The sequence below is a fragment of the Chanodichthys erythropterus genome, chromosome 18 (genome assembly GCF_024489055.1).
Source record: "Chanodichthys erythropterus isolate Z2021 chromosome 18, ASM2448905v1, whole genome shotgun sequence".
Classification (NCBI taxonomy): domain Eukaryota; kingdom Metazoa; phylum Chordata; class Actinopteri; order Cypriniformes; family Xenocyprididae; genus Chanodichthys; species Chanodichthys erythropterus.
The window spans coordinates 25,729,069-25,850,964 of NC_090238.1; the positions used below are offsets into that span (position 1 = coordinate 25,729,069).

General features: G+C 37.4%; 7 protein-coding genes across 20 annotated transcripts; 3 read left to right on the forward strand and 4 right to left on the reverse strand.

Moving 5' to 3' along the window:
- The first annotated feature begins 7,594 nt into the window (after positions 1-7,594).
- coch (coagulation factor C homolog, cochlin (Limulus polyphemus)) lies at positions 7,595-13,008 on the forward strand. The gene is made up of 11 exons (XM_067366822.1): positions 7,595-7,637; positions 7,716-7,760; positions 8,007-8,163; positions 8,249-8,382; positions 8,729-8,788; positions 8,869-8,925; positions 9,011-9,158; positions 9,247-9,350; positions 10,781-11,007; positions 11,091-11,604; positions 11,908-13,008. Exons 1-11 carry the CDS (start codon positions 7,604-7,606, stop codon positions 12,078-12,080), a joined length of 1,653 nt encoding a protein of 550 aa, XP_067222923.1. The 5' UTR covers positions 7,595-7,603; the 3' UTR covers positions 12,081-13,008.
- A 180-nt stretch (positions 13,009-13,188) lies between these two features.
- Positions 13,189-41,704, reverse strand: strn3 (striatin, calmodulin binding protein 3). Of its 2 annotated transcripts, none has more exons than XM_067366820.1 (16): positions 40,722-41,704; positions 31,290-31,393; positions 31,048-31,121; positions 30,564-30,645; positions 30,232-30,408; positions 28,606-28,744; positions 28,350-28,491; positions 24,249-24,385; positions 23,749-23,924; positions 23,530-23,577; positions 17,976-18,097; positions 17,704-17,871; positions 17,479-17,619; positions 17,268-17,375; positions 15,486-15,572; positions 13,189-15,015 (listed from the first exon to the last, which is right to left on the reverse strand). In XM_067366820.1, exons 1-16 carry the CDS (start codon positions 40,980-40,982, stop codon positions 14,846-14,848), a joined length of 2,136 nt encoding a protein of 711 aa, XP_067222921.1. In that variant the 5' UTR covers positions 40,983-41,704; the 3' UTR covers positions 13,189-14,845. The 2 variants fall into 2 exon arrangements, with proteins under 2 accessions (XP_067222921.1, XP_067222922.1); XM_067366821.1 differs by lacking the exon at positions 40,722-41,704 and adding an exon at positions 39,891-40,020 and having other exon boundaries at positions 13,190-15,015.
- Positions 40,189-44,321, forward strand: ap4s1 (adaptor related protein complex 4 subunit sigma 1). The gene is made up of 6 exons (XM_067366823.1): positions 40,189-40,363; positions 42,617-42,778; positions 43,147-43,233; positions 43,347-43,415; positions 43,517-43,528; positions 44,037-44,321. The coding sequence occupies exons 2-6, from the start codon at positions 42,641-42,643 to the stop codon at positions 44,163-44,165; spliced, it is 435 nt and encodes a 144-aa protein (XP_067222924.1). The 5' UTR covers positions 40,189-40,363; positions 42,617-42,640; the 3' UTR covers positions 44,166-44,321.
- Positions 44,322-44,443: 122 nt separating this feature from the next.
- On the reverse strand, positions 44,444-77,643 carry hectd1 (HECT domain containing 1). Of its 12 annotated transcripts, none has more exons than XM_067366807.1 (43): positions 77,394-77,643; positions 74,239-74,485; positions 65,151-65,385; positions 64,825-65,052; positions 63,862-64,143; positions 63,385-63,655; positions 63,146-63,222; positions 62,633-62,731; positions 62,425-62,539; positions 61,703-61,877; positions 61,415-61,553; positions 61,133-61,303; positions 60,779-61,001; positions 60,367-60,630; positions 60,203-60,279; positions 58,818-58,952; positions 58,562-58,711; positions 58,373-58,467; positions 58,092-58,197; positions 57,851-57,985; positions 57,603-57,742; positions 57,141-57,503; positions 56,889-57,055; positions 56,169-56,369; positions 55,481-55,528; positions 54,085-54,927; positions 52,803-53,024; positions 52,400-52,578; positions 51,918-52,074; positions 51,178-51,400; positions 51,018-51,072; positions 50,530-50,712; positions 49,924-50,137; positions 49,756-49,838; positions 49,423-49,550; positions 49,136-49,337; positions 48,903-49,040; positions 48,184-48,791; positions 47,983-48,061; positions 47,456-47,549; positions 47,100-47,250; positions 45,583-45,727; positions 44,444-45,447 (listed from the first exon to the last, which is right to left on the reverse strand). In XM_067366807.1, the coding sequence occupies exons 2-43, from the start codon at positions 74,376-74,378 to the stop codon at positions 45,310-45,312; spliced, it is 7,878 nt and encodes a 2,625-aa protein (XP_067222908.1). In that variant the 5' UTR covers positions 74,379-74,485; positions 77,394-77,643; the 3' UTR covers positions 44,444-45,309. The 12 variants fall into 12 exon arrangements, with proteins under 12 accessions (XP_067222908.1, XP_067222910.1, XP_067222909.1 ...); XM_067366809.1 differs by having other exon boundaries at positions 57,141-57,464; positions 77,394-77,642; XM_067366808.1 differs by having other exon boundaries at positions 56,169-56,345; positions 77,394-77,642.
- Positions 77,644-77,981: 338 nt separating this feature from the next.
- heatr5a (HEAT repeat containing 5a) lies at positions 77,982-106,350 on the reverse strand. 2 transcript variants are annotated; one of them, XM_067367622.1, is made up of 37 exons: positions 106,216-106,350; positions 103,956-104,155; positions 103,495-103,706; positions 103,271-103,379; positions 101,747-101,896; positions 99,852-100,023; positions 99,445-99,602; positions 98,906-99,155; positions 98,659-98,814; positions 97,924-98,174; positions 96,758-96,869; positions 96,460-96,612; positions 96,137-96,236; positions 95,893-96,002; positions 94,698-94,861; positions 94,411-94,574; positions 92,271-92,376; positions 91,976-92,166; positions 91,741-91,900; positions 91,419-91,608; positions 91,155-91,324; positions 90,410-90,436; positions 89,254-89,398; positions 88,153-88,332; positions 87,443-87,679; positions 87,127-87,305; positions 84,563-84,631; positions 84,043-84,222; positions 83,623-83,845; positions 82,829-83,068; positions 82,476-82,603; positions 82,048-82,195; positions 81,686-81,958; positions 81,195-81,419; positions 80,963-81,114; positions 79,897-80,107; positions 77,982-79,702 (listed from the first exon to the last, which is right to left on the reverse strand). In XM_067367622.1, the coding sequence occupies exons 2-37, from the start codon at positions 104,079-104,081 to the stop codon at positions 79,401-79,403; spliced, it is 6,123 nt and encodes a 2,040-aa protein (XP_067223723.1). In that variant the 5' UTR covers positions 104,082-104,155; positions 106,216-106,350; the 3' UTR covers positions 77,982-79,400. The 2 variants fall into 2 exon arrangements, with proteins under 2 accessions (XP_067223723.1, XP_067223724.1); XM_067367623.1 differs by lacking the exon at positions 90,410-90,436.
- An 826-nt stretch (positions 106,351-107,176) lies between these two features.
- Positions 107,177-114,447, reverse strand: mis18bp1 (MIS18 binding protein 1). Its single transcript, XM_067367848.1, has 18 exons — positions 114,384-114,447; positions 113,111-113,724; positions 112,928-113,026; positions 112,731-112,820; positions 112,166-112,437; positions 111,939-112,012; positions 111,579-111,700; positions 111,406-111,496; positions 111,200-111,312; positions 110,824-110,990; positions 110,629-110,695; positions 109,531-110,545; positions 109,228-109,397; positions 108,991-109,130; positions 108,700-108,842; positions 108,448-108,526; positions 108,268-108,319; positions 107,177-107,633 (listed from the first exon to the last, which is right to left on the reverse strand). Exons 2-18 carry the CDS (start codon positions 113,661-113,663, stop codon positions 107,527-107,529), a joined length of 3,354 nt encoding a protein of 1,117 aa, XP_067223949.1. The 5' UTR covers positions 113,664-113,724; positions 114,384-114,447; the 3' UTR covers positions 107,177-107,526.
- A 1,278-nt stretch (positions 114,448-115,725) lies between these two features.
- im:7136021 (uncharacterized) lies at positions 115,726-120,872 on the forward strand. Its single transcript, XM_067367984.1, has 4 exons — positions 115,726-116,581; positions 116,658-116,849; positions 119,999-120,215; positions 120,334-120,872. The coding sequence occupies exons 1-4, from the start codon at positions 115,933-115,935 to the stop codon at positions 120,536-120,538; spliced, it is 1,263 nt and encodes a 420-aa protein (XP_067224085.1). The 5' UTR covers positions 115,726-115,932; the 3' UTR covers positions 120,539-120,872.
- Positions 120,873-121,896: the final 1,024 nt, after the last annotated feature.

The following is a 121,896-nucleotide window of genomic DNA, read 5'->3' on the forward strand; positions in this document are numbered from 1 at the left end:
GGCTCATTTAAAATGGACTGTGGCAAAATGGAAAACTGTTCTGTGGTCAGACGAATCAAAATTTGAAGTTCCTTTTGGAAAACTGGGAGGCTGTGTCATCTGGACTAAAGAGGACAAGGACAACCCAAGTTGTTATCAGCGCTCAGTTCAGAAGCCTGCATCTCTGATGGTATGGGGTTGTATGAGTGCGTGTGGAATGGGCAGCTTACACATCTGGAAAGGCACCATCAATGCTGAAAGGTATAATCCAAGTTCTAGAACAACATATGCTCCCATCCAGATGTCGTCTCTTTCAGGGAAGACCTTGCATTTTCCAACATGACAATGCCAGACCACATACTGCATCAATTACAACATCATGGCTGCGTAGAAGAAGGATCCGGGTACTGAAATGGCCAGCCTGCAGTCCAGATCTTTCACCCATAGAAAACATTTGGCGCATCATAAAGAGTTCTTCTTTGTCGCATCTTCCTAAGACAGTTGAGCAACTAGAAGCCTCTATTAGACAAGAATGGGACAACATTCCTATTCCTAAACTTGAGCAACTTGTCTCCTCAGTCCCCAGACATTTGCAGACTGTTATAAAAGAAGAGGGGATGCTACACAGTGGTAAACATGGCCTTGTCCCAACTTTTTTGAGATGTGTTGATGCCATGAAATTTAAAATCAACTTATTTTTCCCTTAAAATTATACATTTTCTCAGTTTAAACATTTGATATGTCATCTATGTTGTGTTCTGAATAAAATATTGAAATTTGAAACTTCCACATCATTGCATTCTGTTTTTATTCACAATTTGTACAGTGTTCCAACTTTTTTGGAATCGGGTTTGCACTTCACTCTTGTCAACATAGTCCATAACAATAACAAAAATGTATCTTGACTCAATACAGTGGTTATTTTGGGAAAAAAACAGTTGGGGGGTGTTTTACCCAAGGGGGGCATTTTCCCCCACTCTATAACAACAAGAAAAGCTTTGTTTTTGTTTTAGCTTAGTACAATGGTTTAGTTTAATAGCCCGGGTCTTTGCTTCTTATTTATCTGTTCCATCTTCATTCTCTCACCGGCCAAACATGATACTGATAGGGCCGTAATCAACGGTGAGGTTTAAACCTTATTATAATTAGCAAATCATCAGAAGGAATCATGGTGAGAAGCTATAGGATGATGGGATGGAGGATCAAGAGCAGGATGATTCAAATATTAAGCCTGTAAGACCTCCTGTCTCTCCACATGTCCTCAAATGAGTCCATGTTTGACCAGACTGTAATGTCAGGACTGAGTACGGATTACTCAAGCACAGAATGAACAGAACAGTCAGTTAATGGTGCTTTATTTACATTATCCAGGCACATAATTCAAAAGCAGCAGGCATGCTCGTAGTCAAAGGAACAGCGAAAGTTTGAGTCCAAACAGAGCAGCGGGAAGAGTCAAACAATCCAGAGTCGTAATTCCAAGAACAGACAAGGTCAATAACTGGTTTCAGAACAAATAGATTAATAGCATATAACTCTGACCTCACAGGCCAACAAGGAATTATAACCTGGCAAAGAACAGAAAAATAGTACAGATTAGCAATTGAGAACTGTCAGGTGATGGGTTGAACAGGATGTCAATATATATTCAATTTATACAGTAAATAAACTGCTTACAGGTTAATACAGGTAAAAAGCTGACCAAAGTGTTTCGTACCCCGTGTATGTGAGAAACACTGTGGTTTGGAGCAAGTGTTAAGCTGATATGAGCAGGGATTTTTCTCAAAGTAATGACTAACACCTCAGTTTGTGGGAAATGTCGTCCTTCTGCCCCATTCACAGTACTTAAACTCTGTACTCAAGCATGTCACCTCTTCAAATGATGGCCGAGATAATTATCCCACACGGTGGTCACAAAATAAGAGGATCTTGGTGTGCGTATGTTGTGGTGAATGTTCTCTCAAATTAGTGGTGTCGGGGGTTGAAGTAGGTCTGTTACGCAAGGAGAATATTTGGCGCAGGACTACTATGCAGTTTGAAAAATACAGAATTCTGGAAAATATTAATCAGTGTGATGTATAATTTTATGATTGGGAGGAAAGTCTTAAGAGAAATTCTTGCATCTGCTAAGAGATGAGAAGATATCAAATGTTCAAGTTTGGTTGTGGGTAACATTTTTTGTGAATTAGTCTCATGCAAATCAAGGCTGCATTTGTTTAATCAAAAGACAGAAAAAACAGTAATATTTTGAAATTTTATTTTTATTTAAATATACTTTATGAATCAAATTTATTAATGTGATGGTAAACTTTTGATCTATTCAATGTGTCTTTGCTGAATAAAAGTATTATTATTATTATTATTATTTTTTTTTTTTTTTAAATCTTACTGACCCAAATTTTTGAATGGTAACATTCAAAGCATATTGCTAAAGCTACTGCCACTCACTGTCAAGCTTTTGACAATGTACTTTATGACACATGTTTACTTGAACTAGATGTCCATTAGCTCTAATGGAGAGTGAAAAGTAGAAGTTATAAGTATAGGAGGTCTCCATAAATAAATGACCCTACTAAGTGCAACTGCAGAAGTGCACAAAAACATTGAATCACCCATATGAAATATCTGAAAACAAACTCAGAACTCAAGCTAGAACTCAAACATTTTTTAACTGCCACCCACATTTGGAAACTATCACTTTTTCTGTGGTGTATTCACAATTTCCAAAACCTCCAAAACTACAAACCAAATAAATATATATATCCTCTCTTATATTAATCGTGAAATATCATATTTTCTGCTTAATGTTTCCAACGTAGTGAATGAAATCTTTTTTATTATTATTTTTTATTTTGGGAAAATAAATTTCTCTTTTCAGCAGACAAATCTGGGCTCAAGTCAACACAGCATTAGCCAAGGTTAATATTTGTGTAGGTGAAGACGGTCGCTTAAATGAGACATCCATCGAAGTATTAGACGGTTACTACTATTTATAGGGAGTGGAGCGGTAGTCTATGCATTCTTGGACGAAAGCTGTGGATCTCCCATGAAGTCTCACATGGTGTGAAACGTGACAGCGTGATGCTGGCCTGGGAAGAAACATGAGTGTCGCTTCATTTTAATTCAGCATTTTTCATCTGACTGCACAAAGCCAGAGGAGTCAAGCCAACTTTTCCATATGACCATCAGCTGCCACAATGGGAACAAACTGTAATACCAAGTCACAGTAAATCATCACCTGCTTAACCTACTATAACAAAACCCATTCTATTACATAAAGGAACACACTGTTTTCCCTTTGATCCGGGCTAATTCTCCAAGAAAAATCAAGCAAAATCTAATATTAACATTTACAGTGCTAATAGAAAGTCATCATACGCTGTGAAAATCTTTACCTTTTGTCACATTACACCCTGGAAAATAACTTTTTTGAGCTGTAGGTACACATTATAACCCTCATCATCAAATTGAAAATAACATTTTCAAACATTCTGGAGGATTAATTAGTGAAATACCTGGTTTGGTAAAGTTATTCGCCCCTTAGAGTATACCATTATAAAAGTACAACCAATCAACTTCCGGATTATCAATTGTAGTGGTTTCGATTACTCCAGAATAAAACCAGCTTCTTTAAGATTCCACTGTTAGTATTACATGGTAGTACTGCAAAGAATTCACCATAGTTGGGAAAGTGCTTTCAAAAGGCCTCCGGGATAAAGTTGTAGCAAGGCACAAGTTAGGAGAAGGCTACAAAAACATTTTGAAGGCTTTAGCTATCCCTCTGAGTACTGTTCAGAGCATCATTAAGAAGTGGAAAGCGTATATGGCACCAACTACATATTGCCTATCAGGCCGTCCATCCAAACTGGATGACCGAGCAAGGAGGACATTGATCAAGGCAAATTTGAAGGACTTACAAGGCTTTATGGCTGGGACTGGTCGGTCTGTACATGTGATAACTATCTCACAAACTTTATATAAAGCTTGCCTGTATGGCAGGGTGGCAAGAAAGAAGCCTTTCCTGAAAAAGTGCCACACTTGTTTGCGCTACTCAAAAACACACCTGGAAGCCTCTGGCAAAAAGTGCTATGGTCTGATGAGACCAAAATTAACATTTTTGAACTGAACTCCAAGCACTATGTTTGCCGAAAAGGAAACACAGCACACCACCCAAAAAACACCATTCCTACTGTGAAGCTTGGTGGTGGCAGCATTATGCTGTGGGGGTGTTTCTCCTCAGCGGGGACTGGGTGATTGGTCAGGATTGAAGGGAAAATGGATGCTGGCCAGTACATCCAAATTCTTGAGGAAAACCTGCATCCCGTGACTTTTCCAACCCTGTTTTTCTAGTTTGTCAGGGTGTTGCCTTTTTTTTTAATTATTATAATTTTTTTGTAAAACAAAATTTCTATTTAAAGCTGGAAAAGGTTTTTTTTTGGGAATGGGTTTTGATTTCAGGCTGTACGACAAATAAAGTAACTATTTTCTATAGGCACCGTATATATACATTTATGGAAAAAAATCTGGCAACACTTTTTTTAAATCACTTTTGTTCCAATGTTTTTATTAAATACAATAATGCTTAGCAGTTCATAAACTCAAAAATTTGGGTTCACTAAGATTTTTTTGAAAAATTAGTTAATTAACTAATGTTAACTCATTTTACAAATTAGCAAATATTTTGCTAATGTATTAACTGACATGAACTAACAATGAGCAATACATTTGCTACAGTATTTATTAATCTTTGTTAATGTTAGTTAATAAAAATCCAGTAGTTCATTATTCACGTTAGTTCACAGCACATTAACTATTGTTAACAAATACAACTTTTGATTTTAATAACGCATTAGTAAATGTTGAAATCAGCATTAACTAAGATTAGTAAATGCTGCAGGTCATTCTTTATTAATGTTAACTAAATGTGTTAACTAATGAAACCATATTCAATATGTGTTACTAAAGTCTCTTATGCTCAACAAATATAGTAAAAACAGTAATATTGTGAAATAGTATTACAATTTAAAATTAGTTTCCTATTCAAAGCAGAACTAAGCAAGATTCGCGAAGCTCCCCCTACAGTTTCCTTCAGTGAATGACACTGTCATAAATACTCCAAGCGCAGCTCTGGACTACAACGACTACAACACTCGCCAGCGCAGTAGTTTTGCAAATACAGTACAAGAAAGAGGAGGTGGGTAATTTGCAAATACAGTACACTCGATGGAGGTGGGTAATTTTCGAAATTGTCTTATAAAGTCATAATATATACATTGTTTTTGAATTACCGTAAAGCATTTTGTCACTCTCGCGTGAACGTGAACATGAGGCCAGATTGTGTCGGGTCGGTGCAGCTCAAGTTGCAAGTGCTGTTTTCTGGCGTAGACGTGCCAGAGGGGGTTAGTGCTCGCCTCAAACACACCACTACAAGTCAATTAACCATCGTAAGGACTTAGAAAACTATTTATGAATGTAAAAAAAGTTACTTAGTTCTGCTTTAATATATATTTAAAATGTAATTTATTCCTATGATGACAAAGCTGAAGCTGACATAAAATCATTCTAATTCTTCAGAAATCATTCTAAATGCTGATTTGGTGCTCATGAAACATTTCCTATCATTATTAATGATAAAAAAAAGTTAAATACAAAAAATATATATTATTATTAATTTTTTTTAAATTCTACAATGTATGGAAAGTTCAAAAGAACAGCATTATTTGGAATACAATACTGTCACTTTTGAACAATTAAATGTGTCCTTGCTGAAAAGTACCAAATATTCTACATTCTACATATATACATTTTTTAAATATATAGGCATTTTTCATAAACATTTTTTAATAATTTAATCATTTAAATACTACCACATATTTAAAGAAAATGCTGGTTATCATATTTTGTATTTTGGGAAAAATGCTCAATATTGAATATTAATATTCACGTATTATGTTTTATTATTTAATAATACCTTATTAGGGACCACCTGATCATATCTTTGTTTACTTCTATCCACAGTCTAAAGCACAAGCCCACCCTCTCTTGTTTCATTTTGGCACAACATCAATAAGCTTTTTAAACCGCTGGAATTTAATCATGAATGGTTTTCATTTAACCAAGCTTTACTTGATATGGAAGTTCACACTCCTGGTTGAGGGACTTAATGTTTTCACCATGACCTTCACAAGAATTTTCTCCTGAAAGACCGCTTTAGCTTGACATGGACTTAGTGTGCTGTGAAATATTCATTAATTGAGACACTGGGACAGTTCCCAGTTGTTACAATGAGCAGTTGTTCAAAGAGGATTGAGTATCATTCCTTGAGTGGTTTTTTAATCTGTCGCACTGAATAAGCACCTTGTCGCACACTACGTACCCCTACAAACCTCCACAGCACTTAATCAGTAAATGCCAATGAGTTGTGAGATGCCACAGTAAACACGGATCATATTCCTGTTTGCTGCCAGGAGTAAACCTGGAAATGTTCCACAGTACAGCTGATGTAGGAGAGACCTCTGTGAAACCAGGACAGTGTCATGCTAACGTACCCAATTGCCCTTTCACATACTAAGCACTCTCTGTGCTTATAAATTGTAAAATAACTACAATTTATGGACGATTTACAGTTATGAGGTGTTTCAATTCTTAAAACCACAGTGAAGTAAGTATATAATTATTTTGAAAATGACTGCCAAATGATTTGTCTCTATTCTGTTTGGGCTGATCTTCTCAATGGACTGCGAGCTCCATTCCCATTAAGACCATTTGGGGTGAAATTGTTTGTTTAGATTATATTTATAGCACCGAATCAAGGTTATACGCCTCAGGGCCTAATAATGACGTGTGCATTGCGCCGTTCATACTGTATGTTGGTTATTCTCCTTTCGGTAGTTTCTTTCTTCACCACTACTGACTAAACTAAACAGAGTTACAGCATTCATAGTAATTGTATTGATAGGTCACATATTACATCTAAATGGCTGAAAAGCAGGAGAATTTAAAACAATGTCCTTTTCAGGTGGTTTGGATGTAAGGCCCGCCTCTTGTGATGTCAGCAGAGAAGCATTGGGGTTTTCGGGGACATTATTTAAAGGACTAGCTCTTTCCTCAATATTCAGACACCTCTGGAATATCATCCATAACGGAATTACTTAATTTTTTTCTAAAAAGCTTTTAAGGCTGAAGAAACGGCATCCTACACAATATCTGTAAGTTGGATTTAATCTTCATAGGTTGATGACTTTTGGCTGTTTAATGCATTTTAATAGTGATAATTTTAATAATCCAGATATGCATCTTTTTTTTCTTCTCCATTCTGTCTCTCTCTCCTTCAACCTCATTCTATGAGAGGATTAACTGAAGTATGCAGTTCCAAAGGAGCTGTTTGTGATGGATGTGTCTGGGGAGATTACATTTTTCCTGGATCATATCTGATTTCACTTCTGTGTGCCAAATAAATTTTACACACCTAGATTAAAGAAAAAATAGAGATCAATTTAAAACCCTTAGAAGGTTTACTATTTTTTATTTTGTTTTTTTTTTAGAAAAATTTTATAACAATGGGGTGAGTTTATTCATTGTTGTCTGGTATAATGTTCTTTTGTCTCTACAGATATCATCATTAACCATGTCGATGTGGTTTGCTGCACTTCATGTATTAGGTAGGTGATTCATTTGTTCAAAGTGACTGATACTAAATGATTTTATGTAATTCTATGTAATTTTTTTCATTTTTACAGGTATTCTGTCTTTGAGCTGTTGCACTTTTGGATCTGAATTAAATGGTCAGTGACTTCCTTTTTCAGTCTTTTTTCCAACTCTTTTCATAGAGTTACATTAGAGAAACTATTTCAAAGTAAAATAATTCCAACATTTTTCTTTTGAAAATATTTAAAAAGGTTCCACAACATTTTTATTTATTTATTTATTTCAGTAGCTAAGAAAACTTTTGGAATACATTTACTTTTTGAGTTCAAAATGTTTAATATGTTTTTATATATTTGACAAATGTCTTGTGTTACACGTCTTAGTTCCAACACCAATTAGCTGTGGAACTCGTGCGGTGGATCTACCGGACGCCCGTCAGCTGGTGCTCTGCCCAGCAAACTGCACTCTGTGGACTCTGTCAGTGTTTGGTTCAGGAGTATATGCTTCTATTTCCAGCATATGTGGAGCAGCAATACACAGGTACAATTGCAGACGTAATGATAAAGATATGTTAGACTTGTGTAAGAAACTCCAAAAGCAAAGAAAATTTTTGTGTGTCATCCAGAGGAATCATAAATCTATCTGGTGGACCTGTGGAGGTTCACGGACTGCAAGGGAGGACAAATTACCTCAGCTCTTACGCTCATGGTGTCCAGTCTCAGTCGCTGTCACAATGGAGTTCATCTTTCACTGTGGCCAGTGAGTGGAGACAATTACGATTTGAGTAATTATACAAATGCTTGTGTCTGTTTAGATCTAAAATTTGTTTAAAGATGCAGATAAGGGAGCAGTTCACTCTGCACACTGCCAAAAAATAATATAATATAATCATATTACATTGTTAATGATCTTTCACTTCAAAACGAAATGGTGTGGTTTCAAAAAATGTTCTACCATTCTTAGCAAGTAGGACATAATTTTAGGAAAATTGAGGTCAGTTACAGTATATAAATAATATAGTGTATAAAATGCAGAATATGAAAATGAACATTTTAAACTATCAATAAAGTTTTGTCAGGTTAAATGTTTTGTTATTTTGTCTTAGGAACAATTAGTTTGCCGTTAGAAGTGTCCAGCCAAACCAGCAGTTCTGCCACAGTTGCAGGTAACAAGTGTTCAGATAACTGGAGATAATTTACATACGTACAATAATCTACACTGAGCATTCCTACTTCTCCCTTGCAGCCAAGAAACCAATCAAGAAACCTGTAAAGAAGGCTCCTCCAGCAAATCCAAACAGAGGTCTGTATGACCTGATTTCCTATTCTGACTTCAAATTATTAGTCCCGTGACATGCAAGTACTGTGTAAATGTTACCTTATTCCAGATTGCCCAGTCGATATGGCTTTGCTGCTGGATGGCAGCTATAACATTGGACAGCGGCGGTTCAACTTGCAGAAGAACTTTGTCAGTAAGCTTGCAGTCATGCTGAAGGTTGGAACACCAGGTCCTCATGTAGGAGTGGTGCAAACCAGGTGATCTGTGCACATCCAAGTTGTTTATCACATTTATTGTTTTTTCTTGGTCAAAAAGTATCCAAAACTTTTATGTTTTTCTTTCCAGTGAATCACCTCGAACTGAATTCTACTTGACAAACTATACGACAGCCAAAGATGTGACTTTTGCCATCAAAGAGATACCATACATAGGGGGCAATACAAATACAGGTTTATAACTTTCCTGTTAATATCACATGAATGCTTGGGTGAAATCTGGAGCAACTCAATGCCACCTTTTTTGGAAAAGTAAAAGACAAACAAAAATGCCATTTACAATAATGCACTTACAATGGAAGTGGTATTAGAATAGCTACATGTTAAACTAGGCTACACGCAGTTTTTAAGGTATAACCACAATATTTAAAAAACAGCATGAAATGAAAACCCTATGTTCTAAATGCATGCTATTGATCTTATTGTGGAGATCATAGTATGAAGTGCATTTTAAGGTATAGTGACACACCAAACCCGATGCCAACGGATTAACGCCGACGAAAGCCAACCGTGTTGCCGCCTCGCGTCGCCTGCCTCAGGACAAAAAAAAGCTGCACTTGAAAACTCTGAGAGGATTTCAGCCGAATCTACAAGCTGAATCGACCCCACAAAAAAATACGATGCCGGCCGACTAGAGTCAACTGTGTGGAACACTTCGAAAATAAAAAATAAGTCGGCCGACGCTCAAAAACGACCCGACGTTTCCCGACGGCTTGGTGTGTCCCGGGCTTTAACTGAATCATCCGATGAAACAGCAGACATCTCTATGATGATGTATGTCAGACTTCTCCAATCATTTAGTTCAATATTGCTTTTATACAACAGTTGAATAAACAAGAAGTGAATACTGAGCAGCTTACATTTAGACCATGTTGTCAGGTAGGCTACTTAGCCTTTTTTTTCGCTCTGTCAACGAAAATAGTTCCAAGAGCAACACATTGTAGTGGTGTTTCTTTCCTGAATGAATCAGTGTTTTGAACGAATTATTGAGTAAATAATTCAATGAACACATTTGCTCATAAACACAGACACTTGTTTCGTTCCTGAAAGAACGAGGCTGAATCCAAAACTACATACTTCCCTACTATATATTACGAAAAAATCAGTATGTGACAATAGAAGTTTGTCCGAATTCACAATACTCATAAAAGAATAGGCAAAAGGTACCCGGATGACCTATTACCGTTCTACCGACATACTTTGTTACCGGTCGCAAAGTAATTACCTATTCTAAAAAAGTACCAACTCAAGAGAGAATGCAATTTTAAGTGTTTTTAAATGAATCAGTTGAGTAAGTGATTCAATTACTCAAAGACAACTGTTTGTTTTGTTCCTAAAGTATAAGAAAAAAAAAAATTCACATTTGTGCAGTGAAACCCTTGAACCGCAGAATGCCTTAGCCCATAGACTTCCGTTGTAAGTACAATACTGTAAATGCAGTCGATGTGATTTTGTTCGATAATAGGCAGACTTCCACAGATAGTGTTGATATAGATTAACTTGTATTGAACTTAATAATTAACATAATGGTTTTAGTTGGATTGATTTATTAATGAGGATGCTTAGCAGAGCTTGGCAGGCTTGAGTTATTGTCTTCTGCACAGGTAAGGCCATATTGCACACTGTGAGGAACTTCTTCAATCCTGATTTTGGCGTGCGGAGAGGCTACCCACGGGTAATTGTTGTGTTTGTTGATGGGTGGCCTACTGATAATGTGGAGGAGGCGGCAGTTTTAGCCAGGGAGTCTGGCATTAACGTCTTCTTTGTATCTGTGGCCAAACCTTCTCCTGAGGAGTTTAGCCTGGTGAGCGATCAAGACTTCATGAGAAAGGTGAGATGTTTCACATACAAATTCACACCCCGAATCATCAGTCAGAAGATCAGAGTTTGCTGAATTCCACATGTATCTCACAGGCAGTGTGCAAGGACAATGAGTTCTTCACCTTCACCATGCCCAGCTGGTTCAGCACCAACAAGTTTGTGAAGCCACTAGCTCATAAACTTTGCTCCATCGATCAGATGCTCTGCAGCAAGACGTGCTATAACTCAGTGAACCTGGGCTTCCTGATCGATGGCTCCAGCAGTGTAGGTGATGGGAATTTTCGGCTTGTGCTGGACCTTCTTGTCTCCATTGCACGCAGCTTTGACATCTCCGACATTGGATCTCGCATTGGTGCCATCCAGTTCACCTACGACCAAAGGATGGAGTTCAACTTCAATGACCACCTCACAAAAGATAACGCTCTGAGGGCCCTGCAGAACATCCCGTACATGAGCGGAGGGACGGCTACTGGAGATGCCATCAACTTTGCTGTGCGGAGTCTCTTTAAACCCCGCACAGGCTCCAACAGGAAGTTCCTCATCATCATCACTGATGGACAATCTTACGATGATGTGAGAGTGCCAGCGATGGCCGCCCAGAGAGAGGGTACGTTTTGTACACTGACACTTCATCTAGGGGTCCCTGAAAGCGCTAGGGCTCATATTTGTTCTTATTTAAAGTTAGTATAATGTGTAATCAACAAAATCTAGCTTTATTTTTATAGTGAAGGTCCCTGAGGTGGTGAGGGAATAGGTGGGGGTCCCTTGGTATGTAAATGATGAAAGCAGCTAATCTGGAACATTTAAGAGGTCTTAAAAGTACTTTATCACAAGATATATATAGTGCACTGAGTCAGAACGTAAATAAGTGTGTTGTCATCCTGACCATGCTCTTTCTGTTTTGTCACAGGGATCACTGTGTACGCGGTGGGCGTGGCATGGGCTCCAATGGAAGATCTGAAGGCGATGGCATCCGAGCCCAAGGAGAGCCATGTGTTTTTCACTCGTGAGTTCACTGGCCTTGCACAGTTCCAGCAGCCCATCGTACGGGGCATCTGCAGGGACTTCACAGAGTTCAATTAGACAGTGCAACTGCTTTAGTGCAAGAACAGGAAGTAAGGAATGGATGAAAGAAAGGAGAAAAAGTGTGGACATCGCTTTTGTCTTAGTGGCTTTTGTTTCTTTTGTAGGAAAAGGGATTTGAATGGTTTTGTTATAAAGGTACTGGTATGTTTAATCCAAAGGATTTTTCAGCTTATTTGAGAATGTATCACACAGTATTGTATGTCACCTTCTCTATAATGTGGAGAATGTAATTATTTGTGATTTGTAGTCTTTGTCTTTATGTTCCTGGTGGAAAAAACATTCTTTTCGCTCCTTCTGGCAAGTCTTTTTTCCTGTGGAGGAGTCACTGTAACAAAAGGCTCTTTCATATTAATTTCTGGACTTGAAGATTCAATTCCAGCTAGGAAAGATACTAGTGCACAAGATGGTGAGCAAAAGCAGTCATGAAGAGGATTGTCAGTGAAACAGCGCCCTCTTATGCATTCTGATGGCAGTACACAAATACACAGCTTTCATTCTCACAATTACATAAATCGATCTGGGTTATTTAGAAGATATGGTCCTTCCCAGGGGTACCAAACAATAGACATGAAATGTAGTACATTCACAATGAATCACGTATGTCTGGGTGTGAGACGAGGACTACGGTTGAAAAGTTAGCGTTTTGATTATGTATCATTTCCCCCCTTTTCTTAAATTATACTTTCATGTATTTATCGAAGCTATTTCCTGTTTACCTTTCCATATGCATGATTTACTGCCTCACGTAATGAAAAGAAAGGGGAGGAGGGGCATCAAACTGCTTGTACATTTGTTTATAATTTATTACTTTCTTCTCAATAAAGGACAAAGTGTTTGTACAACTTAACCAGGTGAACGTCCTCTTCTCAACAGGCTCAGCAGCATCATCAGAAACTTCAACATATTTGAATAACACGTGTAGCCTATTAGTTTATGTAGCAGAAGGTTGGCTCAATCCGAGTCTTTCTCAATGGAAACAATCTTCATCTTTATCATCATCATCAGTGACCCGTCAATCAAATACAACGCTGCTGCATTAATTATCGAGACAAGGGGCATGTTGCATATACAGATACACCATTTAATATTTATTATAGACATTTTATATACATTACTTTTCAACAGTTGTTTTGCTATGTGGTACAATCTTTAAAATTTGTTGATTCGTAGTAAATCAAAAACCTTACAAAACTCTTCAAACTGATCAGAACTTTTGGAAGACTAGAAAAAATACTTTATTGTAGTATTAATCATGCATTACACAAACAAAAGATCTTTTGTTACACCATAAACTGCATTGTTTCCTTTAAAAATCGATGAACAGATTGGGGGCAGAAAGACCAAACCAAATATTTAGTATAAATGCAAGCTATTCCAATCGCAAAAAATAAATGAAAGTTCTGTCATCTTTTACTAACTCTCACGTCTTTCCAAACTCATTTGACGTTCTTTCTCACGCGGAACAACAGACGATATTTGGAATAATGTCTTGAAGAACCAAACACTTTTATTGATCATTGATTGACAACACTGAGACATTTCTCAAAATATACTTTATGTTCCACAGAACAAATGAGTCATACAGGTTTGTGATGACATGAGGGTGAGTAAATGAACCATCCCTTTCATTTTGAAAACGTTTCTCCGGCATCATGAGGTGATTTTAAACCCCGTTTCCAGCCAGCTAAGAAATGGTGACTTTTATATTAACCTATATAAGTTAATTTCCTATCGTATTACCTGTTCCGTCTGGTTAGCAACAGCCCAATCTTTCAGTTACCATCGCGCTATCCTCTGAACAAAAGGATAAGACTATCCACAAACTGAAAATAAATAAGCCAATAACGTTCGGATGTCTAACCTGTGATACTTAATCTCATTCTACAGTAAGGTGTACAGAAACATCACATAGTGACAGGATGCTGCAGTTTTTATTTGTAGATTCCTAAAAGCTCTCAGGGCACCACGCGCTGTGCTTCTACTAGTGTACAGTCTCTCCGTTATGTGCTGATAAAACAACGTTAAAGCAATGTAGTATGCGTAAGGAGAGCACTCATCCAGCGTTTCCAGAGACACAAGACCTTCTTGAAGGACAACCGCGTAAAATGGAGGGCTTGAGTGGGATTATAGTCCCTTTAAAAATGTGTTTTTCAGCGGTTTTATGACAGTCTTTATTTATATAAAATTGATTATAAAAACTATACTTTTTTTACACAAAAAATGAAACAAACGCTAAAGGTATGAAGGTTGACCGAGTTTAACTGTATTTGTTTGCACGCTACATTAGGGTGAAGAGGGTGACTGAGATTAGGGTCTGGTTTATGGCTCGGCAGGGCGGGACTCAGTTCCTCTGGTGCCCGGATGATGGTCGGTGACAACCTACTGATGGATGAACATGATAACCACTCCATGGTCACTGAAACATACCTACAGGACACATTATCAGCTCAGTTCAAAACCAGTCAAAAGGCTACACACACTGGTTTTACTCCAGCTTTGACTTACAGTAAATTACAGTTACTTTTTTCTTTTTTTGAGGAAACAAAAAGAAGATTAAAACTGATTGAGCACTCCACACTGGCTTCGCAAAAAACGGCTCGTCCCCCTCTTGGCACCTGGTATTGTGTGTGTGTGGTGAGTTTGACAGCGAAGGTGGAAGCCACTTCAATGTAGTGTGAGAAATGCTACTCTTGTTACACAAGGCAGTGAAGCAGTCCTTTCTTTCACTCGGTCTTTACGTATGTGTTAATTCAGACGTGCTTTTACACAAACACTTTGGCCAGGGCATCGGCTCCGGCACTTCCTATGTATGCCTTAGATGGGTGGAAGGCAACGTCGTAAATGGCCTCGTCTGACTTTTTCCTGTGAGCGGTAACTTCCTGTACACACGTCTTACTGTCCAGGTTCCACAAGCGGATGGAACTATCGTGACCTGTGGTAGATGAAGAAGAGGCATTAAGTTTATACTTAAAGAGATAGTTCAGCACAAAGTTTAAGCTGTTGTTATTTGTAAACTTCTATGACTTTTGTTCTTTCACAATGAATGGTGAGCACAGCTGGTCCCCATAAAATTTCATCATATGGAAAAAAATTAGCTTGGACATTCTGCTAAAGATTTCTTTGTGACGAAAGTAGGGCTGGGACGATACAACGATTTTCGATCGATACAATGAATCTGGATTGATCCTGATATTTTCTCATGAATCGATAATATAAGAATCGCTCCAGATTCTTCGCATTGCGAATCGAGATTCGATGTATTGTCCCAGCCCTAGACGAAAGTCACTAGGGTTTGCAATGATGTGAGGGTGAGCTATACCTTTAAGGGCGACAAAAATATTACCAACAAATATTATCATGGAAAGGACTGTTTAACTGACATAAATGGTAATGGTAACTTACTTCCTGACATCAAGTAGATGCCATTTGGATCTATAGCCAGACTAGTAACAGCATCCAAGTGAGCCACCATTGCATGAATGGCTTTACCTAAAAACAGAAAGAAGAAAGGTGATAAATAACAGATTGTAAATAGCTTAAACAAAGTGGGAATATAAAAAAGCACATAGTTGCATAAATTATGAATGTAATATAGTTATAGTAACAATAATGATAATAATAATAATAATAATAATAATAATAATTCAGACACAAAACTTTGGACTAAGATTTTTTTCACAAAGAAATTAGCACTTTTATTTAGCCAGGATGCATTAAATTGACCAAAAGTCTACAATGTTACAAAGCTTTCTATATCAAATAAATGCTGTTCTTTTGCATATTATATATTAAAGGTATCCTAATGTATCATTGTTTCCACAAAAATGTTAAGCAGTACAATTGCTTTACATTAAGAAATAACATTAAGAAATGTTTCTTGAGCAGCAAATCAGCATATTAGAATTAAAGGTGCACTATGTGATATTTTCTGTCCACTAGAGGTCGCTAGAGGCCTATTCAAAACAAAGGCGTAGCTTGACGACGCCAAGTTTGAGAGCGGAATCTTGGGACATGTGGTCTTCACCTCACAGCCGGTGGAAATAATCGGTATAGGACTCGGGAAGAAATCATGTTTATGGATGCGATTATTAACATTACTGTAGTATGAAGCAGAGCAGGACCGAGTGTTGTGGGAGCTGAACGAGGCCGCTGGAGCGATTGATCAACACACGCCTCACCAGCAGCAGAACTTTTATTATGCCACAGTCGCCGGCGCCGCCTCCACTTTTCCGTTCATGAGTATGAGGTAACGCAGCTCTGTTTATCATATTAGATACATTTGAGTGTGTTGAAATCATGTTATAAAGTTACTCTGTGTGTTCGCTTAGCCGCTGCGAGACACTGTTGCACACTGCAGTAAGATAGATTGATATTAGAATATCATATTAATAAATGCTGGATGGCTTGTGTTGATAAATGGCATGCAATTAATTTTAAAACGTACTGTATGATGGAGAAAATGCTGCATTACTGTTACTAAAAATAAAGCTGCATCTGATTATGCTATGTTAGCTACTTGACAAAATAGTGTTTTTCTCTGAGGCATGGTAAAGTATGGTCCTCGCAAAAAAAAAAAAAAAAAAAGAAAATTAGATTTAAACAATAAGATTCAACGTGTTAAGCTATATAAAAATAATTAGTTTTCTGTCTATAAATATATCAAAACAGTTGTTCCCTTGTCTATTAAAACATGTAATATATTAAAGTGTTTTCGGTGTTTCCATGGTTTCTATAAAATAAAACCGGAAACGGGGTAACAGGTAGGACGTAATTGACAGGCAACTACTCCTCACATGTCCCGGAGACTTGGTTAGAATTGCAATTTTCTCACAATTTACAAATAGTTGGAAACATTTGGGATATTACAAGTACTCAAGTGAACAAAATATATAACACTGGCCTAGTGGTTTTTGGATATTTTACTGCAAAATTCTTACATATTGCACCATTATATATGAAGGATCATGTGACACTGAACACTGGAGTAATGATGCTGAAAATTCAGCTGTGCTATCACAGGAATAAGTTACATATTATTACAGAAAAGTAATAAAATTGTAATAATTTCACAATATTACATTTTTTCACTGTATTTTGGATCAAATAATGCAGCCTTGCCGAGCATAAGAACCCAAACTTTTGAACAATGGTGTATATAAGGGGGGGGGGAAACACCACACTGACCTGATTTATTATCAAAGAATTTGATGTGTCTATCCTCGTGAGCGGTGACCGTGATTGGCAGGGTGGGGTGAGTGACTACTTTATTAATGTGATTCCCAAAAGGAATAGCTATAACAAAGCAGAAGAAAGTAAACATCACAAATCCAATTCTCACACTTAAGTTATTTAAAGTGTACTTTCTTCACATTTGTTCTTAAAAAAAAGAATGTACCACTCTCTCCCTGTGCGGCGAATACCACAACGGGTTGTGATGTCTCCAGATCATAAACAACAGCATCTCCTGTGTTATAGGACGCCACCATATGAGCTGGATCACACCCATTAAAATCAATCGATGTGGGAACACCATGATCTGAAAGGCAGGAAACAAAGACAATGAGTTGCCTACATGTCAATTGATTACTAAAAAGCCACATAAAAGATGCATTGCGCTCACCTCTGTCTGAGTTAAATGTGCTGAGACATGGGGACTTCTCTTGAGGGTTCCACAGCTTGATTGTCCCATCAGCTGAACAGGAGAGCAGCCGGTTTTTGATTCCACTGTAAGCCAATCCCCACACTGCATCACTGTGACCCAACAACGTGCCAGCCAACACGCTGGGATCTGAGTGAAAACAGAGTACATATCTGAGCCAAACACAGAGAAGGTACTAGCGATCAGGAAAGTTTAAGTTCTATCAAAAGGAGACCGTGATTTTATCTTCTCACCATATGTGTCATAAGGGTCTACGTTAGAGCTGGGGATGTTCCACCACTGTATTGTTGAATCGATTCCACCACTAAAACACTGCTCACCACTCGAGGTCACAGCCAATGAGAGAACAGGCCCACTGCAGCAACAGAAACAACAGGTTCAGAGGATTTGTGAACTAATTCAGTTGTTTACATAATTGTTGATAAAGGGGGCCCTGAAAAGTGATTGGACACACTTAAAATTATAAGAATGTCAATGATTGTCAAGGCAAAATATCAAACCAAATGGTATTTTAGTAATATTTATTTTTAAGAAAGACAGCTCATTTTAAGCAAATCAATTTTCTAGGAGTTAAGGCCTGTACACACCGGGACAAATATCGCACGTGTTTATCGCCAGCGTTTTTCGTGACGTTTTTTGTGTTCCCACCCAAGCGATTTTCACTGGCGATGGGCAGAGTGAACGTGCAAATTCACTCCCTGACAGTATGTGGCGGTTGTGCTTAACGGTAGTGCAAATAAACATATTTATGATATTAATAAAGTTAAAGAAGATAAAAATGCAGATATTAAATGGCATATATATATGAGAGATGGTAGTCAGAAACGGTAGTGCAAATAAACATATGATATTAGTAAAGTTAAAGAAGATAAAAATGCAGATATTAAATGGCATATATGAGAGATGGTAGTCAGAAACAGTAGTGCAAATAAACATTTATGAAATAGACATTCTCAACTATATTTCTTGAATGTAAAAGTAAAAAACAGCAAAAATAATACACATATTGGTATGGCCAAGAACTGGCAGAGCACCCATAGCGTGCGTCTCATTCAGCTCCCTAGTTCACTAGTCAGGGCACTGATCAGGGAGTCGGCCACATTCATTTACATGGTATACTGATACACAACCTAGGAAGCTAGGGAGCTGTTTGAGACACAGGGATAGTTTGTAGGGATCTTTCTCTTCGTCGTCTTGTGTGCTCGGCAAGACTGTTTTGTGCTTGAGCGCCACAAAGTCGTGTTTTACTGTAACTTCAGCAGCTCCAGGCACGTGAACAAAAGCACCAATCTCATTGGTCGGCCAGTTTTTAACGCGGCGCGTCAAACCAAAAAAAACTAACCCGAGACGTTTTTTAAAAAATGACGCTTTTACGCCTCGCGTTTTTCGCGTCGGTGTGCACACTCACATTGCCGCCCGTTGTTTAGTCACGAGGCATTAAACGTCGGTGTTAAATGTCGTCAAAAATTGCGCGCGATATTCGTCCCGGTGTGAACAGGCCTTTAGTTACTAAGATTTATTTTTAATAAAAAGAGTATATATATTATATATATATATAAAAAGCTATTTTTTTTTTAAGCAAAATGTTTCACAAAGGAAATGTTTCTTAAGTTTTATATACAATAAACATTACTGTTCAACATGAACAAAGCATTTTGTGCTTGTTTGATTTGTGGAACATCATGAACTTAGGGGAACGGACTTCTCACACCCACTAAAATCACATTCAGACCAACTGGTTAAAAGCAAGAGCAAAATGGCTAATTCTGAGAAAAGCAACTATTTTATATTTTGTGTCTAATGCACTCACTCACACTCACACACCTAAATGTTCCCAAATACTTTCTGTGGGCCAGGTAGTTTAATAAATTTAAGTATATACAGCCATACAATCTCTAAGTCAAACAGTGTCAAACAACTAACAGTTGTTCATTCAAGCCATTAGTCAAATAGTTGCATGTTTATATTAATTTAATTCCTTAAAGCTGCAGTCCGTAACGTTTTTTGGTTAAAAATGATCCAAAATCAGTTTTTGAGCAAGTACATAACCAGCCAGTGTTCAAAACTCTCTCCTTACCTTAGCCCAGAGTATTTGTTTTCAAATGAGTTTTTTTTAATTGGTTTGTTTAAAAGTAGACATTTCTATAGATAGATTTCTCATGTCTGTGAGACAAGTAGTGAGTTTCAGCTCATTTATGTGACATGCTCCAGTTCACGAAGACCGAGATGACAGAAAGCATGTCCTTGTTTGTTTTTTTTATTTTACAAAAGCACAAGTAATAGTGTTTTTTTGTTATTGTGAGTTTGCACAAACACTCGAATGTGTGCATAATAATGGGGTGCATTTATCGAAGTTAACGTTAGAGTGGCCATGTAAAGTTGCTACTACTTACACGTTTCAAATGATAAGCCATATTTGAGGTCGACAGATGATAGGCAGGCATTGTTTTTTATTTTCTGCCTGACATACTGTAATTAGGACCCAATGTGTACCTCATGGACTTATGTTCCTACCCTGATCAAGCTAAAAGTGTTGATACGGTGATCTGAAAACATCCTACAGCATCTACAGTGAAAGTGTAACCCACACAAGCTCACAAGGACAGGACTGAGATCTCACCCTCACTTAAAACACTCACTATCCAGTTCAGAACGCCGGCTCAGTATTAGCAGATGCTGTTCACGTGAGCAGCACAACGCATGCCTGTGATGCTGAAGCAGGAGCCAGCCAATAATGATTCTGACGTAGAACATGGAAGCGCTGAACGTAAACGGCGTATAAGAATGACACAGAAGAGAAGATATTGTTGAATAAAGTAATCGTTTCTGTTTTGTTTTTGCTCACAAAAAGTATTCTCGTTGCTTCATAAAATTAAGGTTGAACCACCGCAGTCACATCGACTATTTTAACAATGTCTTTAGTACCTTTCTGGACTTTGACAGTGATGGTTATATTGCTGTCTATGGAGGAGTCAAATACCTCTCAGATTTCATCAAAAATATAATAATTTGTGTTCAGGAGATGAACAAAGGTCTTTTGGGTGTGGAACAACATGAGGATGAATAATTCAAAACAGAATGTTCATTTTTGGGTGAACTAACCCTTTAAGGACCCACATTACAGTTTTTCACAATTTGCAAGACACATTAAACTCTCAAAACTCACTAAATTCTTAAAAGGTCTAAACCCATTTGTCGAATAAATCACTCTTTCTGCAAAACCTTAAACAAGTTCAAGCAGTTAGACACTATTTGCAAATCTCATGTTCTTTTTGTTAAACTCCAAACACATTCTCACTCAGATTTTGCACTGTGATGCACTTGTGTTGCAAAACAGTAAAAACAAGTGGGAAAAGTCAAACACAGTTGCCATCGTTTGCACACAATGGCTCAAAAGTGCTCAGAGTGCACAGGTGGCACAGGTGCACTGAATGTTGATTCCAACAATGGATGGAAACAATCTGAGAGGGAGAGGATGAAGAGTATCTGTAAGAGATAGTGGAAGAGGAGGAAGACGATGACGAAGGTGTGGAGTGTTGTAACCCTAAGCTAACCCTAAAGGAATACCAGAGGGACATACTCTGCCTACATACTCTGCATAAAAAAATGGAGAACCCAACATCCAGTGTCTAATGAATGATCTGTAATATTTATATATTAACTGGCTGTTTGTATGTTTGATTTTGCCAGAAGAGTAAGGGTTTTTTTGAATGTAGTTTGAAGATTTGGTTTTGTGTTTAATGTTGTGAGAAAATAGGTGAAGGTTTCAAGAAGTAATTGTGGCCTGAAATTAAATGCTGAGGTTGCGTTGTTTCTACTCCATATTTGAGAAATATTGATTTTACTGTGCTTCACAGGACCAAGATATGCTGTTGTAAAAATTTTAGCTATAATAACAGGATAGTGGTGGGAATTTTTAATCACCTCACGATTTGATCCGATTCAGATTCTGGGAGTCATGATCCGATTTCAAAACGATTCTTGATCTTCTTTTTTTTTTCTTATTAATTAGTTTACCTACTTAAAAACCTTAAAATCCTTTTTACATATCCTTACATAAGTAATTATAAGTAGGCCTTACTTTTTAAAATAAATTACAAAATGAAAAAATTTAATTAAAACAATTGTATGTTAAGAATTTTAAACTAATACAACTTCAAAACATACAAGCAAGTAGCAAATAATAAAGAGGAGCAACGAAACAAATTACAAGCAATAAACAGAGTGCTTTCAGTATTTAAGATTATCTGAACGTCTTCTTTCTCATGTTTACTGTTGTTTGATTGTTCATAGACAGCGGGAGATCTAAGCTGCATTCACGCACGGATCTGTATTGAAATATAATAAGTAATGCGGTTTGTCCTGTCCACTTAATCCCTTAAGACAAAACTGGCTGTGTTTAGGCTACATTAACCATTTTGAGATGCAAGTACATTAAACCACGGAGTCGCGCACAGCCGCATACGCGAGCAATCTTCACAAACAAAGCGTCAGCATTTGAAATTGAAAGCAGCCTTCTGTAAGTGAGTTTCATATTTTAAATATATAAGTCCACTACATTCCCAATGACATAAATGCTGCCTTCATTGAGCATTTGTAAGGAAAATAACAACGACAAGACCACGCACAGCAACATCAAACAATGCGCGCGTCTCTCACAGCGCATCCTGTGCAGTGAAGCCTGTGAATGTCGTTGTAATTCACTTCAACCTTTTTAAACTTTATGAATGATTATTTTGAGGAAGGTTTGAGTGGGTGTATGTGTGTGAAGAATTGGAAGCAAGCAGAATCCGGGTGTTTCTAAAGCACACTCAGCATCATCGCGCATCTGAATAAAAACTAAGCTCAGAATTGATTCTGAAATTCTCAGAATCGATCCAGAATCGTTGGAGAGAGAATCGCGATGCATCGTTTTTTCTCCCACCCTGCTGGCGACCAACAACGAACTTTTGCTTGTACAACTCTTGTGTAACTGTGTATGTTCATCATCTTCGCTTTATTTTTTGCAATGCATTATTTTGCTTTAGCTAAGATAAAGAGACATCCACTCTTGCATTGCATGTTTGTGCAATGAAAGGAGGGGGGGGGGTGTTTAGGTTGATTTCAAATATCAACAGTGTTTCCTCAGAAATCGCTTACTAAACCTTTAAATGTGCCAATTAAAAAGGTCACTACCTCATGAACAGCACCATGCTGACATCACACTACCAGCCCGGTCATACAATGACCAACTACTACTATTACTAACCATAATGAGGACAAATGCTAGGACTTCAAGCACTCACTTAACCACTGACAATAGACTGATCATGGTGTAATGCAGCAGCCAGCTGTGTTCCGCCAACAACACATGAAAAATCATTAGGACTGAATCCAAAAATGTCCTTTTTATAGATGTGTGTACTATGACAGCAAAAACTCACTAACAAAAACAGCTCTGGTAAGAAATGTCAGAAATTAATAAGCATCCACACCAGTAGGTGTCAGTATTGAGTATAAGAGCACTGGGACAAATAAAGGCAAGTGAAATGTAAACAATCATACTGAATGCACCTCTGAATAGCTAACATCACTGTGCTCATGCTGTGGACTCTGGAATAGTGGAAACACATTCTCTGGAGTAATGAATCATGCCAACCATCTTATGAATGGGCTTGGCAGAGGCCAGGTGAACACCACCTTTCTGAATGCATACGGCTGTAGAAATGCCTACATGCACAGTATCATCCATACTGTCACAAAAATTGACCCTACAACTGAAATCAATGTAATGAAATTAATACTTACATATGCCCTCTAAATGTGTATATGGGCTCCACATCAAAAGAGGCACTTCTGCAAAGCAAAATCAAACTTTGTTTAGATGTTTGTTTGGAACATTAATGGGGGAAACACAACATGGAGAAAAAAAAAAAAAAAAAAAAAATCAATGTGCTTCTTCAGGAACAATTTGTAAGATCAAAACTAGGACATCCCTTTTCTTGGAAAGCCACAGTGAGAACTTACTTTTTGGCAGGAACTGTCTTCTGGAGGTTCCACAGTTTGAGGGTGTGGTCTTCTGAGACTGTGACCAACACCGGTTCCACAGGATGGAAGGCCAGGGCCCGCACTCCATCAAAGTGGCTTCGCAGGGTATATTTGGGATTCCATGTCTTCCTGAACGCATCCTTATTGGCTGGCAGCTAAAAATAGAGGGAGGGGGAGGGGCCGTTGCGGAGGCACTTTAACAACTGTGAAATGAAACCTGGAAATTGCAGGTCGAATGACTGAGGCATTAGGATAGTTGTCCTATCTGAGCACGCAGCAAACCACACTGGCTTGGACAAGTAACCTTTATACAGAAAGGCCTGTTTTTATATAACCGTTAACTGTTGATTAACATAATACATACTGCATTTAAAAATTGAGCAGGGAAAAGTTAATTTTTTAAAGTAGAGTTTATTATTTATTAATGCCAGAATAGAGTATTATTAAAGCAGGAGCAGTCTGTCACACTGGGTACTTACATCATAGCTGTATTCAGCCTCGTCATTGGACACAGTCAGATCTGCGAGGTCTCCCAGGCCCAGCACACTTTCCAACATGTCATCAGAGCCCATGATAAAGGACTTGCCCCCACCAGGCGTGAATGGCAGAGGCTCAGCTAAGAATAGGAAAGAGAAGAGAAGGGCCCAGTAAACAAGGTGCCACACCTTGGAGTGAAAAACAGGGCTTAAGCTATGCCGTAGACTTTTTTGCAAACATAAACATACACCAGCAGTTGAACACCACCACAACAACTTGTGTGGTGTTAAAACAAGATCATTGGTGATGACTTTTCTCCTTGGCATTGTGTCAACATACACCTGAATGTTCTAGACCAGATAACTGCAAAAACTTCTGATTTTATAGAGTTGGTCCTGCTTGCTGCTGATCAATTGATCAAAGGCATTTGATTAGCAGCATATGACTGCTAATCAAATGCTAATCAAATTTTAATTTTCATAAAATTAAGGCTGAACCACTGCAGTCATGTCAACTGTTTTAACAATGTCTTTAGTACCTTTCTGGACCTTGACAGTGGTGGTTAAATTGCTGTCTTTGGATACGAATATACCTCTTGGATTTAATCAAAAATATCTTAATTTGTGTTCTGAAGATGAACGAAGGTCTTACAGTAAAGTATGGGATAATTTTCATTTTTGGGTGAACTAACCTTTTAAAAATAATTCCTATGGAAGCAGTATGGGTGTACTTAGTTTGTTACACATGGCTTCTCCATGTTTTTGGAGAAGGCCTAGTTTTTGTCAAATAAACCATGTTGTTGTTCATCTGAGGTTGTATTTAATTAATAAAGTCATCTGGCTTTTAGCAGGTCATAAAATTGTTCTGATATGTAAAACCATAGAATTCAAAAGGGGGTACTTTCTTTTTCACATGACTGTATATGTATATATATATATACTGTATAAATAATGTTTGGGTATAATATGTCAGTTTACTTTATTTTGCTATCTTCACTTATATAAATGAACTATAGTGTCCTGCACCCACTAGTAAAAATATCAAATTTTTTTGTAACTATAATGCATTATAAATCATAATATGTAAGCGCACACATATTTTTTATTTATGCAGGGCTCAAAAATAAATGTGCTTATGGTTTCCTACAGTCTAATTTTTAACTGCCCTGCCAACATTTTCACCAGCCCAACCACAAATTAACATTTCTTTTTATGCAATTGATAATATTAGTTAGAAATAAAAAATAATAACGTACCACATTTATGGTAATAAATATCTTCATTTAAGGGTGACACACACATACTTAAACTTCTTTACCAAAAATACATGTCCTATTTATGGTGACATTTACATAATCCTTAGTTTAGAAGTGGGTCGGAACAGACAGAAGAGAGTAAGACAAAAAGAGGCTGAGAAAAAGAAAGCAGAAGGGTGTGGGACGGATGTAATGGGCTGATGTGTTTGACCCAGCTGGCTTTGGTCAGAGCAGTAAGAGAATCTCCTGTGCTGGAAGCTGTCAGGAATGCTGATACAGCAACTGGCCTAATTAAGATTCTACCGCAGGGCCAGCGTGTGCCACAAGGCACATACGTAGGACACACACGCACATGCAGGCACACACTGAAAGAATAGTTCACTCAAAAAAAAACAAAAAATTATAATAATAATTCTCATTTTTAACACCCTCATATAGTGATTTTCTTTTGTAAAAAGAAAAGAAAAAGAAAAAAAAAAAACTACATCCTAATGTCTGAACAGCTTATCTCCATGTATCAAAAGTGGATGGTGATTTTTACTAATGAAGTACCATCTCTTGTGCACTACATTCCTAGTCTTCTGGACTCATATGGCAGCTTTGTGTAAGCAACAGACTTAAAGGGTTAGTTCACCCAACAAATGAAAATTCTGTCAACATTTACACAGCCTCATTTAGTTCCATTTAGTAGACTTTTGTTCCTCTTCGAAACACAAAGGAAGATATTTTAATGAAATCTGAGAGATTTCTGTCACTCCATTGCAACTACCAATTTGATACTTCAAAAAGTTCATAAAGAAATTGTAAAACTAATCCATAATCCATAATTGAGTGGTTTAGGGTTTGGAATGACATTCATTGTTGGATGAACTAATCCTTTAAGTCATTATTCATGTGTAGATTTTAGGGGCATAACAATATATCAAGTCACAGTACATTGCAATACAAAAATGCAACAATATGCATCATGGATAGTGACAATATGTATTGTGCATAGTTCACCTAAAATAAAAATTACTGTGTGAGAAAAAAAGTTTACGTTTAAGTTTAAGTGTCAGTACTACATTAAACTACTCTATGTAATGTTGAATATAATGTATAATGAAGCAATGGGGGATTATTTGTGGGTCCTGATAATGCCAAATGTCTTGTGTTACCAGTAAAAAGTGGCCTACATTATTTTAAATATATCTAGTCAGTGACAGAGTGCAAGTATATTCATCATGTTTTTATTTTGGTGTCACCATTGTCCTGTGCATTGGGTTACCAGCACCAAGTCCAAGCCTATTCATTCCCACCCCCAATGTAATACCAAATTTAGCATTTTAATCAAAAGTTCATTTTCTGTTATCCTTTTACCATATGTCTTGGAGTACCGCAATAATATTGTATTGCAAGTTCAGTATCGTGATATGTATCCAATCGTGACATGAGGGAGATATTGTGGCGATATTCAGTAATGCGATAAATCGCGATAATGAATATGCACGATATTGTAATCGTCGGCACTTCAGAATACCGTAAATAATAATTTATTACCAATTATTAATTTTTTATAAGGCAATTAAGAATACTTTACCCATCAATCGTATAAAATGCACAACACCGCTGTATTCTGCGCCAAAAGGACACGCGCTCAGATGTAAACAATCCCAACGTGCACGAGAAGCACATGGCGGAACCAGTGAAGGAGACGAGCTGAATGAAAGTGCGCGTTCACTCTCTGACAGCAGAGGGCGCTGATGGAACAGCAAGCGTGCAGCGGTTACCACGGAAACCGTGCAAACAAAGTAACTGCGCTAGTGAAGTTTTTAAAATGCTTCAAACAGCCATTCATTTTTTTGTAATCTCAGTGTTGTTTATCACAGCACCAAATACTGAATACTTAAAAAAGACTTAAAAGGATATTTAGGACAACATGCCCTAATGATTAGAAATGTTCTGATTATTTGTTATTGTTCAGTAAAACTTTGAAAACATACAGCTTCATTAGTTAACATGTTAATTCATTATCACTAAACTGACAATAAAAATACTTAAAGTATTAATTAATGTTAATTTCTTAGTTACTATTTAATAACATTACTAAAATCAAAATAACTTATTTAATGGACCTGAGATAAAACTAACAATGATCAGTTGTGTTTCTAAACTAACATTAACAAAAAATAACACTTTCTGTATCAAATGTAGCTATTGCTCAATCTTAGTTAATGCATTAAATAGAGTAAAGTGTTATCTGTTGTTCTTTATAGCCTAATTCTTTTGCATTTTAATCTGTTTGAAAATTTCAGTCAGAGTTGTTTTGTTTTATTACAAAAAGAGTTCTTAAACCTGTTAAACTATGACAAAAATGGTTTTGCAACTTAAAAAAAAATATTGTGATAATACCGTATACCGTGACAAAAGCTTCATCAATTAATCGTAACATGAAAATTTGATACCGTCACATGCCTAGATTTTCAAGCAGCAGAGCAAAATATCAGTGAATAACAAAAGTTCTGTTTCAGTATAAATCACCATTCACTTTGACTGTATGGAAAAGAGCTGTGTGGATATTCTGCCTAACATTTCTTTCTGTTTCATGGGATAAAAAAAACAAAAAAACACGGGGCTGGAAAAATAGCAAACAACAAAATGTTCTTGTTTGGGTGAACTAGTCCAGTAATTGCAGGCCTCATTTTAACCCTTAACAATAACAGTCATTAACAGTCAATAACCTGCAGTCATTACTCAATTGTCACACTCAAATCCTTTAAGAAACTCAAGAGATGTGCCCTATTTTCAAAATATTTAATGATAATAAAATTGATGTTGACTATTTGAGTTTGGCAAGCATTTTTTTTACCCCACTCTGTGCCGTCTCCTGAACTCCGAGCCTCTCCGGCACCTTCTCCATCCTCTGCATTCACCAAGAAGTCAAACTCCTTCAGTGCCTCCTCTGTGTCAGGGTCATCTGGCAAGTCAGAAGCCAAACCTTCATTTCCGACCTGGAAAAGAAGTCAAATTACAAATTGTTTTACACAAAAAAATCATATACTGAGAAAGATTACTTTGAGATCATTATATAACTCACTGCAATTACCACTAAAATTTCCACACACCTTAATTTTGTGTTTTTTTATTCTGCGTTTATCACTCCTGTCAGGCACGTCCTCCATTATGTCACCCTCATCATATTCCTCTTCATCACTATCGTCAGCATTTTCTAAAAAATTAAATGTCTCCAGAACCTCTGGATTCCTGTCAAACCAAACACATCTTGAGAAATAAAAAGCCGCTAAGAAAGAAATCTTTCTTTTAACAGTCAGAGGTGGGTAGTAATGAAGTACATTTACTTGAGTATTTTTTGGGAAAATGTGTACTTTTAAGAGTAGATTTAAATGTGGGTACTTTTACTTTAACTTGAGTACATTTCTAATGAAAAATCTGTACTTTTACTTCGCTCCGCTGGGCGTCATTCCTCTCATTACTTTATTTTCAAGCTGCAGCCCATAACTTTTTGGGGTTAAAAATTATCCAAAATCAATCGACCTAGGGAGCTAGGGAGCTGATTGGGATAGTCACGCAATGCTGATGTTGTTAACATTAACAATTTGAGAACAAAGTATAACAGTAATAATAATTTGCACGGTTTGGCATGATTCAGGCTAAGCGATCGTTAGATTTAATCATCATTGGCAGTGCCATTTATTGTAGACCTAATGCTTTTTTCCTCAGTTGGTCAGAACAAAAGTGGTAGAAATGTTACTTTCTTGTTCAGCTGATATTTTCCAGTGAAAATCTTATTTTGGTCATAGTTTCAAGACGTAGAATCTGTGATTCTGAAGTACAGCATCCACACCGGTGCGGTGACTGACAGCAAACATTAGATTAATCCGCGCTGACGAGCTGTGCCGAGGCACAATGCACGTAATGATAACTATTCCGCATATGATTGCAATTGCATGTTTCAAACAGAGATGGCGACAAAGAGGAAAAATGGCGGACTGCAGCTTTAATGCAATACTGCACGTTAAGAAATGCGTAGTTTATTCCAAGGGCGCTGTCTCTTTTTTCATGAACACATTCACAAACGAATCACACTTTTGAGTCGATTCGGTTCCAAGACTAGATCAAACAAGTTGGCAAAACTGCCTAAATTAGTTCGCGAATCAGTTTGAATGATTTGTTCAGTTACTGCACGCACTGAATCGTCTGAAGCGGTTTCTCACTCGGAGCGTTGGATGAAGTGACAGTGGACCTACAGTCAATTAAAAGCAAATCTGCAAATGCATCCTATTGTTTGCCAGCGATGAAGATCTTTACTAATTTAACTGCATATGCTATCTGTGAAAAATTCCACAGGTATCGATTTCATTTGATTTCAATTTATACAGCCAATAGCCGACATTTTACAACCAAACAGATTATTACGCCACGATAACACTACTAAAAAGTATGTAGCATTTCTTTCCTGTTTTTTGGACGTTTCTTAAAATATCTTATCTTATATGTTAAAAAGTAACTAGTAACAAGCTTCTTGAGTAGTTTTTTCATTGGATACTTTTTTTACTCTTACTCAAGTAACTATAAAAATTATTACTTTCACTTTTACTTTAAGTAAATATTTCTACAAATACTTGTACTTTTACTTGGGTACAGTTTTTGGATATTCTACCTACCTCTGTTAACAGTTAATATTAATCTACCAGTTGAATCGGCCCAAATAAATCAAGAGAAATCTGTACCTTTTCATGTCTTGTCCCTTTCTTTTGGCTGGAGACTCTCCTCCATTGAGAATTTGCTCTAGGTTCTTGGTTTCCACAGAACCGTTTTGCTCTGAGCCGGACAGCCCCAGTAACGACCGCACTCTTTGCGACCGAACGTCCAGTATTGTGTCCGTATAACCTACTTCCTGAAGATATCTTGAAAAGACAGATGTATAAAGACAGTCAGAATAGAGCTCATACATTCAGGTGATAGAAACTGGTGGCAATGAACTCTCTTAGAAAGACTAATACTATCACAACCACAGAGGAAGTGACATCCAGAAAAGCATAATGACTCAACGCTAACTTACTGTCTGAGAAGTTGCCTGCCCTGTTTCCACGTTAACTGGCTGTTCTGAGGTATAGCCGAGACCTCTGTATCTTTGGTATCTTCTTTAAGAAACAAAATAAAACCACATTAGTGAATCCTGAATAAAATATATACACTACTGTTCAAAAATTTGGGGGAATTTTTTTTTTTTTTTTTTTAATTCAGCCATACCTTTACAACATTATAAAACTTTCTATTCATCAAAGAATCCTAAAAAAAACTATCACGGTACCCATAAATTGTTTAGTAGCAAAACCATTTAACATTAATAATAAGAAATGTCTCTTGAGCACAGAATCGTATAAATTGCACTTTAAAAATCTATTCAAATAGACAAGTTTTTATTGAATTATAAAACTTTGAGCAAATAAATGCAGTCAATTCTTTTCCTTTTTTTACCAGCCCCAAAACTTTTGAATGATAGTTCATATACACATTTTCAAAAGTAGGTTGAATCCTCTTACCTGATTCAAAGCTAGGCATTTTTACTTCACCTTGATTTAGTTCTGTCCCATATTTTAATTTATGGTATTTTGCTCTGGTAATGGAAGAGAGAATCTTTGTTAAAATACAAAAAAATATATATATTTTTTATAAATACATTTACAAATTATATATTTTTTATCATTACGTTTAAAAAAAAGGATAAAGTAATAATACATTAAAAATAATTAATAAATAATAATAATAAAAAAACATTACAAACCTTTCTTGCTTTAATGCATATTCTAACATTTTTATTCTTCTAACAAGGTCATTCTTTAAATTTTCTTGACCCTTCCTTTCTCCTTGGAGGAACGCTATTCTGGCCTGGAAGACAAAAGAAGGTCATTAAGACATGTGACATAGGCTAAACTAGTGTTTATACATTTTAGCTGAGTTATCAGCTTGTGAATTGAATGTAATGAGCAACAAAGTCTTGGCACTGAAACAATATATTGATTAATAAATAGCGATGTCCTGCTGACATCACAAAACAAAGGAACATGTAACAAAACATATTTTTGTGAACGAATTGTGTGCAGGTCTTTTTAGTATCAGTGGAAACGATTGGCAAATCAGTCTGAATTGAACCCAGAACTTAAGTTTGGTTGGATGCGAGACGCCCTCTCTTGACCAAAAAAAAAAAAAAAAAAAAAGTACAGATCTCTTATTTCTAAAGAGGAACCAACACAAGGCCGCTGGCAGGCGACGGCCCAGAGGAACAGAGCTCTACAGAGCAGGTTAACATTAGCAAATGAGAGCAGCTGTGCAACTTGACCCCTCTTAAAGGCCAGGAAGTGAATGAGAGGAGGTAAGGGGAGGGGGTATTTATAGACAACCCAAACCCTCAACCTTCCTGGAGAAAGAGAGATCTTGCAGGCTCTCATGACAACTTTGTTTGTTTGGCAGGTAAACTAGAGGAGGACATCCAGTGCGGTTTTCGTAGTAACATGGAAGGTGAGGTCAGGTGGGCTTATCCTTTATAATTCGATGAGAAATATGTTCCTAAACTGCATGACAACAGAAAGAAACAGCGTTTAATAAGGACTGTTAAATTTCACTGCAAAAAAGAGACCAGTTTTGATTCTGACTTGTAAAACATAGCATAGCAAGCAGGACAGTGAGACACCAGTCCATTGATCGAGTCAACACTACCTTCACCTAATGTACTAAAACATAACTCAAATATCTGACAAGCAAGATACCTGACAAACATTGTGTAATACTTTTTAAACAGAAAAAGCTCTATTCGTGTTGTGACGACAAAAAACACAAGAACTTACATAATAACTAGTGCTGTCAATCAATTAAAAATGTAACTGAATTGAATGATAGGCCATTTTTATTATTATGCTGTGATGTTTAAATTCACTAAATTGATTTTTATTTTTAATTTAGATATAATACAGAATTTTAAGACCTTTATCTGCTATTGGCCATAACATAAATGTAACTTGAATTGTTCAAATGGCATGCATGTTCATTTTTATGGAATTTACATACAGGTTGGGGGCATAATTAAACATGTTAATTTTCACAAATTTATTCTAAACACATTACTCAACCAATAAAACTATCCTAAGAAAGATGTAAGATCAAAAGAAGTAAAAGCCAGTAAGAGAACACAGGCCAGCTGGGCTGGTTGCTGAAAAAAAAAAAAAAAGTCATTACACCATTGGATGAAGCTTTCACACAAGACAGCTGTCTGTACTTGTCTTCAGACTATGGACATTTTGGAACGAGACTGACACATAGAGGCCTGCAAAAAAACACACCATGGCCTACTCAAAAGCACGCCATGTATACGACCCTGTAACTCTGAACCACAGGCTCATACACAACAACATATATAACTTAGTAACTATAGAATTTCTGCAGAAAGTTCTTGAGAAGAACAGTCCAAGCGTCAGGCAGAAGTGTGCTTTCACAATCCACCCCCATGTTCACAGCGCTGGAATCAATGTGTGAGGTCACTCCATTGAGACGCCTCACAGGCAGTCGGGGGAAACATAGTGAGATCACTGGCCAAAACTAGAGCCTTACAAAGGAGCAAGCTGCAGCACATGGGGCAAGAATAGCCTCAGCGACGCATGGCACATTCCAACATACAGTTGTCAGATTAAATAGTTAACAGCACAGATTATTACAAGCAAATCACGATTTTTCCCTAAGACAGGAATAACCTGTCGTCTTTGATATAAACGGGTGATAAAGACAGATGTTCTTATGAAAGCTGCTTGACTACTGGATTTTGTTTTAAAGGTGCCATCGAACGTTTTTTTACAAGATGTGATATAAGTCTAAGGTGTCCCCTGAATGTGTCTGTGAAGTTTCAGCTCAAAATATCCCATAGATTTTTTTTTATTAATTTTTTTAACTGCCTATTTTAGGGCATCATTAACTATGCACCGATTCAGGGCTGCTGGCCCTTTAAATCTCATGCTCCCTGCCAATCGAGCTCACGACTCTATAATACAGTGCATTTACAAAGTTCACACAGCTAATATAACCCTCAAATGGATCTTTACAAGACGTCATGTATGCTGCATGCATGCTTCGGGTCATGTGAGTATAGTATTTATTTGGATGTTTACATTTGATTCTGAATGAGTTTGATAGTGCTTCGTGGCTAAAGCTAACATTACAAACTGTTGGAGAGATTTATAAAGAATGTGCATATGCAAATATTGGGGGCGTACACCCCGACTGTTACGTAACAGTCGGTATTATGTTGAGATTCGCCTGTTCTTTGGAGGTCTTTTAAACAAATGAGATTTATATAAGGAGGAGGAAACAATGGAGTTTGAAATCAATGTATGTCTTTTCCATGTACTGAACACTTGTTATTCCACTATGCCAAGGTAAATTCAATTTTTAATTCTAGAGCACCTTTAATTACTTACTGTACTGGAGGAAGATGTCACCTAAAAGCCCACTAAACAGAAAATTGACCCAAAGAATGCAAACTATGTAGTGCTATGAGAACATGGATTTAAGCATCCCCACACAGCAACACTGACTGATTGGTTTATCCAACCAATGGCAGACATGTAGTCAGGAAAACAATTTAATTTTGTGCTATTCCGTTGCAGCCTGACTTAAAGCTGAACAACTTCAATATCATGGAAATATCTTTTTTTTCTCAATATCTTTCATATACATATACTTCATCCCAAACTAATGTATGTACACTACTGTTCAAAAGTTTGGGGTTGGTAAGCTTTTTTACTCTTATGCTCACCAAGGCTGCATTTATTTGATCAGAAATACAGTAAAAACAGTAAATGTGAAATATTACTACAACTGAAAATGAGTTTTTTTCAGGACTTTTTGATGAATAGAAAGTACAAAAGAACAGCATTTATTTGAAAAGAAAATGACATTATGTCTTTACTGTCACTTTTGATCAATGTAATACATCCTTACTGAATAAAAGTACTAATTTCTTCATACTAACCCCAGACCTTCGAACTGTAGAGTAGTTAACCTATCAAGAAAATTAATTCCCTTTAAATTTGCAAATTGATCAGAGATACTCTCGAGCCTGTGATTGTGCTGAAAAGATGTTGTAATTATCTTTACAAAATCTCAAGAAACCAGCTGGCACAACAGATAAAAAAAAAAACTAATTGAAAAAGTCTTTGCTGACACTGCTGTTACTGCACAGTTGTTCACTTTATTGCCTAATTCAAATCCTCTGACAAAGGCAAGGCTCATTTAACTATTCAGTGTGTAAGCAAGTTATAGTATAATCAGACTTCTAAGTAAGAGCAAACAATCTGCAGCATAGTCATACTGGTAAAAGTTGCATGTCATTGACTGAGTAAAAGGTCACTATTTTTAAGCCTTGGTTTATTGCTTCCTCTTTTTGTTAATCAAATACTCACATTTTGCTAATTTGCAAAATGATTAAAATATCCAAAAATGTATGACAAACATGGTCAGAGCATTTCACAGCCGTGCAACAGAGCTGATCGGGAAAGTCTTCATGCGTACACTGCAGCCGAGAAACCTGATAAACAACAATCGAAATACTCACAAGGTACATACGATAATGACAGACTAAATAAAGGGTAACAAAAGGGGACCTTTCACATAATAGGACTGGTGGTAAATGTGTGGATATTCATTTTAACTCTACAATTGTTTCCTCAAAACATCCCCAACCTCCCAAAAAGGACCACATCATACTTAAGTTCTCTGAAAGTTAAAGGTGCCATCAAATTGAAAATTGAATTTACCTCTGCATAGTTGAATAACAAGAGTTCAGTACATGGAAATGACATACAGCAAGTCTCAAACCCCAATGTTTCCTCCTTCTTATATAAATCTCATTTGTTTAAAAGACCTCTGAAAAACAGGCGAATCTCAACATAACACCGACTGTTACGTAACAGTCGGGGTGTACGCCCCCAATATTTGCATATGCCAGCCCATGATCGAGGCATTACACAAGGGCAGCCAGTATTAACGTCTGGATGTGCACAGCTGAATCATCAGACTAGGTAAGCAAGCAAGGACAACAGCGAAAAATGGCAGATGGAGCAATAATAACTGACATGATCCATGATAACATGATATTTTTAGTGATTTGTAAATTGTCTTTCTAAATGTTTCGTTAGAATGTTACTAATGTACTGTTAAATGTGGTTAAAGTTACCATCGTTTCTTACTGTATTCATGGAGACAAGAGCCGTCGCTATTTTCATTATTAAACACTTGCAGTCTGTATAATTCATAAACATAACTTCATTCTTTATAAATCTCTCCATCAGTGTGTAATGTTAGCTTTAGCCACGGAGCACTATCAAACTAATTCAGAATCAAATGTAAACATCCAAATAAATACCATACTTTGTAAAGATCCATTTTGAGGGTTATATTAGCTGTGTGAACTTTGTTTATGCAGTGATAGAGTCGAGAGCTCGGGAGGGGGCGGAGAGCACGCGATTTAAAGGAGCCACAGCCTGAATCTGTGCATTTCTAATTATGCCTCAAAATAGGCAGTTAAAAAAATGTATTTAAAAAAATCTATGGGGTATTTTGAGCTCCAACTTCACAGACACATTCAGGAGACACCTTAGACTTATATTACATCTTGTAAAAAAACGTTCGATGGCACCTTTAACATCTTAAAACATTCCCATCACATCTAGTTAATCAGTCTTTTTGTAAAGTATAAGTTCACCACAAAGGACTTCAACAAACAAACATGCAGCTTGAAGCGATCACTTTACTACCTTGGTTCATCTCTGAAACGGGATACGTGCATTAAGATCTGAATTTTAATGAGCTGAGTCTGTATTACTAGAGCATTAGGCCTTTAGCAATTCACCTTAATAAGTTTTTAAGTTATGAGGTAACATCAACAGTATGAATGCAATCCATTACTTCTGAACTAACCTGACCTAAATTTTTTGGTAAATTAGTTTCACTGTCGCTCCTTAAGCAGTGCGAAGTGCTGGCAGGTAATACTAAGGAACACTGTTGTATTAAAACAGCATCGCTCATGTCAGCAGTGTGAGAGGATGGCTAGTACACATTTGGTCAGGAACAGCTGGCTGCTCACAGCCCCGAGCAACTCTCTGGTGCTTGCTGGAAATCTCTGTCACCTACCAGATTTAAAGATCGGCAGAACAGCATTTCAGCTGTGTGAACTGAACACAGACACTAAAAATACTCTGACTGCTGTGGGAGAAAAACAGCTGAATGAGGGGACCCTGTGGGTTTAATAATAGTACAATGGAAATATACTGGAAATGTTAATGGTACAATGTTTATATAAGTAAAATGTGTATTTAAACCAGACTGAATAGCACATTTAAAGCCAAACTTTATATTTCAGTTATAAATAAATAGTATGAAAGGGTATTTTTAAAAGTGTAAATATATGGTTAAAAAGTGCTTCATTAAAGCTGGATGCCACTACAATATGCCAATTCCAAAAGCTAAAACATTCTTCATAAACGATTATATAAGATTTAGCTGTGGTCATCAAATCTGACTGGTTAGGGTTAGGCTATGGGATGTCTTCTTTTTTTTTTTTTTTTTCTTTCTTTTTTTTTTATACCATTTGTCTGTGTGAAAATTCATTCCAGAGTGTGTGAGCAGTGCAAAGTGGAAGCAAAGTGACTATATTTTATTATATTAGTTGGTACAAAAGAAATATACAAAATAATTGGCTGATTTTTGTCTAAAACATAAGACATTTAATGTGAATTACTTATTTCAGTGTTATTATAATCTAAAACTACAACTATTAAAAATAATTTAATTATGAAATATGAAATAATGAAATAATGCTGAAATGAAATATAAATATCAGATGACAAACTGGAATGGAAATTAGAAATGTTGTTTTGCCGGCTAACTGAAATAAATAAGTTTAAAGTACTAAAATTACAAAAAAATTAAGCTAAATAGAAATACTAAAACAAACAAACGCTGATGACAAAAGTGCCTAACAAAATTATTAAAAAAACTTGAACAAACGATAAATGAAAATATAAAATAAAGGCCAATTCAAAACATTAATAAATACTAAAGTATATAAATAATAATAAAACAACAATTGTTTATTAAACTGCTTGGGGGAAAAAAGCTAAAAATGTGATTTATTACCTGTAACTGATTAATTATGATTGTGATTAGGGCTGGGCGATATATCGCATGTGATTGTCACGAGCATTTCGTCAGTAAAGCCGGTTCCCTGATTACCGCTAAATCGCCATCACCTGCTTTCAAATGGAGTGGCATTTAATAGACAGAGCCGTAGATTACTGACAAAATGCGCGTGACAATCGCATGCGATATATCGCCCAGCCCTAATTGTGAGCATAGACTGTTTAGTAATCATGATTTCTGTTAGAACTTTAAAAAAAAAAAAAAAAAAAAAAAAAAAAACTTACAGAAAGTTCCTGTAATACGACCCCAAGAACAGATATCTCACCATATGAAACGGATTGAGAATTACAGACATTCATGAAAGTTGCACTGATAAACATAAAACCTGCACTAACATTCTCTGATGGCTGGAGAGTTGCAATGAGCCACAACTCTGAAGATGATGCTACCATGACCTACAAACCCTGAGCTAACCCAGATAACTCTAATCAGGCCCATTCCTGATGTGACTGCTCAGGACATCTCTGCTAGCAGCTATGCCTACGAGGCCCGGCAAACTGACAGGAAGAGTTTCACATCAATTAGAGCCAGACAGTGTTAAATCAGGACTGAACCACTAACCATTACCATAATATTAGCCAAGTCTCCTATACGTACACAAGATGCCAAATGCACCTGATAAATGGACTCAATCATCTGCATGCACGACTGGAGAAATCAAAACTTGGCATATTTGGCAACATTTGATACGATTTAACTTGCAGCATTGTTTTGTTTGTGGTATGTTCCATATCACAGTGAAACATGGAATGTAGAGCTGATAAACCAGACCAACCCATTTTCTGAGAAGACCTGGATTGGTATGAGAGTGGGAGAGTACAAACTCACTTCCTCTGAATAATGAAAAGTGCCCATAAGGTTTAAGGTGGGAGTCATCCTGAAAGTATGTCACTGAACAAGTCTGTACAGGGGTGGTAAAAACTCCTTTGCCTCCTAAGGGAAGGCTGACTATGTTTACATAATGCAATGTCCTGCCACAGGCCTTCCAGCTCCTTTCCTCATTCACAAAAGCTAAACTGTCACCATTTAATATGGGTGGCTGGGAAAATTAGCGGTCACAACACACTTACGGTAATAATTTACCCCAAAATGAAGTTTCTGTCATCATTTACTCACCTTCATGTCATTCCAAACCTGTCTGAATTAGTGTTCAGTCACATTAACTAACTTTTAGTGAAATATCACAGGCAAAATGTCCATTGTCTATTGTAAAAAACAAACAAACAGTGTAAGCGATGTATGAAGCACAGCCCTTCGGACGTTTCAAAAATTATCTTTTATGTTTCACAAAAGAAAGTAAGCCACACAGGTTTGGAATGACATGAAGTTGAGACAATTTTCATTTTTGGGTGAACTATCCCTTTAAAAGGTGCTATAGGATGATCACGTAAACAATTGGCTGATGTTTTTAAGGCCCTACCTCGTGCACAGATGATGTATATTGATATTATTCCTTTCAGTGCACCTAATAAATAGTATTTTATCAGTTAGTAAAGACAGTTTCAAGTAATATTGCAAAAATGCATAAAACAAAACATCCTCTATAACACCTTTAAGAACAGCTGTTAAAAGGTATAGCCGTCAAAAAAAACTTGCAAACACAAAACTGGTCAAATGGTGTGTGTTGTATTATGCAAAACATGGTTACACTTTATATTAAGGTGTCATTGTTACACTGTAATTATATATTTAAGTACTGAGTAATATTAATAAACAACATGTACTTACTATAGGGTTACGGTTTGGTTGATGGTTATTTGCACGTAATTATGCATAATTACTATGGTAAGTACATGTAACATATGTAACAAGGACACTGTAAAATAAAGTGTTACCCAAAACAAAACACAGTGCTACTGCCCTGCTAAATATCTTTTTTTTCCTCCATACAGTGAAGGTGAGCCTATTTATGCCCAACAACTGTTTGTGTGTCAGACGTACAGGTTTGGATAAAACACATGACAAATATGATGGTGGTATACATTTATATAAAAATAATGACACTTTCAGCTATATAAATAATGTGAATGATTCATCAGAAATAAGTTTGCTAATCAGATAGGGCGCGAGACTAAGTGCTCACAGCATTCTTAAAGGGATAGTTCACCCAAAATTGAACTTTATGTCATTATTTACTCACCCTCACGTTGTTCCAAACATGTAACTTTCTTTCTTGTGTGAAATATAAATGGATTTGTTAGTCATAATGTAAGTAACTCGCAGTCACCATTCACTTCCAATGCACCGCTTTCCATACAGTAAACGTGAAAGGTGACTGTCACTGTCATTCTGCCCAACATCTCCTTTTTGTGGGGACTATGACGTTAAGTCTCGGAAACAAACAGAAAGAAAGGGCGTCTTTTACCTCTTATTGTTTTAAAAGAACGGATATTGTGTGTTAGAAAAGTCTGTACATTACACCAGGGTGTGAAAGTGAGCGGTAGTAGGATGGATCAATAAAAGAAGCAACCCATACGGACGCCATATTGACCAAAACAAAATGGCAGAACAAGAGAATAGTTGACAAAGTCTGCTGGCTTTCATTGACAGATGCTTTCTCGTGACACGATAAATCCAGAACAACGACTATTAGATCTGCTCCTGTGTTCGTGGGTAAGATAATCTAACTCGATCGTATTTGGTGTCGCGGAATAACGCTAATACAACGATGTCATGTTAGCTTAGCTTAGCTCAGCCCATCCACACTACGATACATACTAGATCGCTGTATTAAAATACGAGCGTACTAAATGTTCTGTCTCGCATACTTATAGAGTGCAAACAGATTCGTTTATTATAATGAAACTGTTCCAGATTAGTGCAAATGGGGCGCACAGGAAGCTCGCGAGATCTGTAGTAAATTGCTTACTAAATCAATGTTAAGTCTTCAATTAAAGCAGCCGTTCTGATGGCGATCAATGTCCCGACTTGGGATAACTAACTAGTGTGTCATCAAATCCACGGTCTGTACCTGGAGTTCGGCCCTCTCCACTTCCCAATGCGCCCTTTCCATCTCGAAACGGGCCCATTCGTGCTGGATGTAGTGTAAAATCCCCGGGATTGTGTACTGCTGGGGCCTGGGCATCTCCTCTTGTTGTTGTTGAACCATAGGCGCTCCTCCAGCGCTGGCGATCTGGGGATTAATGCTGTTGTTGCCCTGCTGCGGTGCGGGCTGCTGCTGTCTCTGGGCGGCCATTCCTCCTCCTCCTCCTCCGCCGGGCTGTTCATCCATGTTTAAAAATAGGAAAGTCCTGCTAGAAGTCGCCGATTGTTTCCCCTCAACCCTCCCTTCTTTACCGTTCGTGTAGCGATGCGACGTCGCCCTGCCCCCCACGAAATAGGCTGGCACCTGAACGGCTGTTGTGGATTTCGTGTCAGCGCACGGATTTGCCGGCCGCCATTAGTCCGATCCCTGGATGTGAGTCTCCTACTGCGGGGGTGAGTGAGTGAGAGAGGACTGGCGCGCGCGCTGCATGATGGGACGCGTTCACCCAACCCTGCGCTGTCTCAATCCGAATACAGACTGACGGGCGGATACTGCGCATGCGTAGACGGCGGTGTGGAATGACAGGCTCTGTACCTGACGGTGTGAAAATGTGACGTTGAAAAATAGCTATAAATACATAAAGTCAGGCAGAGATAAGTAAAATTCAAAATGGCTTCAATTGATTTTTTTTCTTGTTTTGGCTAATTTTAAACATTTTACATTTTCCCTGACAAAAAAATAATCGGGAACCTAATTAAAATAAGTACATTAACATTAATTCTACATGGAGCAGGTCGCCCCCTCATGGACGCTGCCATCTTGGCGTCACATGACCGGCTCTATTCCTCCTCTTTCCGTTAAAGGATTAGTTCACTTTCAAATTAAAATTTCCTGATAATTTACTAACCACCATGTCATCAAAGATGTTCATGTCTTTCTTTCTTCAGTCGAAAAGAAATTAAGGTTTTTGATGAAAACATTCCAGGATTTTTCTCCATATAGTGGACTTCAGTGGAGCCCAAACAGTTGAAGGTCAAAATGACAGTTTCAGTGCAGCTTCAAAACGTTCTACACGATCCCAGACAAGGAATAAGATCATTTTCTTAAAAAAAAAAAATTCAAAATCATTTTCTTAAAAAAAAAATAAATAAAAATATATATATATATATATTTTTAAGTTTTAACAATAAATGCTACTCTTGAACTGGTGCTCTTCTTCTTCTTCTTCTTCTCTATTTGAATTCCAGCAGTGTAGACACTGCTAAGTGTATTACTGCCCTCCACAGGTCAAAGATAGAACTAATTGTTATATACTTGCATTAGCAAATGCAGTGATGAGTATGGGATTTTGCAATTGTGATAAAACGTAGTGAAGCATGGTATACCGAATCAAGGCATGTTACAATAGAAGAGGCTGCATACATGTATAATACATCACCATAATCAAGCACAGATAGAAAGGTAGCTTCTACAAGTCTTAAAAGTAAAATTAGATTTATTTCTAAAATAAAAGCCAAGCTTCAGTTTGAGTTTCCTGATTAGATTAGCAATATGTACATTAAACAAAAGCTTATCATCAATCTATATGCCCAAGTACTTATAAAAGGTACTCTTTCAATAACTTTACCATCAGATGTAAATATACTAAAATTATCAAGTACTTGTGCCTGAGCTTTTGAAAAAAACCATAAACTTTGTTTTCTGTCAATTTAAAACTAATTTGAAACTAACCAGAGCATCTTCCAATGACTGAAATGATTTGATGTTTTACAAATATTTAGCAATATTACAAATATTTGATCATATTTAGAATTTTACAATAACTTATAATTAAAATGCCCTCCCAGTTGTTTGCTAATGATGTATTTTCTTCTTTCTAGAGGTGGTCACTCTTCTGAATTACTATGATCAAGTTCCTACTCATGGTCAACAAACAGGGGCAGACTCGCCTATCTAAGTATTATGAACAAGTGGAGCTTGGGAAGAGAGCAGCTCTTGAAGCTGACGTGGTTAGGGGATGTCTTGCCCGGAGGAAGGAAGAGGTCAGTCATGTTTCCCTTTTACTTTCAATTTAATGGTAAAGCACACAACTTTTTTTTTATTTTTTAGATCATAGCCATTGTTTGTGGTGCAAAATATTATGAATACGATAAGACAACTAAACAGACATACAAATATAACTGACCCTCAGAGTAATTTTAGTGATAAAGGACAGAAATTTCAAACAGTGTACATGTTATATAAAGCATTACTATATGAAACATATATTTGCATCTACGCATTATTTATCAGATTTTAAGTCTGTATGGTGTTGTCTTGAGTTTTATTTTACTTTTATAAACTGGCCATTAAAATTTCTCAAACTTATTATTAGCTTAAATTAGCTTTTGAACCAATTCTTTTTTCTCAGTGTTCATTTGTGGAGTATAAGGACTACAAACTGGTCTATCGTCAGTACGCAGCTCTTTTCATTGTTGTTGGCATCACTGAAAATGAGGTTAGTTATTCACATTATTGGTTAAATTTTCTAATTACTTAAATTGAGAATCAGTATTTCTTTACAGCTTTTTAAAGTTTGTGATTTATAGTCCTTGGCCCTCTTTCCCACAGAATGAACTGTCAATCTATGAGCTTGTGCACAACTTTGTAGAGGTATTAGACAAGTATTTCAGTCGTGTGGTAAGTACTGATATTTTGATAAAGGCACATTTCCTGTCTATAAATTTCCTGAGAAAAGATGTTTTTCAAACTTTACTGGATTTGTTTTCTTTTCTTGACAGAGTGAGCTGGATGTATCCTTTACATATTGGGTATTATTGACCAAATATGGCTGACATTGTTCTTTGCTGGCGTCATGGACCCTTTTCAGACTGTGATGATGCATATTTTCTAGTTATCAACATCGCAAATCTAATAAAGTTATTAATGTTTTCATTTAAAATTTTTAAAAAATTTTTAAAATACATTTATAATGCTATACTTTGGCAGTAAATTACAAAAAAAAAAAAAAAAAAAACACTGCTGTACGGGTGTTTCTAATACAGCAGTTGGAGTGATGACAAATGTACATTATTCTCACTTCTGACTGCTGTAATCAATCACTCAATATTTTTTCCCTCTTTTGGAAAGTCATGGAAACACCACTTGTGCTATTGGAGCAAACGGGAATACAAAAAATCTCGTTCACCGAGATTTTAACGGACTTTAACTTTTGAGAACCCCGGAAATGTGAAAAGGGTCCATTGTGTCTTAGATACATGTGTTTATATGAGTGTTCCATTCCTTAATGACAAAAACCAGATCATGTTCAATTTAGATAAAGTACACATTATACTAGATGAAATGATCATCAACGGACACATTGTGGAGACGAATAAGAATCGAATACTGGCACCACTACTAGCCCTGGACAAGATGGCTGAAAGCTGATCCAATGCAAATGAGTTCTCAATATTCCGTTACAAATTTAAATAAATGCATTTCTTACTAATTTAAACCTTGTGTTCATCTTCCATTCTTCCACAAAGTTTTAGAACATCATTGCAATGTGGTCTGTAATAATCCCAATGCATTGTCAAAGAGGTCTAAAAGTTCCTCTTAAAAAAGGAACTGTAAGAATATCCCCTGGTCTAAAGACAACGAAATGTAAATCACGTTCAGAAACAATTTTTTTTTGTCAGTTGATCATCAGAGTGAAAAAGCAGACATGACAGTGTTGATACTTTGCAAACATTTTAATGATTATTTTTGGAGCATACACATTTGAAAATATTTGTTTACTTCAAACTGCAACTTGAGTTAAATAAATGTTTATAATATACAAAGAAAATACAAGGGAAAGCACAGCTTGCTTTTTGCTTTGTCTCTTTTTTAAATGTGCCTTGCACACAGAACCAGTGTTTCTGTATCTATAGCTTTATTGTAAAATTACACAAATGCACTCAGGGACTCTGATCCTTTAGCAGGGAAATGAACAGTTGAAAACATACTCAACACAGTAACGGAAGCAAAAAAAGAAAAGAAAGAAAAAGCATGTGCATGATTGTATGCAGACAGATTAAGTAAGACAAATGAAAGAAAAAAAAAATCCTAATATTTCAACAATGCAGGCACTAGTAAAACTTAAAACCTGTTAAGGAAATGCCCAAACACTCTATAGTTAGCTCTACAGAAGCAGGTGTGCTTGTGTCCAGGGTCTGACGCTGCGGCTGCAGGTGGTGATGTTTGAGTCTGAAAAAGATGATCTATGCCAAAATTTACACTGGACCTGGAGTAATGACAGTAAACACAGTAGGTGAGGAGAGACTACCCTGGCTGCCAGCGGCTCAAGCCCTTAAAGCAGTAGAGTGACCTGGGAAAGGCCATGTGTAGCAGTCAGTGGAGGAGGAGACCCTAATCAGTTTCAGGCGCTAGTGGAGCTGCGATGGGACTGTTTTTCCTGTGTATTTGGGTATATGTTGGGTGCTTGGGGGGGAGGGGGGGTATTTCATCAGAGCACAGCTTTATTTTCTGCAACAAAACACAACAGGCTTCACCAGTATGGGAGTTGGTCAATGATGTAGGGAGAGCATGCTCAATTGAGGTGGAAGCCCTTCTCCATAGTGGCAGCGAGGAGGCGCTCTCTCATGATCTCTTCGGAGGAATATTCCGGCAACTTCAAGTAGTGCACACACGTGTTAACTGAAGGATAGCTGGCATCTGTCGCATCAACCTAGAAGGAGAAAAGACAACAACGGGCATGAAAAGATTTTTTTTTAGTTAATTGTTTTAATGTCTGTTAAATTAATGGCGAAAAAAAGAAAAAAAGAAAATTAAAAAAGAAAAAAAGAAAAGTGAGCTTATATACCTTCCGGACTATTGTGAGACGTGGATGGAGGTTGGCCAGTCCACCAGGGGGCAGAGTTGAGCAGCCTGTAGTGAACTGGAGGAAGGCCTTCCTTTCATCAGATGACATTCCACATAGCACTCGCACAAAGCGCAGGAAACCAGGACTGCAATACAATTAAGTCATCAGTGTGATATATGTATACTGTCTGAAATGTGACTAATCAAGTTATTTCATTTATTTTATATTAAAATATATAAACTGAACCTTTATTCCAAACATGACCATGTTTTTGAAAAGTCTATTGAGGCTAAAAGGCTATTGAGCATCTAATATTTTATATATGCCACAGTTTCCACAAAAATATATAGCAGCACAACTGTTTTCAACATTAATAAGAAATGTTTCTTGAGCACCATATTATATTATATTATATTATATTATATTATATTATATATGGTGTTCAAGAAACATTTCTTATTAATGTTGAAAACAGTTGTGCTGCTATATATTTTTGTGGAAACTGTGGTACATTTGTGGATTCTTTGATGAACAAAGTTAAAAAAGAACAGCATTTATTCAAATTGGAATAGATTTTTTTTCTAACATTGTAAATGTCTTTACTGGCACTTTTGCCCAATTTAACCGTATGGTGCTCCTTGCATGGCAGTCGAAAATTAGTTGTTTTTTTTTATTTCAATTAAATTAATCATATTTTAGTTTGATAATGTTTTTATTTAATATGTTGTATTTTTAGGGGATTTTAAGGAACTAAATATTTATACAGCAGTTATAATCGATTCATTACCTGTGAACCACTTTGTGAACAGACCTGAAAATTAAATTTCCAACTTAAGCTTGAATGCTTTGAAGCACAGATTTAATTTTTTAAAGAAGGCACTTGGCGGATTGTTGCTGTAGTGAAAAAAGTTTAAAGTGAACAGTGTTATAGAAGTCTAAGTTTATTGCTATGAAAAATGCACAAAAATATTTTAAATTTTTTAATGAAAATGTATATTTTCCAAAACATTTTACTCTAAACCTGTGAGAAAAATCAAAGCCATAAATCTAAACAAGTTGTGTTCCAAATTTGAAGTTGACATCTCAAAAAAAAAAAAAAAAAAAAAGCTTCCAGCTTCCATTTCCGCAGTACCAAAACAGTCCCACTAGATGAAATTAGTTTCTCATTCATTTCCAACGCAATGAGTACAAGTGTGATTGTTTTTTCAGGACCATTTATCCTTTTCGAATCATGTCCATGATTTTTTTTATTCACATAGCAAGTGCCAAAACCTTTACCATGTTTCACACCATTTCGATGATTTTTTTTTTTTTGAACAGTAGTGTAGTGTTTATTCAAGATATGATTACTGAATTTGAATTGAATTTTAGTAACAATATATTTACAAGCCCCATATCTTCAACATGTTTTACTATATTAAAAAAAAAAAAAAAAAAAAAAAAAATCAAAGACCTATCCAAGGTGAATGCCATCATAAAATGTAGAGCAATAGAAAATAAATAAAAATAGCATCTACCTGTCCCGTGTGTAGCCAAGTTTAGGTTCTGTGTAGTTAACGATGTCTTCAGCGGTCCAGGATGGAGACTGGTTGCCACACAAGATCATTTGCACCTCTTTATGACTAAATGAGCTGAGTTTCTCCATAGGGAATACTCTGTTAAAACCCTCTGTACCAAAACACAGACATTTCACACTTAACACCATATTTGTAACTGACATGAATAATGTAGTAATGAATATAATTCATAATATACTGATATCTGAACAGCCATGTTACATGTACTTCTATGCTTTTGTACACACTAAGTGTAGCTTGAGTGGATTCAAAGGGCAAGGCATGGGAGTATTTGAATCCTGCCAATCCTGTCATACCTCTAAAGGCCTCCATTTGCTTCTGGATTCCTGTGTGCATGCAGAAGTCAAACATGAGCTCTACATACTCCTCAGCGTTGTCCATGGTGACCATCTGATGAAAGGACAGCAGAATTATTAGCATTTATATCTTATTCTATACAAGACGACACCCGAAACAATGCATTACATAATTAAATGTAGATTAATTCTTACAATCATTTACAATTGCTTTTCAACTATTTACATTCCAAGATGGGCATTTTGACAATTTTAAGTGCCAGTTTTCGCAAGCTGTTTGTGAGGCAGCTGTCATTCAAGCATTCTGGGACTACCCAAAAAGGTAGTGTAATTTTATCTAGATGGCAACAGGAAGTATTGGTATTAAGGGTGATGTAGCACTGCTATATGTGCAAATATATGTACAAATAATGCATTGACATAACTACAAATACACAAAACAATCAAAATCACAAAGTATGATTTCATTTATTGCAGAGAGGCACACTGTATAACAGTACACTGCATGTCTGGAAAATGTGACATACCTCATCCTCTCCATTGGACTTCAAGTCTACTGATGAGAAGCCGTGTACTTTGGATGATGGACAGAACTGGAAATTTAATCTAATAAATAAAACAAAGAAATTTAAAAGAGCAACAAATAAATATGTAAATAAAACAATAAAGTAACACATATGAATATTGATTTTACTTGATTAATATACAAAGTGACATTCATTTCTCACCCTAGATCTTCTACACAAAGTGGAGGGCCAGAGCCCATAGGATTCCTCAGCATGAGATCCTGTAGCCGTGTGTTCTTCTCATCCTCTGACAGAATCTTATTGCCCAGGATCTGCCTGCGCTTCACAGAAAGTGCCTTCAGCTCTTTCAGGAATTGTGCTCTGTGAGGGTTCACCAGTTCAAAGTCCTCCCATGTCAAGATGCCGTGATACCAAGCTGGTGGCTTGGGTTTGGGTGGATCAAGGATGAACTCTGACTTGGAGTCTTCATCAAAGCTACCCACTGAGTATGTGTCCTGACCCTCCTCAGTGGAGGCTTCAGACTGGATTTCAGAGAAGTGGCAGTCCGACTCGACACGGTTTTGATAAAGTAGCTTACTCATGTTGCTTTTAATGTCGCCCATACAGAGCAGTTTGAAGAAAGGCTGGGATATGGGCAGATCCACAAGCCGGTTGTCCTGGATGCATTTGGCCAGAAAGATACCAAGGAATAGGAAAAGCTTGGTGATACGCTCCAGTTCATCGCTGTCCTGAGGGAAGGGAGCAGGGAAAAGGCCGCAGGAACGCTGCACGTAATAACCAGGTGGTTTCAAGCCACCACCCAGATCCACCTGATGAACAATGAAAAAGTTAATTAAAACAGTCAGTCATTAAAAACCATCTGTCTTACCTGGGGATAGAGCCTTGAGGTGAAAAAGCTAAAGATGTCAGGAAGCACTTACTTGACGTGACTCATCATCTGGGAAGTCGTCGTCACAGAGCCAGATACCAAGGGAAGTCCTCTGGAACTCTGCAGCCACAAGGGCATAGAACTCCAGGGTGGGTCCAAGACCAGTGCCCTCCTCACCCTGAAACTCCACCTGTTCAAGATAACCATCATTATCAGTCTGAGATGGATTTAAACAGCAGTGGTTCTTAACTAGGGGGCCTTTCCAAGAGGGCCACAGGTGTTTACCTCCAATACAGACTTTCTGTCAGCATGTATCTGCATCACACTCTCAGCCCACTCCATCATACTCTCTCCACGTGGCACCTTGACACGCTCGTGTTTGAGCCGACCGACACGGAACTCGCCTGGATCATCACGGCGAACTGTTGTGGATGGCCGGGAACGTTCCATAGTGGCTTCTCTTCGGTTCTGGAGCCAGACAATAGCCCTGGAGAGAGATGCAAATTCTCAAACCGCCATTTCACATTTCTATGAATGAAGTATAGATCTTTTTGAATACTGCAAGCACAGACCTGGAGGCTCCGAACGCAGTGCATGTAAAATAAAGCTGCCTGGTTTCAAAGGGTATGAGGAAAGGACACTTGCTGGTTAACTGCTCACACCAGTCTGGGAGAGCCCCACTAGCCAGGGCCAGTGGCTCCTAAAAAGACAACACAAAGACAAATATTTTATAACATTATAAATGTCATTACTGTCACTTTTGATCAATTTAATGCATCCTTGATAAAAGTATTACTTTCTATCAACGTTCTATTGAAAAAAAAAAAAAAAAAAAAAAAAAAAATCATACTGACCCAACTCTTGAACTGTATAGTATTTACAACGTATAACATGCATCAAATTACCTCGATCTGCTGCAGGATTTTGGTTGTAATTTTTTTGCTGGTGAATTCCTCAGGTGATGCATTAAACTGTAGCTCTTCCACATCTACACAAATAAATGAAAGTTATAAATGCACAATAATGGAAAACAAAAACTGTTCAAGACAACGCTCTGAGGAGGACCTCCTTACCTTCTTGTAGTGTGCGGCCGGATAAGGGTTCTCCTCCGATGGTGAAGAGGATGCGCAGGAGCTGCAGTACGTCCTCTACGCTGCAGGCGCTCTGGCCCGAGCCCGCCTTGGCCTGAGCCTGCTCGCGTGCAGCACTCAGGATGTCACAGCTCTGCGTGGCGGACAAAGTTCCTGAACTCAGGCCTGAAGATCTGCAGCCACGCTCACAGAAGTCCTGTAAAACCATGCAAGTACTGTTGACACAGACTACCCCAATTTTTGCCTCCCAACCCTTTTATAATCATTATCACAACAGACCTATAACAACGAAATTACTGCATTCTTAAATTATAAAGTTTATGGCCAAAGACGACAACAAAAATTTAAAAATCAAAGCAAATAGAGAACAAAGTCCACAATGACAGCTAAAAACTTTTATGGTACGACATTTACACCCATTTAAGCAATAGAACTTACAAAAGGACAGCAACAACTGTCTAACAAGTGGCTACACAAGTGACAGTTAGGAAAGAAAGAGAAAAAAATACTTGAAAAACAGAAGGGAAAATAAAGATGGTATGTATAGATATATATATATATATATGCACATCCGATGGCATTCTATACCTTGTATGCAGCTATGAGCTGCGAACAATTTCTGTTTTTCCTAATACTTTTATTAGAGCCGGTTAATTTCCAGTGGCGCAGGAAAGTTGAGTCTGCATTCTTCTGCATGTAGGTTATCAAGTCATTCTTTGGTAATTCATCTGTGCCAAGGTACTGTTCCACATGCTCTACAGACCAGCAACCCTACAACAGGAAGAACCAAATGTTGGTCTTTCCTGATTGTAAAGTCTCACGCAATACACATGCATTACAGTAGGTTTAACCACTAGAGGCCCGTGCATTTAACAATAGATACCACTGGGGTCATTTCACAGTCTCCTGGCTTTAATGTTAGTGACGGCTGACAGACAGTTTACTGAGAAGGAGCATTTACACATTGGGGACAGCCACAGAAAAATCACAGCCAAGATTTTAATGAGCCGAAGAGAGTGAATGAAAGATAAGTAGAGAGATGGCGTGGAGGTGAAACATCAAAAATTTGTCATTACCATCTTTCCGCTCTCTCTTTCTTTGTCCGAGTCCTTCAATTCTCTGTACATTATCCTACAAAAAAAATAATGTTTGTTAACAGACGTCTACGGAAAAAGCACTACAAAATTTAGTACAAAAGTTGCGCTACTAAAAACAACCGTAAAGCGATAGACTCACGTATATGTAGGTTCCCAGATGCGTCTAAGCTTGTCAGGTTTAATAGCACCATTGCATGAGAGCTGGAGAAGCTTTTGGACATAATAGAAAATGGTGGACTTGTAGTTGGTGAGAGGTAGCTCTACTTCTCGAGTTGTCCCTAGACCTGCTACTTTCAGGATGAGAGCCAGACGGGGTGAGGGCGTGCACTCCACCTCCTCCTGTACCTCTGAGCGAGGTGTACCTGTACAAATTAAACATGGGTTTTGCAATGTAAATTAACAATGGATTACTGTGTTTGACTCAGCAGGAAACCAGTGTCACTGCTGAACAAACTATTAAATAATAATTTTCATTAACTGAAATAAAGCTGAAATAAAAATATAAATATTAGATGAAAAACTTAAATGTAACAAATTAGAAATGTTGCCTTGGCAACTAACTAAAATGTATTTATATATATATATATATATATATATATATATATATATATATATATATATATATATATATATATATATATATATATATATATATATATATATATATTTTTTTTTAGTAATTTTAGTACCTAAAATAAAAAAAGTAATAAAAATGACAAAAGCACATTAGAAAATGATAAAGTAAAATTAAATACAAATTGAAAATAAAAAAAATAAAACAATTCAAATTAATAAACACTAGAATAGTATATAAATATTAAAATAACACTGCAGCCAACAGAGTGAGAATTTATCCCCTTTCTACAGTATCACCAGTACCTGGTGGAGGGATTTCCAGGTCAGTAGTTTGCTGGACGTTGGTCCGGCCTGGTCTAGGGTCAAATGCAGGTACCAAAGCAGAAAACTGTCGCTTTAGCACAAAGTCATCGTCCCAAGTTCTGCGTCGACCCCCTTTGGTTTCATACTCCTCTTCCTCCTTTTAGGCCACCATTGAAAAAGCAAAATGGTAAAGCTCTCTTACACATAATGCTCAACTGCTTGTAAATGTGAAACACATATTTCACATATACACAAGAGGAAACATGCTGGTAAACAAGCAGACTACAACAAACCAACAAAACAAACAAACAAAAAAACAGGTACACCAAATACATTCTTAACCCCCCCCCTCCAAAAAACACTGTTCACTAAAGTAAATAAAAATTAAAAACACCAAATTTCAAGTAACCAGAGAGGAGAACACGAAGAAAACCAAAATAAAGGATTTCCACTACTATTATTGAAACTACAACAGGTTTTACCCTATGAATATGAACGTGGTAACCAAGGTTGACCCTGGACCGTACCAGAACTTCCTCATACTCCTGTTCTTCCTGATTGTCATCCTCATTCTCATCATCATCATCATCTGGCTCTGGCAAGTCTTCCTCGTCATCTAACTCGGCAAGCAATGTGTTGGCCCGACAACTGTCCAGGAAGTCTGAGTGAATAAAAAGGCAATGAAAATAATCAGCCTTCATAGTACAAAAAATAAATGAAGGAGAATAATTCAGAGGACAAGACTGAGAAATTAGTTTAGTAATAAGCAAAAACATCACATTAGAGATTAATCTGCAGCAAACAAACAAAAACGCTGAAGGGGATGTTCTAGAAAAATAGAGGATGAGGGAAAATAGAGTGTAAAATAATTGTAACATGGCCTACCATAGAGGGAAAACTCAGCCTCCTGACCTGTGTCACTCTCGCTAGATGTAGAGGTCAGGCTGGTCGTCAGCGTGTTACTGAGCAACTGGCCGACGGACAAACCTGTAGTTGCCGTGGCTACATTATTGCTGCTGGTTACTATGGAGGTGGACATTGTAACAGTTGAGGTGGTACCAGTGGTTGTAAGGTTAGGAAAGCTCTGCGCACCCATAAGAGGAGAAGCTGCAAACAAAACCCAAAAACTGTGATTAGTCTCCAAAAAGAACAAAATAAGCAGGTAACTGAAAATCAAAAGCTTGCTCTACAAACTAAACATGCTTCAAATGGCAGCAGTATGCAAATCATGGCAAAAATTAGAGTCATGTTAATATTCACAGAACAGTTAAATACTCTGGAGCAGGATGTTACTCCAAAATAAATTCATCAAAATGATTGCTACTACATAATCAGCAGTAAAATAGCCTGTTTACAAATGAAATATTACTGCATTGCAATGCAAATCTAGCCTAAGGCACTGCGAATACTACCATCTCTCTTCTATACTTGCATGTTTCCAAGTGCAATTCTAAGTCAACTATAGGTATTTGAGAATACTATACTATAATGTTTGAGAATCATGATTAACAAATATAATAAGCCTTCATTTAATTTTGTCATTCATTACATAAAGCTAAAAGGATATCAAAATCAGTGGTTCTCAAACAGGAAGCAAGGGCCCACTATGGGGCCTCAAGATGACAAAATTTAAAGCTTTAAAATAAGCTTAAGATAAACCACCAAAAACTGTTAATTAATAAAAAAAAAAAAAAAAAAAAAAAAAAAAAGGAAAAAAAGGAAAAACCTGAATATATGGAGGTACCCAAATTTTAAAAGTGTGATTTGTAGACCTGGAAAAGTCATGTAAATTAATAAAATCTTAAGACTTCATAGCCATTTTTATAATGAATGTACATTTTACTAGTTATGCCAAGCTCCAAAATAAAAAAAATAAATGTATATCTCTCTCATAGGTTATAAAAATTCAAAACAACGAACAAAATTTTGCCCCTAAAACTTTTGAAGTCCTGAAATTTCTATTCAATTTATTAATTATTTTACTTTTAATTTACAGTTAACTAGCAGTGCCAAAAGGTTAAACTAAGTTCTAAAAAACAAAACTAGAGCTAGGTGTCTTGAAATATTGTTGTGGACAATGGTGGGCTACGGAGACAAAAAAGCTGAAAACCACTGATGTAAACCCAGGTACTGGCTCTTAGAAGAACGGGCAGCTGAAGATACTCACTGGCAGTGCTCATGACATTGCGCCCCAGCGTGTTAGTGTTGTTATCGCTGCTGCTTCGGCTCAGGTTCATGTTGTTGGTGGCATTGGTGCGAGACATGTTGGGTGCCCTGCGGACAAACGACTCCATCAAGCTGGCCTCACGGGAGGACAAGTTGGGGACACTGGCACTGGAGCTCATGGGTGCTCCAGCTGCCAAAAGCGAGCTGACGGACAGCCGTGCGCTGGCGGCAGAGCATAAGGGCCTCTGGGATGCAGCGTCCTTACTAGACGACTCTGAAACCGAGCTGACGTCAGGCGAGCTCACACTCACGATTCCCATAGAGATGGCGGTCGTCTCAGCAGACTGTCTCGAAGTGCCATCGGGTGCTGGTGTTTTACGCTCACCACTTTCACTTCCCGTTTCCGCCGTTAGTGTGCTGGTGCTGGAGACGGAGCCGGCCTCTGCCGAGGAAAGCACAACTATCGGTTCTTGTCCCTCTGCCCCCGGGGGCCCTCCGACAATGCCTACTCCCTGCTCCAACAGGCTCTCGACCCTTCGCTCCACTCGGCTGGAGCTGAGGCTTATGTCACTGCTGCTGGCCACGCTACACACCGAACTGCTACTACCCTTGCGGCTGGAGGAACTGGCCCCCGCTGTAGAGGATGAGCCACCCTTGTCTGGACAGTTATTTTTCACCAGGCTGCTCCAGGACTGCGGTGTGCCTGCAACAGTGGATGAAACAGGTTTGGGTGACGGCGCTGATTCAGGGTCGTACCCTGGTGCAAGCTTGAGGTCAAACTTCCCTTCTGCACCCATACGATACGAGTTTGAGCCACCGGCATCCCAGGTGACATCAATCCAGCCTGGAAAGTGGGGGAGGGAGGGGGATATGAACGGGTGAGACCCAGCAAGAGAGCAGAGAGAGACAGCAGCAAGTCAAAGACAACAGCTTTTGCTTGACGCTGGACCAGAAACACAGAATAAACCAAGACCACTGGATGAGGTCAAATTTATTTTTGTATCTCGGCCAAACCTCTTCAATTTATATTCAAACTACTGACGATCATCTAAGAGGAAACCCAAATCACTCTGGTCCAGGTGAAGCGGTGAGGTAGAAACATGAAGCACAGAAAATGACAAATTAAAAAAAAACAAAAAAGCAGTAGAATTTTGCAAATGCCAAGCTACAAAGCCACTTAAGAAAGAGAACAGAAGAATCATTTCGGTCGGTGTCAAATACACTTGCAATGGAGTTCATTCGGAGCTTGCAAATTGTGACATCAACATGCACTTGGCTTGAATGATGGAGACAGGTTAAAGAGGCTGTTTTACACATTGAAACATGGCTGCCCAAAGAATCAATAGCAACAGAGTGGATGCTTAAGATAATACGAGTAGGATATGGAAAAATGTTACCTGTTAAGTTGGGGGGGAGGGATAAAGGTTGCACTTCAAAATAGCAAACTAACAAAAAACAAAAAAGTATGGAATGACAGTTGAAGAGAGCAAAAAGTAGTAATCAAACACTTATCAGTGAACTTTAGAGTGTGAAACAGATTTTTTTTTTTATCATTTCTTCATGCAGCATAGAAGCAGAAGGAAAGCACCACATAAGGAAGTAAACAGGAAAAAAGACTAGTTTCAGATCAACCCCATCACAGTTTAATTTCCTTTAAGTACACAAAGCATTTGTGAAATCACTTGAAAATAAAAAGGGCTGATCTGAAAACAGTCCCTCTGAGGCATGATGGGAAAACAAGTCCAAATGTGATTAAACTTTAGTTCTGTTTTACTGTGTGAACGTCAGTAATGGGCATTTCCATCTCCCCCCTCACTTGTGATGGATTTGCTGCAGAAAGCTCCAAAACATGCAAATGCACTTGATGTTCACAATTTGTTTCCCTTAAACACTGAAGTACCACTGAACTCCATTGTTGATCGGCCAGTAATGCACTTTCATGTAGTTGTCCGATGCAGTGATGCCTTGAACACCGTTGTACAGAAATCTGCTACAGCATAAGCATTACACATTGCGCTGTCCTACACAAGCTACCAATGGTTGGATGCACACACTAAGAGCCACAGAAGTGACTCCCATCCTCACCATTATGGGCCTCTCCAGTCACAGTGCCCTCTCCAGCAGGATTGCCATCCTGGTCCCTCCATTTCCAGTCAATGCCACGCACCACCCGCGCCCCAGGAACGATGTACTTCATAACCTGAGAGCGAAAGAGACGGCGCTGTCGTCTCAAGTTGGCCTCTGCCTCCTTCACTGCTTTACCTGACAATGCAGAACAAACCTTGACTGATAGGAAATATGAGCAGAGACAAAGCAGCATCAAATTAAAAAAAGCATGCAATTAAGGATGGTAATTTTTCTTTTGTGATGCTGTAGAAAACTTAAAAAGAGCTGTATTTTAAAAGGACTTCAGTTCATGTGTTAATCATTTAATTTACAAAATTTTTGGACCATGTTATTAATGTCATAAGTTGATCTACCGGTGAAATGATAGACTCTCTGGTAAAAAAAAACCCACCAAACATTAAGAAAAACAAAAAAACCAAACAAACAAAAAAAACACCCTGTATATATAGTAGTGCATAACTGAATCTTCAGCATTGCCATTATAGTGCTTTGGGAGCCAAATTCCAACAGAAAAATAAGAAAAAAAAAAAAAAATCAATTGTGTTAGGTTACTGCAATCAGGTCAATCACATGCCAAATATTCACATACAGACAAGAAACAACTCTTTGAGTAAGTGTAAATACTATAAATGAATAACAATATGACAAAGTGTAGCATTAAACATTATTGGCACTTACCCAGCTGGTCCTCACACACACCAGTAACGGTGCCATATATCTCTAGACCAGACAGGGAGAGGTAGTGTGTTTGTCCGCTAGCATTCTTCCCCATCTGTTTAATACGAATGTGTCTCCAGCCCTGCTTCTCATCTTTGGATGGATCCAGAGGCCATGTGGCTGTCGACCTAATGCAATAAGATGAGTCATATTAGTAGGTTCACAAAGTAAATATAGCACAATCATAGCAGACTCCAAAATACAGACACATACCCTGGCTCATTGAGAGAGCTGTCATCCACATGAGTGTAGAGTGTCATCCAGTTCTGACCATCTTTGGACACTTGAAATACCCAATTCCGGAGGGCAGATCGACCATATCCACGAGCATGGCGAAGTGTGTATGCAGAAGGGATGACCCATAAACCAAGGTCAATGGCAAACCATGCATTTTTATCATCATTGGTGTGACAGTTGAGAGCTGAGCTGTCTCTGCTCAGGATGTCTTCAAGTCGGCCATAAGGCAAGTTTCTGCCCTCGGAGGAGGTCACAACCACTAATCCATAAGCAGCGGGGTTCACCCATTCATACGCCGTCCTGTGGACAAGATTATCTTCCTTATGCACATCATTTTGTCTAAATGGGTAATATTGGGGTTTAGAGTTTGACAAACTTTGTTGATCAATTAAAAAAATTTAATTGAAATTGGTCATGCAAAAATGGACAAATGCTCACTTTGCGTTGGTGCCAATCCAGTACACAATTCCGTTCTCATCAAAGTCATGCTGGTGCCTGAAGATGAAGCTCTGGCCTTCTCTGAGCTTCCTAACAAAGATGAATGAGGACCTGTCAAAGTCATACCACTGCTTGGCCACCTAGGGAAAGAGAGGAGACAAAGTTATGATTTTCTCTCCGATGCCTATGGGGATACAGCTGAGTAAATATAGAATAATAGAAGAAATAAAACAAAAAAGCTTTCCCACCATCTTGAGCAGATACTGCTCCAGTGACTCAACAGTGGCCAGTGGTTCCATCTTTAGCATTCTACCAGTACGATCAATCAGGGCTGTTTCACCAGGAGCACGCTCCAAGCGGAAGCGTAACCTCCTTGTCAGAATCTTTCACGACAGAAAGAGATTTTAATTAAATGACAAATTTATAATGAAAGATGTCACCGTTTCACATGCACCAAACCAAAAATAAAACATCCAGACAGAGACTGACCTGTAAATTATACGTTGAGCCTGGTGTATCATATAAGTGTAGAGGTAGCCGCTCTATTGACTCCAACACAGCTATCAGTTTGCGGATTAAGGCAACTGCGGGTCGGCTGGAGGGCAGAAATAATTAAATGCATGACAAACAAAAACAAATTCGCTCAACATGTCCAAACCAGAAAAAGAACTTGCTGGTTGAGACTCAGAGATATAAGGAAGAGATCACTTTAGCATGCAAAGCCTGGGTAGGACACAATGACCTAATGTGTAACAGAAGATATTCTTTACCTTTCATCATCTTCATTTTCAGTAAACGCAGTCTTGAACACATTTATTCTTTCCATCAGAGGCTTACAATCATGTTTCATGTCTAGATCCACACTCTGTGAGGCAAAAAAGTAAAAAAGTAATGAGTATTGGGAATAAAAGCTGACAACACGTTTACAAGTGACATTAATGTAGTTGCGTGTGACTCACATTGCTGAGGACAGTAAAAAGTGCTTGCACGAGGCCACTGCTGCACATTTCATATGGAGAAATAGTGTTCTCATCTTTGAGAACGACAATTAAATTTTCCAGAGCTGTTTTCATGAGGTCTCGCCATGTGTTTTCACCTTCAATGAGGCACTGAAGGAAAAAAACAGAAGAATAATCATACTCACTGTTGTCGTCTTTTGACCTCATCTACACGGAAAATAAAAATAAACTGTGACAAAGTTTATGGTAATTATACCTGTCTGTTAGTATGTAACTCCCAAGCAGACTCTAGCTGGGTGGCAATGTTTCTCAGTGTGACCACTACACCTCTCGGCATACTCTCCACAGCCTTGAAGTGATCGTCGTACAGATCTCTGGCCATGGTTTTCACCTACAGACGCATAGGTGGAAAAAGAGTGTTGGCTAATTTCATGTAATATACTACCGTTTAAAAGTTTGGGGTCAGTACACTTTTTTTAAGCAAGGATGTATAAAATTGATCAAAGTGACAGCAAAGACATTTATAATGTTACAAAAGGTTTCTAATTCAAATGTTATTCTTTTGAACTTTTTATTCATAAAGAATCCTGATGTAATACATCATGGTTTCCACAAACAATGTGGGAAAAAAACAAAACAAAAACACTTAAGCAACAAATCAGCATATCAGAATGATTACTAAAGGATCATGTGACACTGAAGGCCCTGTTTACACCAGGTATTAAGAAGCACTTTGGTTGATCAGATCACAAGTGGATAACGCTAAATACAGGGGTAAACAGGGTCTAAAATGTTTTAAGCTTGTCCACTTTCAACCACTTCAAGAGGTAGTTGAAAATGCATTTGACTGGATTGCTTTCGTTGTCAGGGTTGCCAGGTTTTCACAACAAAATCCACCGAACTGCTACTCAAAACTAGCCCAATCGTGTTTTCGGCGGGGTTCCCCTGGTAAAATTCGCATTCCAAGGGCTAATAATCATGTTATTTGGGGTTGCTTCAACCGACATGAAAAACAACCCACGACAACAGTTAAAGTAGCCCAATTCCGCGGGAAAACCGCTGACTTGGCAACACTCTTCATAGTGTAGATACTCATGTGGTCGAACAGCCGTGAAAGACCCTCTTCTCTACTCCTACTTAAGGCGTAAACATTATGGGAAGTATGCCAGCCAGACGGGATTTAAACTTTGTCGGCTGTAGACCCACATTTGGTTTGAAGACGAAAAATACAATTCTCTCACCATTCTTGATTTCGAACATGCACTCACAGCATTCGGCGAGGTCTTGCAGCTATTAGAGCAGAAACAACAGCTGCTGCTCTACATATGTTTTTCTGTTGTCTCTGTGCGCATTCATATGTAAATTGATTAGTCTGTAAATTAAAAGATCTGAAAAAAAGAAAAAAAACCCTTCCCTTGTAGAAATCAGGATAGAAGTTGTTGAAAGTGTACAAGAGATGGATAAAAAAAAAAAACAGGTGTAAATAGCTGTCTCCCTTTGTCATCTTAATACAAGATGTAAACAGGGCTAAAGACCTCAAACTTTTGAACAGTTTTGCAGCCATGGCTCAAATAGGCATAGTTAAATTTACAAGTCATGCTCTAAAGGATATGAATGCAAATAAATGCTCAGTAGTCATACCTTCTGTTTAGTTTTTTCCAATTTGGATTTAAGCTTTCTTCCTCGCTTACCAGTCCAGCCAGTAACAAACTCGGACCCTATTACAAACAGAGGAACCAATAATTGAGTGACTAAGGAAAGATACTGACAAAACAGATGCTTTTAATCTACTATCCCAAACTTACCTAGAGAGGTTTCTGCAGTGAAAGAGTGCTTAGTGCCTCGGTTCGACTCGAACACAAAGCCTGGTAGGTCCTCTTTGAGGATGGTGGCCTGCTGGCCATCTGAGTTATGGATGGCAATCTCACCCTCTTTCAGACAAGTGAGAGACCAGTTTCCCACAGTGAGTTTGGTGGGACCTTGTGTGGACAGGATGGGCTGGCTGGCTGTCACTGGTTTGACCTGACTCCTGGCACGCTGCAGCTTTTCCAAAAACTCACTTCTGCTCTCTACAGGAAGGAGCAAAAGAAAGCATCAGCTACAGTGTACAAGTGTCAATCCTAATTTAACAAAGCAACACTATCTGATTTAACTGCTGTCAAGAACTAATTTTGTTTTTTTCATTGATCGATCAGTCTGTTTTGGCAGGAGACCTACCCGAGCTGTCAGAGCCACCCTCTGGGCTTCCACTGGAGTACATGGTGGCCAGTTTACCATCTAGGATGAAGCGGAACCAACCATTGCTTCCATTGGAGAGCTCCAAAGCAGCTGCGTCACTCCAGATATAAAGGCAGTCCCTGCCTCTGATGATGGACCAGTCTCTCCAGTGGTAGGGCTTCCCCTGGTGGATCTCTTTGGCATCTTCTTGTGGTTCATCATCCTTGAAAACAGACATAGATCAACTTCAGAGCAATTCATAAATATTTAAGGTTTTTTTTCCTCAAATATTTTAGATATACAAATTAATTGCACAACAATAAAGACATAAATCTGAACAGAGTTGATTCTGACCTTCTCAGGCTTGGCCTCTTCCTCATTTTCATCATCTGACGTGGGTCCTGCCAGAGTGGACACCTTATTAATGACACCCAGCCTGGCAAGCTGATCTAAAAACACGTCACCTCCCTTATCCACTAGATCCCTAATTATCTGAAGTGCCAGCAGGTGACCATCATCATCATCCTGTGAGGGAGAAGAAAGGTCAGCAAGACTTAAAAATAGCCCTATTAAAATTTCTGGAAAAAAAAAAAAAAAAAAACACATCATCAAGAAGGAAAGACTGAATTATCTGACCTCCTGATCCAGGACAGTCGCAGTGATCTCCACAAGTACAGTGGGCAAGTTGTGTCCAGCATCAGAGTCACACACTTCCTTAAGTAGAACTTCAGAACTGTAGTGCACCATCTTCCTGATCAGAGCTAAACTAGCTTTCCTGGGAAAGAGATGATAAAAACTTATCAAAAGGAAAGCATCAATGCCCTGCTGACCGTTGGCTCCAAAATGCAAAACATATAGCACTAAACTGGTTGTCTTCATTTTAAAAATGTACTTTAGCACTGATGGCCCACTCGAACCCCTCACCTTATTGAAGGCAGCATGGTTTGCTGAAAAGTCTGTGCAAATACTGGGAGTAGCCTTTTCAGGTAGATAGGCGCCATCTCAGGGTCACCTTTTGGCTCGCTGCCCTCTTCCTCTTCTTTATTAACATCCTTCTTTTTCTTGTCATCTCCCTTGTTGACAGGGCACATCCAGTCTCCTGCATCACACATAATAAGAAACTCTTTATTTGGAAAATCTAAGAAATCCCCTAGAAGTCACCATTACAAAATTAGTGGTGAGTGACTGCATTAAAGCACAAGGGTGTAATTTCTATGCCACCACTGTCACCACCATAAAGAAGTGCAAAATGAACAGGGCTTTCCAAAATCTCCCTCATCTGCCATTGGTTGTCCAAACAAGCTACTCTGTCCCAAATGTACACTATTGGTTGAGCCAATAATGCTTTATCTGACTGATTTGAGATGCTTAAATGACAAGAGCAATGTTCTGATTATACCATATAGCCTCAGTGTTGACATTTTTGTAAGGGAAAATTAGCATACAAAAAGTTTACACTTGCCTCCGCATACTAAGCAGGGATATAAAAAAGTATTTTAACATTTAAAAAAATACATACTTTAGCTTCAATCTTCTGAAGCTTTTACTTTCAAATAGCAGAAGGGAAACAACAATTTTATTTTTGTAAGTGATACCAGTGGTTAACTGAAATGCCATGAAGTGAAGATAAAAGCTGATGGACTCACCAGGTGATTGGAGAATTGCTACAACCTCACTGTGTCCCCTCTCTCTTGCTTTGTCTAAAGGAGTTTTTCCATCTTCATCTCTCAGGTCAGGGTTGGCCCCATGGCGCAGTAAAGTCTATTGGAAAAAACATTTGCCATAAAAAATAAATATATTAAAAACAATGTATAATGAATATACAAAGACTTGGTCACATGACAAACACTTTACCTTGGCTACTTGTGGCCTGCCGAAACAGGCAGCATAGTGCAGAGAGGATGACCTCTGGCCTCTATTGACATCAGCACCTCTCTCACAGAGGAACTCCACCTTAAACAGGCCAGAATACAGTGTGAGATCTTCAATCCTCAGAAAACAATGTTCATCTGTTGCACTGACCCCATTCTTCTAACTTATACAAGCTATCACCAAACCAAGAGGATCAAATCAGGTTGTATTAGTGTTCATTATGCATGGCATTTGTAACACTTCTGCTAATGGTGCGTGAGCCAGAATTACAATCTTGCCATTTCAGCCACGTCTCCTCCACATTACCATACTGCACAATGTTAGAAAAATGCGGTCCTAAATTTAGCATGTAACCTTTAGACATAAGTCAGAGGTTTGTTTGCTCATGCTGCACTGTGTCTGAAGGCAAAATCTTGCAACATGTGCACTGAAAAAAAAAAAAAAAAAAAAGGCTTCAAATTTCCAGATATTTATACAAAAAAAAAAAAAGCCTACCATCTCTTGTGTTCCAAATGCAGATGCCCAGTTCAAGAGAGTCTGTCCAACATCATCCATGAAATTCACTTCAAATGCTTACGGGGGAAGAGAAAAAAAGTAAACAGTACAAGTCTGTTAGGATGTCACCTCAAAGCAACAAAAGCCATCAAAGTCCATCCATTCTCTGCCCCCCTCTCATTTACATTCATATCCCCCCACTCCAATATTGATCTTGCATGCACTACTTAAACACTTACCACCGGTGTCAATGGCATCAATGAGAGCATCGGTGTCTTTGCTGCGTATACAGTCAATAAGCTGTCGGTGGGAGCGTTCCCCAGAACTGTCGAGACGCCGCAGACCAGGGATACGGCCGGTAGAACCAGCTGTGGATTTGGGCAAAGCCTTGCGGCCCTCAAAGAGCAGCACCAACAGTAAGTCCACCAGCCGCATGGTGTCCAGCACACAGCGTTCGTCACCCTGCAGAGCACTCTCCATAGAGTCAGGCAGCTCTGAGCGCAGGAGATCCTGAAGGAGGAGAGGAAACACAAATATCCATAAATGTAACCAGTGGAAACTGGGATTTCAAATACATTTCAGAAATGTCCTCTTGCAATGTTCTGTCACAAAAAAAAAAAAAAAAAAAAAAGAAAGAAAAAAAAAAGGAAGGAGGAAACATAGTACTTGTGACATCTAGCAAATGGCAGGAATATTTCTGTGAATATACATCTTACATGTGTGACAAGTGGTGAGCCTCTGCAGAGTGTAGACAGCAGGCTAACAATGGTAGACACTTGGTTGCTCAGTTTAGAGTCTGCAGCAGATGGAGCGGCTCCACTAGAGGTCCTGCCAGGCTTGCAGGTGGAGGAGGGTCCAGATGCCGTCCCTCCTGCCGCAGCCATACGGGACAGCAGCTCTTCTGTCAGTCCATGCTTAGCTAATGGGGCTGGGTCAACTCCACGCCGTGTAAACCTGTCCGCTAGTGAAGCGAAGCAGCGCAGAGCTCCATCAGACACCTGTGGATTTCACCAGGACAATTACCATTAGTTCTTCATGTACACATGGGGGGGGGACTGATCTACAACCTGATTTTAATTCTATTAAATCAACAGTTACTTACACTATACCGTTCAAAAGTTTGGGGCCAGTATGATTTTTTTTTTTTTTTTTAAGAAAGACATGAATACTTTTATTCAGCAAGGATGCATTAAATTGATCAAAGAGAGAGTAAAAGCCATTTATAATGTTACAAAATATTTATATTTCAATTAAATGCTGTTTATTTGAACATTCTTTGCATCAAAAAACCCTGAAAAAATGTTTTGCGGGTTTACACAAATATTAAGCAGCACAATTGTTTTCAACATTGATAAAAAAAAATAAATAAATTTTCACCAAATCAGCATACTACAATGATTTCTGAAGGATCGTGTGACTTAAGACTGGAGTAAAGGCTACTAAAATGGAAAACAGTTATTTTAAATTGTAATATTTCACAATATTACTGTTTTTACTCTATCAAATAAACAGTTTTGGTGAGCATAAGAGACTTTTTAAAACAAATTTTAAAAATTGTAATGACCCCAAACTTTTGAATGGGAGCATACTTTTAAATTCTGAACAACTTAAATTTCAGTCCGTTCCTCACAAAATGCTAAATACAAAATAAAGCGCACAAGTTTCTGGTCATGTACTACCTGGTGGTCTTCATGTTTCAGCAGACTAGAGAGGGACTCCACACATGTCTCAAGGGAAGAGTCCTGTGGCTCCATCTTACTGCAGAGGCGAGAAACTACTGCCATTGCAGAGTGCAATGTGTCCTTGTGCACAAGATGACCACTGTCCCTAATGAAGCTCAGCACACAGTTCAGTCCACCTGCTTCAAATACAGCTCCAGACTCCCGTGTGCAGATCAGCTCCAGAACCTGATGACACCAGACAATATATGGTATGACCATCATGCATTGTGGAATTTAAATAAATAAATTGAAAAATGTCTGAAAGCAAATATAGCAATATTTACCTTTACACATTGCTCAGCCAGATCTCTGCTGGTCCTGTTGTTGAGCTCCACCACCACCAGCCGGTTACACAGGGCTTTAATGGCTCCATCTACTCCCACAATCCTGCGGGTACATTCAGCGGACACATCCAGGTAGTAGGTGATGGCCCTGGCTGTCACTTCCAGCACATTATCTGGTGCGCTCTCATCCAGGAAGATCTTACACAGAGCTGGGAGAAACGTCCGTGGAGGACACCTACGGTGGTGAGACAGCAGTGTCAAAAGTGAAATGAAGGTACAATATGGAAGAACAGTGTTGAATAGCACAATGGTAATATGCAATGCAATAAACCAGATGTGCCAAACCAATTATTTAAAGCCAGAAAATGTGTATTTTCATTGTGTATTTAATGTTAATTAAACAAAAACAACAACAACAACAACAACAAAAAAAATCATTCACTGCTTTTGACAGAATATCTTTTGTAACTTTAATAAAGGATTAATCTATAATTAATTTATACAGTGAAGGCTATGTAGTGTTATTTTACAATTGATTTCATTTGTATGTTTGTTCTATTGTATTTATTTGTGCTATAGCTCAATTTGATTATTGGCTTGTTTCTATTACTGACAGTTTACTTACAATATTTTACATTTACAATATTTGAAAATTCAGAGTTCAGCTGAGTTTGAGTCATTGAGTTCAGCTAGTAGTTTTTGGTGTCAATCTTATTAAGGTAACCCTACTTATTAACCTTATTTTTTTTTAGGTCATAGGTCAAAACCAACAAAAACATAACTAGGCCTATTTTATTTTATTTATTTATTATTTTTTGGTGGTGGGGCCAGTGAAAATTTTGCCAGGACAAGAAAAAAAATTGACTGGTCCAGTTGAAAAAAATCCTTAGCGTTGAGCCCTGAGTGACATTCTGGAAAAACCAGTAATATCCATCATTAATGACAATTAATGGGGCTGGGTATTAACAAAATTCACAATTTGATTCAATTCTTGGTACAGTGTATGGCAAATTTTCAAGGGGGAAAAACCCCCTCTTAACTAATGCTTTAAAATTATACAGGGAACCCCAGTTGGTACATTCTTATAATATTAAAGTTTAAAAATAAATTATTTGTATAGGCTACTTATGTTTAAAATTACAATAGGAAGGGTTTTTTTTTTTATAATGTTATAATAACTTTTTAAATGACAATTTTAATAGTATTATTAATAGTACAGAGGAAGAGATAATCAGTTCACTTGGGCTCCATGCTGCTGCTTTGCTTGAACAACAGCGATCGGTCATGCCACAAATGGTGTTTATTATCTGAATTTTGTAATAAAATTGACAGAAAAAGTAATTATAACCCTAACAGAAAACAGCATAGACCAAAATATGGACATATTGTGACAGAATATTGAATAGTGGATTGGGTTTTATTTTAGCACACCTCGGGTGCTTCTCAATATCCCTCCTCATCTCCTTGAGGCATCTTGCTTTATTAATATTTATTATAATTTTTTTTTAAATAACCAAACTTCAACAACATATGGGTAGATCCCTTGAGTGCCACTGATGACGCTTTTAAAGGGAGGGAGGATATATCATTTCACTTGATTCAATTCCTCTTTCCTCACGTCTTTTCCTTGTGTCCTTCTCTCCCATCCTGAAGGGGTGGAGCTAAGACGCGAGGAAAGGAAGCAAGGAAAGCAAACAAGGATGCACAAATAAGAATTGAGAAGGACTCTCCATCCCTCGCTCATAGTAGACTGGCGTTGGAGGGGAGTGGTTAAGGATATTCAACCCAAGCTGTTAAACTGATGTCATCACTCAGAGAAGGAAAGCCATTCCAAATTGTCAGATTTTGATTATTAAGATAACCACAACAAACAATTTTTTTTTTCTCTCTGTATTAACTTGCACAGAACAATTGTTCACCACAAGACTAGTAATGTGTGCTAACAAAGTAAATGGGGTCAATTTTAGTTTTGTGATGACTAAGAATCAATATTAAGAAATCCATATTTTTAACGCAGCCCTAACAAATCAACTGTAAATATAAACAAATGGCAGGCTTAATTTACATGTGCAAACTTTTTGCAAAAAAACACTTATACAGTTTGTTATACTTTGGCTTGAGAGGTTTGTTATATTTCCCTTCAGGTAGCCAGCCCCCACAATCTAAAGCTTTTCACAAACCACTAAATGACTGGGCATGGTCATCACATTTAAAACCAAAATAATTCTACATGACCAAGGTGCTTTTTTGTTTGTCTTGATCTTCAGCAGCTATTGTGGCTTCCTTATTTTGACCTCCAGGCCTACTCAGTTTAAGAAATTCTCACAACACAATGCTGATTCACAAGTTTAATTATAGACTTTTTAAGACAAGTAAACATGTTTACAATCTTGTGAAAACCTTAAATAATGCATGCAAGCTGCTGTGTGAATCTATTGGTAGAAGATGTGTATACCGATTAAGTTCATTACTTAGTTCAAAAATGTGAAATGTGCAATAAACTTATTTTAGTCTGAAGGTTTAGATGCATCTGAAATGTTTTGTTTTTTTATTTTGTTGTTTCAAAGGAGTTATGAACCGCATGTTTTATTATCTTGTTTCCTGAGGTGCACTTATATGCCAAATGCACCTTATGGCACTTTTCCACAGCATGGTACGGCTCACTTTTTGGCGCTTTTCCACTGCATGGGACAGTTAGGTACAGAACGGTACAGCTTGCTTAAATAGCACCACCTCGGTTGAGGTTCCAAGCGTGCTGTACTGATACTAAATGTGACGTGTATACACTGCAGATCACTGATTGGTCAGAGAGAATCCTCACTACCAGATTTAACCCTCAGGGGTCTGAGGATTTTTGGGACCCTGAAGAAGTTTTGACATGCCTTGACATTTGTGCTTTTTTCAGTTGTTCATAAACATTAATGGAAAAGTGTCATTACACTGTATTCAGCACAAACTAGGCTACAATAATATGTGAAGAACATGTACGTACATGTTTGTGTTTTTGAAGGAATAACGTTTATGCGTGGTTATTGAAAAAACAAAAAACTTAAGTCACTGAAATAAAGCCAAAAAATATTAAATCTTTGTTCACAAGACTTCTGGGTATTGGAGGTTGCAGACTTGAGTTTTTGCTTCAAAATGAGGTAAAAATTATGCTGCCTGCTTGTTCATATAAAACAATAGAGACATTTAAATGTTCTAAAACATCTTTGGTCAAGAAACACAGTATGCGTGGAGGCGTGAATAATCATGAATAATGGGTGATTCTCACCTAAGACGACAAAAGAATCGCATAAAGAGCTCTAATGACCTGCATAAATAATGAGCTCTTTCAGACAGGTAGGCTGTGAAAAAACCCTCTGTGATCATGATTCAAATCTCATCACGATGTAAATCAAACATACAGAAAAAACAGCAATACTGTGAAATATTATTACAATTTAAAACAATGGTATTCTGTTATATTCTTTAAAATATTATGTATTTCTGTGATGCAAAGTGTCTGAACAGTTATGTTACCTTTATGGCATTTCATATAGCCTTTTAGCTTAAAAACATGCACATTTGGAGAAATATTGATGGATTCTCATATGTTTGTCAATTTTCTATACAGAGGAGTAATATTTATTCAGGATTTATTGTCATTACTATGAGTGCTGGATACTGTGTTTTCAATTCATACTTGCAGCCGGAGGGCGCTCTGCCCCTTTTGTCCACAAATGGCTGCTAAAGAAGAATAGGCAATCCAGGAACTAACCTAACTAACAGAGGCCAGAGATCGCTAACTATGGCTATTCAAAACACTTTTCAAGACAGTAAATACACGATTGAGACGATGTATGCATGTATTGACTGAATTTGCATCTGAATAGCGCTCCCTCCGTGGGCGTGTAATGCGGATTAGCGGATAATGAGCTGAATCATGGACTTCTGACATGGCTCTCTTTTCATTCAGATTACATAAACACAGAATATTTGTTTTCAATTTGACTTACACGATTTAAAACCTGACATTTCAAAGTTTTTTTTAAACAAGTGTAATTTTTTTGTGATAAGTATTCACCAAGTTAGAGCTAATTTTCTGAGAACTATCAGATTGGAGTTCGTTCAGAGGGAGACGAGAGATCACGCATCATGTTAGTTTTCTTTATTTTACAAAAAACAACATTTTGTTGTTACTCTGAGTGTACACAAATAAAAGAAGATATTCCACAGATTAAAATGGTGTATAACTCTTAATTGTATGTGCAACAATGACAGAGTATTTTGAGTCTTTCACACTGGTTAGAAAAAAAAGCAGTGATCACGCCGGCGTGACCGCCGACCCGAGGGAGTTAAATAGTCAGTAACAGCCACCATAGTATCGTTCACGCAACTTTTTTTTAAACTACTTGCTTTAAACGACCGTTGCACGCAACTTGAAAAAAAGAAAAGGCTGTTTCGTAGATGAGGTGCAGACTTGTTACTGTGCGTTCACACTGCCGCCGGCGAGAGCGCCAAAATTCATCTTGGCTGCCCTGCCAACAACGCTGTACTGTGCATTCAAACTGCCACCGGTGGGAACCAATCGGAATCCTCTCAAGCGAGGACCTCTACATTCCGATTGGTTGCCGCTGAACCACGTCATAGCTCATCACCATAAAGTTGACCTGAATTCAACTCTCCTCGACGCTCTCACCATCCAAGACACGCCGCGCCACTCTCACCGGAGCTCGCTGTTGGCTCACATTGAAAATTAATGACTTCCTGTCACTTTGACGCTCTCGCCGGCGGCGGTGTGAATGCACGGTTAGTAGCCGAGGAGCAGATCCATAGCAGTAAAAGTGGCACAACTAAGTTTGCATAAGTAGTATTACATGTGGAGCCATCTCAAAAACTTTTACTATGTTTTACTATTACAACTGTTGAGATTAACTAAACGTGAAAAGTGTTGATTATAGCATTATATTTAGATCTACTATTGTCGCATGAAAGTTACAGTTGTAGCCAACTACAGACATGTCTGTTGAGCAAATGAATGTTGTGATCTCGTCATTGCAACTTGATTTAGTCACAATTTAAACAAGATTATTTTCATGCTACTAAGAGAAACAATGTGAAATTGACCATTTAGTCACTGGCTTGATTTACTGATGCATAAACAGCAATACCCGATTTTGAGACAATGAACGTGTCTACTGTACATGAATAGTTAGATATCAGAAATCAGTGATCACATATTAGGCATTAGGATTAAACTTAGATTAGGTTAGTTAGATGTTGTGGCATTACTGTTGTTTATACAGTAAAAGTCTGTTTGCAAAGTCTGTTTGAATCCGTGTATCATTCGTTCATTCATTTTTCTATATAAAACCAAAAATCAAAAAACAAAAAAAAATAAAGTTTTTTTATTTTCCTTTTTAAATCCACAATGAAAAAACAGAAAACGACTCGTTTTCCGATTTTCGATTTTGTGCTCAAATTAAAAATGGAAAAAACGGATAACGAGCCCTCAAATTTTGGTTCTCTCATGCAAGTGGCTTACCGGAAGTGATCGTTACGCGCGTGGGGAAAGCGTCAAAGCGAGTGACGTGGCCGGACTGAAGTAGTTAACAATACAAATACTAAAATACAATAGTTAGAAAGATATGAGACGAAATAATTAATAAATATAAATGTGCATAAACATATAGGCCTACAACAAATAAATGCAATGTAAAAGCTGAATCATCATATAGAATATATAAAGTTGCTCAAAATATTGGCCATATACAGTGTTAATGCAAAAGTAACTATCGTTATTATTATTATCATTATTATTACTATTATAGCTACATTATTTATTGCACTTATTGAAAAGTCACATTATCTTTATTAATTCATGTAATTAAATAAAATGCATGAATTAATAAAGCTACTTCGTTAGGGCAATATATTTATATTGTCCCTTAAAACTCCTAAAATTTCGTATTTCGCAAGACCAAAAGCTATGGAAGCCCGTTTCGGCCACTAAATAAAAAATAAAAAGAGTAATTGCGACTTTTTATCAGAAAATTCTGACTTGTTTCCTCACAATTGCGAGTTATAAAGTCAGAATTCTGAGATATAAACTCGCAATTGCGTGATATAGAGTCAATTCTGACAGAAAAAAAAAAAAAAAAAAAACACACCAAACAATTGACTCTATATCACGCAATTGCGAGTTTATATCTCAGAATTGTGACTTTATAACTCGCAATTGTGAGAAAACAAGTCAGAATTGTGACTTTATAACTCGCATTTGTGAGAACAAGTCAGAATTCTGAGATAAAAAGTCGCAATTACTCTTTTTATTTTTTATTTAGTGGCAGAAACGGGCTTCCATAGCTTTTGGTCTTGCGAAATTTTGTACAGTTTTAATGGACAATATAAATATATTGCCCTAACGAAATATCTTTATTAATTCATGCATTTTATTTAATTACATGAATTAATAAAGATAATGTGACTTACTTTTCAATTAGTGCAATAATTTATGTAACTATAGCCTAATCAGCGTGCAATTTGTGATAAAAACAGAGGGGGGGATGTTTTCATTTTTTTTTTTTTTTTTTTAAATATTTGTTTAAAACCACAGTGTTTACAATATAATAATAATAATTATAGTATAATAGTAATAGGCGTATACTATTTTTGGCAGCTGTTACAGAAACATTTTTACAAAAAAAATTCAGATTTAACCTTGAGATTTGAAGTATTAGATAGCTTAGATATTTTGCACCACTACAATGACACTAATAATTTCTGATAGAAATGCAAAATCAATCGGTAGTTATTAATAGAATAACGAGATACAAACCTTTAAAACCATGTCAACAAATACATGCATGCAGTTGAGGCAGCTTTAATCGTATGTTTGGTAATTTCATGACTTAACTTACAACAGAACATTTTTATTTTTATTTATAGGCCTACACAGCTTTATTTAAGCTATAATAAAGTAATTATGTAGCGCGCGCCGGCGCATTTGCTCATGCAATTGAGTGCGCACCATGAGCACAGTATAACGGCTAATTGAACAGTCATGTTAATTGTTAATTGAGTTTTACCGACATAGCTTGACAACATCTCATCTGACCGCAGTTCACTGTTGTTCAACTGAAGCTCTTCGTAGTCACCTGTAGCCTACCTTTCCCGCGCTCGTTTGACTTGAGGTGAAGTTGGAATGCGCGTCTGAAAAGTGTCCAGTTTGTTGTGGTCGTAAAGAGACAGCTCTATATAAACGCAGCGTTTTACTTGGTGATGTTTTAAAAAAAAGATTTTAATTTTTGGTATTTTATATGCTCTTTTGGTGGTTTGTGGAGTAACATCACCCGGGGGGGATATTTTTTATCCCCACCGGGGATAAAAATAATTCAGCAGATACAGGGATACACAGACCAGACCAGACAAATCGCACACTGGCTATAATAATAATAATAACTTTTGCATTAACACTGTATATGGCCAATATTTTGAGCAACTCTATATATTCTATATAATGATTCAGTTTCCTTAGCTTTTACATTGCATTTATTTATGTATATGCACATTTATATTTATTAATTATTTTGTCTCATATTTTTCTAACTATTGTATTTTAGTATATGTATTGTTAACTACTTCAGACCGGCCATGTCACTCGCTTTGACGCTTTCCCCGCGCGCGTCACTTCCGGTAAGCCACTTGCATCCAATGAGAAAACCAAAATGTAATTTGAGGGCTCGTTATCCGTTTTTCCCATTTTTAATTTGAGCACAAAATCGAAAATCGGAAAACGAGTTTTCCGTTTTTTTCATTTTGGATTTAAAAAAGGAAAATGTTTTTTTGTTTTTGGTTTTATATAGAAAAATGAATGAACGAATGATACACGGATTTGTTTGCAAAGCCTGAGCTGAAATTGCGAATCCACAGTGATATGTACCAAACAAACAAATAATGCTCTACTGAGACATTCACATAACTGAAAATAAATAACCACTTCCCTAGCATTAGGATCCTTCGGAAGATAATGTTATTTTTAGCCCAGTGATCCTACATCTCTCTTTTCACTTTCACATCTCACTAACGCACCAGTGGGCAGGGCCAAATATCCGATGATGTAGCAGTAGGTGTTGATCTGATTCTGCAGGGATGGTCTTTCGTCACACTATTAAGTCATTATGTAACAAAATCTGAAATGAATCATTTTCGAGGCTTGGTTTAAATAAAAGCTGTTTTTGGACTAACAAGGAAGTTTTTAATTTCTGAAACTTGTAAGAGGTCATTGTACTATACAAATACCCTTCATGTCAAAAGATCCAAGGAAAATTTGATTTCTCAATTCAGTACCCCTTTAATCCCAGGGCACATGTTCATGGTTATGTGCATTACAAGTGCTTTTTTATCCCAACAGTGCATATTTACACAACTCCTTTTTATAGGAGAATTACACCTATTTATAATGCATTTACTTTTGAGACGATACACACATTCTCATAAAATATCTAACACATTCAAATGCACTGGTTGTAACTGAGCTCTACTTTTCAACTAAAGTTGTTCAAAGGACAATGTTTTACAAGACAGCCCTCTTCTGACTTTTGATTTTTGTCATTCATATTACATTTAAAAAATTAATAATATATTGTGATGTCCAAATTCAAGTTCCTAAGTTTTAAATGTACTTTAATTTGCTTTAGATAAAACATTACAGATCAAATTAAAATAATTATTAGCTTGATCCAAATTTCAATACTGGTGCATCCCAGTACGCATGCTGGAGACATTTGTGTTTATGGATTAATAATGCTAGTGGTGCACCGATCAGAAAATTTAAGGCCAATACGGTCACCAATATTTTAAACACAAAGATCAGATGATACCATTTAACAATATTTATTTTAGAAAAGGGTTATAAACCCTGTCTGCAAACTCAAGTCTTTTTTAGCTCTGAGTGCCCCTTGCCACACTTCCATAAGTTTATATGCTATAAATGTACCATACTCCAAAAATTCAGACAATTTTACATATTGTAAATTACTAAAAGGACATTAAAAACAGTTATGAATAGTTCTTTTGTTACTATCAAAAACAATGACACACTTACGTTTCGAAGCAGCGGTCGACATTGTCTGACATAAGCAACAGCATGCAGAGCTGCTCCAGGGCAATGAGTTGCATATCCCGCTCATCGCCCTGTCCCATCTGCAACCACTCCAGCAATGTGTCCGGGTCCACGTCCGCCATGACGCCCCACTACCCTATCCACCCAACACCCAGTCACCCCGCCAGCAGCAGGAGAAAAATGAACAGGGGCAGTCACTGATCCTCTTGATGTCTCATCAAGTCGTCACCTTTATAAGAGATAGAAAAAAAAACATATGAGCATGGAAATGACATCTGGGGTATACAGTAACAGGAGACGAGAACGCCACACAAAATCCACTGCAATATTGCTTTGGGCCTTAACTTCCACCTTCACCCATTTGTCTTTTGGCTCTGAACTGAAAACACAACCCTTGAGTAATTGAATGAAAACTGTTGGGTAATAGTTAAACGGGTGGAGCAGTTGACTCCTTGATGTATGCACTTGAAAGGTAAACTATATGAGTAAATCAGACTATACACAAGATAAACTGCTGCCTGTAATCAAAATACTGAAAGAAATCCCTGTGATTACCACATTAGTAAGCTTGGCCAACAACAGTTGTTCGCATGATGAATAGTTCATCAGTGACTCACACTGTAAGGCCCAAACAGCCCATCTCTTCACCAACACACAGTACACAATTCAAACAGAAATCACTATCCTTTTATTGTTCTGTGAAACAAACCATTAAAGAAAAGAGTCGCACTACTTTCCTAAAACAGACAAGCTGAGTCAAGCATGAGGATAAAATCATTAGAATGGGTGATTTATGTGAAATAGCAAAAGTCTGTCCTTCATTACTGCCTGAGTGGCTACAGACAGGCTTCAGATAGATCCACCACCTTCTTAGAGACTAACAGAGAGATCCACTTATCAACAGATTAAGTGACTAACTTGATTCAGGAAGAATGTCCTGTTGAACTTGACATTCAAAGCAACTGTCTGGGGCCTAATCCACACATTTACTGGATGGAGATAAAAAAAAAAAAGAAAAAAGAAAAAAAAAAAACTCTGATCACATGCACACCACATTACTTCGCTACTCTAAAATTCCCAAGTATGAACATCACCTGATTGTGATCAGATTAGACAATTATATTCCATAGCAAATGCATTCACCATAGCTTTTTAATTCATGAGCTGATATATCCCGAGTTGCTCTTTCTGGTTTCGCAACTGGTTTTTAACAGCAACACTGGACCATTGTGAGCCAAAACAAGTTCTGATGCCATAGCCCTGGGTTACACTCTCTTTTCAAAGGAAAACTGAGAACCATTACTATAATTATACCACATTCAAATGAATGGCATATGTACATTCCCAGTCTATTTGTCCACCATACCAATAGCATACAACTTAATTTCCTTAGCATTATTGTTTAGGGTTTGTTTGTTGTTAATTAACTTAAGCCTATAAAGACTATTGTATCATATCTGATGCATAAATTTAAGGCCTCTAAATTACCAACATGATCAAAACTGAAAAACATGTTGTGCACAATCTTCTATATGCCTTTTGCCATCTGATAGTTAATACTTTTTCAGCGAGTAAAAGATCTTTTAGTACAATAAAAAAAAAAAGGTTCACTTTCAGGTTGTGGTACACTTGTCTTTTTGCTGTGAAAACTTTTTTCTAAAGTAACAATTTGATATTGTTATTAATATTTCAAGATAAACGTACACTGGAATGAATCAACTAAGGTTTACTAGATAATCCATACAGAATTTTTAGAAAAATCATTTTAAAATACATTGAATATATAATATATATATATATATATATATATATATATATATATATATATATATATATATATATATATATATATAAAGTATCTTCTAACTATATAAAGTAATATAAAGGGAGATATAAAGTGACAATTAATATTTATGCATAAGTAGCCTGTTACACTGTTATAAAAAATCTTAATGATTTACATTACAAGCTATCAGAACTTGTTACGTTTTGTCCCAAAAAAAAAAATATATATATATATATATTTATATACTATTAATTCATATGTCCAATTTTACAAGCTCATTCCCACCTAATCTGAATATAAGAAAAAAGAAACTTAGGTTTCTTAAAGTCTTTAATACTAAAGCAACTTCCAGTCTAATTTAATTTAGGCAGTAAAGTATTTTTAGATTATATCTGCTGTTGTTCCTACAGCATAGAGATCAATAAACTTCAAATAATCAAAGCACACTGCAAAGCAGACATTCAGCTTATCCGTGGCTCCTGCATTCATGACATTTGATGTTTTACGTACAAACATGAATCTAATGATGTTCTTTGACTTTCTGCCAGTGCAGCTGACTAAGGAGTCAAAAAACAGCTTGATTGCAACCGATGTCATCATGGCACCGGCCTATACAGCAACACAATAAAACCTCACCGTCACAGAAAACACAAATGAGCATTAATATGTCACGCACAGTGTGTATGATCTATAATATCATGTCGCGTGTTTAACTTCATGTATGGTCATCTAACCTGATCCTGAGAGCCAAGCAGGTGAACAAACAGGCCAATTAAACCCTGAAAATCTCAAACCAATAACAATACGACGCTAACAAACTTCATTTATTTGGTTAAACGTTAGAAAATTCAAGTCAAGCGAAGAAATATTCATATATTAACGTTCAGTCTTGTCCTGATGGCCTTTCATGAGTTCAGACAGCTTATGTTAGCTTAAACGCCATGACAAAGCCCAGAACCGTTTAATTTCTCGTTAAAATCACATTTATTTATATGTTTCCACGGCAAATGAGTAAAAACACAAATGATCTGTTAAGAAGGTGAGGTTTAATTACCTAGGATTAGCCAAACTGCGTCCTGTTAGCGTCACTTCGACAGACCTAATTAATCCCAAACTTCATTTACCAAATTTGTATTAGGTACGTTACGGATATATTTTCCATCCACATATATAACCGGTCTGGTAACAATTTTAAGTTAAAAACGAAGCAAAACAGAAACATCAAGTAACACTACCGCGGCCTTGTGTTTACCAGAAAATCTGCGAGCTAAAGTTGAGTGGAAACCCGAGGCCTGAGCGCCTCTGTCAGGCAGAGAAACGAACCCTCCGCCGAAGCGACACAAACACTCACCGTTTATCGCCGAACGACGAGAAGAGAAGAAAAAAACACACTGGGTGGACAAAATACGTCTCGGGATGAAGTTGTCAGACGGCAAGATGTGAATATTGCTTCATTCCCCGCTTCTGCTGGTTATAAGGTAGAGGTCAAAGTAAACGGGAAGGCGACGGGTGAAATATTGAGTGAAATGGAGAGCCGTCGAAAGAGCTAGTCGAGGCTCCGCATATCACGAGGCTCCGCAGCAGCGGTCAGGAACAAACAGCGATGCGACTCAGCGACAGGGGGCGCTAAAACACCTCGCCATTCACAGTCAACGAGATGGCCACAAAGATTACAAATCATTCACCTGGATTGCACAATTGTAGAAAGTGAACAGTGACACTTGCTCTCTGAAATCAAGCCACGATTTTAGTGGGTTAATGTTCATCCTGAAACTTGCATTATGCATGAAATGCATTATGCAATCAATCCAGAGATCCTAGTAGACTAGATATATCCAAATTAGGACAGCGAGGAACATACTGCAAATGTCTCTCTCAGGTTCTATTGTAAAGTAAAAACAATGCAACTCTTGAAGCAAAACTAGATTTTATTCTCCCAGTATAATCAGAAAATAAACGTTAAATTCGCCCTATTAATTAATCTGTACAATTTACAACATACAAAATGGAACAGTTAAAAATGCATAATTGTACTTGATCATCAATGCTTCTAGCAGAAAACAGCACCTGCCTATACAAACTGGCAAAAAACAATGGTCCTATATTTGCTGAAACTCTTGTAAACTTGTTTGTAGTGTGTTTTAGTAGTAAATATTATTTTGCTGCTTGTTTAATATTTTTTGCTGACTTAAGATCAATCTGTTACTTGTATTGCCTGTCAGATGTACAAAATAATTAAATGTTGAGATAAAGTGACACCAACACAGATTTGCATGCATAATTAGAATATAGAAAAAACTAAAAGAAAGAACCATTTGAACACACGAAAGCCCATTTTCACCACACAAGATAAAAAAACAAGCTTTGGTAAATTAATTTTGAGATACTAAGTCATACTTATGAGGGTTTTTTTAAATCTCATGACACTGTCGATTATGACATATAAAATCGATATTGCCAAAAAGTAAAAAATATGATAAAAGGCATAGTGACAGTCAAAAATAAATGAATAAATGAGATAAAAACTAAATTATGACAAGTCAGTTATTATTAACTTAGTATGTCAGACTTATAATGATAACTGTATATATAATTATGATTTGGTATCAGTTTTTTTTTTAATATATAATTATGATTTGGTTATACATAATTATGACTTGGTATGCCATAATTTTGAGGTTTTACCTCATGTTTATCAGAGCATCAGTTTTTTTACTTATTTGGCAGAACAGAGCTTCAACATGAACAGACTACAGCTGTATTAAAAGTATCAGTGCAGTAATGTGATGCAAGTATGTGTAATGCTTTATCATAAATACATTAACAATATGTGAAACTATCTCTATATGCTATTTAAAATAATTGACAATGTGCTAAAATTGTATATGTAGAGTCAGCAAACAACTAAGCACTAGCAGTGCAGCTGGTCTTGCACCAGGTTTAGTTGCATCTTTTTGTGAGAATTTGAGAAATTAATGATTTGCATTCTTTGTACAGACACAATAATAAAACACTTATGCTATGCATAACAGAGTTAAAGAAATCATTCAAGCGTGTTGGTAAGCTAACCATTAACTAAAAAAAAGTTTATATAAATGGAAGATTTGAAAGTATATATAAATGGAAAAATTCACTCCCATAGTTCAGCTGTTCACCTGTGAAACACACTTCCCATTGCTTTTTCTTAAGTAAATATGTATTAAGTTCCTCACAGAGGTTAATGCAGTTTTGAAACTACAATTATTAAACAAAACAAATTTTAAACTGATTTATCTTTAAAAACACTATTGATTAAAACAGCACATCAAGATTCACTCAGTCATTCAAATCATAATACTCATATAAGAACCATTAGGATTCACAGGAAATTGATCTTCAGTTGAATGCTGGGCGTGTTTTTGCTAATGACCCGAGGTGCTTGTGCCTTAGTGTTTACGCTCTCCTGGTTGCCCTTGACGGCTGCCTCGAGCCTGGCTTTCATGTGTGGGGCAGAGGCCATCAGAGCTTTGAAAACAGCCGAGTTCTGGGGGCCGATGCGCATGAGGTCTCTCAAGACGGACTCGTGCAGTGAGCGAGAGGCCGCCGGAGCCGATGCCAAAGCATTTTCATCTAGCAGGAGAGAGATGAGGATGGGCAGCAGCACAGCCACCAGCTGTGGACCTGCATGAACAAAACAAATACTGACTTATCTTGGTACCCTAATAACAACAAGTCACATTCTAAACAACACCGTAACATTTTGAAAACAGTAACATTAAAAACAAATTTACAGCCAATGAATTCTCATTGTTTGTTGGTGATATCATAACTTACTGTTTGTGAACGAAAAAAAAAGGTCAAAAACTAACACTTACGGTTAGTTTCGTCAGCAGCAAACACTAGTGCTTCCAGGGCTCGAATTGCATCTTGCACGGCCTGTAGCTCTGCTGGGCCTTGAGGACGACCCTTTTCAACTTCCTCCAGCTGTGTCACCAGACGGCCACCCAAAGCCAGAATAAATGGTCTGGCTATCGGCTCTGGGCCTTGGAATAAAGATACTAGCAACTGATAACTCCTGCTCAGGACCTAAAGAAGAAATAGAAGACAGAATACAATAGAAGGTAGTTTTTTTTTTTTTTAAATATAGTTTTCTTTTTTTCTATAGGTATTCTACACAAATTGTAGCAAAGCTCCTTATTTAAAGGGTTAGTTCACCCAAAAATAAAAATTCTGTCATTATTTACTCACCCTCATGTTGTTCCAAACTTGTAAGACCTTCATTCATCTTCGGAACACAAATTAAGATATTTTTGATGAAAATGGTGAGCTGGCCTTTAATAGACTGCAACACAACGACCACTTTCAAAGCCCAGAAAGACTACAGTAAAGACTACAGTAGTTCAACCTTAATGTTATGAAGCATCAAGAATACTTTTTGTGCGCAAAAAAACAAACAAAAGTAACTTTATTCAACATTTCTTCTCTTCCATGTCAGTCTCCTATGCATTTGACGCTGTACACACAATGCAGGACTTCCAGGTTCTATGTCAGAATGCCGGCTCAGAAGAAATTGTTGAATAAAGTTGTTATTTTTGTTTGTTTTTTTGTGCACAAAAAGTATTCTCGTCACTTCATAACATTGAGGTTGAACCACTGTAGTTACATAGACTATTTTATCAATGTCTTTACTACCTTTCCTGGCTTTGAAAGTGGTTGTTGTGTTGCAGTCTATTGGAGGCCAGATAGCTCACAATTTTTTTTTACCAAAAATATAAAATATAAAATAAAATCTTATGGGTTTGGAACGTCATGAGGGTGAGTAATTAATGACAGAATTTTCATTTTTGAGTGAACTAACCATTTAAGCAGCCAGATGTACACTCCCATTCAAAACTTTGGAGTTATACTGAATTAGCTTTCTAATCAGCACTCTTCACTCACCATGGGGTCCTTAGACTCCAGACTGGCTCTGAATGTCTGGATGCAGCGTGTCTGCAGTGGCTCCACAGTGGTCACCTCAGCACTGGCATACAGCAGAAAGATGGTGAGGGATGTCAACATGGTAACCTCATCAACTCCAGGCTCCGTTTTATCTGTCAAAAGCAATACATGAAGAATCTGAGAATGATCCTCATATTATTACTCAAACATGTTTAAAACATGAGAGAATTACCTGTACTCCAAGACTCCAAGAGTGTGTGCAGTGCACTTTGCAACAGTTCAGTCCAGGCCCCACGACTCTTCTCAGCTCTGCTCATGGGAGAAGTGAGAACAGTGCGCAAGGCCTGTAGGATGCCTGGTACCAGCTGTCCACTCTCAGCTCCAACAGAGCCCTTCACCGCCTCTCTCAACACCCCAAGCAGCAGATACAGCACTGTGGGCAGCACTGACACACTGCCTGCAGAGGGAAGAATAATGAAAATGTCAGAGCTTTTATCATTTATGGTATCAAATCTAATTTCTCTGGAACTAACATGACACATTTCATCTTAAAGTATGTCAAAATGTTTGATTAAGAACCTTGATTAAGACCTTGTAATGGAGCAAGAAAAATCCTAAACTGAATAAACAAAATGAAAAGTGGACTAAAATGAAGTGGGCAGGAGGATGTTTTGTCATAATCTGAAAGCTCGAATGGCCATAGTAATTCCCTGGATCTCTTACCCTCTGGTGAACAGATGGAGGGCAGTTCTGAGAGGATGGCCAGAGCAGATGTGACGAGTCTACAGTCAGTGTTGCTGAGAGAGCAGGTCTGTCCTCCCCGCCCCGTGGGGCTGCCAGCCAGCTTAGGGCTAAGCTGCGGAAGCTTCCTCACAAGCGTGCAGAGACACAGCTCCAGTGCTCCAAACACAAGAGACTGTCCCGGCACCAGGCCGCCAGTGTCCCGCCCCTCACCAAACTCAGGAACAGTTTCCTTCTCTGCTGCACCATCATCAACTGACCAAATGCAGTAAAGAAAGATTCAGATTCAGAGGGTCATTTAAGCAGTACAGACTTCTTTTTTCTTTTCTTTTTTTTAGACTCACCCTCCGCACTGTGGCGTTTCTCTTTGACATGCTCCTGAGCAGCACAAACAATCTGGCGCACGAGTTCCAGCACAGCCAGCTGAATGCTGGGAGATTCCCGAGTGACTATGAGCCTATGCAGAACTCTGAGCAGCTCCACACTCAAAGCCTATAGAGAGAACACCATAGACTTGTCAGGAACCCAGAGTGACAAACAACAAAGACAAATATTAGGCAAACATGCAAACTCTTTCTTCGTTAACTGATATGGAATTATATAAATAAAAATACTGATACAAGGACCTGAAGTACTGAAGCCATATTATAGGAAAAATAACTAAAAAAAATTAAACAATTATGGGAAAAAAAAAGTGCATTCTTTGTCTCATATAGTGCAAAATGATGTAGTAGTGAATATTAGTAGTAGTATACTGTAAACTGTAGAATACCTGATCATTGCCCACTTTGGAACGGGGCCAAGGCACCTCCAATAAGGCCTGCAGAGCCTGAAGACATGAATTGATGGTCTCCAATTGTTCTCCAGAGTGAGGAGAGCACAAAAACTCCACGCTGATTCCTAAAGGGAAGATTTCAGTGAATGGAACAACATTAAACAAGACTAAAAATAAATATGTTGAAGAATCAAGTGAAATCCTAAAATATCTCAAGTATTGTCCTCATAATCAGCACACGTTGAATGACTAGAGCAGAATTCAATACTCTGAATTACTAAAATCTAGCAAATTAACTTTATACACTTAATGAAACAGGAAGCGTTAACTGTTTCATTAGAGTTCTGTACCCAAGATGAGGTGGAGGCGGTCAGTGCTGATGTCCTCTGGGGATTTGACACTGCTTAGTGAGGTGGACTGGCCCATGGAGGTGGGTGTAACTGGCCTGGAGAGGTTGGCGGGCCCCTCATCCACCATGATGAATCCGGTGCTGTTGAGCCAGAGTGCAGTAGCGTGGAGAATGGTAGCCCAGGCACTGTAATAATGTGGACGGGCCTGTTCCACCGTCTCTGCGGTGTAAAACGAGCCACCTGACGAAAAAAGATGCATGTTAGAACTCACAGTAGCTTTAAACAATAACAGAAATGAATTGATAAAATCACATTCACTCCACTATTACTATTTTTCAATGGTTTGATGATGATTATTTTGAGTACACTGAATTATTAATGGAAAAATTACACTACCATTCAAAAATTTGGGCTCACTAATATCAATTTTTCAAATTAATCTTTTAGTCAGCAAAAATGCATTAAATTGATAGAAAGTGACACTAAAAAAACAACAAAAAAATCTATTTCAAATAAATACTGTTCTTTCAAACTTTCTATTCATCAAAGAATCCTGATTTTTTTTTTTTTGCATATTTCCACAGAAATATTAACTGTTTTAAACATTAATAATAATAATAATAATAATAATAATAAATTTTTTTGTTTTTTCCCTCCAAATATCTGGTTCCACTACAGGGACATTATTTGGACAATTTTTCATGACCCTAATATCAATCCTTAATTAAATTACTAGATCTGCTTATTTTCCATCAGGAAGGTGTGTAATTGAGAATTGGAGTATGAGTAGTGACCTGTGATGGGGAGTTGACTGGAGTATTGTGGGGGCAGAGTGAGCAGGGCATGGTCCTGAAGGGCAGCCAGCCACAGGCGGCTCAGGGTTGCCAGATCAGTCTGAACCAGTTTGAGCAAACCAGCCCCTGCTGGACCTGCAGTTCCAGCCTCCTCACTCTGCTGCTGAAGATGGCTGTCTGGACTCTCCCTCTGCCTGGACCCCTGCACCGCTGTGATATACACCTTAGACACACACAGATTTACACAGATACAGGTTAGATTATAGTTTTCTGCTTTGTAAAATTACAGATACACCAAGGAATAAAAAGTGTAGCAGAGTCTCTATTTATATACCGTCATACCACCCATCCCTGAAGTCAAACAATGGCTAGACGTAGAGGTGCAACTACTTTAATAGTTGTTAAGATCATGTTCATTACCTCCGCCCAGGCTTTGAGCACGGCCAGCGTCTCCATGGTGAAGGTGCTCTCATTATAGACCTGACTGGGAACATCTCTCCCCACCTGAACTTTGGCGAGAGAGGAAGCCAGAAGCTGATGGACCCTTCTCAGGTCACGCAGGTCGCTGATGACCCCACTGGCGATCCATGCACTGCAAACCTGAATGGCAACAAAAGATCATGTTAGAACTCAACACCGGAGCAGCTTTCAACAGCAGCAGTGACCCGCCAGACTCAGGGAAGAAATTAGGTCAAGCAAACCCATGTGAACTCGAAAAGCGAGTTCAAAAGGTTAAAAACAGTGTAAAAGATTGTTTTGGAGAGTTTTGACACTGCAAAATGAACATACTTGGGATTCTCAATTTGACAATGACAACATTGTTTACTTTACACAATGTGTTACATGGCATTTAAAATCAACAAGTGTGCCAGTAAAAGCAAAGAAAAACAGAAATAAGAGCTTCATTATAGATGATGCTGAAGTTCTTTAAGCAGCACACCTGGCAGGCTTTGGCAGTCACATTCGGAGGGGCGTCCACATGGAAGGCAGGTCTGAGCGCAGCTCCAACCTACAACACCAAACAACATTTAGCCCATAATAAACCAACACAGTTAAAAGTTTGGGAGGTTTCTCATAACCTTAAAGCTCCTTTAATCTAAACATTTATGCTTGAATAAGTTTTGTAGATAAGTTGTGCCTATGTATAGACGTCTTTAATCCCCAGACCTCCATTTAATAAATGGAAAACTGTGGAAGATCATAATAATAATCTGTCCAAAACTTTTACTTAAATACAGACAAATGTGATAAAAATGATCAAAGATGACCGTTAGATTTTTGCTAATTTTATGAATTAAAGGATAAACAATGCAGATTTATTATAGATAAATACATAATTATTTTTACAGTCATCTTTGATCATATTTATCATATTTGTCCACATCTGTATTTAAGTAAAAGTTTTGCACAGATTATTATTATTATCTTATTATTTTATTAAATGAAATTTAAAATCAATACAAATTTAGTTTAAAAACATTATCGACTGTTTGTACATACATTATTGTTCAAAATTTTGGGTAAATATTTTTTTTTAAATGAATAATTTTAGCCCACAAGTAAAATTTGTCAAAAAAAAAAAAAAAAAAAACCACTAATTGATCCAATAACTGCTGTTCTTTTTTTTTTTTTTTGAACTTTGAAAAATCTTTTGAAAAACCTGGTGGTGATAACGGTGATTATGAAAATCACAGTTTTCATAAAAATATTAAGCAGCACAACAATTTTAAACATTGTTAATAATAAGAAAATTTATATTATGTACGGAACTGATGCCTTTCAACCTGAGTAAGCTTATTAAACTTTAGTGTAGAATACTGTAGCACAAGGTACTCAGGAGGTTTCACGTCACTGTTTGAAACCAGGGTCTCCTGCTAAGCCCACAGCTAACCTAATTTAGTGTAAGTGATACAGGCCCTCACATGTGTGCACACACACATGCACACGCACTTAGTAACAAGAGACTGATGAACGAGCTCAGGTACTACTTGGGGGGGGGGGGGGTTGTTTCTAAGAATAACAACTGAGAGCTTTACTGTACATCTCTGAACATACAGTTCGAATGACCAAGCATCCTGTAGTCTTTAAAAATGATAAAAACAACTAGTGATGCCAAAGCCAAAAGTTTTTAAAATGCTTGGCAGCAAACCTGAAATCGAAAAAAGCATAATTTAAATGAGCCTTAGTTTGAAATAACTTAATTTAATAAAAATAATTTAATTCTATTAAAATGTTATAATTTTTTTAATGATTAAATAAAATTATTCACTAGTGTAAATATACAATTACAATAACATATACATACATTATATATTTATATATATATATATATATATATATATATATATATTTATATATATATTTATATATATATATTTATATATATATATATATATATATATATATATATATATATATATATATATATATATATATATATATATGATAAAATAAAAATGTTAGACATGACAGCTATGTAGACATGAACACTACTTTTTCCTTTATGTCAAGGTTTCAAAATTGAATTTTTAACAATTTCTACCCCAAAAAAACAAATAAAACAAAAAACAATATACATAAGCATAAATAATTGAAATGTTTTTAGGGGACTGCTCCTTACAACTACTTATACGATAAGGATCATTTACTTAAATGCATTTAGGAAATACCACATTTAATTAAGCTGCCAATCAAAAGTTCATCACTGACTACGTTCACATGTGCACCAAGAATATGATTATTTCTCTTAATCAGAATAAGTTCTTAATCGCAGTAAGATGTTTACAAGACACGACCAGAACTCTTGACTCCAGTTTACATGCATTTTTAATTGCTTTGATTATTCGCTAATAAGTATGATTAACCATTATACCATACTCAGATAGGCATATAGTATGCATGTTACCGGCCATTGTTTTAATCTACTCACATCAAATTCAAAATACATTTTTATGGACATACTAGATATTATATGGCATCGTGATGAACATGGCAATGCCGGGTTTGCATACGTTGCCGTCATGTTCTTCTCACCGTCTGGAAGAAGATACGAAGCAGAGACTGTGCATTGAGTTGTGTTGATAGATTTTAGCGATTTGGAGAAGTGAAAATTTCAGAATAATGTCAGAGTTCATTCATGAAGTTGTGTGAACAACACACATCATCTGTGTATGTCCGAGCACATGCGCACACTGGTCAAAGCAGTAATAATGTGATTAAGGTATTTACATGCCTGTTTATTGCAATTAAAATCGACGCACACCACCTAGTTTAATGCTATTATGGTTACTACGATTATGAGCTTAATCACATTCTTTTGATCGAAGTATTGCGTTTACATGAGGTAAAGTTTAATCGCAATATTGCCAAAATCCCATTATAATTGCATTATGAGGGTGCAAGCACACTCACTGTTATTTGTTCTGACAAGCAATGTTTTTTTTTTTTCTGGGCATATAATAGTGTGCAAAGTTGATTTTAAGACTGAGGCTGGAAAGTGCTCACATTGGCTTGATACTGTTCCAGAATGACATGCCCAGGAAACTCAGGCTCTGGCACATTGGAGAATTTACGGATAATGACCAGCAGTGTTTGTAAACCAGCCAGTCGAAGCTGATCGCTGTGGTCTGTGGCTGCCATGAAAGCCATGCGGATGAGGTCCGCCAAGTGGAGAACTAGGAAATCTATGAGACAGAAGGGGTGCATTTAATAAGCATTAACAAAAGTATATAAATCACCCCAGAAGGTGGCACTAACATCCATTTAATTCACTGAAAACATCAGTATACAGAGTTACATAAAAGCAATACTAGTGTCTAACCTGTGGACTCATGTAAACGTTGCTCTTGAGCGAGTGCCATGTTGAAGTGAGCCGGGTCTCCGTTCTCACACTGTGCTATTATACGACACACGCACTCCATGGAAAATACCCGAGTGGACCAGCGCAGGTTATTGAAGGGGCCGCTGGAATCAGACTTTGCATGGAATACAGAGCAGTCATCATACCGATCTCCATCCTCCTCCTGCTGTGTTTCTACAGAGGCAGCTGCAGCGGAGTCTAAAGAGTGATAAGACCATGAAAAGCTACATGCTCAATGATGTAGCTTTTTAAAAACTCACAAAAACAAGGATAAAAACAAAGGGAATTGTACACAAAGTGAAATTTTATGAAAAAAGCACAAACTTTTAAGCTAGTCTCAAGGCCATTTTAATGGAGGCCTCACTGAGCCAACGGATTTCAACCAAAATATCTTAATTTGTTTTCCGAAGATTAACGAAGGTCTTACGGGTGTGGAACGGCATTAGGGTGAGTAATAAATTACATTATTTTCATTTTTGGGTGAACTAACCCTTTAAGCAAATTCATATCACATTTGATTCAAATTGTTTTGGTATATAATTTAATCTGAAATTTACATTATTCACACCTAGAACAGGAAAAACACATCTTTAACGCAAGATACAGGAGATAAAGAGTCCTAAGATGAAAAATTAAGATATTCTTCTTGAGGAGTCGAGATCGCAGCCTACCTGCAGAGGCCGAGAGCACGTCTTTGCAGAGTTTCAGCCAGTGGGCCAGTTTACTCTCAGCAGCCGAACGCATCATGTGGACTAGCGTCTCCTGAATGTCTCGGCACAGCTGTGGGTCAGACTCTCTGTCCAGCAGACTGAACAAAGCTCCCTCCAATCCCACCTCCTTAATAGTGACATCTGCAGGACAGACAATAATCATTTCATAAACAGCCCACCCTATGACATATTTTAATCCTGTTTTTAATTTTAACTATATTATATATTTAATTCTATTCTAATTTAATACATTTTAAAATGTCATTTATTCCTGTGATGCAAAGCTGAATTTTCAGCAGCCATTAAGGCCCGTTCAAAATCAAAAACTATATTAGTGCCCACACCAACGCATGATAATGTTCTGATTATTATAAGCACATTGCAATTTTTCATCTGCCACTTTAAATGCTCAGGTTTGTAGGATGGACTGGATGAATCCTGATTGGATTCAAGGTTATCATTTATCAGCTAGAAAAAAATAATTCTGAAAGTGATTCCAACTATACTGTTCCTCTGTGTCATTATAGTTGCGGTGTGGTTTACCCTATTCTCAAAGAATTAGCACAAAACTTTATAGTTATTATCTTTATCGTTATAGTTATCATCCTTGGTGTGAACAGCTCTTTCATCCAGCCTTTAGTGTCACGTCACAGTGTAACATTTCTTATTATCAATGTTAAAAACAGTTGTGATGCTAAATATTTTTGTGGAAACTGTGATATTAGATTCTTTAATTTATAGAAAGTTAAAAACAACAGCATTTTTAAAAATAGAAATCTTTAACAACATTATAAATGTCTTTACTGTTACTTTTGATCACTTTAATGCGTGATGAATAAAAGTACGCATTTCTATATAAAAAAAGTACTGATGCCAAAATTTGAACAGTAGCGTATTCAGATGATCAAATCACCAAAGCATCCAAGGAAAAATTCTAGGCCCCAAACTAATCTATGAATCACTGCAGTCAAACCCAGCTCAAAATGCAGAGTACTATAAAATAAACAGCAGAGACCTGCTGAGATGATACTATGTTGTGCAGTGGGGGCGATGCTGACTCACCCAGTTGTGAGTTGTCTCTGCGTGGAAGCTCTTTAACCAAAGCGACTGCGTGTTCCGATACCTCCACTGCCTCCCTCTGAGCCAACTGCCTCAGGCAGGCCACAACCGCCCGCCTCAAAGACAGGTACGAGCTGCACAGGTTTATCTGTACACGCACAAAAGGCATGCATGGGATATAACGTTACATCTTATCATTAGTATGGTCATAATAATGATGGCTAGTGAATCTAGTGAGATCATGTGAAATACATGATCAAAACTGAAACATTAGAGCTGGGAGGTATAACAAAAAATATATAATATATAAAAATAATATATAAATATATAAAATAATACATTTTATAAATAAATATATAACATAAAACAAAAACAAAGTTAATGGTTTAAATCCTTTGGTTATATGGCACACCTCTATGAGATATAATATATATCAATATAAATAACGTGCACTTTAAATGTGATGAACACCTCATCACATTTAGCACAACATCATCCAGACAAAGTGCAAAAAACACTTCAGCAGACAGCTGCGGCCACATCAAAGTTAGTCCTGTTACGTCACAATGATCCCATAGAAACACTGTTTTAGTGTAGAGAAAGCCAGAGGGAGAGGAGAAAGAGACAGCAGGGCTACTGTCAAGGCTTGTTTTGAGCTTTAAATGATGTGACAAGTGAGCTGTTTGTAAAGAATAGGACCATAAATCAAACCATCTAAAAATAGAGCATGTAGAACAAATCATGTTTTTCCTAATTACTGTCTAATATTGTCTAAAAGTGTGTGTGGCTGTGTGAAGATGCGAGAGAGAGAGAGCGAGTGATGGACTGAAACTCTCACAGTAATAAAGCTAATAGCTTGAATTGGCATAAGGCCACAGCTGTGATTGTGAATGTCATGTGCACTGTGTGGGTGGTCAGTGTTAGAAGCCTTTACAGAAAAGACCAAGCCAAGCAAATCTAATCCTTGGCATTAACCCTGCAGTTAGAGGCAGTGACACTGTCTGCTCATGCTCAAAACCAGATCCTGAGTTAGTTTCACACTGGGAAAAGAGAGGAGGACATAGAGAAATTATAGAGAAAGACGCAAGTAAAGGAATATGAGGTGCAAACAAAGGAAAGAGCATAAAGTGGCCTGACAGCAGAGCTAGACAAAACCTACCAACAGAGAATAATCCAATAAGATCTCCTGTACGAGGGAACAGAAAACAGCACTGTCACTACAGATGAGGACAGAGCCAGGCCCGTGTACACTCGCCTCTATTTCAATTACATTCTATATATATTATATATAGCAATTAATCGCACCCAGAATAAAAGGTTTACATAATATATGTGTGTACTGTGTATATTTACCATGTACATAGAAATACACACACATGCATATACATATTTAAGAAAAATATATTATATTTATATATAAAATATGTATATTAATACATAATATAAATTTATATTATACGCACATATGCGATTAATTGTTTGACAGCACTATATACACTTCAACCCTAGATAAACAATGTAATAACTAAACATGACAACATTTTACTGCGCATAAAAATATGAGTATATGTACTTAGTTATGTGCATAATTAATTGGTAGTCTCATAACAAAATATCTCTTTCATAATATTTTATGAAAATGTCTATTTTTCCATCTCAGAACCTACTTTATTTCTCTCCTGACTTAACCCAAGCTGGTTGGGGAAGAAAAAAAACAAAACAAACAAAACAAAACTAATAATATTATAGCCTAACATTTCACAATTGAAACAAATTCTGTTCAGTTCAACATTATTTTGTTCGATGTGTGTAACTTATCAGAAATATGTTATGTAGTATTCTGAAAGCAGTTAGATGTCAGTTGTTCAGTATGATCATGTGTGTTAAGTGCATTGATCACGTACGCAGAGGCTGGGCACCAGGCTGGCAAGATTGACAAAGCGTGGCGCAAACATGTGAAGCTGCTGGAGGCAGGAGATGGCTTGAGCCTGGACCAGACAGTCCTGACTGTCCTGCATCACAGCACAGCCCACCAAACATGAGGTCCTCACCGCACACACACCTGCACCCTCACCTGGGTACAGTTTACATAACCAGAGAGTATGTTAAGGTCTCACCTGCATGATGACAATGTGTGAGAGTGTTTATGCGTAAATAAGTGAGTGCACCTTGCAGATCCGGCCCCATGGAGGTGATGAGGGCGTTAAGGCAGTGGCCCAGGCTTTGCTGCACCTCCACGTGAGTGTGTGGAGTTGAGAGGAGCAATCGCAGCACCAGAGTGAAGCTGGCCTCCAGGTGAGTGTGGTACAGAGGTCCTGCTTGATCCACCACCATGGACAGAGCATGGAGAGCCCACATCTGCACACATATAATTCACTGAAAATTCCTGACAACCCTCTTAATAAGAAAGCACACCATCGGAGTCCTGATTAGATTTCCTATATTCATATACAGAGTCTAAACAGTCATGTGGTCAGGTCGCATGTGTACCTGCACTTCAGGTGAGGTGCTGTCTTGGGACAGGGTGAAGAGGACCCCGACGCAGGCACTGATGTATTGAGGGGAACTAATCCCACTCAGGTAACGGTACACAGCCCCAAGGGCCAAAGCATGACCTGTGCGTGTGATGGCATCCCTCGCTGTCTTCAGTCTGAAAACAATTCACATACATTTCAGATTTCAGAGTTAAATCCATATTATTCTTTTTTACTTGGCATAAACTCACTTGTCAAAGCTCATGAGAGTGATGGAAATGGTTAAGCTGGGGTCATTAAGAACTTGCACCAGCCTAGCTAAACCCTCCGCAGCCATGCAGCGCAACAGAGGATTTGAGGCCTCTAGCGCTCCCAATAGGAGAGACAGTGCTGGTCTTTGAACCTCTTCTGGCCCCAATTCCCTCCGACTTGATGCCAAACACTACATAACAGAAAAGAAAGGAGTGGGAGAGAGAAACAAAGCTGCTTTATATGGCGTTTATATGGCACAGGTTTTAAATTGATGGTCTTTAAAATGCTTCTTACCTTCAAAGTGCAGCAAAAAGCAGCAGCTACATGGATATGAACTGTCTGTTGCCGGACTCCTTTAAGCTGCCGCACAAACTCACAGAACTGCTCCAGGATCTGAGCCCTGAGACAGTAAATATAGCAAATACTGTACTGTACAGCTACTGTAATAGCTTATTTTGACAAGGGATGCATGACATGTGTGTACCATATCGGTTATCAGTTCAATATTACAAATTTTATTTGGACCAACATATTCAATATCGAACTGTTAATGCTTATTTTCACTATTATTATATTCAGATTAAGTGAAGATGGCAAATGTAAAATTAAACACTAAAACACTATTAATAAGACTGTTAAATATTCTCAGAATAAATGTCCATACTGTGCATTATAATGTTGTGATGCCTACATTTTTTTATTAAAAGTATTTAATCGACGTGATTATCCGAAAAAGGATACAATGTGGTTTATAAAATATAAACCAATTTTTTTTTACTGAAAATCCATCAAAATACTGATGTTGTTACCATGATAAAATCATACTGTGATATAATATTTTAGTTATACATTTATCCACTGTATTTCAAAATATTATCAGTTAAGTAAAGTTTATATTTCACAGCTTAAATACCAAGAGTTTGGGACCAAAGGCTGCTCCTAAAAATGCTCTTCAACACTTAAACAGAGCTTCTGTTTAAGTGATGAAGAAAATTGTAAACATCCCAATAGAGACAGAGCAACACACGTCATAATCTGAAAACCACGACCACCGGGGGGGGGGAACAATCCAACCGTCTCCATTGACTTTGTATTGCATGTGGCTGCCTCCTTGTAATTTCTGACTTATAACAAAAACAGAACAATGTCTAAAAGCTGCTATGTGACAAGGTGTACAGAAAACAAGATAAAAAAAAACCAGAACCAAAAACCCAGAAGTTTTTATAAGCGGTCGACCCAAAAAACAAGCATTTAAGGACTAAAAAGTGGATACAGGCGATTGATACAGAGGGCGATGTGTCATATTACTATGAGAACAATGACAGCAACAGGAAATATAATATATAAAACGTTCACTGCACACGTAGGCTTACTGAGGCATACTGAATGTCAGGATCCCAAAATTTACCCATTCTTCCTGCTGATGCTTCACGTCTTATTACCTGTATCCACTTTTGTCTCCTTAAAGGTTGGCTTTAACGGCTCGGTAGCTTATAAAAACTTAGTTCTGTTTTTTTTTTTTTAGCTTGTTTGCTGTACACCTTGTCACACAGCAACTTTAAGGCGTTGTTCTTTTTTGTTATAAGTCAGAAATGACAAGGAGGCAGCTTCACACAATACAAAGTCAATGGAGACAGTTGGACTGTTTCCCCCCCCGGTATGGGCGTGGCCTAAATGCGCTCTGTCTCTATTCTAAAGATGTTCTGTCTTTGTTCTGCTTCTAAAGAAAAAAACAACAACAACAACAACAACTCCCCAAAAAACCCAAAACATTGAATAAATAATCTAGACAAGCTGGTAGTGGGATGAAAGATGCATTGCAGGAGGACCGATGGCCCCATATGATCAGTATAATATCCTCTCCACTGCTTTGTTTAATAATGCATTGCACACAGGCAGAACAGCCCCCAATTATGCAAATACATGCAGATGTCTGGATGAAAATTTGGCTATGCTGCATAAGAAAGTGCTTCAAAAAGCCTCTGGATCTCATTAAAGTCACTTCCCACACGTTTATTTCAGTAACAGTATCAGTAACTTCTAACAATCTGATAACTTTAAACGGTTTAAATGGTTAACAAAAGTATATCCAAATTCCAGTCAATGTAACAAATAAAAATATTTAAATAATTTACACAATGATGTGCCATTAGTAAAAGAGTTGAGCATAGCAATTTAGTAATAAATACCCAATTTTATCTGAGAATTCACTGTTCTGTGTTACCTGTTCATTTGAAGCATTACAAATTGTATTGCTTGCATAAATGTCCTATAAAAAGTAACTGAATTAACTGAAGTATTTGGCAACATCATTGAGACCCTTTCAAATGAACTAAACTAAAAGTACTCAAACCAAACAGCAACAGCATACAAATGAACGACCAAATCACTTAAGCAGCCCTGGAGGGGGTCTCTACGGTGATGGTGGACGCACCTCTGCTGAATGCCCAGGTGGGGGAAAATCACTCCAAAGAGCTGGACAGCTGCTGCCGTTAGAGCGGAGGCTGGAGGGAGGGGGGTAGGAACCTCCTGGGCTTTCTCAAAGATGGTAAATGGGTCGTATTCTAACGTCCCACCTCCTGAACCACCTCCATGGAGCTTTAAACAGACAAACAATACAATGAAATTAAACATGAACTGCGCTGTAACTAAGGAATCAATCAATGACATTGACTGCTCATTAACAAGGCTATTTGCTAGATGATTAGACTGTGGTCTGACCTGTTCCTCTATGTAGTGCTGATCCATATCCTGCAGACCAGGGCCCAGCAGTGCCAGGTCTTGGCTGCAGCACAGGGAGGGCATCAGGTTCAGCTCGGCACATGCTGTGATTTCTGGCCCGGTCAAATCATTTAGCAGCTGCTTCAGCACTATGCCAAAGCTCTCTGAGCCAACACAACCAAACCATAATAAACAAATAAATACATATTTGGGCAATTAAACTGTCCAATTTCCATATGTGATTTTAGGATATAAAAAAAAAATGGAGAATCCTAAACAGCTCACTTTGATTTCAAAGCATGATAAAAATGCATTTAAAGGGTTAGTTCACCCAAAAATGAAATTTCTGTCATCATGTTGTTCCACACACGTAAGACCTTCGCAAAAACAAAACAAAAACAACAACTTTATTCAACAAATTTGTCTCTCCACTGTCATTCTCCTATGCTGTTTACGTTCAGCGCTTCCAGGTTCTACGTCAGACCGCCGACTCAGTATTGGTCAACTGTACACGTGAGCAGCACGACGCACGTGTGATGCTGACGCAGAAGCTGGCCAAAACTGAGTCGGCATTCTGACATAGAACCTGGAAGCGCTGAACCTTCTAGTCACTTCATAACATTAAGTTTGAACCACTGTAGTCACATGGACTATTTTAACAATGTCTTTTACTGACCTTGAACGTAGTAATTTCATTGCTTTCTATGGGGGATAAAAAAAACTTCTTGGATTTCATCAAAAATATCTTAATTTGTGTTCCGAAGATGTTTTTTTATGACATTTTTGGGGAACTAACCCTTTAAACCCTTTAGCCAGCCATTCTCACAAACAAAACCTGTCAGGGTGATCCAGGCTTAAGAATTATGATCTCAGTTAACATCTTTTTTCTTTGTTTTTATCAACAACAAAAAAACAAACAAACAAACAAAAAAACAAAACTTCATTATTTTACTTAAGTTAAAATTGTCAAAAAAAGTTTTTACTGTACATTTTCATACTTACCAAATAAATAAATGGACATTTGAGTTAAAATAATTTTATTTTGTGAAGAGGAGGAGACTACAGAGTGTTATGAGAGACATAGGACAAGAACTTGACCAATCAGAATCAAGTATTCCAGAATGCCAGGTAATAAAAAATATAATGTATAAAACATCAGCACATGATCAAGTTTAGCATTTTAGATTGTGCTTACCTTCATATGTTTTTGGTTGTAGCAACGTGAGGATCTCATACACTCTCAATCTAAAGACAGCGGCTGCATTTTTGACCTGGTTTCCATAGGATTTAATGATAGCTGGCAGCCTAAAAGAGGTGATAGGTACTCAATTGTTATGTCATAAATATTTGTCTATCAACATCCCTTCGACATCTTCTTTAAAAAGGTATTTACAACTTCATGGTGCCGTTTTCATTTTAAGCAACCAAGATCCACTCACTGGGTGAGAAGGGCCACCGCACAGGACAAGAGAGGAAGCAAACGACTGATAACATCATCGGTGAGAAGGTCTTTGCAGTGCACCACCAGACTCTTCATTGCTACAGGAGAGATAACACAAGCTATGAAGATCAGATATCCTGACAAATGCTTATCTGCACTCTGCAGTCAATGGCAAAGAACTTCCATCAAAGTTTTTTTTACTGTGATGTCAAGGGAACAGATCAACAGATGGGTTGGTGGATGAGAAAAATGGCTTATTTTAACTGAGAGAAAAGGAGAGACATAAGTGAGAAGACTCTAAGATTCATAAAAGACCCTCACCGCACAGTACTCCTGCACGTCCCTCCAAGGTCACCTGCCAGGTGAAGGAGTCTCCACGCCGCAGCTCATTCTCCGCATCCTTTACAGACAGCGGGAAGGCGCATTTCCATAGCAACAGCAATCGAGGTAAGTGATGCTCCATGACAGTGGGACCTTGAACGAAAATATCAGAAAAAACAAAAAAGGTGTTAAAAACTCAAACAGAAAATAAACTTCTATCAAATCAGCTGTTACGATATAGGCACATCTTGCCTAGATGGGCATATTGAAGATCATAAACCAGTATAATGATTCATACCCAGTGTCGAGAGGGCACTGAGCAGCAGCCAGCCTCCTTGAGTGCGTTGGATGGAGATTCTGCTGTTCTGAGCTGCAGAACGCAGTAGATCTTCCGCCAAGGCCATCACCACCTGCAACCAGAGCATCAGAAAGAATCAGTGAGTCTTGATCATATATGAAAAGTAATATACAGATATGAAAACACGGACAGTGCATTTGAAAATATATGTACAAATAAAGCCATGGATCTTCAGTAAAAAAAAAAAAAAAGAAAAAAAATCTTTACAAGCATCACTGTTTTTCTTTTCTTGTGAATTTCCAGTGAAGGAATAAAGCTCTTTCTTAAATGGACAGTTCACCCTAAAATAAAAACATTCTCATTTCAGTTTTAACCTGTATGACTTTCTTTCTTTTGTAGAAAACAAAAGATGATATTGGAACAGCATGAAGGTAACTGACAGAATTTGGGATAAAAGGGAAATTTCACCCCAAAAATGATAATTCTGTCATCATTTACTCACCCTCAAATTGTCCCAAACATGCATGAATTTCTTTTTTCTGGTGAACACAAAAGAAGAATATGGGTAACCAAACAACTGATAGAATCCATTGACTTCGATAGTATGGAGGGGGAAAAAATACTACTGAAGTCAAAAGGGACCATAAACTGGTTACTGACATTCTTCAAAATATCTTCTTTTGTGTTCAGCAGAAGAGAGAAATTCATACACGTTTGGAACAACTTGAGGGTGACTAAATGATGACAGAATTTTCTCTTTTGGGTGAACTATCTCTTTAACTTTATGTGGGATGCAATTCCCACAGCTGCCTAAAGTAAGCAATTTTTGAGCAACCTAAACTTCCTAATTTCTTAATGTTCAGGCAGAAACTTGATGAGCTCAGCTTCATTAAAATGAGCAGTGATGCAGTGTGGAAACTACCAAAGGGAGTCTAGACAGTGTTCCGGCACCTGGCTGAAAACTGCTCTTGCACAGAAATGCCTACTTGCAAGCAAGAGCACAGACTCAGTGATTACAGTGATCAGAAACACTGTCAGTATAAACAACCCTTAAGCAAACCTTGTGATAAAGCACTAACAGAACCAAAAACATTTTTGAACAAACTATCATGAACAAACTCGGTGTGCTTTAAAAAGGAGGCATAGGACACAAATCTCATTCATACCTTGCCCTTAGAGTGTGATATTCCTAGCGGACAAAGCTGTACTGCTCCCAGCAGAGCTGCGATGGCAGCACTGTACCCTGCCACGGCCTCAGGGCATGACTTTAGGGCATTCAGCCTCTCTGCACAGCGGTCTAGCAACACCGCCACCTGTGCAGGCATCCCTACGGCAACACACCGCAGGCACCAGGCAGCGGCCAGACGAGCAGATGCGCTGGGGTGAAGAAGAACAGAGATCACGGTGTCCAACATTCCTGTCAGAAAAAAAAAAACAAAGAAACTATTGAACTCACAGTTTTAGTAAAGTTCAAGGCATCACAGATGACAATCTGAGCTCTTACTGGAATTGTTATAAAAAGCTGGTGTCTCTAAAGCAGGATGGATGTGTTAAATCTGCTGCTGAAGGCACTTTTTCTGCTCAATCCTTCATCCTAGCCATACTATGACATATCCATTAAAGAAGAAATGCACACAATCCAGAAATACAGCTATAAAGACACAATCTTGAAAAACATTCCTGTCAGACATTTTGATCCTTAATACGGTGACTCAAACTCCAGTATATGACCATCACAAAGCCTTACAACATTAGGAGCAGGATATTGTCCATACATGCCAAATATTATATCTAAGAATTGATACTTTTTTTCTGTCATCACATTTTAAATATTTGGAGCATTTTTTTCATAGAGTAGAAAAGTTGATGCGGTGCCCAGATTTTGTTTATGCGTGACAAACCTATGCTGGTATCCTGCAGCAGTGGGGCGGCAGTGGAGCTCAGGTCCTGTAGCAGACTGCCCAGCTCCAGGAGGGTGCACACCAGGATATGCTGACTAGCTGCAACATCCGCGGGGCTCACACGTGTCTCCACGTTCCCCTCATGAAGAGCTGCGTCTGGTAGTAACACAGGGTGCATTTAAAACATTACAACTCAATATCCAATCCAACGGGACCTATATATTTGCCCCTTGGCCTAGTCTCTTACCCACAACCCTCTTCTGTTTGCTGATCATTTGACAGATCTCCTTTGCGGCTGCGATTTGGGCCTTCTCCCCCAGCAAAGTGCCAAGAGTGGCCCGCAGTATGAAAGAAACACAGCAGCGGCAGGAGATAGCGTCTGACGGGTATTGTGTCGCCCTTGTGTGAGATACCCACTCCATGAGAAGAGAAAGAAGACAGGAGAAGTGTGTCTCCAGCCACGCACCACCCAGAATGGACACAAACACCACGCATGTCTGTTTAAGAGAGAACAGGTATTATTCATGTTAAATTCATAAACTAAAATGGATAATAAATTATAAAAAAAATAATAAAGTAAAACTAAATAAATTAATAAAAACTGTATGTAGATTCACTTTTTGTGAACTTCTGCATAATGAATAATTGACACATAAATAAAGGGAAAACACTTCTGTTTTTCTGAAACTTTATTTGTTTTTTGTACCCTAGACATAAAGCCAGTCATGCCGACTCAAAGCACAAACATTCTGATCACAAGGGAAGGACTGGAGGAGGGTGAGCGACCTGTGTGATGCCCACGCGCACGTCTCTGCTGACTGAGCTGGTCCCTTTCAACATGTCTCCACTGGCCCGAAGGAAGCCGGCTCCACCCCGCAGGAAACCAGAACTCAGCAGCTCCATCACCTCCTCCAGGGAGTTGCGCTTGGAGCCTGGCCTTGGAGCTGAGAGCAGAGCCACAGGAACAGAGGAGGAAGAATGAACAGAAGAGAGGCGTGAGAGAGAGTGTGGGGGAATAAGTGATAGAACAGATGGAGAGGCAAGAGGAGTGTTACATTTAGAGAAAAGTTAAGCAGTATGTGGGAGACAAAGGAGAGGAGGGAAGGTCATGATTTTCACAATCTCCATGGGCAGATGCTCAGTTCAGTGTCCTCTGAGGATGTTACTGACATTACTGGATAAAATCCACCCACCTATGGCCTGTCTGGGCTCCAGTGCCGATGCTAATAAAGTGCCAAGCAGTTTTGAGATGCTGACTCGGACATCATAGTTTGAGCCCTCGAAGGCTCGGAAACAAAGAGTGGCCACATTCTCCAGCTCTGATGACCACAGGAAAACAGCTTCTCGCTGGAGCTCCAAAAGACACTACCAAAATAAATAAATCAATGATTCACTTCACAACTTGATAGTATTTCTGAGCAGACTGGGACAAAAATTGAAACAAAATATGCCAAAAGCATTAAAGGTGCCCTAGAATTATAAATTGAATTTACATTGGCATAGTTAAATAACAAGAGTTCAGTACATGGAAATGACATACAGTGAGTCTCAAACTCCATTGTTTCCTCCTTCTTATATAAATCTCATTTGTTTAAAAGACCTCCGAAGAACAGGCGAATCTCAACATAACACCGACTGTTACGTAACAATCGGGATCATTAATATGTACGCCCCCAATATTTGCATATGCCAGCTCATGTTCAAGGCATTACACAAGGGCAGCCAGTATTAATGTCTGGATCTGTGCACAGCTGAATCAACAGACAAGGTAAGCAAGCAAGAACAACAGCGAAAAATGGCAGATGGAGCAATAATAACTGACATGATCCATGATATCATGATATTTTTAGTGATATTTGTAAACTGTCTTTCTAAATGTTTTGTTAGCATGTTGCTAATGTACTGTTAAATGTGGTTAAAGTTACCATCGTTTCTTACTGTATTCACGGAGACAAGAGCCGTCGCTATTTTCATTTTTTTAACACTTGCAGTCTGTATAATTCATAAACAACTTCATTCTTTATAAATCTCTCCCACAGTGTGTATTGTTAGCTTTAGCCATGGAGCACAGCCTCAAACTCATTCAGAATCAAATGTAAACATCCAAATAAATACTATACTTACATGATGCATGACGAACATTTTATAAAGATCCATTTTGAGGGTTATATTAGCTGTGTGAACTTTGTTTATGCTGGTTATGGCAAGCGCGAGCTCTAGGGGAGGGGAGCACAAGATTTAAAGGGGCCGTACAGCCTGAATCGGCGCATATTTAATGATGCCCCAAAATAGGCAATTAAAAAAAATGAATAAAAAATCTATGGGGTATTTTGAGCTGAAACTTCAGACACATTCAGGGGACACCTTAGACTTATATCACATATTTTAAAAAGACGCTCTACTGCACCTTTAAAGTTATTATTATAGAAATGAACTTTTATTAGTAAAGCAATATTAGTCCAGTGGAATTATATTTTTTTTATGATGCAATTTCTTCTAACCACATAAAGCACACGACATCCTGTCAAATTACAATACAAACAATATTTAAAACCCATAGGTGTGTAACTGCCTATAAAATATCCATATAATGAAATATATCAGATAAAAGTGAAGAACCATAATTTGTTTTAAATATTCCAGGCATTTTTGTCTATTCCCATCACTACCAAAACACACCACACTCCAGAAGTCTAATACCAACAAAAAAAGATAATGATTATGTTAATAATAATAATAACTTGTTAGTGATTCTGGGCAGACTAGGACAAAAACTGAAATCAAAACTTAGCCTTTGTTTGGAACAACTGAACAAATTCTATTAATATTGCAATATTTTTTATTAAATGGAAGTTTGAATTACTACTACAATAACATCTAGGATCCATATTTTTATATATTTTATAGGTAAAGCAGGGTAATAATAATATTAGAAACTGAATTATGGTTGATATAAACATCTTAATACATAAAGAACAAAATGTATATTTTCCTTCAGTCAACTTTGATCGTGACCCCTTTTCTGTCAACAAGTAAAAGTGTTTGTCAAATGGACATGATTAGTAACTTGTGGTTGAGTGTTCAGTACCTTTGTGGCAGCACAGCGCACAGCCATGGAGCGATCAGTGAGACATGTGCGGGCAGCTTTATAGATGTCTCTGTGACAGGATACGGCACTCACACCTAAACCCTTCAGAATCCTCTCAATACACAACATGATCTCACAGCGGCCCTGAGACTGGACACAAACACGATATTATAAGTAATATCTCTCCATTAAATTTTTCTATATAAAACACCCAGAGAACAATCATAGAACTTAAACTAGGTTTCTAGGTGGTTTCTTACAGGCCCAAGTTAAAAGAACCCACCCTTGGGTCTCTGATATTCTGGTTCCCAGATATGACTCAGATCCTTCCTTCAACGTAAATTTATGAATTTTTTTGCCTGGTTTATAATCTGGCAGTAGTCTTTTTGCTTAGAAATAAGCAAAAGTAATTCAAGATAACGGTGCACAATGACGTTTAATACTTAAGATTATGGATTTATTTAAATCTTTAACCTTTAGTATTAGCAATAGTAATGATTGCCTCAGAAACACCATTAAATATACACTACCATTCAAATGTTTGGGATCAGTAAGTTTTTTTTAACAGAAATTAATATTTTTAATCAGCATGGATGCATTAAATTGATCAAAAGTTTCTTTTAAATAAATGCTTTTTTTTTTTAACTTTCTATTAATCAAAAAATCCTGAAAAAAGTGTCACAGTTTCTTAAAATATTAAGTAAAATAAGTTAACAGTGACAATAATAAGAAATGTTTCTTGAGCACTAAATCAGCATATTACAATGATTACTAAATGATCATGTGACACTGAAGACTGGAGTAATGTCTGCTGAATATTCAGCTTTGACAACACACTAATAAATTACATTTTAAAATAGATTAAACTTAAAAACTGTTATTTTAAAATGTAATATTTTACAATATTACTGTTATTACTGTAGTTTTGATTAAAAAAAAAAATGCAGCCTTGGTGAGCATAAGATACTTCTTTCAAAAACACTGAAGTCAGCATGAAATGATAGTCATCTCTATTGTGATGTAAAAGTGAAGAGTCTTCTCGAACAAGAAAAAAAAAAAAAAAATGCACGGCGGCATTGATTTTGTTCATCAGGAAATGATTGGATGGTTGTGATTTGCTATCTCACGTGATCTCAAAGGAAGCCCCACCTTCACACCAGTTGAAGAATGGTGAATGAATGTGCAGAATAAAATAATTATGTGCACAGCAATATTCCATTAAAAAAAAAAAGAAAAAAAAAAAAAAAAGAATCTGCCATTTTGATTTCATGGGGACTAAAAAAATTCTCACCAATCTCAAACTTTTGAATGGTAGTGTAGTTCATTCTCACTAACAAGTCCTAAGCATTCTGTTATGGTCAAACTAAAAATAATGTGCCTGTGATGATTCAAAACAACCTAAATAACCAGTTTGGTCTTCAAACTATTGGTCAAAGGAAAGCTTTATTTTTTGCAGTCAAGTACAGTCACATCTTTGTGTTTGGTTGAACTGTAAATCACGTACTGCTGTGCAGCCACACGTACCTCTGCGCTCTTCATGGCTTTCAGAAGGTTTGCCACGGTCTCTTTAAATGAGTTGATGAGTAGTCGACCCAGCTGCTCATACAGCGCACCCAAACAGGCCACAGCTGCCCTATAGGGAGAAATAAGTAAGCACACTGGCAGAGAATCAAACAGAAGCCCATCTGCAGCACAGGCGGTGGGTGTGCGTGATGCATGCGTGTAGAATACAGATTTATGACACTCACAGTCGTGTAGGCAGGAAGCTGGGCGAGTCATCCTTGCTGCGGATGATGTCATTGCAACGGTCCACTGTGAGGCTGGACATGAGAGAGTCACCCACTCTGTACACCAGCGCCAGACACTGCGCCAGCAGTAAGCGCGTCGGAGGGCCCGAGGAACTCGTCAGTACCGTGGTCAGCTGCTCCACTAGGCGCTTCTGGTTCTGCTTTACATCAGCCTGCCACACAAATACACACCAACATATTGTTTAGTTGAGCGCCACTCTTTAATTGCAGTTTCTTGGCAATTCACCAGTAAGAAACAGACAGACACATCACTAGTCCATTTCAGGCTGAGAAACAGCCTGTGGAAAGGCAGACAAATAATCAGAGAGTCTGTTCAGGAAGGCTTGCTTGTGTTTGAGAGAGAGACAGACAGAAGCGTTTCTTCCCAAACAGAGTGCTTATTGTCAGCGCCCTCAACTCACCCGGTCTGTAGCAGGGAGTAGTTTCTTGAGGAAACGCAGCCACTCAAAGACAAACTCGGCCCTCTGGGGCTCCCGTAGCTGACTGCAGGCTTCCTCGTTCAGCAGTAAACTATGAGCCTGCTCCATTTTTCTATCTCTCCAACTTTTCACCTTAGACCCCAAATGCAGTGCCCCTCACCTTCTGGACACCTCCATTCACCCTGGAAAAAACAAAACAGAAGTTTAAGTGAAGGGTTTTCGAACTGGAAGTGCTAAGGAGTCTGTGGAAAAGTTTACAGAAAAATAGTGTAAAAAAATTGAACAATAAATAAATAATGAAAGTAAGATAAAACAATTATTTAAATAACAAATAAATAAAATTATCAATATAAATAAATAATAATATTAAGGTGTTATAGAGGATGTTTTGTTTTATACATTTTTGCAATATTACTTGAAACTGTCTTTACTAACTGATAAAAGACTATTTATTAGGTGCACTGAAAGGAATAATATTAATATACATCATCTGTTCACGAGGTAGGGCCTTAAAAACATCAGCCAATCGTTTACGCGATGGCCCTCTGGCTTGTCAATCACTGCCATGACGTTCCTTGTGAGAGACGTGTGCGGCTGCACGCTCCGGTAACTTTCCACAGGCGCCGCATTCAATGTTTTTGTCAGGAGTAACAACTGCAGATTATGAGTTACCTGCGGTGAGTCCGACATAATGAATCCACGACAATACACCAATACACGACACAGCGAATGCCGGGCCCGGTGGTAAACAAACACTCGTGTTCCAATACTCCTGCACGAGTTTTGGGAGGTGTTCCCTTGAAATGAGCTGTGAAGGAGGGGGGTTGTTCTTACGCATGCGCTCATTTCAAAAACTCACTAACAGTCTTTGGTTTCTCAGTCGTCGAAAACATCCTCTATAACACCTTTAAGATATTGTTGCTTTGGCAACTATCTGAATTTATTTATATAATTTTATTTTACATCAAGTAAAATAATATTTTTATAGTTAATAATATAATCATTATAATAACCCAGTATAGTGCTATAGTGAGTAGAAACTAAATACTATTATTATATTAAAATTTATTATATTTAAAATATTAAAATATTATATTATTATTATAAAAAATATTTTATACATAGTTATAATATTTTTTTTACAGTATAGATTGGGTCTTAAAAATAACAATATATGGCTGACTTTTAAATTTGAATGGGGGTCCCTCTCACAAGGATGATCATATTTGGGGGTCCATGACATCTAAAACACAGGTTATCTATAACAGATTCACCAAAGATGTTGTAATTAGAAACTGATGCAATGAATATGACTCTGCATATCTGTATTTCCTGATAAGGGCTTTGCTACATGTCCTGTTTCATAACGTTCTTCTGCATTTAATTTATATGCAGAAAAGCCTGTTTTCATTCCAGTTTGTAAAGGGTTTATTACACATGGCACATCCCTAAATTCAAAAGTACCTTGTAAACTTATACGTCAGCTCTGAATTATGCATTACGTCCACTGCGTCTGTGCAGTCTGGAGAGAAACCAGCAGACCATGCAACTAAAATGACTAAGAAAGAAAACCTTAAATGAATTTCAACTTGTAAACCAGATGAAGTAGGGTGGGATGCAGACATCAAAAAGCCTCTCAGGGGAAAAAAAGGATGGGACAGTGAATTTTTTTTTAGGTTTGCTGGGTTTGTCTATAATGAGTCAGACTGGAAGGAGACCCCTTACTTTTCTTAGATTTATTAAGATGTAAGGCAGCAGAATTTATATGAATTTGGTTAGTTTCATTGTGAATTAAATATGCATATCATTAGAAATCTGATGAATATTAAAGCATTTAATGTTTTTTATACTACCATATTAACCTGTAGCTTTTTTATAAAATCCAACTCTGTTTAAGTACTAGGTAAAAAATAAAAACATATATTTTCATAAGTCTTTATAGTGTGTGATGTACAACAGATGATAACTCCAGGCTAAATAAACAGGACCTCTGGCTAACCCGATCTGCTGCCAACTTCACACAAATAGTTATCCTCTAACATTTATTTTTAACCAAAGATACGTCACAAACTAAAGCGGACATGTAGTTGTCAGTGATGTTAAGTATTGTTTAGGTATTTTAGCCTAACGCTAGCTTATATCCAATGCTAACCAATTCTCTTACATGCTAGCGGCATAAATCTTCAAAAGCAGCGATTTACTGTTTTTAAAATGAAAATATCACAAAGAAAATGTGTATTACCTGCTAAATCCATCAACTGTATTGTCAGGGGGACGATAGTGAGAGAGGTATATCCCTGTTGAAGTCGACTGTTTGTGTGTAATTCCTCAAAAGACATCTGCTTGCATGAAAGTGCGAGTCAAACTGTGAAGCGAAGCCACGTTAAAGAGAACATGAACGTGACTGACCGCTAGAGGGACAAACACACTACTGCCTTTATTCAAACTGTCTAAAAACAACATTGCTGTCATCCTAGACTACATTTTTGGCTATTACAGCTGCCTGCATAGAATACGCATGTTTATTACATTATCGCTGCCTACCTGTACACTTTAAAAAAAAAAAATGTATTATACAATACGTGTTTAAGCATTTTTGGCCATAACAGCCTCCTACCTACACAGCTTTTATGGTCATTAAGTTATAGCGACCGACATATACAGGATCTTGAGATACAGGATTCCAAAACAAACCATTACCTTAAGCGTTGTTGCTATTCACTTTATATGCAAGATTAGTCAATTTCAAGAGGTCATTTACATGGAGACCTTAAAAGTACAGTAGCAAAATAGATTTTCTTTAATTAATTCTAAAGTTCAGAGAGAGGGCAGAACAAGATTATGTAAAACTTTATTATGTAACCCTTTTAGGTGCGAGAAATAAGCACGTCAGGGAGAAAAAGAAAAAAACTATAAAGGTGTTCATTGTTAATACCCTTAAGTAACACTTCTAAAGCAGCAGTAAAAAAAAAAAACAAATAGGAACATTTTACAAAAATGTATAAAAGAACATGATAAAGAAAAGACAAGACACATAGCTAAGACTAGCCCAGTATTTCTGCCATCTCTTCCCAAAGAATACTAATGTAAAACTTGTGAACAAAAATTGAATTTTAACCATTTTATTTGTTCATACATTGTATTTGCTTATATTTATTTACTATACAATACAATCAAATAAAAGAATCTAAAATGTTGCATTTTCAATGAGGAATAATTCGAACAACTTGTTTCTTTTGCACTTCTTTATACTGAGATATTTATCTTCTTTCATTAAAGTTTGATGACATAACATCTGCAGATTATGAATTCCAATATAAAAATATACAATCCATTGTTAAGCTCTGAACTGGCCAAAAACAAGGCACAAACATGTTTTATAAGCTATGAAGAGCTAGTAAACATGAGCCTTGGCGTCTGACAAATCAAAACGCACTTAAAAACAACCGGTTTTCGAGTAGAAGCTAAAATATTGTAAAATAATATGATTAACAGCACTGAAACTAGCTCATTTAAGATCACTTTTACAAATGCTAAACACTGATAGTGAAACTCAGCAGTATTCCATAAAATAATCATCCTCCTCATCGCTGTCATCAGCTCTGGATGAGATATCCTTATCTGACAGCATATTCCACACCACAAAGTCATCATCTTCAGCTGTTGAAAACATGGATGATGAAAAAAAAAAAAGGATAAACAACATAGCATATTTTTTAATTCAATGCTCTGTATCATAGGCTATGTTCAGATTGCCAGAAAAAAAAAAAAAAATCCAGATTTTATCCAGATGGTTTTTTTAAAGTCTGGACAGCAAAACAACAACAACAACAACAACAACAACAACAACAACAACACATGAATTTATTTTTATTTATTTTTTTCCAAATCTGATTCAAAACACATTGGAGGAGGTTTGAAATGCGATTCGAATCAGATTTTTACAGATACATGTCAGTCTGGCTGCTCAAATCGGATTTCAAATGGTCTTTTATGTCATTCAACACGACACACAACGAAGAAATCAAACCCGGTGACTATGTCGTGGTGCGTATGTATGTATGTATGTATAATTATATATAAAATCACACACACACACAAAAAATAATTTGCTGATAGATTGGCTATGTCTCTGAACATACACATCTTAATCTACAAATCTTATTTGATTACTTTGATTATTAATAGTGCAGACAGCCTGCCTAAAAAGATCTGATTTGAAAAAAATAAAAAAATCTGATTTGCTTGCAGTCTGAACATAGCCATAGAATTACCAAAAAAGTCATGTGCATACCAACACATCTCTTTAGGGTCTTCTTGACTGCTGGAGTTGGTGTAAGCTTTTCCTACACAAGAAAAATATTGAATCGTCATCATATTGATTGAAAAAACAACATGTTCCTATCAACAAATAAAGAAGTTGGATGACTTATGGGAACAAAGTTAAAGACAAGTGGGATTTGAAAATTGTTACCATTGGCGTAGCCTTTTTTCCTCGTTTCTGTCCTTTTTGTTTCTTCTGAAGATGGAAAATGTACTTGTCCATGTTATTCCTTAAAATAAACAATAGAATGTAACCGATTTATATAAAGATGCAAATTAGACATCTGCATTTTGAATATTTCCATTTTCAAATGAAGCAGTAATCCTGATGAGTGCACTCAGCATCCACCCACTAAATACTCCAAAAGCATGAAAAGCTTTGGCAGTCGAGATGAAAACTTACTTATTGATGGATCCCAGCATTCCTGGGGTGATGTGCAGACACTGAGGGGTTTTGGCAGAAGTAGAGATGCTAGAACTCGGCGTCTGAGGGTTCTGGAGCTGGCTGAAATCCTCATCCTCTCCATTTGCAGCGAACACAGGCAACTACAGAAGACAATGGTCAAGTTAGATTTTTTACAGTATAAACAAGATATATGATTCAAACAGGGGGCATTATCAGGCTTGTGTGTGTGCAATTCATATGAAATCTAGTTCAGTGTAAGTGGATCTAAATCAACCAGCATAAAAGCACCTTGATTTGCCTTTTGTGCATTGGTGAGCTGGCAAACACATCATCATGGTCATCTTTAGGCATGTGGTCCAAGAAATGCCTCATCTGCTGTCTTCTTTTAAGAGTTCCTGCTTTAGCAGTTATTTCAACTATTTCCTTTCCTGTGAGCAAATGTAAGATCATGCATGTTCAATTTTATACATTTGCAAACAAAAACTGTCATAACTCATCAAAAATTATACAGCAAAAGATAGGTACCTGGCTCCTCAGTTGCGGCCGGTTTCTTTGATGCTTTTTTTCTGGGTCTTTTGTTGGTCTTCTGCTGGGCATTATACTGTTCCTGACACTCTTGAGCCGAACGAGTTCCAACAACATATGCAACGTTTGCCCAGTAACCGCTCTTGTGCTTGGGTAAGGAGTTGACTGCCCTGTCCAAAGAGATACACAGTGATATCATGATCTGTCTACATTTCTAAATGGCATCCAATGGAATGATGTGAATTCATAAAGTCATGGCCAGACAAAAACATTTTAATATTGGCTTTCAAGATAGAAGCTTACTCGTGTAGTTTTTGTTGCTCTTCTTCAGTCCATTTTCCATCCAACAACTCATCTTGTTTATTCGTATTGCTGTTTTCTGTTTCTGGCTTTTTGCTTCTAGTGTTTGCTTTTCCCGTTTCAGATTTCTTTGATCTTCTATTATTTGAAGCAGCATGTTGAACTCTTTCCTCATCGTCTGAGTGCTCAGAATGCATTTCTTCTGAGGAAACCAGGTGTCCATTAATTTTAGTTTCAGATCTACCTTTCCTTTGTCTTGTCCTCTTCAACAATGTGGTCTTCTTGTCGTGTTGTCGTCTCTCATCATCATCATCATCTGTGGGAAAATCAATAGAATCTCCAGTCAAAACATGATCTGAATTTCTCTGCAAGACCCTTTTTGGTCTATGTGAACCTTGTTCATTCTGTTCCTTATGACTGGTAGAGTCTTGCGGCACAGAGGTCTCAATCTTATGAGGTTTTGTTAGCTGTTTACGGTCTGTGGACCCTTTTCCTCTTTGCCTTTTTGGAGGGTCTGGAGATGCAAATGAGCTGTTTGAGTCTGTAGAATATTGGGCTCTGGAGTGTAAGCGAGAGCTTCGGCGTAAGGAACTGTTATTGAGTGGCATGGAGTGCGGTTCATCCTGAATTTGTTTTTGGGAGGTCTTTCTGTTACGCTTTGTCTTTGAATCATTCTCAATGCCAGTGTCTTGTTCATCATATGACATTCCTCCATCTCCAAGTGAGAAATTAGCATTCACTGCATCAACTTCTGCCATTTCTGCCCCAGAACCCACAGCGGCATCCTCTCCTCCAAACTGTTGTTTTCTCAGAGAGGCTCTTTGAGGTTGACTAGCTTTTTGTTTCACTGCATGACCTGAATTAGAGCTGGAGGCCACAACCGGGGGTCCTTTCTGAGCTCTTGTAGGTTTATTCAGTGTGGTGCTCTCTATTTGATCGGTTTGGGGTTTGGAATGCTGTTTGATCCTCCTCATTGGCACTGACAATTCATCTTCACTGCTAGATGTGTTACGCCTCCCTTTTGTAAAACAAATAAATGTGAAAATTTGCAATGAAAAACCAAATGCACTTTAAAAATACAAGCATGTTATCAATACATACCTCTTCCCCGAGTTTCAGGCCTGAATGTTTGTTGCTCTGTGATTTGTGATGTTGCTGGCTTCTTTGGCTGAAAGAAAAATAACATCAAACTTAAGAAATGGCCCAACTGCACCATAACAATATATAAAGTCCCTGCAAATGTCACTAGAGATCAAAAGACTTTGTGTGCACTGCTGAACAAAATAAGAAGAGCACCGTAGACAGTAGTGAGGTAGAGTAGTCTTCATGGATAGTGACATTCATGTCAGAGTCCATAACAATCCTCCCTCCTTTCCAGTATTCTAATGGCGGTTTGATGAGTCGGCCACTGCGGGAAACTTTTGCACTGCCCGGCTGACTGCTGTCACTAGGTGTGATGGGAGCTGTACAACAAAAAAATGTGTGACCGTTTCAAACCTATGAGGATGACCAGAGATTAAATTGAATATCTGAACGCAGCTAGACATTAAATGAATCAATTAATTATTTTCTTCAAAAAGAAGTCACTCAAAAGAACAATACGCACTCACATAAGACATGATTATATACAGGCCATTCTTTACTCATATTATGACATATATAATATACTCACAGGTTATAACGCCTTGAATCTTGGGATGTTTGGATGTTGAGTTTTTAGAAGCCTGTTCATTTCTTGCTTTGGGAGGTTTCACACTGCCGTTGTCCTTCGGACTTTTCTTTGATCTAAATCAAAAACGGTAAAACCGTTTAATGAAATGTATAGTTCCTTTTTTATTATTTGACGATACATAACATAACACAGTTGAGCCAACATACCCCATATGACCACTCAAAAACTGATCCAGGTACTCTTTCCACATTTTTGGAAACCCAAACAGAAACTTCTTCAAAAACCATGATGGAAATGCTGTAAAGGTATAAACAAAATAGTTAACTAAAGTAGACACAATAAAAGTAAGGAAACTTTATTTAAAAAGAATTTCTCTTACATGAATTGGGATGTTTGGCCATTTTCCCAACGAGGACATATGTTCTACCAGATGAGGTCTTGAGCACATTACTCGAGACTCTTTCAATGATGAAACTGCTGTGCCACGGTATCATAGTGTCTCTGTAATGTATCAAACCATATTCAAGCTACATGATATCTGAAATTATACTGCTTATCTTTGCAATAGGTTTGTTAAGAAAACATTTTTGTGTATTAACGAAAAACGTAATGCCGTAATATAATAAAATGTAAATTCATTTATAATGTAGCAAACACAGAAAATATGACAAGTCTTCAAGATATACCAAAAAAAAACATCAAATAAGGGGGAAAAAAAGGTCAAAAGCAAATATCTTACATGCGAATACCATCAACCACAAGGTCTTTGTTGAGCAGTTTCAAAACCCAGTCTTTTAAATGAATCCTCTTCACCTAAAAGAAAAGAACAATTTAATAATTTACGACTAATGCTGAAATACCGATCACCATTACAAAATATAAAACCATCAAATCACTTTTTTTGCATTTCATTTTATCAACGATCTTAAAAACCACTAAGAAACAATGATAATTTCCTTAACTTACATTGGTTCCTTCATCTAGCGCTATGGCAGCTTTTCTAGCTTGTTTTGGCTGAAACACAGACACTTGCTTTCGTGGGATCAAGACGCGGGGAGAGAGCTGTAGGAGAGGATCTTCCAGAAGATTATGAGAGGGCTGAGGGAGTCCAGGGACCACTTCTGTGTCTGACTGACCAAACGGACCAGACTCAGGACTACTAGACATGTCATTTTGTAGGTCTTCCTCTGTGTCTTTTTCTACAGAAATACTCTTCTCACCAAATACAACACAACCACCTGCAATCAAATTTCAGAACAAATTATGATCAGTGTCATATTGCTCTTTACATGATTACAGATTACAGTAGGTCGATGTCTGTAACCCAGTGTTCTGTAAAAATCTGAATCAGATCTATTGTCAAGTACATTTAAAGATGAATAAACACACATATGCATGCATACAACTGGTCATCATAAACAAAGCCTTGTTTCAGTATATGTTTATGAAACAGGAGATTCATATCCAGACACACATCACTCCAAACTACTGTAGTTTTATGAGTAATGCAAAATGAAATAAAACATTATACCTCTATTTCCACTTAGATAACTGATGGGTTTCTGCTGAAGATGGGCTAATGTCTCATCAGGAACTACCTTGCCCAAAAGCAAATAAGGCTCTTGAAAAAATAAAAATACAACAGATTTTATAAATTAAATGAGTCCAACTGAATACAACTGTGCTGAAATGTCAGAGAACAGCAATTGCTAAGATATATAATCATACTTCTGTTTCTGTTATAAAGATTCTCCGGCATTTGCTTTCGCCTTGCTTTCATCTCAGAGAACACCTCCATAGGCATCTTCTCCAGTAAAACACATGGCTCTAGACACACAAATAATAAAAAACATGAAATGAAAAGAATTCAATTACAGCAATATGTATGACATCTAAAAATTGAGAACTGACCAATAAATGACTGTGACTCAGTATTAAAAGTTTCATTTTGTCGTCTTTCTTGTGGCAAGTCTTTATCACCAGCCTGTGCATCTCCACTCGGCGACTTTGGAGGTGAGAGGGCTAACACATATGTCTCCTGGTTGGCGTTACTCTTTTGTGGGTACTGGTTCAAGGGGATACCACCACAGATCTCCTGGTTTCTTACATGATCAGGGGCTGCCCCATGCCCTGCAGAATTTTGTCTCTGAACTTTTGCCTTCATTCTCGCAAAGATCTTTGCTGGTGTCTCAGTGCACCTCTTCAGCATCAGGTCGGCTTTGTCTTGAGGGGTCACCTCTGCCGTGGCATTGATGCTGCTGAGCTCACAGTGGATATTTGGGCTATTTTCTTCAGCACTCTGTGCAGTGGAGTTCATCACCAACACGTCTCGGTTTGAAATCTTTCTGCCTGACCCAACTGCCCAATTGTGAGCTGTTTTAGGTATGGTTTTGACTGGTGTGATCATGTCACCAGCCTTAGCGACTTCAGGTGGTATGAAACAGTCTTTTAATGGATGATACATTATAGAGGAAAGCCAGTCTAAATGTTTACAGCTCCGTTGTGATCCATGTTCTCAGCAAAATCTTATAAGAGGCAGAAACAAATAAGGAAACATTAAAAATGAATAAATATCTTATAATGGAATTATACCATAAAAAAGTCTTTAAATCCAACTATTTCAAAATTTCTGGCTGTAAAATACTAAAGATAAAAGGAAAATAACCCCGTGAACACTTATCCGTCGATAAACCATATGCACAACAGTGAGTTTCATAAACATAGCCATTATGTTAAGACTGTGTAGTGACATATATGATGACTAGTTTTAAAAGTTAATCATCTTTCTTTTTTTTTCTTTAAGACTGTTCATAACTTTTTAAAGTCAGTTACATAGAAACGTACACTGTCATAATATGATACCGAAAAGTAAGCCTGATTACCTAAAGTAAGACCGAAAAGTAACTGCTAGTTGGTCATACCAGTTCTTGTGTCAGACAGGGTTTAGATTAGTTTATTAAATCAGGACATTTCGGTAGATTTATAAAATTGCCTTAAGAAAAAAAAAACATTACTGTTGTGCATCTTGAGACAAAACAACGGCAGTGACATATTTTATATGTCAGTGTAAGTTTCCGTTAAGACAACTCAAACATGCATTTTAGTATGAGATTAGGCTTAAGTCTTGTCTGGGCATTAAAGATCTACCATAATATATAGTTGCGAGAATAACAGTTTGGCCTACCTTTAATGAAAAAAAACCCCGACTCGTTCACCATAAATACTCGTTTGAATTTTCCCGGATAAAGCGCGGCTAACGTCTCGCGTCGCGAAAGGACTGCGTCACTTCCGTCAATGGTGCTAGGAAGTGAGTGATTCATTTCAGCGAATCGGTTCTTTCGAAGAGTTAGTTTCAAAGAATTGGTTAAAACAGTTCTACGATTCCTTTACCTCAAAAACGCACATTACATTTTGCTGTTCGTTTCGTTTTCCGATTAGGATTTATTGTAACCATGATTCGGCTTACAAAACAAAGCCATTTTGGACTTAAATAATTTCGCATTAAACAGTATAAAACTAATTCACATCTCTTCAATATTTGGATATAAAAAGGCTATTTATTAAATTCAACTCTGTAAGAAAATCAAATAATGAACATAAATAGTTATAAATAACTTTAAATATTTAAAGTCTAGATGGCTTTTAATTTAAGACTATATAGTAAACACTATTTGAATTTATTTTAAATGTATTCTGCAAATGCAAACATGATGGTTATCTGATGGAGACGTTTAAAAACACTCTTTTAATCCTATTTCGGATATTACAAGTCTTCATCTGGGGTCGTAACCATATTATTTTTCCAGCCTGGTTTCACAGACAGGTCTTAGATTAAGCCATATTAGGACATAGTTGCTTTTATAAACGTGCCTTAGAACAAAAACATGGAGTGCATCTTGAGACAAAACAATGGTATTACTGACATATTTTAAGACATGTCAGTGCAAGTTGCTTTCAGTTAAAGCAGCTCAAACATGCATTTTAGCCTAGGACTTGCTTAAGCATTGTCTGTGAAACTTGGCGACTGCCTGCGATCAATGTGCATACTATCCATCCTAAATAGCATGTGACTTTTGTAATATTCAATACTATTTATGCAGGGAAAAATAGGAAAGATTAAATAGTAATATCAAGGATGAGATTTAGACACACAAGATCAAATAGTACACTATAAAATGGGTAAACATGATACGGGAAGGGGTGAATTTTGTGGGCAAGAAGAATTAGTGGACCATGTTGAAATACGAGACTGAAAGAAGGATTCTAATGCAAAATTTAGAAAAAATAAAATAAATAAAATCCAATTTATACTGAAATATTTTACAAAATAATTTGAGAAATTAATGCTATAGTTTTATTGTTCAGTACCTTAAAATAACACATTTATGGGAGATAATAATACTAAGTAAATAAAAAAAATAAATAAATAAATAAAAAAAAGGGGGAAGAAGTCATTTTGATCCACACTCCAAACCAGTTGGTGGCGGAAATACACCATTTTGTTGTTTATCAACCGCCAAAAAAATTCAAGAAGAATAAGAAGAAGAAGAAGAAGAAGAAGAAAAGTTGTCATTAGCGTGTGATTCAGAAATATGCTGTCAGAAAGAAGATAAAACGAGCAGCATAAAAAATTTGAAATGTTAGGGAATACGTGTGAGAGTTGTTTGCAATCTGCCATTAAACAAGAGAAGAAGAAGAAGAAGAAGAAATACATGTGAGGATAACGTTTGGTAATGGAGACGATGTCCGAGAATAAACTACCGGAGGAGATGTGGATCCACGTGTTTGGATTTCTCCCTCTTCGTGACAAACTGAGTGTTCGTTTAAGCTGCACGTTTTTTAAAAGACTGGTCGACCATTGGACCTTATGGAAAGACAGCGTTGTTGTCCTCCAAAAGTTCGAAAGCTACAAACCACATTTTTGGAGAACTCTGCGCCAAAGGAAAACCAAGTCCATTGTTGTTCAAAAGGCACATGCAAAAGCATTGGAACACATTGTGAGTTTGCTGCCGTGGATGAGTTCCGTTACTCTGGTTCAGTGCAGTGATGGCTCAGCTCTGGTGACACTGGGGGCTTTAAAACACCTCGAGAGGCTTGTCATCCGTCAATGTTCCTGTCGGAGTCTGACCAGCTCACTTTTATCTTTGAGACAGCTGACTCATCTCTGCTTGTGTGAGGTACAGAGAGCTTCAGTATCGGAGATAAGTGCTGCTACTTCACAGCTTGTCAATCTTACCTCACTACACTACCATGAAGATAAAAACCCTCTCCTTAAACCTGCCCTTCATGGCATGTTGAGGCGCCTGCCCAACTTAAAACACCTTTCCTTGAAATTGGGACCAAATTATGGCATTCTTCCTGATGATTATTTTGGGCGTCCAGGTATGTATGCTTTCCAGGTATGGAAACAAAATGAAGGAAAGACAAGGGAAGATTTTCACAATTGTCTTTCACACAGGAGAGTTTGGGCTGAGCAGCCTGGAGCTGCTGAAATATGGAGATCCCTGCCTCTCTCCTGTTGCCTTTAACGCTCTGCCCTCCCTGACAAAACTAGCAGTGCACAATAAACAATGGCGTATAAATCCAGTATACTGCCGCATCACAAATTGGTTGCAAGAGCTTCATGTTCTCTCAGAACTCAACATTTCATGTAAGTATGAAATAATGCATAAACACGGGCGTCATTTTTATCTCAGAGATCTTCAACTGGAAATTTCTAAGGTGTCCATAAGATAACTAACTTATAAAATAATGTAACTATTAAAATACAAACATTACTTGATTACTTGAAAGAAAACTACAAAGTTAACACAGACAAGTTAAACTCAGTTTTATTGGTACCCACAGGATCATCCCAGATAGAACACATACATCTGCAAGATGTCTGTTAAAGATCACTTCATCTGGAAAGCATCTGCTGTGTACAAACATCTGACAGACATCAGTTTTACAAACATTCTAAATCATAAACATCTTAAAGACATCTTCTAAACGTCTATTTGACATCTGACTGGAAACGTTCTACACTGCGTTCCAAATTATTATGCAATTGACATATCAGTAAGATTTCAGTAGAATAAACATTCAGATTTTAGTTTTTCTAAGAATGTATTTATCCATGTCTTTTTAGATAACCGGTATCAATCTCAGACAAAATAATTTGCCAGATCTATGGAAACCCTACTTAGAGGTTGTTCCACATTATTAAGCAAGTCACAGCTCTCATGCAATATGGGGAGGAAGAAAGATCTTTCTGAAGATGAAAAGCATGAAATGGCCCAATGTTGTGCAAAAGGCATGAAAACAACTAATATTGTGTGAAACTGAATGGAGATTATCGAATTATCATAAGATTTGTGAGTGATTTAGAGCACAGCAGAACTCGGTCAGATAAAGGCTTATTAATTAAAGTTCCTATCAAAAAGATTAATTGTAATAAAAGGGCAGCTATTAAAAAAAGCCAGTGTTGAGCAGAAAACCGGTATTTGAAGCTTCTGGTGTCTCTGGAGTCTTGAGAACCTCACCATGCAGGCTGGCAGTTGTGCGTAAAGATGCATTTTAGACACCACTAACCAAACCTCACAAAGAGAAACATTTACAGTGGGTGTAGAAATACATTTTCAAACAGTTTTATTGCTGTGGTGTTTTTTTGCAGCATGGGATAGTGCATTGTACAAATAGTGCATTGTACTTATGCACTATCCTCCTTTTTATACCATAGCTAAAAAAATGGCCAGTTATGAGCTCCAATTATCTTGCAAAAGTCATTTTAATACCCTCCATCTCACTTCCCAGTATTCCAGCCCAAATCATCACCCACCAGCTCCCTGCTGACGTCGCAGTCTTGTTGGAACGTGGTGGCCATTCACCAACCATCCAGGAATCCATCCATTTAGACCATCCATTGTAGTATGGCATTAGTCAGTGAATAAAACTATTTAAAAAAGAGTCTTCATGTATTTCTAAACCCACTGTAAATGTTTCTCTTGGTGAGGTTTGGTTTGGAGTGGCTGAAATGCATCTTTACGCACAACTGCCAGCCTGCATGGAGAGCTTCTTGAGACACCAGCAGCTTCAAATACCTGTTTTCTGCTCAACACTGGCTTTTTTTATAGCTGCCCTTTTAATACAATTAAACTTTTTGACAGGAACTTTCCTCAATAAGCCTTTATCTGACCAAGTTCTGCTGTTCTCTAAATCATTCACAAATCTCATGATAATTCGATAATCTCCATTCAGTTTCACACAATATTAGTTGTTTTTATGTCTTTTGCACAACATTGGGCCATTTCATGCTTTTCATCTTCAGAAAGATCTTTCTTCCCATATTGCATGAGAACTGTGACTTGCTTAATAATGTGGAACAACCTCTAAGTAGGGTTTCCATAGATCTGGCAAATTATTTTGTCTGAGATTGATACCAGTTATCTAAAAAGACTTTGGTAAATAAACAAACAAACATTTTCTTAGAAAAACTAAAATCTGAATGTTTATTGTACAGAAATCTTACTGATTTGTCTCTTGCATAATAATTTGGAACGCAGTGTATATAGACACACTGCAGATGAGTAAATATGCCTTCCAGATGTAAACGCACACATCAAATAGACGTCTCCAAGATGTATGTGAGCTATCAGGGATGAATATAACAATAATAATAATTGTTGCTATTATTATTATTATTTAGTAGTAGTAAATGTCATTTTTTTATATTAATAATTTGTTATAATATATTATACTAATAAGAATTATTATGTTATTTTATATTGATTTTAATCTATTGTCAGCCCTAGTTTCTGTTGGATCATTAAAGGGTTATTTCACCCAAAAAATGAAAAATTTCTGTCATTAATTACTCACCCTCATATCGTTCCACACCCGTAAGACCTTTGTTCATCTTCAAAACTCAAATTAAGATATTTTTGATAAAATCCAATGCTCAGTGAGGCCTCCATTGCCAACAAGACAATTAACACATTCAGTGCCCAGAAAGCTGCTAAAGATGTATTTAAATCAGTTCATGTGACTACAAGGTTCAACCTTAATGTTATGAAGCGACAAGAATACTTTTTGTGCGCCAAAAAAAAAAAAAAAAAAAATCAAAGTAACAATTTTATACAACATGATGGGCGATTTCAAAACACTGCTTCATGAAGCTTTACGAATCTTTTGTTTCGAATTAGTGGTTCAGAGCGTGTATCAAACCGCCAAAGTCATGTGATTTCAGTAAACGAGGCTTTGTTACGTCATAAGTGTTTCGTAATATCAATAGTTCATGTGACTCTGGCAGTTTGATGCACGATCTGAACCACTGATTCGAAACAAAAGATTTGTAAAGCTTCAAAGCTTCATGAAGCAGTGTTTTGAAATCCCCCATCACTAGACTTGTTGAATAAAGTCATTATTTTGTTTTTGGTGCACTAAAAGTATTCTCGTCGCTTCATAACATTAAGGTTGAACCACTGTAGTCGCATGAACTGATTTAAATATGTCTTTAGCAGCTTTCTTGGCACTGAAAGTGTTAATTATCTTGCTGGCAGTGCAGGCCTCACTGAGCCATCGGATTTTATGAAAAACATCTTAATTTGTGTTTTGAAGATGAACGAAGGTCTTACGGGTGTGGAATGACATGAGGGGAGTAATAAATGACAGAAATTTTTCATTTTTGGGTGAACTAACCCTTTAAATAAGCATGTTAGGGAAGAACATAAGAGTAGCAATTCAGCACTTGATCTTGATATTTTTTGATTTATACAATAAATCCCTCTACATTTTTGTCCTTTCTTTTGTATTTTCTAGTAGGATTCCCACTCCAGGTCTATGCTAAATCAATACCCAGGACTGTGCAGCGTTTGTCTCTCATGGGAGTGAAGGCAGATTTGGAGGCAGTCAGGATCATGGCAGAGCAGGTGCCAGATCTCCTTCACCTCCACTTGGACTTGTGTTGTCACGACAACTGCGGTATAATCAAAGAAATACCTCAGATTTTCCCAAAACTGCAGGTCCTGAAAGTGAGGTGAGAGTTATTTTGTCATGAATTGTAAATATATTATATCAGAATAAGTAATTGTACTGCTTTTTGTGTGTATCTGACCTCAGTTAACTTTTTATTCTAATCAACTTCCCTCTTTCAGACACCAAAATGTTCCAGAATCTGTGTTCCTTCAGCTTCAGAATCTGTCTCGACTTCAGCAGTTAGTGATTTTGGATGCACCCCAGAGCCACAGTCCTACTTTCCTAGATCTGACTCAAAAATTTCATGACCAAACAAACAGTAGAATCCATGTGCTTCATTCCAATTCAAAGGACCAAACCACTTGTTCTTGTGGTTTTAATTGATGCACTTCATTGTTTCTTATGTCATTGTAATATAGAGGAACATGTATGTTGTGTATTTGATGCATTTGGGTACGATTTCAAACATGTACAGATAATCGTGCCTTATACACAGCTGTCTTTGTAATATAGAGGAACATGTATGTTGAAGATAGAAAAAGGAAATACATTTTGAAAAGGACACACACTTTTTTTTACTTTTAAAACGTTGTGAATGATATTGTATTCCATTAGCATTTACTTGACTCTTTACAAAGTGGTACATATTTAGAAAATGGGACATTCACTCAAGGTCTCTGTAAATTGTCTCAAAAAATGAAAGAAAATAAAGAATACAGTAGGAAGTCTTCATTTCTATTCTTAACATCCGAACCTCTCCACTAGGTGGCAATCTATTCACACTTGGTTATAAAAAAACCTTTCATGTATCCTTTCGGTAGTACACAAAATATGTTTAGAAACAAATATGTAGTATAAATCCACATAAATATGTGAAAAAAAACTAGTATGAAAGACAAATATGACATTAAAGTGAAAAGACTTGTTTACCATAAGCACTCAGAACAGGATTATTATTATTATAATTAGTTTTATAATTAACAGTTATGTAACATTTTTTTTTTTTACTACACTTCATTTTCCAATTTGGACATTTAAGGATTTATGATATGAAAATGAATTTTAAAGGCTTTCCATCAGGTTTTACTAATCAAGGCCCAGTCAAACTGATGAGACATTAATATAATTAGAAGCAATTGTGCTAGCAATTAGCTGTAGTGAAGCTGATCCATCATTGCATATATAATACTGAAGGGTGAATGTTTGGATGTTTTAATCCCACTCAAGGTTATACAGTTGTAAGAGCTTCCCAGAAGTTTTATGGTGTATTGAAGCTGTGAGAAATCTTCCATTAACCGAGGATGGAGCATTCATCAAATGAGAGATGACAAGGACAACATATCACTCCACATTATATCCCACTGAGGGAGAAATAATGTGCTCATAAGTAACAGAGGAGACTGAGTGAAAACACTTTTGGAGTAGCATGCGATGCTGCCTGACTTAAACCGTGTCCATGGAGAAACCTGCAATGCTTCAACATCCGGTTCTATCTGCAATTCGAAAAGTGTTATAGTTTAGCATGCGTTTGATGTGAAAGTTGTGGTTTAATCTCCTTAAAATGTTTTACATACTTTTTTTTTTTTTTTTTGGACATGTTTCATTTCAGGCATGTCCAAGAAATTTCAATGTTTCACCTCAGCAAGAGAATTCTATGTTCGAGATTCTTAGCTCTGAGATGAGTACAGCAAAGGAGAAAATGGCAGTCTGGAGGACATGGAAGGAGATTGGTGTATTCTCTT

What these genes read in the sequence shown, in the direction of transcription:
- im:7136021 (XM_067367984.1), top strand. Translation starts at nt 115,933, where the DNA reads ATGGAGACGATGTCCGAGAATAAACTACCGGAGGAGATGTGGATCCAC. An exon ending in TGATTATTTTGGGCGTCCAG is followed by an intron (nt 116,582 to 116,657) that starts GTATGTATGCTT and finishes TCTTTCACACAG; the next exon opens with GAGAGTTTGGGCTGAGCAGC. An exon ending in CTCAGAACTCAACATTTCAT is followed by an intron (nt 116,850 to 119,998) that starts GTAAGTATGAAA and finishes TGTATTTTCTAG; the next exon opens with TAGGATTCCCACTCCAGGTC.
- mis18bp1 (XM_067367848.1), bottom strand. Translation starts at nt 113,663, where the DNA reads ATGTATCATCCATTAAAAGACTGTTTCATACCACCTGAAGTCGCTAAG. An exon ending in GAGCAACAAAAACTACACGA is followed by an intron (nt 109,398 to 109,530) that starts GTAAGCTTCTAT and finishes CTCTTTGGACAG; the next exon opens with GGCAGTCAACTCCTTACCCA. An exon ending in TGCACAAAAGGCAAATCAAG is followed by an intron (nt 108,843 to 108,990) that starts GTGCTTTTATGC and finishes TGTCTTCTGTAG; the next exon opens with TTGCCTGTGTTCGCTGCAAA.
- hectd1 (XM_067366807.1), bottom strand. Translation starts at nt 74,378, where the DNA reads ATGGCGGACGTGGACCCGGACACATTGCTGGAGTGGTTGCAGATGGGA. An exon ending in CAATGTCATGAGCACTGCCA is followed by an intron (nt 53,025 to 54,084) that starts GTGAGTATCTTC and finishes TTTTGTTTGCAG; the next exon opens with CTTCTCCTCTTATGGGTGCG. An exon ending in ACAGAAAGTCTGTATTGGAG is followed by an intron (nt 49,041 to 49,135) that starts GTAAACACCTGT and finishes TATCTTGAACAG; the next exon opens with GTGGAGTTTCAGGGTGAGGA.
- ap4s1 (XM_067366823.1), top strand. Translation starts at nt 42,641, where the DNA reads ATGATCAAGTTCCTACTCATGGTCAACAAACAGGGGCAGACTCGCCTA. An exon ending in TTGCCCGGAGGAAGGAAGAG is followed by an intron (nt 42,779 to 43,146) that starts GTCAGTCATGTT and finishes CTTTTTTCTCAG; the next exon opens with TGTTCATTTGTGGAGTATAA. An exon ending in TTGGCATCACTGAAAATGAG is followed by an intron (nt 43,234 to 43,346) that starts GTTAGTTATTCA and finishes TCTTTCCCACAG; the next exon opens with AATGAACTGTCAATCTATGA.
- coch (XM_067366822.1), top strand. Translation starts at nt 7,604, where the DNA reads ATGTCGATGTGGTTTGCTGCACTTCATGTATTAG. An exon ending in TGCTGCACTTCATGTATTAG is followed by an intron (nt 7,638 to 7,715) that starts GTAGGTGATTCA and finishes TCATTTTTACAG; the next exon opens with GTATTCTGTCTTTGAGCTGT. An exon ending in AGGGGGCAATACAAATACAG is followed by an intron (nt 9,351 to 10,780) that starts GTTTATAACTTT and finishes TCTTCTGCACAG; the next exon opens with GTAAGGCCATATTGCACACT.
- strn3 (XM_067366820.1), bottom strand. Translation starts at nt 40,982, where the DNA reads ATGGATGAACAGCCCGGCGGAGGAGGAGGAGGAGGAATGGCCGCCCAG. An exon ending in TATGCATTAAAGCAAGAAAG is followed by an intron (nt 31,122 to 31,289) that starts GTTTGTAATGTT and finishes TTCCATTACCAG; the next exon opens with AGCAAAATACCATAAATTAA. An exon ending in CGCCGCACAGGGAGAGAGTG is followed by an intron (nt 17,376 to 17,478) that starts GTACATTCTTTT and finishes GCTTTGTTATAG; the next exon opens with CTATTCCTTTTGGGAATCAC.
- heatr5a (XM_067367622.1), bottom strand. Translation starts at nt 104,081, where the DNA reads ATGGAGCAGGCTCATAGTTTACTGCTGAACGAGGAAGCCTGCAGTCAG. An exon ending in CACCTGGGCATTCAGCAGAG is followed by an intron (nt 92,377 to 94,410) that starts GTGCGTCCACCA and finishes TTACTGTCTCAG; the next exon opens with GGCTCAGATCCTGGAGCAGT. An exon ending in TGGAGTCTAAGGACCCCATG is followed by an intron (nt 80,108 to 80,962) that starts GTGAGTGAAGAG and finishes TTTCTTCTTTAG; the next exon opens with GTCCTGAGCAGGAGTTATCA.